A 144,179-nucleotide genomic window follows, 5' to 3' on the forward strand; every position below is an offset into this window, starting at 1 on the left:
CAATTCGGCGGTACGTCCACCCGGCCTCCCGTATGCCCACTATACGCCCTCGCTCAAAGTCCGTCAACTGCACATACGGTTCACGTCCACGCTGTCGCGGCATGCTACCAGTGTTAAAGACTGCGATGGAGCTCCGTATGCCACGGCAAACTGGCTGACACTGAAGGCGGCGGTGCACAAATGCTGCGCAGCTAGCGCCATTCGACGGCCAACACCGCGATTCCTGGTGTGTCCGCTGTGCCGTGCGTGTGATCATTGCTTGTACAGCCCTCTCGCAGTGTCCAGAGCAAGTATGGTGTGTCTGACACACCGGTGTCAATGTGTTCTTTTTTCCATTTCCAGGAGTGTATATTTAGATTCCTTTTGCATAACAATTTAGTAGAAACAGTATTCTCGATCTCACAAATTAAAATTTTAGTTGAAATTCATGAATTTCTGGTTTTTGTCTTAAAACGTAAGGAAGCAATATAGATTAAGTAGGCGAATAAATAAAGCTAGGATGTTTAAATTTAAATCCGATATAATCATAAAGATGTGAGAAGTTTCAACTGAATAACTATAAAACTATAGCGATAGCGTATCTCCTAAGGGCAAGTTCAGAGCTCGTCTACTGCATGTAGTGTAATTAAATTAATTCTCTCGTCTAAAATATTGGACTTAGCCACGTCAGACTTTTATTATGATTACTTACCTGTGTGCTGATTGCACATTTAAATTGAGAGCTTCATCAGCCATCAGCAAAGGAAGCAATGATTTATTTAATAACTTAAAGTGGTGCATTACTAGCCCAGCAGCTAGTCAGGACAGCGGATTTAATCAGGCGTTCCCTTAGCCATCCGCACCGCGGCTTTATATATAAGAACGCTGCGCGAGAAAGTAAGGCCCCAGTTCTCTCTAGACGCTGATCTGCGCACCACCTGTGCCGGGAGTTGCGTCGCGTCGGTATCATTGCTATAAACAGCCTCTGATGCCGTAATAAGTTACTTGGGATACGCGTCACCATGAAATCGTTTTCGAGTGAAGTGTTAATTCTGGGATGACTTTGATGATCCATCTTCAGTTCGCGTATGTCGTATTTTCACGTGCCGCCGGGGGACAGACATTCTACCATTATTTAGCGTGGCGTTTGATGAACATTATCATCAAATTATGGCGAGCATTCACATAAACATTTAATTGGAACAGTTATAGTTGCATCAGCGCATTAGACTCTGAACTGCTCTGGTAGTTGGATTGTGTGGATTCTTTTGGTCTATGACTTTCAGAATATAGTGAACCTCTTAGAGTGAATGATTGTTGATTATGAATCCCAGACAATCTCATAATTCCTCAGAGCTATAAGCTGTAGCTATAAGTGTATTTCTCAGTTGAAGTGGGCACTAGGAATTCTAATTACAGGGTTCACGTTGTGCTAATCACTTTCTGGTTGCCAATATTGTAGTTAGAGGGCCAGTGTTGAGAATGGCAAACAACAGCATTAATTAAATCATAGGAACATTTCAATAACAATAAATTCCATACGCCGCCCCACATATGGTGCATGTGCCGGGAAAGACATTCCACATTTATTTCTAACAACAATTATTTCCATACACCGCCCCACACCAGGAAGTTTCAATAAACAACATGTATACCTTCGTATATTGCTGAACAAGGTCTCTGTAGGTCATCGATGCAGAGAGACCCACACTACCTTTAACCGGCTCTATCCACACTAAAACCTGAAGGTGCACTCCAGGACACCACGTACAAACGTTTTTTGTTACGAAAAAGACTTTTTTAAAAATTGTACTCTTCCTATTTCAGTCTGGCAATTTCACCAAAAGCGTTCGAGAGCAGTTGGCAGTTGTTCTAGGCAAATCGACAGTTGGCAGCTTTTACATCCAAACTCCCAAATAGCGTTTAGAAGATTGCGAACAGTGGGAACAATTCTTTTTTTCATGTGGCAGTAAATAGCAGGTGGGATGCGGCCACGGCGCACTAGACTTCGAGCGAATATTCTTAGATAGTTTTAAAAATATTTGCAGTTCATTATGGAGTGAGCCATCAAATACAAAGTTCGGCAGTCATTTGATACTATGTGAATTATGTACACAGCAAGTTGCCAATGAGTTTCTCGGCCTTACTTGGACATTCATGTCAACAGCACATCTCATCCATCATCCTCAGTTAGGTGGAAGGTAACGGCAAACCACATTAGCTAGTGCTTTCCCTCGATCGCAACGTGTGGGATCAAGCACACCCTACAAGTCGACTGCTGAATCCAAGTACATTAATTCACTAAACTAGATGGGTACCTGTTCCTCCGATGTATTGTCGATAGTTTTCATGTGGAGTGTGTGTGTGTGTGTGTGTGTGTGTGTTTGAGGTTTACGGGCGCTAAACAGCGTGGTCATCAGCGCCCAAACGCATAGAAACAGGAACACAAGCGGTGAAGGGACGAAGACGGACGCCGAACAAGGAGAACGGCTAAAAGACACAGGCCTGACGCAGTTCCAAATGCGCACTTACAGAGGCAAAACAAGAGGAGAAGAAACACACTAAAAAGGGAAAGGAAACACAAGGAAAAGAGAACAGATACCGAAGGGAAACAAGGAGGTAATCGTGACTGGCGGACCTCTTACCTAAAATCTGGGTGAGCCAGTCACCCAGCAGCACATTAAAACCTTCTCCCTAAAATCCGAGGCAACAGATTGGACAGGACACAAAACCGTAAGACCTTAACCACAGTCGCTGCGTCGTCTTGCGAAATAGAGGGCAAATCCGGTGGCAAGGAAACCACCGCCCTCTGGTCAGAGAATAAAAGACAGTCAAGTAAAATGTGGCGGACAGTAATCTGGACGCCACAAGCACTGCAGATTGGGGGGTCCTCCCGCCGGAGTAAAAAACCATGCGTGAAGGGACTGTGTCCAATGCGGAGGCGAGTGAGGAGAACCTCATCCCGCCTGTATGAATGGTAGGACGTACGCCATGGTCGCGTAGTGGCCTTTACCAGACGCAGAAACTGCCAACCACTCCTCTTCCCATTGATGCATAACACGAAAACGCAAAAGGGAGGTTACAGCATTCAACAACGTGAGGGAGGGAACATGCATCTTTGGCAGCCACATCCGCCAGTTCGTTTCCCCTAATACCCACGTGCCCCGGCACCCAGCAGAAAGAAACCTCCTTCCCCTGCCGTTGCAGGTGGAGTAGGGCATCATGGATGTTCTGGACGACCGTATCCGCTGGATACAAGTGTTGCATGGTCTGAAGGGCACTCAGGGAGTCAGAAAATATGAGGAACTTAAGACTGGTAACACATCTCATCTGCTCCAATGCCCGCAAGATTGCAAACAATTCGGCATCGAGGATGGTAAACGCCGCAGGAAGCCGTAACTTGACGACTCGATCAGGGAAAACAACAGCACAACCAACAGTGTCCCCCTGTTTAGAGCCATCTGTGAATACAGGTACATGGTCCGGATGCTGGTTTAAAATATCGTAAAATAAGGAGGTAAAAACAAACGCCGGAGTGCAGTTCCTCCGGTTCTCCGACAAGTCTAAAAGGATGCTGGGCCTCTGGAGCAACCAGGGAGGCAGGCGAGTAAAACCTTGTCGTTGGGGGGCCACACGCTCCACACCAAGGGACTCAAGCAAATGCTTGGCACGAATCCCAAATGGTTTTGTTGCCCTGGGACGGCTGGAAAAGAGACGTTCCATAGGCGGTCGGGCAACGGTAGGGTACGCAGGGGAGGTAGGACAGGCAAGGAAATGACACACCCGTCGCACCATGAGGAGTTTCCGCCGGATGGCGAGCGGCGGTTCCCCTGCCTCAGCACACAGGCTGGGGATGGGACTGGTACGAAAGGCACCAGAGGCCAGCCTGATACCCTCATGGTGTACTGCGTCAAGGATCTTCAGATACGAAGGCCTTGCTGACCCATACACGGTGCAAGCATAGTCAAGACGCGATCGGACGAAAGCCCTATAAAACTGCAGCAGACGCGCCCGATCTGCTCCCCAGGACCGATGGCTCAGACACTTCAAAATATTCAGTGCCTTCAGGGCCCGCACCTTGAGGTCTTTAAGGTGAGGCAACCACGACAACTTGGAATCAAAAGTGAGGCCCAGGAACCTCACATTGTCTCTAAAAGGAAGAACGGTGTCCCTCAGACGCAATTCAGGGGAGGTAAAAAGGCGCCGAGAACGATTAAAATGAACACACACAGATTTGTCTGCAGAAAAGGTAAAACCCGTCTTTGCAGTCCATGCCTCTAAGCGCTTTATCGTAAGCTGTAACTGCCGACTAGCACTGACAAGACTGGAGGAAGAACAGAAAACAGCAAAATCGTCCACAAACAAGGAGCATTGGGCAGGACTCCGGATAGTGGACGTGATACTGTTAATAGCAACGGCAAAGAGGGTGACACTTAAAACGCTGCCCTGAGGAACACCATTCTCCTGCACGTACAAATCCGATAGCACATTACCAACCCGATACCGAAAGAGGCGGTGAGAAAGAAAGGACCGAATGAAGATGGGGAGACGGCCACGAAAGCCCCACTCATGGAGTTGATTGAGGATAAGGCGGCGCCAAGTAGTGTCATACGCCTTATTAATGTCAAAGAAGACCCCTAGACAATGCTGGTTACGTAGAAAGGCCTGCTGGATGGCGGCCTCAAGCAGGGTCAAGTTGTCTATAGTGGAACGACATCTCCGAAAGCCACACTGAGAGGGGCTAAGGAGCTGCCTGGTCTCGAGCAGCCAAACCAGGCGGCGGTTGACCATGCGTTCCAACGTCTTTCCAACACTGCTCGTCAAGGCAATACTCCGATAACTACTGGGATGCGTTCGGTCCTTCCCTGGTTTGAGGAGGGGAATCAAAATTGCCTCCCTCCACGAGTCAGGGTACGTGCCAGATAACCATATCATATTGAAACAGTTCAGGAGAACTTCCTTGGATGACAGCAACAGGTGCCGCAGCATGCTGTACCGGATTTGATCATGACCAGGCGCAGTATCATGAGCCACAGACAGCGCAGAATCCAGTTCCCACATTGTGAAGGGGCAGTTATAGGGTTCAGAATTTAGAGACCGGAAGTCCAAGTGACCCGTTTCGACGGCAGTGCGGTAGCGGCAGAAATCTGGATCACAGTTAATAGTGGCGGTAGATTCCGCAAAATGCATGGCCAGTGTCTGGGCAATGTCTCTCGGCGCCGTGAGGAGACATCCCTGATGCAGCAATGCCGTGACAGGTAGCTGGCTGAGTTTCCCGGAAATCCTCCTGATGGCTTCCCATACTTTCGTAGAACTAGTGGAGCGAGAGATGGAATTCAAGAACGATTGCCATGACCGTCGTTTGCTGTCTTTAACCACTCGCCGCGCTCTGGCCCTTGCCACCCGAAAGGCCGCAAAATTGTCAGCTGAGGGACGGCACTTGAAGCGGCGCAGTGCTGCACGGCGGGCGCGGATGGCTGAGTGGCACTCAGTGGTCCACCAAGGGACAGGACGCCTCTTGGGATGACCGGATGACCGTGGGATTGACAATTCAGCAGCATGAGAGATCACGGCTGCAACATGGTCTACCCATTCGTGGACGCTGGCACGGTGTTCCAAAACAGCCAGTTGGCTGAAAAGTGTCCAGTCAGCTCTGCAAAGGTGCTACCGGGGCGGCACTGGTAATGCCACAGCCTCATCCAGGAGGCGAATCCAGAGGGGGAAGTGGTCACTAGAATGGAGGTCAGCTGCAGCCTCCCACAGAGCAGAATCCGCGAGTGCTGGAGAGCAAAAGGAAAGGTCAATAGCCGATGACGATCCGGAAGCAGTACAGAAATGAGTGGGAGCACCAGAGTTGAGGAGGCACAGTTCTTCAGACATCATGACGCTTTCCAGAATGCGACCCCTGGGGCAAGTGGTCGGAGAGCCCCATAAGACATTATGAGCGTTGAAGTCCCCCAGAAGAAGAAATGGGCGGGGGAGTTGGCTAATAAGGTCCGTGAGAGCCTCAGAGTCTATCGCATCCGGAGGTGGTAAATAAACAGAACAGACTGTGAGCCTCCGACCCACAAGAATGTCAACTGCAACTGCTTGCAAGTCGGTGATGAGAGGGAGCTCAGATGAGGGGTGCACGTCACGGACAAAAACCGCAACACCACCCTTTGCCCTTTGCCCCGTCAGATCATCTTTTCGATATACGGTATAGCCGCGTAAAGAAGGAGAATCAGTGGCCCGAAAATGTGTCTCTTGGATACATAAGCACAAGGGGCACTCTCGTATAAGGAGTTGTAATTCGGCCACATGCGTCCTGAAACCATTCAGGTTCCACTGTAATATGGGAGCCAGTGATCGGGGTGGCTGAACTTTCACCCTGCCTCTGTGCTTTGGAGGAGAGACCGTACTGGCCGGAGATTTATTCCTGGGGCGAGAAGATCGCCCCCGGTCGACATCAATGTCCATAAGATCCGATGACGACCCACGGGAGATGTCAGACAGTACGATGGCATCATCATCGGACCGACGCTGACTAGTCTCCTCAGGTGGCAGAACCTTCATCTTCTGAGGCTTTGTCTTGGGGGGCTTGGAATGCAGAGCCTTGTCAACAGTTGGAGGTTGACTCGCCTGGGCAGAAGGCGCCATATGGGGGGAGGCTGGAAGTACCTCAATGTCAGCAACCACGGCCTTGTCCGATGTAGCGGGGAGAGCCGCAGATTGCAAAACAACCGCAGCAGCACAAGTGCACTGGCAAGCGCAGGTTTTAGTGCTAACACTAGCAACCTCCGTTTGTGTAGCAACAGTGGCCAGTTGTACCGGTTTTTTGAGAGCGGACATACCAGAACAAAAAATAAGTGAAATATAAAAGAATATTCTTTTTTAGAGGAGTAACTGCTTCGCAACGAACTACTGAATCTTTCTTTTCGTTAGTTTTACTGTTACTTTTCCATGCAGTCAGTAGGTAATTGAATACATTTTTCACAATTGCCTTTGTTCCATCTGCGAATGGCACGAAAAGTTTTGCGCCGAAACAACACAATTCTTTCCTTCTTTTTAAACGTATAAACTACTAAATGATTTCTGTTTCGTTGCCTTTATTTGGTTCTTCTGATGTAGAATAGTTGTCTATGATCCCAATTGTGCATTATTTGTATCTTTTGCTCTTTCGTAGGCAGTCTTGGTTTAAAAATGATTAGTCGATTATCAAGTTACTTTGCTTGTTCATTTGTGTAGCTTATGTCCACTATGACATTGGCTGCGATATTTTTCTTCGACTTGAGTATTTGTCTCATGATAAGAGGGTTTATCTGTGAGAAATAAATGCTAAGATTAAGCACACAGTCCGTGGCGACAGTCGAAGGGCACCAGCTCACTGTCAACATGGTTTCCACTATCTCCGCTTCCCGTTTAGCACAACTAATACTTTTCGCATTAGCACCAAACATAATACTTGTAAGTTACCTACTGCTTATCGTAATTTATTTCTGCGTCCGCTGACAGCCAGCCTGAGTGGCCGAGCGGTTCTGCGGTTCTAGGCGCTACAGTTTGGAACCGCACGACTGCTACGGTCGCAGGTTCGAATCCTGCCTCGGGCATGGATGTGTGTGATGTCCTAAGGTTAGTTAGGTTTAAGTAGTTCTAAGTTCTAGGGGACTAATGACATCAGAAGTTAACTCCCATAGTACTCAGAGCCATTTGAACCATTTGTCCATTGATGTCGTCAGACGTAATGATTGTTTCTCCATACCTAGTGCTATTCAGGCAATGTTTAATCCTTCGGCTCTGATGACATAAGGTACATTACTGCGATTAATGGAGACAACGGTGAAGACCAGTGTACTCCTGCAGGTAGAAAGTCAACATTTTATTATCACATGAATAGTTTTTGAGTGATTGTCTCAAACTGCTTTTTTGTTGTTACGGTATCCTCGTGGGATAACTCCCACCCAGATTGCTCTGGTAATCCGATAATACTAAAATCGTTTCATTAGCTGATACCGTGGAGTTTCATAATTCATCAAAGTACTTATTATTTCATGAAACTGAATATACAATATTACGTGGCAGAAGAGTCCTCGATAATCCTATTTATGATACATCAGCGTGTAGGTACCACGCAAGAATTTGGAGATGGACGTAATGGGTGTCAAACCTCGGTAGGCCTCTGCTCACAGTAGGACCCAGCGTTCTAATTCTCAGACTCCAGGATCGATATGCCTAGTTCAGACGAATATCACACTCAAGGTTGCAACTCATAACGCTTTTCCGGAACGCAAATTGGTGATCAGTACATCAGTATTATTATGATATAAAGTGATTCGTCAGATATTGTCAGCTTATGCGTATCAGCTGTTTGGAATGGATAATAAATTGTAAGAGTTTTTCTTATATCTATCAATAAGTATTCCATCAATTTGATTTCCATCTATCAAAAATGTGACTTAGCGATGTTTTACATCCGTGAGATGCCATTTTTTATGAGCTGTAATGTATTCTTCTCACTATGTATCTCATCTGCCATTTTCTTTAAAAAGCTGGTTATTGAATATTTGTATTCCATACAGTATCCTACTTCAAAGTCTTCCTTGTATTCGACTGTCTCTATTATTATTCTCTAATTTTGCCATTAATATCAATCTGTTGCAATATATGATCCAAACTTTTACTGCACTCTTGCATCAGCTAGACAGATGGATAAATATATTTCCGTATATTCACAGTGAGAAGTTCCACAAAAAAAAAAAAAACGTCATAACATCAAAGACACGTGATGTATAAGAGAACGGGTCAGCTTATTTTTATCTGTAAATACTAAGTGGGATGGTCCTCAAACATGTTGAAGAGATAAAGTACCGCATCTGAAACATATTTTCACTTGAAAATCATAAATGAGCTTGCCACAAATATTTAAATGCATATGAACTGAAATGCTGAAGACAGTTCCTACCCTGTACTCAAACAAAAAACAGTTTACAACACTTACCTACCGCAGAAGAGCAGAAATGAATTTTGAGATGTTGTGTGATATTATGAAAACATAGGCACCGACTGGCTTTGCTGAGAAATCCGTGAATATAGTGGAAGTGGTTAACCAAGAATATATCCTTTAAATTCCTTGTACTTTATTAGCACTTTTTATGGCTGCTAGAAAGATGCTAAGAACGTATGTTCCTCAGTAATTAACACAATTCCGGACCAGTACAAGTGATTTTAAATCTTTGTGTAGATTATTTTTTTTTTCAAGTATTCATTTCATTAACTTCTCTATCATTTACCTTCAGTTCATGAGTTACCTGCGCAGATTTTACAAAAAATGTGTGGCACTAGATGTCTCCGTTTTTCTGTAGTCCCCATCTTGAGTATGCTGTTTTATACGGCTTTCCTCTCCCTTCACGCTTTCTTCGGTAATTATACTTGTGATGAAATGTTCTTAGCGGTTCCAAACTGTAGGAAGAAAAGTGAGAAGTGGTTAAAGTCCAAAGAGAATCAGAAAGGTGAGACATTAGAAGGTTTGAAGTAACCACCCGAGCATTCCACTGAAGTGATATTCGCAAAACCTTCGGAAAACCTTAATCTGGCTCACCAATCCAGGACTTGAGTATCACTCTTCCTGAATCTGAGGCCAGCGTCTTACCTGTTGCTTGGTAACTGTATATATGTATTGTCCTTTCATGTGGAAGGACCACAACTCTGATTTACTAAGAATCACATTTTTTCACCTAGAACTCTTTAGAACGACTGTAGAGTTCTTTCCACTCGTGATGTAGGTGAATCACGGACAACCTAAATCTGGTTAAATAGTTCAGGATTTGAACAGCACTCTTCCTGACCAGATTCCAGTGTCTTCCCTATTGCTTGGTAACTGTATACAGATATTATCCCATATGGCCTCAGGAACGCAAACTCTGGTAAGCATCACATTTTTCTGACTAGATCACTTATGAACGATTGAACTGTTCAGTACCTACTCCATTGTTTTAGTAAGTTGCTGTATCTCTGACACAAACGAGTTGATACTTTATGATAAGGTTATCTGCACACTTACAGCCTTGAAGACTTCCGTCCTCTTTTTTAGTTCTGTGTCGCATCTCACTCCTTATGTGCTTCAAGAGCAAGCAGTTTTACTTCGGTTCTGGTGGTTGTTTTTTTTTTCTCTGTGGCCTGTGAGTCGTCATCTACATACTTTGCTCACATATTTTCCTTTGAGTCCGTCCGTTCCTAGTGTCACAGTGTTCTAGTTTTCCTGATGTATTATGGTGGCACCTGAACTTGGTGTAACAATCAGACACCAATCATTGTGAGGTACTAACTGGTTTTCTTGTATTTGTATACGACCTATCAAACGCCATAGCTACAAACACAAACAGAGTGAATATAATTACTAGACATACATCGATCAAGTTTTAATCACACTTTATCCATACTAAACAGAACTTTAATAAACCTTTTTGCAGTAACAAGTGGAAATTATGAAAGTACTGTATTTTCCGTTAATAACCGATACAATAGAAATACCACAGATAATATAATCCCTAAGATAAAGAAATAAATAATAAAAAATCACAATTCGCAAACATAAAATACGCAACGAGAGGACCAGTCAATAAGAAAAAAAACATAAGACTTATCAAAGCACAATAATAACATTATCACGAAAATTATCGAATTACAAGAAAAAAGCAGACCAGAACAGCAACACACTTCAGAAACAGGGAATTAAAACTGCAAATAGAAAATAAAATTCTTTTCAGAGAAGCCGGAAACTATACGCCAGCTCCTCTGGTAAATTCAGTTAGCGTGGGAACCATCTGCTTAACAACAATGAACACAACAATGCGCGAGCAGTCAAGATACTCATAAATAGATACTGGTAACAACATAGAGATTTGTGAATCGATAGCACAGTACCCAATTTTGTTTGTTAGTAGGACATAATCATTTTACGACAAACGAAAACGCCGATGCCAGTAAAGTAATAAATTATGCCAAGGTATTACAACCGAGAACGCCATTACTTGTGAACTCATTCTCTCTCTCTCTCTCTCTCTCTCTCTCTCTCTCACCCGCACACTATCCCTCTGAGCTGTTTCTCTCTCTGTCCCACATTCAGATGCATACACACATGCGTTATCGCTCAAAACATACTATAGTGTTCGTTCCATACATATTATCTTATAGTACGGATAGTGTACACACAGAACATACCACAGCAGCGACGAAACATGTTTGAGACAAAAGACAATATTGACCCTTTTTCCCAAAATATACTGTCCACCTCTTTAAGAAATACTCTTCAACTTCATTCCACCATGCGGCCAGTTTCATTACTAGAGACTGAAAAGATATCTGGTAACTACCCAGTATTTGGCCGTTGAGGTATTTGACTGGGTATCAGATAATCAGTATCCAGCAAATACCAAATTTTCGAGAAAATAATTAAAATTTAGTAAAGTAGACTTTATTTTATTCACGGACAAGGCACTATAATCACAAATAAAACAGCAATATGTACAAACCGAAACACCGTTTATTTTCACTTTAACAAAAATATAAATTACTATTCGTACTGAACTAGATGCAAATTATGGTGAATGAATACCAATTTCCCTGCACTAAGAGGTAATAAGCGACTTAGCCTGTGTTCGTAACAAGACCAGTTTCAGAGAAAAGTCTTTCGCTACTAATACCGCTGCAAGGCGCTGAAAGATAAATTCTGGCAAACTTTGTCAAATTCAGATACTGCTGTGACGCATTAGTTGGTTACCAAATATAAGGGTTGCGACTGGGATCGTTTCGAACCGTCTTCAAAGAACAGCATGTCTCGCTTGCAATGGCCGTTGTTTCTTGACAATCATAATGAAGATTATTATTTGCATTTGCTTCTTCTTTAAAGCAGTCCCAAAACGTTCCGTGAGCTTCGCGAGTCACAGTTGTTTAAGTCTCGTCTCCTACAACTTCTTGTAACAGGCACTGGAGATGAACTGCTGCAGGTGGAGGATTATTCACCATATTCCAGTACCGTCTCCTGTCGGCCTCTTTCAACTACAGAAACCCTCAAATAATCTGTCTCACATCTTCGGCCTAAAAATCTTGAAAAATTTGTTAGTTTTCTAGGTTGTGTCGCACAAAGAATAAGAGTTATGAGACCGTGTAATATTTACAATAGTTTAATAGTTATTTTGGAAACATATTTATGTACGAAACAAAGCTTTTGGTCTCATTATTTTTCTGAATTGTATTCTGTATTGCAAGTGAAATAGAGCATGTAAACTTACATTTGTACAGCATAGAGACACATATACCGAAATAAAAGCAAAACAGATTCCTGATTTTATGTGGAAGTTCTTTACACTATACATTTTAAAGTTGACTTTAGAAAGGTGTTGTTATCATAATTTATGGTTCAAAAGAATTTTTGTTAATAATTATGAAAAATTTCAGTAATTAGCTCAGACTTTTGTTTAAAAAAAGTCTTTAAATTTCAAATTTAAATGATAAGAATAGTCTACTTTTTTCTTAAGTATATTTCAAGACAGAATACAAAATTTGATCCCTCTAACTTTAATAGTTTTTAACCAGTGTGTACCAGAACATAAATAAAGTAATTTTTCAAGAATTTCGTCTTAAAGTTAAAAAAGGTTCCTCTATCTAACCTGCATAAAACAAACAGCAATTCCATAATCTTGTTTTTACTGGTGTTGCTCTTCCTCCCTTTTCTTTTCCGACTTCTTTTTCTTGTTTTTACTTCTTTGGCGGCTTCACAGATTTCTCGGCTTCGAAGAGTCTCCTGCGGTAAATGGCACTTACAGCTCTTTGCATATTTAGTCCACCTGGCGCCCCATTCATTCCATAACCTTAAACCATGGCACTGCGCCATCACTGATACCAAGCAAAGCATGCAGCAAATCCATACATCTATTTCCAGAGTACTTACTCCTGGTAGAACTGTGTTTGGTATCTGTTCCCAGACCTTGGGTTTTGAGTCCTACTTTTCAATAATCTTGTGTCTCTAAAATAACTTTCGTTGTAGCAAATAGAAAAGAATACTTTTGATTGTAGGTCTGGCCTTGAATAATAGCTTTCTCGTAGTCACACTATGGCTTGGTGCCATGTGGGCTGAGTACGTGTGGTGGGTTATCACCTGCGGATGATTTATGAGACAATACGGTTTTCTCAAAGTATATAATTTGATAAATTTTAAAGTATTTCCTCTTCTATGTAAATATACACAAAACTTTCGAAAGTTGTTGGTGAAGACCCATAAGAACTTCCACAAATAATTCCACAATTGTTAGTGGGAAAACAATGACTAAACTTTCTGTCTATTCAGAAGTGAAGCTAACTTGATGTTCTCATAGGTTAGTCAACATCAGAGACTAGTAATTCATAAGAAAAAGTGAGAACCAAATTCTGTTCTTTAAATAGCTGTCTGCGTGATATGGTTGTACATCCACTTTTAAATACTTTTATTTAGGGGCTTCCTCCCGTTCAACTTATTAAAAGTAAGTATTTCCTCATTCAGAAAACTGCAGAGAATTTCTTTAAATTGTTGTTTTTGCTGTTGTGGTCTTCAGTCCTGAAACTGGTTTGATGCAACTCTCCATGCTATTCTATCCTGTGCAAGCTTCTTCATCTCGAAGTACGTACTGCAGCCTACATCCTTCTGAATCTGATTAGTGTACTCATCTTTTAGTTTCCTTCTACGATTTTTACCCTCCACGCTGCACTCCAATACTAAATTGGTCATCCCTTGATGCCTCATAACATGTCCTACCAACCGATCTCTTCTAGTCAAGTTGTGACACAAACTTCTCTTCTCCCCAATCCTATTTAATACCTCGTCATTAGTGATGTGATCTACCCATCTAATCTTCAGCATTCTTCTGTAGCATCACATTTCGAAAGCTTCTATTCTCTTCGTGTCCAAACTATTTATCGTCCATGTCTCACTTCCATACATGGGTACACTCCATACAAATACTTTCAGAAACGACTTCCTGACACTTCAATCTGTACTAGATGTTAACAAATCTCTCTTCTTCAGAAACGCGTTCCTTGCATTGCCAGTATACATTTTATATCCTCTCTACTTCGACCATCATCAGTTATTTTGCTCCCCAAATAGCAAAAATCCTTTACTACTTTAAGTGTCTCATTTCCTAATCTAATTCCCTCAGCATCACCCGACTTAATTCGACTACATTCCATTATCCTCGTTTTGCTTTTGTTGATGTTCATCTTATACCCTACTTTCAAGACACTGTCCATTCCATTCTACTGCATTTCCAAGTCTTTTGCTGTCTCTGACACAATTACAATGTCGTCGGCGAAACTAACTCAAAGTTTTTATTTCTTCTCCATGGATTTTAATACTTACTGCGAATTTTTCTTTTGTTTCCTTTACTGCTTGCTCAATATACAGATTGAATATCATCCGGAGAGGCTACAACCCTGTCTCACTCCCATCCCAACCACTGTTTCCCTTTCATGTCCCTCGCCGCTTATAACTGCCATCTGGTTTCTGTACAAATTATAAATAGCCTTTCGCTCCCTGTATTTTACCCCCGCCACATTCAGAATTTGAAAGAGAGTATTCCAGTCAACATTGTCAAAAGCTTTCTCCAAGTCTACAAATGCTAGAACCGTAAGTTTTCTTAACGTAGCGTCTAAGATAAGTCGTAGGGTCAGTATTGCCTCACGTGTTCCCATATTTCTATTGAATCCAAACTGATCTTCCCCTAGGTCGGCTTCTACCAATTTTTCCATTTGTCTGTAAAGAATTCGCGTTAGTATTTTGCAGCCGTGACTTATTGAACTAATAGTTCGGTAATTTTCACATCTGTCAACTCCTGCTTTCCTTGGGACTGGAATTATTATATTCTTCTTGAAGTCTGAGGCTGTTTCGCCTGCCTCATACATCTTGCTCACTAGATGATAAAGTTTTGTCAGAACTGGCTCTCCCAAGGCTGTCAGTAGTTCTAATGGAATGTTGTCTACTACTGGGGCCTTGTTTCGACTTAGATCTTTCAGTGCTCTATCAAATTCTTCAGGCAGTATCATATCTCCCATTTCATCTTCATCTACATCCTCTTCCCTTTCTGTAACATTGCCCTCAAGTACATCCCCCTTGCATAGTCCCACTATATACTCCTTCCACCTTTCTGCTTACCCTTCTTTGCTTAGAACTGGGTTTCCATCTGAGCTCTTGATATTCATGCAAGTGGTTCCCTTTTATCCAAAGGTCTCTTTAATTTTCCTGTACGCAGTATCTATCTTACCTCTAGTGAGACAGGCCTCTACATCCTTACAGTTGTAATCTAGCCATCCCTGCTTAGCGGTTTTGATCTCATTTTTGAGACGTTTGTATCCCTTTTTGCCTGCTCCATTTACTGCATTTTTATATTTTCTCCTTTCAGCAATTAAATTCAATATTTCTTCTGTTACCCAAGGATTTCTACCAGGCCTCGTGTTTTTGCCTACTTGATCGTCTGCTGCCTTCACTATGTCATCCCTCAGAGCTACCCATTCTTCTTCTACTGTATTTCTTTCCCCCATTCCTGTCAATTGTTCCCTTATGCTCTCCCTGAAACTCTCCACAACCTCTCGTCCAGCCAGTTTACCAAGGTCTCATCTCCTTAAATTCCCACCATTTTGCAATTTCTTCAGTTTTAATCTACAGTTCATAACCAATAGATTGTGGTCAGAGTCAACATCAGCCCCTGGAAATGCCTTACAATTTAAAACCTGGTTCCTAAATCTCTGTCTTACCATTATATAATCCATCTGAAACCTTCTAGTATCTCCAGGGTTCTTCCACGTATACAGCCTTCTTTCATGATTCTTGAACCAAGTGTTAGCTATGATTAAGTTATGCTCTGTGCAAAATTCTACCACGGGGCTTCCTCTTTCATTTCTTACCCCAATCCATATTCACCTACTATGTTTCCTTCTCTCCCTTTTCCTACTCTCGCATTCCAGTCACCCACGACTATTAAATTTTCGTCTCCCTTCATTATCTGAATAATTTCTTTTATCTCATCATACATTTCATAAATTTCTTCATCATCTGCAGAGCTAGTTGGCATATGAACTTGAACTACTCTAGTAGGCGTGTGCTTCGTGTCTATCGTGGCCACAATAATGCGTTCACTATGCTGTTTGTAGTATCTTATCCGCACTCCTATTTTTTTATTCATCATTAAACCTACTCCTGCATTACCCCTATTTGATTTTGTATTTAGTATCCTGTATTCCCCGTGACCAGGAGTCTTGTTCCTCCTGCAACCGAACTTCACTAATTCCCACTATATCTAACTTTAACGTATCCATTACCCTTTTTAAATTTTCTAACCTACTTGCCAGATTAAGGCATCTGACATTCCCCGCTCCGATTCGTAGAACGCCAGTTTTCTTCCTCCTGATAACGACGTCCTGAATAGTCCCCGCCCGGAGATCCGAATGGGGGACTATTTTACCTCCCGAATATTTTACCCAAGATGACGCCATCATCATATAATCATACAGTAAAGCTACATGGCCTCGGGAAAAATTACGGCTGTAGTTTCCCCTTGCTTTCCGCCGTTCGCAGTACCACAACAGCAAGACCGTTTTGGTTAGTGTTACAGGGCTAGATCAGTCAATCATTCAGACTGTTGCCCCTGCAACTACTGAAAAGGCTGCTGCCCCTCTTCGAGAACCACACGTTTGTCTGGCCTCCGTTGTGGTAGCACCTACGGTACGGCTATCTGTGTCGTTGAGGCACGCAAGCCTCCCCTCCAACGGCAAGGCCCATGGTTCATTTTTGAAGTGAAAATTTAAAAATAGATTTTTGGCACTCATCCACATACCAACCCCCTTAACGCACTGCTCCATCACACAACAGCTATGAGATGTAATATTAGTAAGTATATCGTGATCAGTCACATATGGGGAGGTAGCTCCATTTTGTTACAACAAGTGTTTCACCTCATAAAAGATGAAATTTTATCTTGTGCTGATATCTTGCAGCAATTGATGCTCTGATAAATTTAGTTCCCTTTTAATCGCCAACAGTTTTCCTTGAGCTGATATCGAATGACTGAAGTGCGTTACGAGCAGTGACCATTCATGTTACTTCAGATTGCCACTGTCATGGATGAATAAATGTGTTTTCCTTCGATCGATATCGTAGCAATATGCGATAGTATTAACTAATTTTCTCTAGTTTCGGAACCTAGAAAGGCTCCAAGGCAGGAACTCCGCGTTAAAGCTGGAATTCAGGCGGCAACCAAAGAGGTATGGAACTCAGGATTCTGGCAATTTTAATGCAGACAGGTGCACATATCAGAAGTTATACGAACAATGGTGAAAATGTAATGCTTCATTTGATTTTTTTCATAAATTCTGTCGAAGATGTCAGGAATAATTTTTTGGGGAATGTATGTACGTTTCGGCATTCTATACCTGGGTAAATCTTGTTCTAGAAGGCTTGCAAATAAGGTCCTTTCTACGACAGATAATAGCTGGTCGTCCAGCGCAACCATTTTTGCTATCAAATAATGCTATTTTTGGCTTCTCTGTCATTTACATCCCTTCAAATGATTCCGGCGTTCTCAATTGCTTTTCTGTTGATACTGAAGATGAACCAGGTATATCAAAGACAGTCTATGTATAGCAGTGTCTTTATCTTTAGTAACTGCTTCGAATTTATATGGATACTACGTTTTCGAACGAATTTCCTTAGTTGACATGACTGTTAGAAAGAAAAATATATCATTTGATTAGGTAATTACTATTAGTTTAAATGTTTTTTGTAGCTATATTTCACATATGAACGTCCAGGTAAGTTTAATTAAACCTAGTAGTCAACAAATTGGTAGCTACTTAATTATATGAATCATGGTATCTCTGGACAAACACATTGTTCACAAGTGTAACTAAACAGTTTACAGCAGAAGAATATAAGAAAAACTAATGCTTTGGTACATACTTGCCTTTTGTCCTTCCCCGCCACGAGAAATTTGAACTCGGCACGACAAACAAATAGCAAACTTATTATTGTCATAATTCGTATCAAAATATTTCCAAGCAGGCCACCATTTCATTACTGATGACATTTTTCCTAATTTAACTTGGAATTAACAATTTTTTCAGTAAATGTTTTAAATAAGAAGTGGAAGTGATCGCCATTCCCAACAAATCAAATAGTCAGGACAGTCAGTCAATACATCACTCACTAGCTTTGGTCGACGATGCTCGAGTTTACCTGAATCCATCCCATTGTCGGCGTCTGACTCCTCCAGGCTCTCTCAGGCCCACACAATCCGTGTAAATATTCGGCCTGATATCTGGTCGGCCGGATATCCTGCATATCGGTTGGCCGGATATCCAGTATCGGGTGTCTGTGCAACGAGCTACCCATTTCATCTCTACAGTTATTACTTCTTTAATCATCTTCTCTATGTTACAGGCCCAAGATTACGTAACAGTGGACACACAAGAAGGAACACTCAGAGGCGTGTTGTCACAGACATACACCGGAAATCCTATATACAGGTTTCAAGGTATTCCATATGCAGAGCCTCCAGTTGGAGATCTACGTTTTCAGGTAAGTTCAAGCATTTACTCATTCTCTGGCACTGATACAAAAATAAGTAGAGATTCAAGATAACTCAAAGTATATGTTTCTCTTGTGCAGCGATAAATCCACTTCAATACAGGAAAAATATAGCACGCCTGACTAGATGTTTTAAGAACACCATTACTGGTAGCGTCACCGCAATAAACCAGTAATATGTACTTACTGCAATTGTGGATTTTCCGTATGTGTGTGTGATAGCTGAGCGGGACAGCAAGTGGCTGGTTCTTGAGTGGCCGCTATAATAATAGGTGTTTGAGTGTCATGCTGGTCAAGAACCAAAATCGCTGAAACAGTCAATCGCACAGCTTGTTCTCCGGGAAAAGCAAAGTAAGCAATTCTCAATGTTGTAGCCAACCGAGCAATTTACAGAACCTAGTTTATTAAACTTTATAATTACCGAATTCCCAGTCAGTGGTAGTCGCTGGAGGAAGCAGTCTACACAAGGTCCTACACTATACCGTGTTCCTGTTCAGTATGATTCTCCTGTGCGTGGCTCCTTACGCAGAATGAGATGTAATGGATCTTTATATGTCATACAATGTAATATCAATTTACTTTCCATTGATGTTTGCAGAGAGAATAACCGAGCCGTTGCTAGGCAAGAGGAAATTAAAGGTGGTGCAAAATACCGGAAGCAGAGAATTCTGTTCGACCTTCCAGGGTGTTCTTTGCTCACAATGTGTTACTTCGTACGCAGCTGAGTTCTTAGATTATGATTATACAGCGAACGCTAGTGGTTCTACATTGAAATACTCAGTCGACGATATATTAACTATCAGACAGCTCTGCAGTGGCAATGTAAATACGTTTCATACGGAGTTCTCATACAATCTTTTCATGTTTTGGCCTTTGCATGTTACATTATGTAAGGAGAGACAAGTAACTTTGTGTCATTATTTGAAATTATTCTGAAGTGGAGAAAAGGTTGCAATCAGAATGCAATGAAACTAGTTGTGTCTCCCTAAAGAAGCAGTTACTGTAATACTTGTATATTCTGAAGTGGAAAATAGACAACAGATGTCAGCAACTTCGTCTTGTACAATGAACTTCATAAGAATGTAAACCACCCATACCGTGAGTATGATAGTATACAACTTACAATCTTTCGGACGCCAACTACAAAAAGTAAGGACTTCATTAATAAAGCAAATTCCTCAAGATAACTGAAACAGAAACTTGTAAAGTTTGCCGGATAATATTATCTCCGCTAACGACTCAGAAGTATCGTGTGGTTTTGAGACCACTTCACCTTTAAGACAGCTATCACGCTCAGTTTTATACCACATGCACCACTGAGCGTCTAAGCCGATTTTTATGAAATGTGACATCCTTTCCTTTTTTTGTGAATTTCCAGAGTGCCGCTTGGAATGATAGCAGTTAGTACCTTAGTCGTCCTGTTGGCCAAAACAAAACTATTGAAAGACAGGTTGGTGTATGCTTAGTTCACCTTTACCACTTTCGTTAGGTATTCTTGAATACTTGACATTGAGGCTAGAGGGCGGGGTGCTAATTTATGTGACAGTCGGTTAATTTAATGTAGTTCACTGCAGGATATTATAATAGCAAAAGTTAATTAAAGTGACCCCAGTGGCAATGGTGCACTAACAGTTGAAATGTAGTAAAATGTAGTGGAGATATTGCATATTATTTATTTCCTCAACAAAAATCTTTTATTTTAGACCACTGCTAAATCAGTGGCAGTTACAATTCATAACAAATATTAAAAAATTACCTGGAGTTATTTAGACAAAGTAACTGATTTCTCCCCATCGGATCCATGATTTAGAAACAATGATATGCCCATGTTGTTGTTGTTGTCTTCAGTCCTGAGACTGGTTTGATGCAGCTCTCCATGCTACTCTATCCTGTGCAAGCTGCTTCATCTCCCAGTACCTACTGCAACCTACATCCTTCTGAATCTGCTTAGTGTATTCATCTCTCGGTCTCCCTCTACGATTTTTACCCTCCACGCTGCCCTCCAATGCTAAATTTGTGATCCCTTGATGCCTCAAAACATGTCCTACCAACCGATCCTTTCTTCTAGTCAAGTTGTGCCACAAACTTCTCTTCTCCCCAATCCTATTCAATACCTCCTCATTAGTTACGTGATCTATCCACCTTATCTTCAGTATTCTTCTGTAGCACCACATTTCGAAAGCTTCTATTCTCTTCTTGTCCAAACTATTTATCGTCCATGTTTCACTTCCATACATGGCTACACTCCAAACAAATACTTTCAGAAACGACTTCCTGATACATAAATCTATATTCGATGTTAACAAATTTCTTTTCTTCAGAAACGCTTTCCTTGCCATTGCCAGTCTACATTTTATATCCGCTCTACTTCGACCATCATCAGTTATTTTACTTCCTAAATAGCAAAACTCCTTTACTACTTTAAGTGTCTCATTTCCTAATCTAATTCCCTCAGCATCACCCGATTTAATTTGACTACATTCCATTATCCTCGTTTTGCTTTTGTTAATGTTCATCTTATATCCTCCTTTCAAGACACTGTCCATTCCGTTCAACTGCTCTTCCAAGTCCTTTGCCGTCTCTGACAGAATTACAATGTCATCGGCGAACCTCAAAGTTTTTACTTCATCTCCATGAATTTTAATTCCTACTCCAAATTTTTCTTTTGTTTCCTTTACTGCTTGCTCAATACACAGATTGAATAACATCGGGGAGAGGCTACAACCCTGTCTCACTCCTTTCCCAACCACTGCTTCCCTTTCATGCCCCTCGACTCTTATGACTGCCGTCTGGTTTCTGTACAAATTATAAATAGCCTTTCGCTCCCTGTATTTTACCCCTGTCACCTTTAGAATTTGAAAAAGAGTATTCCAGTCAACATTGTCAAAAGCTTTCTCTAAGTCTACAAATGCTAGAAATGTAGGTTTGCCTTTTCTTAATCTTTCTTCTAAGATAAGTCGTAAGGTCAGTATTGCTTCACGTGTTCCAACATTTCGACGGAATCCAAACTGATCCTCCCCGAGGTCTGCATCTACCAGTTTTTCCATTCGTCTGTAAAGAATTCGTGTTAGTATTTTGCAGCCGTGGCTTATTAAACTGATAGTTCGGTAATTTTCACATCTGTCAGCGCCTGCTTTCTTTGGGATTGGAATTATTATATTCTTCTTGAAGTCTGAGGGTATTTCGCCTGTCTCATACATCTTGCTCACCAGCTGGTAGAGTTTTGTCAGGACTGGTTCTCCCAAGAGCGTCAGTAGTTCTAATGGAATGTTGTCTACTCCGGGGGCCTTGTTTCGACTCAGGTCTTTCAGTGCTCTGTCAAACTCTTCACGCAGTATCGTATCTCCCATTTCGTCTTCATCTACATCCTCTTCCACTTCCATAATACTGTCCCCAAGTACATCGCCCTTGTATAAACCTTCTATATACTCCTTCCACCTTTCTGCCTTCCCTTCCTTGCTTAAAACTGGGCTGCCATCTGAGCTCTTGATATTCATACACATGGTTCTCTTCTCTCCAAAGGTCTCTTTAATTTTCCTGTAGGCAGTATCTATCTTACCCCTAGTGAGATAAGCTTCTACATCCTTACATTTGTCCTCTAGCCATCCCTGTTTAGCCATTTTGCACTTCCTGTCGATCTCATTTTTGAGACGTTTGTATTCCTTTTTGCCTGTTTCATTTACTGCATTTTTATATTTTCGCCTTGCATCAATTAAATTCAATATTTCTTCTGTTACCCAAGGATTTCTAGCAGCCCTCGTCTTTGTACCTACTTTATCCTCTGCTGCCTTCACTACTTCATCCCTCAGAGCTAGCCATTCTTCTTCTACTGTATTTCTTTCCCCTATTCCTGTCAATTGTTCCCTTATACTCTCCCTGAAACTCTGTACAACCTCTGGTTCTTTCAGTTTATCCAGGTCCCATCTCCTTAATTTCCCACATTTTTGCAGTTTCTTCAGTTTTAATCTACAGGTCATAACCAATAGATTGTGGTCAGAGTACACATCTGCCCCTGGAAATGTCTTACAATTTAAAACGTGGTTCCTAAATCTCTGTCTTACCATTATATAATCTATCTGATACCTTTTAGTATCTCCAGGGTTCTTCCACGTATACAACCTTCTTTCATGATTCTTGAACCAAGTGTTAGCTATGATTAAGTTGTGCTCTGTGCAAAATTCTACTAGGCGGCTTCCTCTTTCATTTCTTAGCCCCAGTCCATATTCACCTACTATGTTTCCTTCTCTCCCTTTTCCTACACTCGAATTCCAGTCACCCATTACTATTAAATTTTCGACTCCCTTCACTATCTGAATAATTTCTTTTATTTCATCGTACATTTCTTCAATTTCTTCATCATCTGCAGAGCTAGTTGGCATATAAACTTGTACTACTGTAGTAGGTGTGGGCTTCGTATCTATCTTGGCCACAATAATGCGTTCACTATGCTGTTTGTAGTAGCTTACCCGCATTCCTATTTTCCTATTCATTATTAAACCTACTCCTGCATTACCCCTATTTGATTTTGTACTTATAACCCTGTAGTCACCTGACCAGAAGTCTTGTTCCTCCTGCCACCGAACTTCACTAATTAGCACTATATCTAACGTTAATCTATCCATTTCCCTTTTTAAATTTTCTAATCTACCTGCCCGATTAAGGGATCTGACGTTCCACGCTCCGATCCGTAGAACGCCAGTTTTCTTTCTCCTGATAACGACATCCTCCTGAGTAGTCCCCGCCCGGAGATCCGAATGGGGGACTATTTTACCTCCGGAATATTTTACCCAAGAGGATGCCATCATCATTTAATCATACAGTAAAGCTGCATGTCCTCGGGAAAAATTACGGCTGTAGTTTCCCCTTGCTTTCAGCCGTTCGCAGTACCAGCACAGCAAGGCCGTTTTGGTTAATGTTGCAAGGCCAGATCAGTCAATCATCCAGACTGTTGCCCCTGCAACTACTGAAAAGGCTGCTGCCCCTCTTCAGGAACCACACGTTTGTCTGGCCTCTCAACAGATACCCCTCCGTTGTGGTTGCACCTACGGTACGGCCATCTGTATCGCTGAGGCACGCAAGCCTCCCCACCAACGGCAAGGTCCATGGTTCATGGGGGGAGGGATATGCCCATTCTATTGGTAATAATCACAGGGTTACAGCCCTGAGTGTTAGTTAAAGAGAGCATGAGCAGTCCGACTTTCTCTCCTGTGTGTTAGCATCAAAGGCATACCCAGCGAGGGTTCCAGGAAGGTAGCTCTCTGCTCTCTAGAAAAGAAATTGTTTTTTGCCAACTGAAGTCACATGCTGACCCACCACACAGACAGACTTAACAGTTCAGTATCATTTGTAAGAAATTCAGAGCACGAAATGGATACAGGCTAGCAGCAAGGGTTCCTGTAGTATTGCCTTGCAAAATCCAAAAATCATTTTCACCGTTTGTTTCTCCAAACTGAAAATACCATTTGGTTTTGGGGTCATAAAACCTTCCAGTAGCGGCTACCTTCAATTCACAAAGTATTTTATTGCTTACCAACCAGTGTCAAAAACTACTAAGATGTGCAATAGTTTCTGTTTGGTGATTAACAAAGAGATCTTCTATGGTACTGAGTTTTATTTTGTAATAAACTGTGCGTCGTCCCCTACATCAACACGAGGCGCCTTCCGCCGACCCCCACCCCCTGTTAGGTCCGTCCTTACTAATGAATCTTTTAGCGCTCCTCGTTATCGGAACGTGGGCAGCCTCCAGCAGAAATCATTTATAAGACTAGGTAAGTCAGCGTCTTTCCCAGTAGAGATCAAAGTGTCTCACATCAACAGTAGAAGTCACCCTGGAAATCACCAAAAATTTCTTCCTGGACGAGTTCTTAGCTCCCATGGACCATCTCGCGGTTTGAATCTTTTCCGCCTTATTCTTTGTTAGCAAATTTCCTTCGTCTTGAGTTCAGCTCTTTACCGTCACGTTACACAAGAGCTCCCGGAAACGTCGCTTTAGAAGTATTCTGCAGCAATGCTGAGTTTCTTTGGGGTCTCTCTTCAACATCTCTGCTCTTGGAATATTCCGCACGCTATAGGGAGACAAGGTTTTATAACTCCTCAACAGATCCCCGGTCCGTCTATTCTGCTTTGCTCATAAACCGAAATCCAACGACTATAATCCGTTCATCACAAGAATAAATCTCATGTAAACATGTAACACGTTATCGTTTTTAGCAAAGTTACTATTCTAATTAAAAACAAGAAAGATGAAAATTTCTGACTTAACCACAGCATAATTTTTCTGCGTAAGCTGTGTGTAACGTTATAGAGTACTGAAGGATTTCACCGTATAGTTAAATATTGAAGCCATTGAAGGTATTACTTACAGTCAGTCGTCTGGTAATCTCTTAGCTCCTTCCTTATCCGAGAAATACGTTTCAGTTCTGGAAATATCATCTGTTACGGTGATAACGAGCCTATCAACAACAGAATCCAAGGAGCCAAACAGGCGCCGCATTTTCTTCTCTTCGTTTACAACGAGCCGTTCTATATCCCGCCACCGTTCGGCAGTGACGTGTGAAAAAGCTACGTACGTTAGTTCCAGTACGTCTACGAGCTACCAGTCCTATTACTTCTCGGGCCAAATCCCGCAGCTTGGCTCCAGATCAGTTCTATTTGGTTCATATTGTAATGGTACAGTGGTAAATGTAAAAATTCAGCATTTGTACGATGTGCTGGATGCTGTGAAAATGATTGTTTTTCGTGTTTCTACGATATTCATCTACCTTTGCTGTATAAAACGATGGTCATAATCCAAATAAAGGGGATTTGCTTTTTTATTTTTGCCTCAAAAATTAAATTCTTGTTTTTTCTTAAGTTAAACAACTTTTATGAACCAACTTTTATGAACAGTCTTTCATAAAACACCTATAATTCAGAATTTTTATTTGAAGTGGAAACAGGAATTTCGCGTCCAATATGCAATTAGAAATAAGAAAACGTGCATTATTCATACAAATTATGATGAGTTTTATAATTACATGATGTAGGTGTTCCAAATTGAACAAGGAAAAAAAACTACACCGGAGGTCTGAAGATAACTAGGATCGTAATTGTTCGACGTCAAGTATCATTACTGCCTCACCTCCGTTCGTACACATACTACACAAGGCAAATACAACAAATGATGTCTCAGAATTCTCCCCAAAATCAGGCAGTGCGACACCATCAGTTAAGTAGTCAGAATGAAGTGCAGCACGAGAGTGTATGCTGCAAGTACATACGGGAACATCCACGGAAGTATTCCGTCTAACTGAATGTAAATGTGCTGCCAGTTCTTTATAAGACAATATGCAAGCTCATATGTAATTAGACAACACATAATATTTGGTTTTCTTATCAGTTCATCTGCCACATTCGAAGCTTACTAACGCTAAACTTTGTGTAGTAACGTGGAGGCATGTAAATTCTCGAGGCAAATTCAATAACTGGACAAATCCAAATGAGTGTAACGAAAATATAAAATATAAGTAATATTTCTCATCAAAACTGTTTGAACAGTAACAAATAAAACTCTGAAAACGAAGAAACCACGGTCTTAGAACATATTGAAGCATGTGAAACAAAACCACAGTAAGTAGAAACTGACAAATATAACTACTGGCAAAAATAAATACGACACTAGTATTACTAAAATTTTAAAAAGAAGTAAGGATTCTACAACGCAAACAGTGCTCATTATTAGATGTTGAAATAAAGTCAGTGCATCAAAACATATGATTACATCGACTGATACAAGTATCACTGTACTGTAGCATTTTTCATCTCTGCAATGTTTATACCCAAAAAAGATCGTACATCCCGGCCGAGGTGGCCGAGCGGTTCTAGGCGCTACAGTGTGGAACCGCGCGACCGCAACGGTCGCAGGTTCGAATCCTGCCTCGGGCATGGATGTGTGTGATGACCTTAGGTTAGTTAGGTTTAAGTAGTTCTAAGTTCTAGGGGACTGATGACCTCAGAAGTTAAGTCCCATAGTGCTCAGAGCTATTTGAACCGAAGATCGTACAAAATGTTTATAGCGTACAGCAGTAACCAGCTATAGGAAATTAAGAGAGAACCGATGCAGCTCTGGAATTTAGTCGTTCATAGGCAGACTGTTTGCCTGCTTGTAACCAAACACTTGGTTCAGCTCGCACAGGATACGGTGGCCAATGCGCAGTTCCCAGTTTTCTTCCAAAGCGCTGGCCGAGTCCATTTCTTTCGGTCAGTCAGCGATGACAGAATAGAGACGCGCACCGTGCATTCTTTCTCAAGCGATTTTACAGAAACTATTTCGTAAAAAAATTTCATCTTTTCTTTACTTGTACCTTTAATTCGTCAATGTTCGTAGTTATCGTGATACTTACGTGAAAGCAAGACACGCGCGACACTCGGAAAAGTGTGCAATGAAAAATAGAGGTCGCTATGATTTTGAGTTTGGTGCATATTTCATAATGCGTATATTGTTGCGTATGAAATTTACAGAGCAGCAATCTGTCAGCAATCTCGAGGAAATTGAACTGACGTTGCTCACTCGTTTGTGATCGCGCGGCGCCAGCGATAAAGTCAGATGAAATTCATATACGATTTCAGACATAGAAATGAGGTTTTGGCAAATAATAGCACACTCAGAGGAGAGTATTTTTCCTTGTAAACCTTCATTATCTACCGTATTATATCAATAACTACAGATTTTTCCGGCGAAATAATGTAATTTTTATGGGCCATCGATAGTTGGTGAAACGAGAAATGCTGTGGCTTTTCTAGCAATATACGTGAAGACATACACGTTTTTTGTACCGGTAATGTGCTTTTTAATAGGCTACTGATTTTACTTTTCCTCAGTTCCTCATATAATAAACTTAACAAACCACTGTCTCAGAATTCTCTCCCAAATGTGTCTGCACATATTAGTGAGACGAGACAGCGTAAACTCCTCTGTGTTTTGGCGAAAGTAGCAAATTTTGACATGGGTATGTTTTACTCAAAATTCGCCACTCATGATGCTTCTATGAAAGTTACAAACGGTTAACAAGGCAAGCGAAAATAAATCGCTGCATTTTCGGCGGAGTTCTTTTTAGATACTAACGAAAGCAGAGATGACAGTTGATCTTTTTGAACAGTCACCATGCAAGTGTGGGCGTTGAGGGGGGGCACTTAATATTTACAAAAGATGTGATCGTAGGCTTCAGTTTAGAACAGCACTTCCCCTCCTGCTGTCGGCATTTCATCAACAGCCCTCTGCGCGACCCCCCGCCATTGTCGCTCTCCCCACTCTTCCCCAGCCAACTGCGTATCTAGCTGCCAAGACATTTTGCGCGCACTGTACACTGGTGCACGCAAGCCAGCTGACGATGAATGTGTAAATACTAAACCCGTTACAGTGCCTTTGCCTTTTTAAACAATGACTGCTGGTGTGAGCTATAAACATTTTGCGTAAGATAACGGCTACGCTTCTCCGAGATGTCATGCTTTGACAAATCAGAAATACGGCAGTTTTGTTCTGGGACACCAATTGGGGGTAAAAATTTTATTTCTGTGACTCCCGGAACACCAGCAGTGGTAAAAACACTTATGAGTCTTCTAAAATATTTGTGAAGTTTATCTTGATCAGATAATTCAGAATAGCTCAGATAACCTGAAGGCGTTGCAGATACTGCCACTAACAGCGCCAGTCACTCAAAGGCGTCTTGTTTATGAAAAATAAGTAGTGTAATACGTATCAAATGTACATTAAAAAGAGGGCACCAAGGAAGAATACATTGCCACTTCTGCAAGACAACTTATTCAACCATTCTCATCACTAATACAGTGATGAGGACATCACCAACCACATAAATATGGCGAGCATTTAATTTGAGCTGTATGACACTGACGACGCTCCACTTCACCTACCTGCCGTGCCGTGATAGCCTAGAAGTGCGTTTCCAATTACCATAATACAGTGCAAATAGTTTCATGGAGCAGAAAAGCGATGGTCGCATTTACCTTCTAAATTTGCTTTTATATCCTTTGTCAAAGTTTTGTATTAACAATTCTTCCTGTGCATTATGCCAACTATCAGAGCTAGAAACCCGTCTCAGTCAACAATGGTACCAGAGTGCAAACCCTTTCTGGTATATTACTGTATGAAGTCACTGTAGCCATTTAGCTAAACAGAGTGAGTTCGATGTCATCAAGCTTAATCACAGTTGATGAATAATCATAATATTAATGGCGTGTGACGAGGGCCTCCCGTCGGTTAGACCGCTCGCCTGGTGCAAGTCTTTCGAGTTGACGCCACTTCGGCGATGATGAAATGATGATGATTAGGACAACACAACATCCAGTCCCTGAGCGGAGAAAATCTCCAACCCAACCGGGAATCGCACCCGGGCCCTTAGGATTGACAGTCTGTCGCGCTGACCACTTTTATTAAATCTTTTGGTAAGAAAACTGTACTGATTTGATTCGGAATGGTCGTATATCCTTTTACATTTTCAATGCCCTTACAAAAGTATGTTATTTTCCTTTTTTTAAGGATAAATATTAAGCAAATAATAAATCAATCATTAAATACTTATAATTTGGTCAGTCATAATGGATCTGTTGTTAGCGTTACGTGGGAATAAAAAAAAAAAGCATCGGCAGCGAGATACCACCCAGAGACCTTGTGCTAATGAACCTAAGCACTTAACCACTTTTTTATTTATTCTTTTATTCTTTTTTTTTTGCCACTCAGCTACGGGAGGCGGACAGACTTGGTGAAATTTACGCGATTTTGTTCTGTTATCACTGCCGCGAGTAACTTAGACAGATGCATCGCTAAGTTGCTGTGTTGTTGTACCACTTTCCCAGTTATAAACATAGGCACGCCGCTCGAACAGTCCACAGGTGTACTGCCGGTCCATAGTGTCCAACGGGCACAATATTTACGTCCAATGCTCAGCAACATTGGGACACCTACATTTTTGCTGGTCAAATACCTGGCGGAATTATTAAGTATTTACGTGGGTAAATGGCCTCATTACGTTCGTAATTCTGTGGATATCGTAAAACGTCACGACAACTTCAAGCTGACAAACTCAGATATCCTGGCGGGTTCTGACGTTGTTTCATTATTCACCAGTTCCTCTTCGAGAGTCAGTTGAGCCTATTACACAGAAATTTGACGAGAAGACGGTCGACCTTTCCAGGCACGTTCTGACCTCCACTTATTTTCTCTTTAATGGAGAATACTATGAACAAACAGAAGGAGTCGCAATGGGGAGCCCACACTCGCTTGTGGTCGCGAATTTCTATATGGAGTACTTCGAGGAGGAATATTTGGCGTCATCCAAATGAAAACCTACTTGTTTTCTACGTTACGTAGATAACACGTTTGTGATCTGGCCCCATGGAAGGGACAAACTCCTAGACTTCGTTACACACCTGAACTCCATACATCAGAACCTCAAATTCACTATGGAGACCGAAGCAAAATGATGATTACCATTCCTGGACGTCATGGCCAAAAGAAGAGGGAATGGCACCCTGGGCCACTGGGTATACGGGAAGAAAACGCACACCGACCTATATTTGCAAGCGGATAACTGCCACCACCCTTTGCAGATGAATGGGGTGCTAAAAACACTGGTGCACAGGGCGCGCACCATATCTGACACAGAGTCTACCCTATGAGCTGGAACACCTCAAAATTGTATTCCGGCAAAACGGGTGCTCAGAATGGCAGATCAGACGCGCTGTCTGCCCCACCTCTACAGCGTATGGAGACAGAAGAAGTCACGGAGGAAGAGATACCCACTGCCTACATACCGTATACTGGCGCATTATCGGGGAAAATAGGACGAATATTAAGGAAACACAGAGTAGGGACTGTCTTTGGCCCACCCAATAAAACACGAGCATTATTGGGAAGTGTGAAAGACGATCTTGGTCTGCAGAAGGCCGGCATATACTACATTCCGTGCCAGTGTGGGGAGACTTACACTGGACAGACAGTGCGCACCATCGAAGATCGTTGCCGAGAACATCAGAGGCACACTCCACTTACGGACCCCAACAAATCGGCCGTCGCAGAGCACTGTTAAAATCACGAAATGGACTACCAGCATACCGGGGTTTTGGAACAGACATCTAAATACTGGGACAGCATCGTTGCTATGGAAATTCGTACCAGGGACGGACTCATCAACAGAGATTGCGTCTATAACCTCAGCAAGGCGTGGGAATCAGTATTGAGTCTAATTAAAAAGAAAACGAACGACCGACCAGGGCGGACGAATCAATTATAAAAGGCGCCACCACAGACGCCGACGCCAGCGTCTCAGCGAACGCCGACGCGCGGTCGCGGGCCGCGGAGAGAGCGCCTCGCAGGAGGAGGGGATTTAAGACGGCCGCCCGGCCTCACGAGCTGAGTTCGTAAGCGCACTTCACGACGGTGACATGTCTGATCGGCGAAATATTGTGCCCATTGGGCACTATGGACCGACAGTACACCCGTGGAATGTTCGAGCAAGAAATACGCTGAGAAAAACTGAATAATCATAGGTTCGACGTTGTTTAGATATGGAACTGTACTTGTTCACCCTCCACCTGGCTGCCTCTTAATTTTTTTGTTTTTCTCTACTGATGGCAAAGAAGTCAGAATATTTGAAAGCTTGCTTCTTATGCAGGATTGACTGTCGCTAAGTTTAGTATGGGAGAAGATTTCTCAGAATTTCGCATCATACTTATTCCGGGAGTTATGGGGAGAAGTAGCTCTTCTACGAACGAATGCTTTCGGAAATAATATAACGTTAAAACCTGCTGTGTTACACAACGCCTCTTTTGTAGTGTCCGTCACATGAGTTTCATCACCATCTCCGGGACGCTCTCCCTCTTATTATGCGATAATTTTGTGTACGTGGGGAAATACTTGGACTTCAAGTTTGATGATGAAACAAAGAACACTGCCAGGATTCGTGACCATACGTTTTACAGACTAACAATGTTTATTCTTCTATAATAGGAATTCGAACCAACTACTCCAGGTTCTGGTACCATTACTCATATATTTTTAGTTGAGTTAACTAAATCCAGACTTCAGACAATCTCATACGTGAACTTCTCACGTTAGGACTGCCTTGTAATTTAGATATTCGTCTTTAAATATTCGTGTAATTCAATCTTTCCTCTCTGAATGTTTAACACATTACGAAACAATGTCTCTTCACAGCCACCAGTGACGAAAGCAGCGTGGTCTGGAGTTAGAGACGCCCTGGCAGTGGGGTCGCAGTGTCCCCAGTATCGAAGAGGGGCGACATCTGGCGCCGAAGACTGTCTTTACCTCAATGTTTATGGTCCAGGGGTATGTATTACATTGCAGAAAAGGTCAGTCAGTTTATAATTTCAACCAGAAATTATTTCCTCCGTATCTCAGTTAAACAAAAATTTGTTGAAGTAGTCATTATACATATTGGTATTCACGAGATATGATCGTTACTTAACGTTCCGACAGACACCGTCGCAAAGTGGAACCCTGAAAGCTGTTATGGTTTGGATCCACGGCGGATGTTTCACAGGAGGTTCTGGTTCGACGGTTGCAGACTATTTTGTGGACAATGACGTCATATTCGTTGGCATAAATTATCGGCTGGGTCTTCTTGGTAATAATTTTGAATATTACTGAAGTTATTATGTATTGGTCTAAACTACAAAACGTATTGCCCAGCAAAAAAAAAGTGAAGTATCAAGAAGACATGGTGAGATGCCAATATAACTTCGTATATGTCACACCATCGGTGGATAAGTGAATTGTTAGTGTTGTAGTTATCTGCGACAAATAGAAGTGTGGAAGACAATAACATACAAGTGCTCGTATCAGATAACGTTATTGCCAGACCTCAAAATATTTTCAATAAGACATGTTTTTGATAAACAGGCGGAAATCAATTTTGCCTATTTCCTTATAATAAATTTACAAGGTAAAATTTGAAATTGACCTCATTGTGGGTCTCCATTAGGCCAGCTCGTCGAACCGTGCAATACCAGGATTTGTGGGGCACTCAGATTTGACATTGGTCCAATGCTGGACTGCATGGGTACGTCGTCGAGGTTCCAGATAACTGCGTCTGGCCACCACGAGGGATGATCTCGGTGTTGTGGGCCAAGCACATCATAAATCTTGCACATATACGCCAGCCCTCCGAGAACGAGTAATGAACGCCATGCAACATTCTGTGTCATCCCACTCCATTGTTCGATGAGGGATTTGCTATCCCAAGACTCGGCTGCCATTTACACAACACGAACGGTTGCACTTGGAGTGGCGCCATGATCGGGAATCATAAACTGGTGATGAATGGCGCCGCACTTTGTTCAGCAACGAATCCCGATTCACACCATTCCAGATGACCATCGTAGACGAGTATGACAGCGACCTTGCGACAGGGGAAATACAGCGGTGTTATTCCCGCCGCCATGGGGTGGGGAGTCATCGGACACGATTTCAGGTCACAGCGCGTGCCTGCTAACCTTCCTGTGTCATGATGAGGTACTCCCATAACCAGAAAGATCAGCAGTTCTATCCCTGACAGAACATGTATGGTAGAACCACGGACGTCAACTCCGTCTGAGGATATCAAAGACCAGTTGTATCAGTTATGGGTCAGTTTGCCTCAGGAGAGGATGGAAGTGTTTTACGACACCCTTCCCAACTTAATCAGTGTGTACAGCCACGCCAGAGGGGTGCGACGCCACGGTGATGAGTGGGCTCACACTGCCAAGTTGTTTGGAAATCTGAATCGATTTTGTGATTACTGAAATAACATCACATACCGTCCTAAGCCATGAAGTTTCATTCCGTTTTCTCCTGTATTTTTGGGTGCTGTTTTGTCAAGTGGTGTAGAAAATAAGGCATTTGTCAATTAAACTGGTGCTTATTAAGCTCATTCAGAAATTTCTTTCTGCTGTGGGTTCACAAATTTTGTAATATACGAGCTAAGTTTCTTATTAACTACTATGGCGTAGGATCTACTGAGTTAATTCTGTAGCCTGTTTTTCTACATTATCGTGTCTACTAGTAGACAAGTCTTAGCTTAACATTATTATTGCCAAAAAACATCCTGAAAGCTAAAGCGCACTCTTTCATGAATTCGCTGGCATGCGTACTGATCATATTTCTGTGTTACTCAAAAATCAAAAAATTACCGTGCGATGTTCCGTAAGTAATTGCCGCCCAGTTACAAGTGTCCTATCTCTATATCTAAAGACAAGCATTTTACTTAAATTCGTCGTCTAAAAGCTAATGTAATTGTTACTATATTCTTTTTGTTGTCTGTTTCCAAGGTTGAGTTTACAATGATAAGTGTAAGAAAAATCTAGAACCCGTAACTGCAATGCAATTTTTGTGTTAGCTTTGTTGCACTATCTGTGAATTTGTACAGAAAAATTTACACTGTTTTGGTGACTACTAGCTAATACGTTAGAACTCGTTGTCACTTCCAAGGGGAGGGAAAATAAATAATAAGATGTGGAGGGTGTTCGGCGTCCGAAACATCCAAAACCCTCCTAACGAACTGTACATAAATAACGAATGCTAACTGTAGTAATTTAAGCCATTGCTCCAAAAGACTTTCTAAATTTCTTGACCAATTTTGGAATGTAGCTAAAAACTACTGAGGTCATGCGAGCTTTTGAAACTACACTCCTGGTAATGGAAAAAAGAACACATTGACACCGGCGAGTCAGACCCACCATACTTGCTCCAGACACTGCGAGAGGGCTGTACAAGCAATGATCACACGCATGGCACAGCGGACACACCAGGAACCGCGGTGTTGGCCGTCGAATGGCGCTAGCTGCGCAGCATTTGTGCACCGCCGCCGTCAGTGTCAGCCAGTTTGCCGTGGCATACGGAGCTCCATCGCAGTCTTTAACACTGGTAGCATGCCGCGACAGCGTGGACGTGAACCGTATGTGCAGTTGACGGACTTTGAGCGAGAGCATATAGTGGGCATGTGGGAGGCCGGGTGGACGTACCGCCGAATTGCTCAACACGTGGGGCGTGAGGTCTCCACAGTACATCGATGTTGTCGCTAGTGGTCGGCGGAAGGTGCACGTGCCCGTCGACCTGGGACCGGACCGCAGCGACGCACGGATGCACGCCAAGACCGTAGGATCCTACGTAGTGTCGTAGGGAACCGCACCGCCACTTCCCAGCAAATTAGGGACACTGTTGCTCCTGGGGTATCGGCGAGGACCATTCGCAACCGTCTCCATTAAGCTGGGCTACGGTCCCGCACACCGTTAGGCCGTCTTCCGCTTACGCCCCAATATCGTGCAGCCCGCCTCCAGTGGTGTCGCGACAGGCGTGAATGGAGGGACAAATGGAGACGTGTCGTCATCAGCGATGAGAGTCGCTTCTGCCTTGGTGCCAATGATGGCCGTACGCGTGTTTGGCGCCGTGCAGGTGAGCGCCACAATCAGGACTGCATACGACCGAGGCACACAGGGCCAACACCCGGCATCATGGTGTGGGGAGCGATCTCCTACACTGGCCGTACACCTCTGGTGATCGTCGAGGGGACACTGAATAGTGCACGGTACATCCAAACCGTCATCGAACCCATCGTTCTACCATTCCTAGACCGGCAAGGGAACTTGCTGTTCCAACAGGACAATGCACGTCCGCATGTATCCCGTGCCACCCAACGTGCTATAGAAGGTGTAAGTCAACTACCCTGGCCAGCAAGATCTCCGGATCTGTCCCCCATTGAGCATGTTTGGGACTGGATGAAGCGTCGTCTCACGCGGTCTGCACGTCCGGCACGAACGCTGGTCCAACTGAGGCGCCAGGTGGAAATGGCATGGCAAGCCGTTCCACAGGACTACATCCAGCATCTCTACGATCGTCTCCATGGGAGAATAGCAGCCTGCATTGCTGCGAAAGGTGGATATACACTGTACTAGTGCCGACATTGTGCATGCTCTGTTGCCTGTGTCTATGTGCCTGTGGTTCTGTCAGTGTGATCGTGTGATGTATCTGACCCCAGGAATGTGTCAATAAAGTTTCCCCTTCCTGGGACAATGAATTCACGGTGTTCTTATTTCAATTTCCAGGAGTGTATTTAGATCAAGTAACGTTTTCAAGCGATGTAAGACATTATTGTTATAAAGAAGTATATCTAGAGGATTTAAGAGATTTATAGCTATGCGAATGACAACAATATTGGCGGGCAAAACGAAATGGTATCACGGATCTTACCAGTCAGATTTGGCTTCCGTGTGGCCCTACAACCCGTCCTAAAAACATTTTTATGAATAGAAGTACCTCTCTGTTGTGAGCGGGTTTTACTTGATGAGGTTCGACAAACGTAAATATCTTAAATCGTCTCCCCTCTTCAGCGTAGTGATAGTTCCTAAATAATACATCAAATTCTTCATTTGGGGTACATGGTGTGGGCAACTGTTGAATAAATATACTGCGTGACACAAAGAGTGAATCACCCTTCGGTGATTAAAGATAATCTAGTCACATTAACACAGAAGTTGACAGTATCAGTTCACTTATCAGTAGGGTGACGTTGCACATCATCTGCCCTGGATGTATGCACTGATTCGGATTGGAATGGCGTTTTAAAGCTAATATACCCTCTCCTGAGACCACTTGGTCACAACTGTTGTAACCGAGCCCTTGATATCCTTGATCCTGGCATGTGGACTGGGTTGAGATATTGCTGGCATGGCAGTACATCAACATCATGCTAACAGTTCATAGAGACACGATCCATTTGTGGGCGAGCATTGCCCTGTTGACAGATGGCATGAGGACCCTGTCGCATGAGAGGCAATTCATGAGGACGCAGGGTGTCAGTGACGTTCTGTTGTGCCATCATGGTTTCCTCAATCTCCACCAGATGTGACCTGAAGTCATACCCGAAAAATCCTCACACCGCGACGCCAGGTGTAACAGCACTCTCCCTATGTCACCGCTGTACTCGCCGACGATGATCATCTGGGATAGTGTAGAATCGTGTTTCATCACTGAACACAATACAATGCCATCCATCAGCAGGCCATGCTTCCCAGTCACAGCACTACTCTTCAAGTTAATGGCAGCCTACCCGTGGGACAGCAATTCCCTAGTCTGCTCGCTCCGAATCTGCAACGAGTGATGTGGGATGGCTCCGAATGGTGCAGAGAGTACATTAATTGTCCCCGAATGGAAGGCGCAGCTGTGACGCAGTTACATGTTGTCTTACTGTCAGATGTGGTCCACTAGGACACTGGCGATGAACATGCCTGCCATCACGTTCCCATGCAGTACAATAGCGGGCCAGTGTCACATCCGAATGCCCCACGAATCTGAATACTGCACGATTCGACCACGCGTCCAAATGGAGACCCACAATGAGGCTCTTTTCAAACACTGGCAGGTGCTGATAATGCTTTGTAACACTAGTACTCAACACCTCCGTGGCCTTCGTAGTTATAGCTCAAACTCTGACATTGTTCACTTTTCTTATGTACCCTGCCAAGCCTCGCTGTTAACAGCACTAAACCCAAACAACGTTAGTGCACTCTGGTGGACCTAACAAGAGATTCGTAACGATATTACATTGACTTTCAACCATTTCTTCTGGGTGCTTCACTCTTGTCAACTAGCGTGTTTTATTAACACTGGTACTTTCACCGAGTTGATTTCTTTTCATTTTATTCAAAGAAAACATCGCCACTACTAGGTTTACTCTTTCCTTTTTTGTTTAAAAGTGGATGCGATGTCTGCACAAATGTTTTACTAGAATTTTTTCTTCTCAGACCGATATTTTACACAAAATGCAAGAAACAGTGCACTGGCAATGAAGTCCAGTAGTGAGTCAACATTTTTCAGGAAATATTCGGGGAGGAACGGAGCGAGGAGAAGGCTTATTTCCCACCTCAACCTATCACGGACATTCTTCTCAGTCGTTTGCTTTACAATATGACCCGCAGACCATTACACTGTCTGATCACAGTTTTTATTACTCTGTTTTCCTGCTGTTCTCCAAATACAAGTACGTCGTTGCAACTGAAACAGTTTAAAAGCACACTCGTCGCGTCACTTTACATTCCTTCCTTCCTTGGTCTGCTGCTCAGGTTTTATGCATCATTGACTACTGCGTCCCTCAGCAGTTTTATCGGGGATGTTTTATGTATGCTGATCCCACTCTACTGTTTTAATGATATGGTTTTTTCCATGCCCAGATCACCTTATCTGACTATTTAGATGATTAAAGAGACATGTGTATATCAATACTTTCAGCATTTCGCGGCCCTGTCAGCAACTGTATAAATATTAAATTCAAAATTAACAGCCTCAGTTGCGGAGTTACCTAGATTTACCTAGGTTTCAGTTGGGATAACCCAACCTTCTTCAGAGTTACACTTACTAATGTTTGTCCATAATGGACATTGTCAAACTAAAAATGCAAATACACCAAGTGCCGTCATATTTTAAAAACTTAACTGAAGCTGCCTCAGCTCACTGCTAGGTTTACAGATGACATCACAGATATTCGCTGGAAAGAACTACACCCACTGTTGCAGCCACTGTTCTGTTCTGTCTGGGAGGCTAGAACGCGACATAAACAACGTGATCAGTGACTTACGGTCTGTCAGCTGGTGGAAAAAGCAGAGCTGGCCATTTACAGCATAGTCGACAGGGACGATTGCGGACATCTGATACAGAGCCGAGTGGAGGGTCTGAATCAGAAGCTTAGACAGTTCTGCGATAGGCTGCAGATTCCGCGACTTGCGCCAAAGGGTGGTTAGGTTTCGGGTTCCGCTCAATAGGTCAGGTGTCCACTATACGGAGGGGGTGGCTACAACAGGCGGACTGGCCGGTTTCTTTTAGGTCAGAGGGTCTCGGGAAAACACAAGAAGGGCTTCAGTCACAAACGGTGCAGGCCGAACACAGGAAGAACGTAGATACAGGAGCCATTGGTATAATAATGTAAATTGTCGTAGCTGTGTTGGAAAAGTACCAGAGCTCCAAGCGCTAATAGAAAGCACACACCGTCAGGTGGCTTGCGGAGTACGGATGTAGATGTAGATGTAGATGATGCTTAAATAGTTATAGGCACTGAGAGCTGGCTAAAGCCTGATATAAGCTCAGCCGAAATTTTTGCGAGGAACCTAACGGTGTTCCGAAAGGTTAGGCTAAACACGGCTGGTGGTGGCGTGTTTGTTGCTGTCAGAAGTAGTTTAAATTGTCGCGGAATTGAAGTAGATATTTCCTGTGAGTTAGTATGGGCAGAGTTCATTGATGGCAACCGGAATAAAATAATAATTTGATCCTTTTACTGACCTCCCAATTCAGATGATACAGTTGCTGAAAGGTTCAAGGAAAACTTCACTTTCATTTCAAACACGTACCCGACTCATACGTTTATAATTGGGGGTGACTTTAATTTACCCTCCTCATGTTGGCTAAAATACATGTTTAATCCCGAAGGTACGTATAAAATATCATCCGAAATTGTGCTAAACGCATTCTCTGAAAATTATTTCGAGCAGTTAGTTCATGAGCCCACGCGAATAGTAAAACACACTTGACCTCTTAACAACAAATAATCCTGAGTTAATAACGAGCATCAAAACCGATACATGGATCAGTGAACTCAGGGTTGTCGTAGCGAGACTGAAACTGTAATTTTCAAATTCTCCAAAAATAAACGAAAAATATACTTATTCAAAAAAGCAGATAAATATTCACGTGACGTCTTTCTGAGAGACAATCTCCACTTATTCCAAATTAATAATGTAAGTGTAGACCAGGTGTGCCTTTGAATTCAGAGAAATAGTATCGGCAGCAATTGAGATATTTATACCAAATAAATTAACAAACGGCGGAGCTGATCTTCCTTGGTACATAAAACGGGTTGTAATACTGTTGCAGAAACAACGGAACAAACATACCAAATTTAAACAGATGCAAAATCCCGAGGATTGGCCATCTTTGACAGAAGCTAGAAATTTAGCGTGGACTTCAATGCGATATGCTTATAATAGTTTCCACAACGAGATTTGGTCTCGAAACCTGACAGAAAATTCAAAGATATTCTGGTCGTATGTGAAGTATGTTAGCGGCGAGAAACAATCAGTGCCTTCTGTGCGTGATAGCAATGGAGATACTATCGAAGACAGTGCTGCGAAAGCAGGGTTACTAAACACAGCCTTTCTAAATGCCTTCACAAAAGAAGACGAAGTAAATATTCCAGAATTCGAATCGACAGCAGCTGCCAACATGAGTAACGTAGAAGTAAATATCCTCGGAGTAGTGAAGCAACTTAAATCACTTAATAAAAGAAAGTCATCTGGTCCAGACTGTATACCCCTTAGGTTACTTTCAGAGTATGCTGATGCGTTAGCTCCATACTTAACAATCATATACAACCGTTCGCTCGGCGAAAAATCTGAACCCAAATACTGGATCCATATTGTCTGCTATATCGAAGCACTGTAAGTTCGAAAATATTCGTCCCCAAAGTCGAAGTTTGCAGTTATGAGCACGAGTTTTTGGGTCAAATACTGTGACACAGGAGATGCACACAGTTAATGAAAGAGCAGAAAGTTTGCTGTTGTAGAAGTAGAAGGTAGACGTTACTCATAGTCATGCAGAGACGGTAGTTCCACATCATGGCACCACTGGCGGTGAGGGCTTTAATTGACTGAGAGACGATCACCGACAGCTGTGACAGCACCATGTCGCTCTCGCAGTCAGCTGCAGGATTTTCCGTTTCTTCCGAAAGGAACGACGCACTGTGTTCATCATTCCTGTAATTTTGCTTACTTTTGGGAACTCTTGACTAACGGACAGCTTACCCGACATTTGTGTAACCTCCCACTATATATTTCCGCATGAAACTAGGCCATATATACATCTCTCTCTATAAAAAGTCTACTTATTACCAAACCTATGAACCCACAAACTGTTATCCAACTTAAATTCATATATTAACCTTTGACTAAACAGAAACTAATTCGAACTGAACTGTAACTGGTCTGAATGCATCTTGTCTTTATAACAAATACCTAACTGAAGTAAAACAATTATCTGAGCGTAATTAAAATTTCCATTTATCTCGCGTCTTGACAACATTGTTGCACATTTCTCGAAAGCGCAACAGCAAACAGCAAGCAGGCAGCGCGTAAGCTACATTCCCATTTTTAAATAAAATTTCCGAACAATAATCAAATTATTGCATACCATATGGTGCAATATAGTAATGCGTAATGGTAAACCGTCTTTAAGCAGTGGGGTGGAGAAAGTAACTACTCCTGTGAAGTGATATTCGAAGAGAACTATATTAGAATGAAATATGTATTTATGAACACAGAGTAAAATTTCATATGATATTCACACGTAACATTGGTCTAAACAATACTTTACTTAAGAAAAAGAACAATGACTTGAAAGTGTGACAATTTATAATATCCATCCTCTACAACAAATTTTTCTTTATCTAACGGATACAATCACAAGTTAACACAACAACACTGAATACGTCCATCACCTACCATACCTCAACTAAGAATGTACTCGACCGTGCAGAAGCAAAGACTGCCGCAACAAGACCAAAGATTATTTAACTGTAATACGACTTTCTCTCCAATGTGCACTTCGATAAAGAAAAATTAGAATGACATGCCCACCTTACATATGTTTTATCGCTGCAGTGATCTATAGCTTGTAATAATAGTGAATGCGACTGTTTACGTTGCATGGAATGTAGTGCAATTAAGTGATTTGGTTTCGTTTAAGTCTCACGTAAAATTCTAGCTATATAACCTCAACCGAAAAGCTTAAATAAACTGTAATCACATAGCATAGTGTAAATTACAGATTTCTGAGTGTGCGTTAATCAGTTTGACATGTCGTTTGATGTACTTACCGATATACACGAATTGAGGCGTTTCCACTTGCATTAAAGTTACAAGGAACATGTTCCTTAGGTTTCTTAAGCACCAATGATGAAGTCGTCCCCGGGAACATGGGCCTTAAGGATCAAGTGGAGGCCCTTCGCTGGGTGCAGAGGAACATAGCAGCGTTTGGTGGTGACCCAGACAAAGTCACTATCTTCGGCCAAAGTGCTGGAGGGGCTTCCATTCATTACCACGTCCTATCTCCAATGAGCAAAGGTAAGTGAACTAAACATTTTAATATTCCATGAAAATTATAATTTCAGTTGAGATCCAAAGTTTCAGATGCGTCCAGGAGGTAAGATACCCAGAAATAATGTCTCACTAATTACATTTAGAGGGAGACCACAACATCAAGGAGTCACCTTCAATGAATAAGAATTTGTAGCACATGGCACTAATTGACAAAAACGCATAATTTGTAAAGTCTTATTTAGCTCTCGGCAAAATGCTAATGACGTGGTTGTAACTGTCTGAATCATTCACCGCGCTAAAACGTTAATGGGTCATTTCTTTAAAACTCCGTAACTGTTACTAGTTGCAACTCCGAAGTTTGAAATTTTTCTCAGATATGCCTAAAACCTTCCTCCGTAATGAGGCGAAAGTGTGGCTCCCTGAGACGTCATCCAAGGGGTCGGCGACGCCTCAAATAGCAAGGTGTCAACACATACCGAAAAAAGGCCTGAGTTCAGATGTTCATTTGTGGTGTAGGATGGGTTAACGACGTCACGTTGGAACCAAATTTCACCACAATTCTTCCCAACGCCGCGGTTGACATGTCACACGATGGTAGTGTCGTCACACCCCCTGTAACCCAAATTTCAACCCTTCTTTTGACGTCACTGCGATGGAAGTCAGAACGACGACGCCTAGCGTTGAAATCACACAGTTTACATATTTGCGAGCGAGGAAAATATTTCAGACCCATTGCCGTTCGGAATCGACACTAAAAGACCTTAGGAGTGCCATAAACGGTGTCAATAAATTCACATTGGAGCCTTTGCCCACACATTTCGAGACGTTAGTTGGCAGTACAGTGAGGAACAGGACAACGTCCTGGCAACCTAGGGCACTGCTTACACTCCCATCTCTAAGAACGTCATGGGCCTGCAGCCGCCTTAAACGTGGGTGGAGGCATCTGCGACATTGAAACGTGCGTGAATAAAACAGCAACGTTTCTGCCTAAGACTTCCAGTTCGGCAACACACTCGGCCTTATACACATACCTTCGTTCTTTACATTAAAACGACCCTGCACGGAGACAAGGATATTTAACACCCGCAAGCTAAGAGTGTTTGTGGCTCAGTAGAACGATATTCAGCAGTAGCGTTTTAGACAGTAGAAGATAACTGTTAACAACACGTTGTATTTCATGATCAGGTTTTCTGTCGTAGTAATTACTACATGAGCCAAGAGCGTTGTTGCCGTGGTAACGCCGTTTCCCATTAGAGCACCAAAGTTAAGAGCTATCTGGCGGTTTGTCTAGCACTCGGATGGGTTATCGACCGGAACTGCCGACCATTGTTGGCAAGCGGAATGCTCTGAGCCCATGTGAGGCAAAGTAAGGAACTACTTGGTTGAGAAGCAGCAGTCCTGGGAGAGCGGTGTGCTGACCACATGAACCTCCATACCCGCTTGCAGTGACTCCTACGAGCTGAGGGTGACACAGCATTTGGTAGGTACCTATGGGTGTTCTATGGCCTGTTTCGATGGAGCTATGTATTTGTTCTCCATAAACAGACGTTATTTGTTTGTGCCTGGATTGTAGGACAACTCGTGTGCATGTGGAGAGTTGATACCACGGTCACATGCATGTGAGCATGAGACGTTATTTGCTTGTGCCTGGATTGTGGGACACTTGGTGTGCATGTGGAGAGGTGATACCACAGTCACATGCGTGTGAGCATGAGACGTTATTTGCTTGTGCCTGGATTGTGGGACACCTGGTGTGCATGTGGAGAGGTGATACCACGGTCACTTGCGTGTGAGCATGAGCCGTTATTTGCTTGTGCTAGGATTGTGGCACACCTGGTGTGCATGTGGACAGGTGATACCATGGTCACATGAGTGTGAGCATGAGCCGTTATTTGCTTGTGCCTGGTTTGTGGGACACCTGGTGTGCATTTGAAAAGGTGATACCAAGGTCACATGCGAGTGACCATGAGACGTTATTTGCTTGTGCCTGGATTGTGGGCCACCTGGTGAGCTTGTGGAGAGGTGATACCACGGTCACGTACGTGTGAGCATGAGACGTTATTTGCTTGTGCCTGGACTGTGGGACACCTGGTGTGCATGTGGAGAGGTGATACCACGGTCACTTGCGTGCGAGCATGAGACGTTATTTGCTTGTGCCTGGATTGTGGGACACCTGGTGTGCATGTGAAGAGGTGATACCACAGTCACGTACGTGTGAGCATGAGACGTTATGTGCTTGTGCCTGGATTGTGGGACACCTGGTGTGCGTGTGGAGAGGTGTTACCATGGTCACATGCGCGTGACCATGAGACTTTATTTGCTTGTGCCTGGATTGTGGGCCACCTGGTGTGCATGTGGAGAGGTGATACCACGGTCACGTACGTGTGAGCATGAGACGTTATGTGCTTGTGCCTGGATTGTGGGACACCTGGTGTGCATGTGGAGAGGTGTTACCATGGTCACATGCGCGTGACCATGAGACGTTATTTGCTTGTGCCTGGATTGTGGGCCACCTGGTGAGCTTGTGGAGAGGTGATACCACGGTCACGTACGTGTGAGCATGAGACGTTATTTGCCTGTGCCTGGATTGTGGGACACCTGGTGTGTATGTGGAGAGGTGATACCACGGTCACTTGCGTGCGAGCATGAGACGTTATTTGCTTGTGCCTGGATTGTGGGACACCTGGTGTGTATGTGGAGAGGTGATACCATGGTCACATGTGCGTGAGCATGAGACGTTATTTGCTTGTGCCTGGATTGTGGGACACCTAGTGTGCATGAGGAGAGGTAATACCATGGTCACATGCATGTGAGCATTGGTTCCATATGCAATCGCAACGTGCAGAGCGAGGCTGAGAGGCGTCGCTCACATTGGATAACATGAGACTTCCCATTGCGCAGGAGTATAATGCGGCTTACGCAAACACATTGCTGTTTACGTGGAAGTCATTCAGTGTGATGTGTCCAAGCTTTATCGTATTGCCATGTGTGGTGTTTCATGGACTGATGCTAGCGTGAATGGTGAAAACCAAGCACGCAACAATAGCTGATGACATTTCTGTTGCAGCTTATAGACACACACCACAGCATACAGAGACGCACCACTAATACATTGCGATAGGCGGTAAAGACATTTCAACTTAACAAAGTAGCGCATGAAACGCCGCTTGACACATCTTAGCATTATTTTGCGTGTTAGAATTTAAGAGAAGGTTGAATTAAATCACTTAAGTGTACAAAGTTAAGTACACACATTATTTTTTGTTTTCATTATTGTTGAAATTGAAATCTGTTTACACGGTAGGCTAAGATCGGTCGAATACACAAAGTTAGGAACATGCGCCATTTTTTGTTTTTTGTTTGTTAGTTTGTTACATTCTAGTCCGTTCTCGCGGCTCCCACAGCTGACGTTATGCGACCTAGTAAATAAGAGGGGGGCTTGCCATAGTTCAATAATGCGTACGCTACACACAATTATTCTAGGTTCTGTGGTAGAAAAGAAGGTACCAATCGTACTTCTGTTAATGTTATAAGGTGGTAGAACGAACTCACTGAGAAGGGACACAGGGCAATGTGGGTAAAAACGTTAAGGCGTTACGCACTTAATCCTATCCGTCTTAGACTAATATGTAAGGTCAGCTTGTGTGTCACAGGTCTTAATTCTTAGTGTCTTATGTGTCTTCATGTTGGCATTTGTGACGTAGAAGACTTTGATAAACATTATTGCAGTGTAAAGTTCATTTTTTATATCATATGTCTTAGCCCTCTGTGTCTTGTATGTGTGTTCGTGACATATCTCCGTAATGAACAGTATTACTCTGTATGATTTATATTTATTTTCAGATTTCTTAGTTGCATGTTTGTCTCCACGTGTCTTATATACATCTGTGACGTTATCTCCATGTTCAAATTGATTTGTGTTCCTCATATACTGTTTAGTTGTTTCCATCTTTGTTTATTTGTGCACGTTTTGTGTCTGTTTATCAAGGACAATCAACTGTGTAAATAGTGGACTTGGCTTAACGCACTAAAGCAGAACTGAAAATATAATATCCCCGACAGATGTTAGTGTTAGTATTAGGGAGTGAAGATTTTCGTTTTCGGAGTGCGTGAGTGACAAGTCAACTGGGCATAGATGGGTCACTTTTCGATGACTCAACCTTCTGTACTAATGGCATAAGACTCGTGACAAGGAGCTGTGCGATACCTTCACCGGTGGGCCATTCTCTGACTAAGTGCCAGCGGCCCAGGACAAGAAGAGTGGCGGACCCCATGTGACGAGCGCTCAAGATGCTGGCATTGGAGACATTCTGCTATCACACAGTGGGGTTGGCAGAATAATTCCCTAACTTCGCTTAAGAATGGACACGTTGCGGAGAGTATCGCGGACAAAGAGAAGCTTGCCAAAAACTGGTGGACACCTGCAGGCAGTGGGATGGACAATAGACACAAAAGCGTCACGAATGCACATGTGAAGGCAAGTGAATCTTCTTGCTGAAAGCAGCCGTTTTTCTCTGCCTTAAAAAGAGAGAACGGGTCGAGAATTTCAGTACCTCACAGGCACTGAAAGGGAATGCCGACACACAGCTCCAAGAGTGCGCACAGGAGGCGCGTGGGACTAGGTAACTACGTAAGCAGTCGAGCTTGTTAAAAAGATGTCTTTTGGACAAGAAGAGCGTTACTTATAAATTACGAACGCCAGCAGATTCTTAGATGAAGCACAGACATGAGACTGTCAAGCCTCACGCAGAGAGGCCCATTACAAAGAAGTGTTGTGTGGCTGCTTTCGCAGCAACTTAGGAGTGGAGAAGAGCAGTGAAACAATGGGTGACCAAAACTGGGAACAGCCTTGACAGTGAAATCGTGATAATGACGCCAGTTTTTGAGTCACAGACCAGTCCATACAAGACAGAGAGAATTTCCACCTTGTGCCGTGAGGTGTGGTCATGAAATCGCGATCAGTCATTGGACGGCATTCCATATTTCGTCCGCCAACGTCAACGTCGAGAAGAGGAAAGTTTCGAGCAGTACTGAGCTCAGAGATGAATGAGGAGTGAAGAAGGAGTCGGTGTGACAGCGGGGAAGCGACAGGACATGGCAGCTCTTCCATCCATTGCCAACATCCGCTTTGCGACACCACGATAACGCTACTTCGGCAACGGCAACACACGGTCACCTGTCAGCGAGGACACAATTCCGGTCCATCGCTTCATAGTCCTGGGACACCAAGGACAGCGGTAGACTCGCGCTGCACAGTTCCGAGGTGACGCACCATGCCGACTCAGTGTCTGACGCCATCACCATACGACGAATGACTATGGAGAATGGTGAGGTAATTCATTCCCCTCTCATTCCCCTTCACAACTGGGTCGTGTCCACGCCCAGTCAAATTGTCCCTGAGATTGGTAGTTCCGTTTTTGATTAGAATGTATTGTAACAAACGCAAATGCTTCATGATTTTACACTATAACTAATTTGTTCCATCCGTACATCAATTTCCTCTTGTCATATCTTTTTTTTCTGTTTGAATCCACTAAATTACTCATGTCATATAATTATTGGCTCCCATGGTAGAGTGATCTAACGGGTAATTCGCATGCTATGTCATATCACCAAGTTTTTGAAGAACTCTATCGTTTTGACGCCCAACTGGGGCAATGTAATTGCTAATCTTCATGTCATTTTATGCAAATGTTCAAATAATTCTCGATTCACTACATCTTTGGCGCCGAACGTGAGGCGATTTCGTTGGTAATATGCTTGTTCGTGATATCACAAGGAACTCTCAATCCGATACATTCTCCTTCCATTCCAACTTACAATGCTCTATGTTGTTTGTCTCTTCTGCTCAATCAATCATTATACAACATGTTTTTACGACAATCTTTCCTTTTGGTGCTTTGAGTCCAGCATTTTCGGGTCCGCTGTAATTCTTCTTTTTACTCTCCCTGTACTTCAAATGCTGCTTCATCTTTGCACTTTGCAGTTCCTTGGTACCATGCTTCATGTCTCCTTCTTCTGAGTATCTTAGCTTGGTTTCTAATGATAGTTTACAAAGAAGTTGTACACACTCTTGTTATAAACTGTCTACTGTATTTCGTACAGTCCAATCTCATCGTGGGAATATTTGAATTTTTAATTTGTGTTTGCCACTTGGATGTTACCTGTCATCTCTGCGCCTAACAAGAAGTAGTTTGAACCACATCCTGCACCCTTACAGACAGTAACATCATTTGACATTATGTCAGAATTTTTATTTTGAATAACATAAATTATTATTGACCTGATATTTCTGGAAGCAATCGTCCATATAGACAGACAAAAAAAACTTGTCAATTTTTCATAAAACTCATCTTTGCCTTTACTTTCAGCGCCATTTGCAGGTGCATAAGCCCCGGCAATGATAATTTTGAGATTTCCGCAGTCATAATCCTGTCATCAGTTTCCTGCTATAACTTGATATCGCTATCGACGGTTAATGAAATCCCTCTCCTGGCCCTTTCCTGCCAAAACTCTGCATCATGTACAATGTTATAAACGTAGTCTTTTGCCACAGCAATTTTTGTTTCCATGATGAACCAATCCTAGTATTTGTCTGAGACATCTGACTGTCATCTTGAGCCGAGAGAATAAATTTTAGAAATGCTGGGCTGTCCCAACGATCCAACTCTCACTCTAGACCACCAGGCAAATCTTTGAATTGCTGTGCCCTAGCTAGACCACTTTTCTAGAGCATCGAGCTCTGCCCACCCGACGAACGAGGAAAAGAAATCTGAGGACCGGGTGAAGGAGAAATGGTACGTGGTGGGACACTGCTCTTCTGGTTCCTCTGTTATGGCTCGTCGACCTGCAGCACTTTGCCAGCAGGTGCATTACCACCAGTGCAGTCCTCTCCTCTCCTAAAAACAAGGCTGTTACTGGGACAATACTGCCCCAATAAAAATACGAAATCCTAATTCTAATATTTTCTTGTTGCTGTTTGTGCGGCTCAGAGTGGAAGATCGATAACTTCATCATCTTCTGCTAAAGTGTACCTTGGTCGGGCCCGTGCCTTCTGCCATCCACTTTAGATATGTGCTCGAGTCTGTGGGTTTATCCAGTACACAGCCGCAGAACAATCATTGCTTCTCCCAGACTCCCTTTTTATGTCGGGAATTCCCTTTGCATTGGATGTTCAGCTGTTTGAAGCTGAATTATACACGTCAAACTCTGACTTCAGACATGGAATTCGTGAAATCTACAGACACACGAGAGATTATTTCTTTCTAAAACTTCTCGTGTTCATATTATAAAACTGAAATTACGAAGAGAAAAGAAGTATGTTTTTTATGTATTATTATCATCTATGATGAAATAAGCTCGTTATTTTATTACTTTTAATGGAGAAAAACACATAAACATAAGCAACGCTTTCAATCCTTGCAACAGATTTGTAACGTAGAGTAGGTAGTGCAACATCACAATCGACTTGAAACGACAGACTTCATCGATGGTCAGCACTACAGCAGTCTGTATCTGAACTGCTATTGTGGTGAATGAAACAGACTGACCTGTTGCCGCCGATACCAGCCGCTCCCCAGACACAAAAGGAACCACTTAGTTGAAACTTCCTGGCAGATTAAAACTGTGTGCCCGACCGAGACTAGAACTCGGGACCTTTGCAAAGGTCCCGAGTTCGAGCCTCGGTCGGGCACACAGTTTTAACCTGCCAGGAAGTTTCATGTCAGCGCAGACTCCGTTGCAGAGTGAAAATCTCTTTCTGAACCACGTAGTTGTTTACTGGTGCGGCCCAGCCTCTTCAGCGTCCGAGAGGAAGACAATGCAGGCGAAACTCGGAGGAGGGTACATCCCGCTACGCTTTGTTGGCAATGGCCCACAGTTATCAGAAGGGACCTCCTGAACAGAGTGCTTCCGGGACGAGAGAAGCAAACTGCTTCGCTGTGACAGCTGCACATGTGAGACAAACACATAAGAAGCGCTCGCCATTACGTACGCATGATATACCGAGTTGAACTTGTTTATAAACAAACCCTGACATGAAATCTTGAGGGACCGTGAGAATGATTCCTGCGAGCGTGTAAGGTAGCAGAAATTCAACGTCGTGGAACGTGGAAGTGGGGGCAAACGGGCGACCAAGTAAGCATCTCCTCTTGGCTGGCACTAATGTTTTTTCAGCCAATGATAAGACAGGATACATAACTTCAGCGCTCTGGCAGCACAGAAGAGGGGAGATGGACAACAAAACCAGGAGCATGGAGCCTGGAGAGAGGATTCTGTGGACTCATGATCTTCACTCTGTTTCTCCTGATGTGCTGGGCTTATCTTGGGCTCTTCTGAAGCTAGTCCTCCCAACTTTTGGAATTTCTTCTTGATTTTCTGATCTAGATTATGGATGTAACTTAAATTTCTGCTTGTCTCTGCAACTAAGTGCCAACGCTCTGATTATTCTCAAATTTCTGATAAGTTCCCACTTGCTCCTTGTAAATATAGCTCCCTTTCCAGAATCTGAGGATTTCACTTACTGTCCAGTGCTCATACCACAAGTACTCGACCGCTATTCTATAATTTTTGCTTAGCTCAGTCTTCTATTTCCCATCTGGTGCTACATTTGAAATTTATTTCTCAACGCCGAATAGAGTTTAGCCTCATATTCAGTAAATGCCACCTGTGTTATTCGGCTACATAAATCTTGGCCAGAGAAAGATTCCCTCGTAGCTGTGGTGGACGCAAAGACTACGGACTGACTGCCACAAGATAGCCGCCCTAATTGTGCCTGGCCCATACAAAGGAGAGACCATTCACTGTCGGCAACTGTCAACAACATTGCCGCTCAGTCTGTTCGAGACAAATAAGGGTAAGTCGCCGCATAAGCCGCACGCCACTGAATATCAACGTCCATCAGCTGGAACCTGCCTACCGTCAAATTCACACGTCGCCGTCCCTAAAGCTGATCCAGGACGTCACTAAAGTCGCCGATTCTTCAATATCCCACTTGTGCCAAGCCTGTCCAGTAAAAGCGACCCTGAAAACATTTGTTAATGACTTCCTTGTTTTCACTCATTGATTTAATACACACATCAATGAAAGTTTTGTACCACCTCGGTTCCGAGAGTTCCGCAACTTGTACAGAAAATTGGAACAGAGATCAACATTAGCATCATTTCCGCCCTTTTTATTGCTCATTAACACCACACATTGCATGTTTTACCACCAAACAGCGAGACCTTCAGAGGTGGAGGTCGGGGCTGCTCTACACACCGGTACCTCTAATACCCAGTACCACGTCCTCTTGCATTGATGCAGCCCTGTATTCGTCGTGGCATACTATCCACAAGTTCATCAAGACATTGTTGGTCCAGATTGTCCCACTCCTCAACGGTGATTCGGCGTAGATCCATCAGAGTGGTTGGTGGGTCACGTCATCCATAAACAGCCCTTTTCAATCTATCCCAAGCATGTTCGATAGGGTTCATGTCCGGAGAACGTGCAGGCCACTCTAATTAACGATGTCGTTATCCTGAATGAAGTCATTCACAAGATGTGCACGATGTGTGCACGAATTGTCATCCATGAAGACGAATGCCTCACCAGTATGCTGCCAACATGGTTGTACTGTCGATCGAGGATGGCATTCACGTATCGTACAGCCGTTACGGCTCCTACACCAGTGTCGTAGGTCGGCCCCACACAATGCCACCCCAAAATATCAGAGAACCTCCACCTTGGTGTACTCACTGGACAGTTTGTCTAAGGCGTTCAGCCTGACCTGGATGCCTCCAAACGCGTCTCCGACGATTGTCTGATTGAAGGCATATGCGACACTCATCGGTGAAGAGAACGTGATGCGAATCCTGAGCGGTCCATGCGGCATGTTGTTGGGCCCATCTGTACCACAGTGCATGGTGTCTTGGTTGCTAAGATGGACCTTGCCATGTACGTCGGGAGTGAAGTTGCGCATCACGCAGCCTATTCAGTACAGTAAGAGTCGTAACACGACGTCTTGTCGCTGCACGAAAAGCTTTCTCAATATGGTGGCGTTGCTGTCAGGTTTCCTCTGACCCATAATCCGTAGGTAGCGGTCATCCACTGCAGTAGTAGCCCTTGGGCGGCCTGAGCGAGGCATGTCATCGACAGTCCCTGTCTATCTGTATCTCCTCCATGTCTGAAAAACATCGCTTTGGTTTACTAAGATACTCCTGGACTTTACCCTTGTTGAGAACCCTTCCAGGCACAGAGTAACAATGCGGACGCGATCGAACCGCGGCATTGTCCGTCCTGGCATGGTTGAACTACAGACAACACGAGCCGTGCACCTCCTTCTTGGTGGAATGACTGGAACTGATGGGCTGTTGGAACCCCTCCGTCTAAGAGGTGCTGCTCGTGCATGGTTGTTTACATCTTTGGACGGGTTTAGTGACATCTCTGAACAAAGGGACTGTGTCTGTGATACAATATCGATAGTCAACGTCTGTCTTCAGGAGTTCTGGGAACTCAGGTGATGCAAAACTTTTTTTTTGTGTGTGTAAATCACTGTTCTTGATAACTTCTGTGTTCACCTTTCAGTGAATTCGATGCTCAATGCATGTCATCTTTACAGACAACTTTTCGTTTTATCGAGAATGATCAGACCTGGCGAGCAGGTAAAGGGAATATTAAATTTAGTCAGACTTCATTTCTCATTTTTAATTTTCAACCTTCTAACACCCAGCGGGGGAATATTTGTACGCTACCATATATTGGCAGCAAACACGGGGTTCAAAATAGTGCGAGTTATTACACTATCAAAAATTTTTGTTTCAGATAATGTAAGTAAAACACCTCCTCGCTCCAAAAATTTGAACCACAACTGCTAAGGATGATATATTAAGGATAGTATATTATGGATAATATATTAAGCCTCATGCACTATAGAACTATCCACATACTTAAAGTACACTGATGGAATAAAAAATTGCAACACAAATGTCGGGAATTTATTTCTCTAGGTAATACTCTGAAGTCAACACAAATGTCGGGAATTTATTTCTCTAGGTAATACTCTGAAGTGATTAACATCGCAAGATTACAGGTTAAAATAAGCGCTAGATAAACCCTTATAAATGTGGAATGTTGGTACATTAATAACCGGTGTAACCGCAAGAATGTTGAATTCAAGCATGCGAACATGCAAACTTTGTGTTGTACACCTGCCAGATGTCAGTTTTCGGTATGTAGTTCCGTACTTTTGTATTCGGTCAATTCAGGGACGATTAATGTTGTTTGTGTATGACGCTGATACTGTGGTCCAATGGTGTCCCATATGTGCTCGGTATTGGAGACAGATCTCGTAATCGAGTAGGCCAAGGCAACATATCAACATTCTGTAGAGCATGTTGGGTTACAATAATGGTATATGGGCGAGCGTTATCGTGTTGGAAAAAACCCACTGTAATGGTGTTCATGAATGGCAACACAACATGTCGAGTCACCAGACTGACGAACCAATTTGCAGTCAAGATGTGTGGCATAACCACGCGAGAGCTCTTACTTTCATACAAAATCGCAGGCCACCCTGTAACTCCAGGTGTATGTCCAGTGTGTAGCACGCAAACAGGTTGGACGCAGGCCCTAAACTGACCCCCTTCTAATCAACACACGGTCATCACTGGCACCGAGATAGAGCCAGCTTTCATCAGAAATCACAACAGATCTCCACCCTGCCCTCCAATGAGCTCTCGCTTGACACCACTGAAGTCGCAAATGGCGGTGGTTTTGGGTCAGCAGAATGCACCCTATAGGGCGTCCGGACGTTCATGACCATTAAGCAAAAGTGATTTACGTCCTCAAGTGACGCTGCTACCACCGCTCTTACGCTACTGATTAGAAAAGTGAGTAGTCATCATTTTTGACATGTAGTAACACGTTCACCAAACTTTCGTTTATGTCGCACATATCGTGCTTGGTGTTTTGATTTCTTTTTCCGTAATAGGTGGTGGTGGTGGTTAGTGTTTAACGTCTCGTCGACAACGGGGCCATTAGAGACGGAGCACAAGCTCGGGTTAGGGAAGGATTGGGAAGGAAATCGGCCGTGCCCTTTCAAAGGAACCATCCCGGCATTTGCCTGAAACGATTTAGGGAAATCACGGAAAACCTAAATCAGGATGGCCGGAGACGGGATTGAACCGTCGTCCTCCCGAATGCGAGTCCAGTGTACTAACCGCTGCGCCACCTCGCTCGGTTTTTCCGTAATAGTATAACCAGTTGAGTACTCGATATTGCCCAGGTATGTATTAATTCTAAACTTAGAGTAGTCCATCTCCCCCTTTACCCACTCTCTGTACATCTCCTCCTCTCCCACCTATCTGTCTATCTCCCGCTCTTCCCTTTCTCTGTCCATTTCCTCCTCCTCCACTGTCTGTTCATCTCCTCCTCCTCCCTCTCTCTGACTATTCTTCCTCCCCCGCCTCTTTTCAACTCCTCCTCTTTCCGTTTTCTATCCATCTCTTCCATTCTGCACTCTTTATCAATTTTCCTTCCCCTCTCTCTATCCAGCACCTCCCCCCACCTATCTGTGCCGATTGATGTCTGTCCATCTCCTCTCCCCCCCTTCGCTCTCTACCGTATTACGTTAATCCTAGTGAATTTCATTTTCACGCAGCTCAATGTATATGACGTCCTGTTACCTGAACTGTGTGCTGCACAGTGATAATTTTTAAGGTACATCCAGTGATGTAGGTAAATTCTGCCAGCAAAATGTGTTGCCAATACAGGCAGTAGTAAAAAAGTAATAAATTAGAACGTCGTGATTCATACGCCAATTTTACTACACGAACAGTGAAAATTTCATAAGTGATAAACTTACTTATTTTCATTATTTTGCGGGGGACGCCAGCAAGAAACAGATTGCAAAGGTCAGAAATTATGCTTAAAGTTCATTGCAAGTCTCTAAGCGCTCTCATTTTGAAATACTGGATGACTGAAGTATAGATATTCACGCGTCATGGACTGCACCGATTTTTCACTCCAACCAACCCACCATAGGTAGGTGGTTCTTATACCCACAGCGGTGATTTCCAAATACTAATTGATGTAAGTACCAACTGTGGTTGAAATCGATGGATATATTTAGGAGGATATGTGGAGCATAGATAGATAAAGAAACTTTCCCGGCAGAATAAAACTGTGTGCTGGACCGACACTCGAACTCGACACCTTTTGCCTTTCACGGGCAAGTGCTCTACGATCTTCCATATCTCCGCAACATCCTTTCATTCAGGAGTGCTAATCCTGCAAGGTTCGCAGGAGAACTTCTGTAAAGTTTGGAAGGTAGGAGACGAGGTACTGGCGGGAGCAAAGGTGTGAGGATGTGCCGTGAGTTGTGCTTGGGTAGCTCAGATGGTAGAGCACTTGCTGGCGAAAGGTAAAAGGTCCCGATTTCGAGTCTCGGTCCGGTACACAGTTTTAATCTGCCACGATAGTCTCATATCAGCGCACCCTCCACTCCAAAGTGAAAATATCATTCTGGCATAGATAAATACGTACATAGATATACACGTATATCCAATTTTTATAATATGTATATATGTATTTCATTTAAAATTGACTGCATGTTTTCGATAGCCTCATGTAACCATTTTTACTACTCACGATCTTGAATTACCTTCCAGGTCTATTTAAGAATGCAATAGCAATGAGCGGATCAGCATTGAACCCTTGGGCATTCTCTAGAAATGCAACCGATAGAGCGGTACGGTTTGCGGGAACTCTAGGATATACAGGAACAAGTTCCAGCGACCTTCTAAATTTTCTGAAAACAGTGGATGCAAACACACTAGTGCTGGACGCATCCAGTGCGTTATCTGAGGAGGTATGTATCCGGCTTGGTTGCATTTATCTACTTCAAGATTGTCGTAGCTTTATTATCTAACAATAAAATTAATTGTGTATCTGATAGGAATGACTATTTTTTAGTTTATTGGCTTTCGGAACGTGCCCGTACAACCGTCTCAGCACTCGCAATGCTGCACTACGGTTTCTTTTGACAATTCAGTGTATGCATTAGTTTAACGCCCACAGACTTGACAAAGAACAGATTCCGCCATAAAAGATATTTAACATCCACAGTATACTGTTTCATTGAAAGAGTAAAGCAGAAATTCCGTATGCTAGGTTTAGACGCATGCCATAGAGTAACTATAGCGCACATTGTTTTCTCTTGGACGGTGTCAATTTTTCTGTCTTTTCGAATTTCGTGACAGTTGTCAGTATCACCGATCACACACACACAAACTTTTCATACGCTGACCAGCATTAGGAATCATCTTTTCTGTTGAATTTTTGCCTTTTATGTATAAATATGATATGCTCGATAATTAATGGACGCACTGTATATTATGTACATGTATTTACTTTGGTTATTGCGTATCTTCTCTCTACACTGAGCAGGGACGAAGTAACGAACAAGTCACTAACACCTATTTTTCAGTATCCTCATATGATTAACATTCAAACACTAACACAAATGTATCAAACCAAGCTACAGTTCTGGGAAATAACTGATTCCACCAAGTCAATCTACTGCTGATCAAACGTGGCCAAAATTATTTCGAACGCATAGCAAACTCAGGCAGATAAATGTATTCGAATAGTTTGACTGTGCATATTTCTGTTTAAGGTTGCGTCGATGCTTTGAGCTGATGGTATGTTACAAATTAATCTTACTAATTACGTTGTAATGTCATTGAATAAAGAACAGCCAATGTTCTATGACAGGATAGCAAGACCTTGTTCGCCTGTGTGTGGGTACCCAGTGCTGAACCAGAACACGATGGTGCGTTTCTGACGGAAGAACCGTGGACTCTGGTGGCTGAAGGCCGCTACAGTCTGGTTCCTTACATGTCTGGTGTCACTGACCTCGAGCAACTGGCACAAACACAGCGTAAGTAAGATAATATCTGATCTTTCAATGCAGTTTTGAAATATGTCTTCAGTAATCATCCAACTGATGAGTTGTATTTCAGGATATTCTTGGACAGCAAATTTGTTGCATGACGAAAATTTGTTTAAAAATTACGCTCTCAAATGAGATTTTCCCTTTTTTCGGTACCGGCTCTCAGTCCAAGAATTACAAGTGCTACACGTCAGCTGTTTTATAGAAGTCTATTGTATAGTGGACTATGGAAACTAAGGAAATCACGAACATATACATAGTTTGTGCACAGGGAGAGGGGCAGTTAACTCAGAAACCTTTCACTCAATCCCAGATTTCCATCAGAATAGTTCCACGGTATAAGATCCCCTTCTCATAGCTTACGGTTTGTGATTGTGGAACTACCTGGGTAAGTAGGGTACGCATTTCAAAAGCTTATAATAAAAGCTCCGCGTGCTACTGAGGGAACTGCTTAACAGTTCTTAACATCACTCATCTGACCCCAAGAAGAAATCACTTTCGTGAGAAAAAAAATGGTTCAAATGGCTCTGAGCACTATGGGACTTAACTTCTGAGGTCATCAGTCCCCTAGAACTTAGAACTACTTACACCTAACCAACCTAAGGACATCGCACACATCCATGCCCGAAGCAGGATTTGAACCTGCGACCGTCGCGGTCGCACGGTTCCAGACTGCAGCGCCTAGAACCGCTCGGCCACTCCGGCCGGCTTTCGTGAAAAGGATTACAGTCTTGCCCACACTATATGCAGGGGAACAGCACGCCTAAATTTATATGAAATAGATGGTGGGGAAGTAAGTGAAAAAGATTAGTGGAAAATCGTGACTTCCAGCCGCTCAGTGCATTAACACTGGCGAACTTATGCCAGAAAGGGACTCGAGACCGGATGAAGCATCTCTCTAGGACGGTTACCTGAACCATCTCGGCCATCAGGACACACTTTTTGTCTGACCCAGATCCCCAATTCATCGCACGCGTGACCCTCGTCCATTGACTCACTACCAACAAATTATTGATTCCCTTATGAGTTCGTACTATATTACTGCATCCGCATTGAAACAAACGTCACTGAGTCGTTGTCACCCACTTAAGAAATATATATTACGACTTTTAATCGTTTTAATAGTCTCCATCCAAGAGTCAAGTTTACAATGGAAGTTGAAAAGGATGAAAAACTTCCTTTTCTTGGTTCACAGAAATGGAGATGGGACTTTGGGGAATAGTGTATATCGTGAACCTTCGCATACTGACATGGGAATTGGACCGACTTAAAGCCGTTTTTAAGCAAAATATTTATACTGCCCAACAAATACAGTGAGGTGTTAAAAGTCATGGGATACTGACATGAACATACACAGACGGCGGTAGTATCGCAGAGTATAAAAGGCCAGTGTATTGGCGAAACTGTCGTTTGCACTCAGGTGTTTCATGTGAAAAGGTTTCTGATCTAACCGTCGCGTGCGATGGGTTTTAACAGACTTTGAACGTGGAATGGTTGTTGGAGCTAGACGCATGTGTCGTTCCATTTCGGAAAAAGTTAGGGAATTCAATATTCCGAGATCCACAGTGGCAAAAGTGCGCCGAGAATACCAAATTTCGGGAATTACCTCTCACCACGGACAACGTAGTGGTCGACGGCGTTCTTCTAACCACCGAGAACAGCGCTGTAGGTGTGGAGTTGTCAGTGCTGACAGACAAGCAATACTGCTTGAAATAGCCGTAGAAATTAAAGTGAGACGTACGACGAACAGTGAGGCAAAATCTGGCGTTAATGGGCTATGACAGCAGATAACACTCGAGTGTCTTTGCTGCCAGCACGACATCGCCTGCAGGGCCTCTCTTTTGCTCGTGACCGTACCGGTTGGACCTTAGACGATCGCAAAACCGTGACCTGTCAGATGAGTCCTGACTTCATTTTGTAAGAGCTTATGATAGGATTCTAGGATAACGCAGACCCCACGAAGACATGGATCCAGGTCGTTTACAAGGCAATGCGCTTCATGATGGTGTGGGCTGTGTTTACATGGAATGGACTGGGTTCTTCTTGTCCAATTGAACCGACCATTGACTAGAAATGATATTCTGCTACTTGGAGATCATCTGCATTCATTAAACAACGGGATTTTTATGGATGATTATGCGCCATGTCGCCGGGCTGCAGCTGTTCGCGACTGGTTTGAAGAACATTCTGGACATTTCGAGCGAATGATTTGCCTACCCAGATCACCTGACATTAATCTCATTGAACATTAATAGGAAGTAATCTAGAGGTCGTGCACAAAAATCGTGCAGCGGCATCACTTTCACAATTATGGAGGCAGCATGACACAATATTTCTGCAGAGGACTGTGAAAGACATGTTACGTCGATGCCATGTCGCATTGCTCCACCACGCCAGGTAAAAGGAGGTCCGACGCCATATTAAAAGATATCTGGTGCGTTTGCCACCTCAGTGTATGTCGCGCTCTTCACGCTGAACTGCGGTTAAAAGCGTCAGAGGATGCTTAAAGATCTGTTGTTTTTTTTTTTTTTACATTTAGCTGGTAGCATTTCTTTGAAAATTTCAAGAATTATAATGAGACATGACATGAAAAGTGTATTTATGCCACTGACCAACATTGGAGCACGTATTGGACCAGTAAAGAATGTGTTGCCACTGAGGAGACTGGGCGTCTACAAAATTCCTTGTCATTGTGGGATGGCTTATATTGGCCAAACTGTCCGTACACCACTGTCACATTCATTTATTTCAGTCAACGAAATCCACAGTGGCAGAACACTTTCTTAATGAGGGACATAAGATGTTGTATAATGAGACGCAAATGATCACTGCTTCCCGTTGCTGGCAATGTGTTCCAAGGGAATCTACTGAAATTCAATTATCTCATTATATTATTATTAGGAATATAGATTTCCCCGTAAGTAAGATGCGGAATCCGATTTCATCTTCTATTAAACAGCGGTCTACATTTCGAGCAGTGGATTCTTTTAATTAGTGTTCTGCTAACGATGTGTGGTTTAGCTCATTTCTCCCACCAGTGCATTGGTACTTCACTTGTGAGCCGCGCGGAGTGGCTGCTCAGTTTGAGGAGCCACGTCACGGATTGCGCGACCCCTCCCGCCGGAGGTTCGAGTCCTCCCTCGGGCATGGGTGTGTGTGTTGTCCTCAGAGTAAGTTAAGTTAGTTTAAGTAGTGTGTAAGTGTAGGAGCCGATGACCTCAACAGTTTGGTCCCTTAGAATTCACACGTACACCACTTGCGCTTCAGTGCAGCAGCGCTGCTGCTAATGCACGAGCGATGAGCAGGTTGTGGTGTACAAAGGAGCTGCCGATTCTGTTGGAAACAGTTCCGGCGAGATTCTGCATCAGCATACTCACCTAAATACGACGACCAGTTGGTCCATTGAAATATTATGTCAAGGTGAGAACATAATCCGGCTGCACATCCAAGCAGAATACTATACGTTGAGTATTGTTGGCAGTTAAGAAGAACGCTTAGGATTTGGACTTTAAAGTGCCTGTGCACGACTGTCTCCTACTGACTTCAAGCGAGCTGTGCTATGAAGTCTTAGGTCGTTCCTTGTCCACGGCAGCCTATGAAGTAAAGATCCCAGACGACGATAGGAACACAAGACGTGCTACAGCGGCCGCCACAGCAGTGTCTGACTGCCGAAGTCCGGAAACTCGGCCTGGACAACGTAGCATTTCCCCAGTTTATGGTTAATTACTCCAGTGACTTGTTATAAACTGCTCCTCTCTTTGTTGCACAGTATTTTTTCCCGTTTAGTTTTGTTGTGCTATGTACAGTTTTCGTCTTTATTTTTCTCGTCAAATACTTTTTTTACTATCGATTAGGCGTCCCCTTCAGCAATTTTATCTCTGCTGCCGTCTCAATTTCAGTTGTTTTAAAATAAATAACAAGTGTTGGTGTAATACAATTTTTCTTCACGAAGTATAAGCTGAGCTGAATGGACGTAAAACAAGGTGCAGTCACACATTTTGCAACATTTTGTTAAAAAATGACGAGTATAGTAGCCTGTAGTTATTTACGGTCAGGTGACTTTTGATCTAATTCTGAGTGATGTGCGCCAAACACAGTGCACAAAAATAAATTATGGCACTAGTGCAGATTCTATGACTTAGAAATCTCGTTCAGATAAATCCATACTGAACACAGAAGCTGCTAGCCGACTTAGAATGTTGGATGATTATCGATGCAAGACGCAAGGGTCATAGCAAGTCGGAGAGAACACAATGTTTTAGTTTCCAACGTCAACAGTGTCCAATTAAGAGCTTCAGCACCACACAGACAATTATTACTCCACCTGATTAAACTCCCAAACAGGACGATCAACGGCGGTAGACGAACGGACATAGCGTCTCCTCCACAGAGCCATGGCGAGTGTTCTAAGGTCCACTGTGATTCAAATCGCTGGTGATTTGAATTTGGCCTGTTAGGTACGTATTTATGTCAGCACTGTATGGCACGAATGCAGGGTGCAGACTTCAACAGTCCACGACCGACTTGTGTACCTTTGCCTTCCCATACATTTTGTTCACGCAAAATAAAATAAATAAACTCAATTCTTTCCTTACAGTAACTGGTGATGATTCTGTCTAATGCAGAAGCTTGCACATTACTATCGGAAGGCAAGTCGAAGTATCTAGGAATGCAGGTGGACATTTTTCCTCAAACTTGGCGACACTCGTAGCCGGAGCCAGCCTACAGAGCCTGTACTTTAACTTCAGAGATTATTTACAGGACTGTTTTCTATAAAGCTCATATAATGATCACTTTTTGTTTCAGACAACGGAGCGTTATCTACAGAAGGACGAGTAAGCAATCTCAACGAGAATTTTGACGAAATTGTCGGATGCGACCTACGGCTTCCGACGAGAGAAGAGAGACTGAATGGCGCTAATGCTGTTAAACAGTTCTACTACAACGGCAGTGATATCACGTTGCAGGATAACTACACCACAGCTCTGGTAAGTGACAGGCACTGGATGAACACACTAAAGGCCAAATACAGAACACACCGCACATTAATGAACGTAACGAAAATATTGCCAAGAATAAACAAACTGGAAAAATTGAAAGTTCATAAATTCCAAATAACTGGATAATTAGCTCAAACACGAATGGTTTAGATAATATTCACGTAAATTTTGAAGTTATTGAAGAGCTGAGGGCGAGTTTCCTTTCTTTACTTAAAGTGGCCTACAAGTGTATGTCTGTGTAAATGTGTGTGTGTGTGTGTGTGTGTGTGTGTGTGTGTGTGTGTGTGTGTGTGTGTATGTTGGCGTAGCTATGTTAAGTGCTTGGCTTGTGTTGTAGGGTTTTAGGGTAAACGAGTTGCTGCTAATGGAAATGATGGAAGGGGGTCAAACCACGTGCCTGCGCGTCTCGAATAACACCAACGGGGATTAGTATTACTATTCTGTGAGCGGATCATCAGCAGCCTCACATGTTACCACACTAAGAGACACTGCAGACAGGTCTGAGATTTAATCCAATTCACTGAAAGACGGCTTGGTGGTGAAGAAGAGTTCGCCGCTATGTCGTCTGCTCTTGCTGGCGAAGAACTGTCGTTGAAAATTTCTTACATCGTCAGGTTTCGAAATGGTACCTGAGTCTAACACCAATGACGCTGTCAAATATTCCCGACACAAGGAATGGAAAATATGCTATTCAACATTAACGAAAGGACACGCACAAAGTTGGTCGCAGTCTAAAATTCTTACGAAAATTACAAACCAATTCTAGTATAATGAATGTTTACCCAAGCCTTGTAATCCTGCTATTGCAACAGTCACTCACCGTAGCACGTAGTTCATTGGGTGACACATAGCTTCCACTGACAGACACTGTAAGTTATCTATATTCCTAAACGGCTAGACCGGTGCATGGTGACAATGCAACATTGATTTTTGGTATCTCGTATAATTACTGAACGAATTTAACAATATTATATTATCGTAATTTACTGATTAAGAGGTATAATCTGATGTTACAGACGTAACACAGTGAGACAAGTATTACAGTTAGAAATGGTGTACATGTTTTGAGCCAGTGTACCACACGGCGCGCAAATTAATCAGACTATATTCATCCAGTATTTGAGAATGAGACCACTTAGAGACATAAAAAAAACCTCGCACATACTTTCCAGTCCTTACAAAATTTTTTCCTTTCAGCAGTCCCCACAAGTAATGAAAGGAAAATAAGTTTGTCGCTTATAAATAACGGCTACTAATAATCCTGAGTAAACAAGGAACATCATAACGGACACAGGTATTAGTGATCACCCTGACGTTATAATGATTCAAATGGCTAAGAGCACTATGGGACTTAACATCTGATGTCATCAGTCCCGTAGAACTTAGAACTACTTAAACCTAACTAACATAAGGACATCACGCACATCCATTCCCGAGGCAGGATTCGAACCTGAGACCGTAGGAGTCGCGCGGTTCCGGACTGAAGCGCCTACAACCGCGTGGCCACCTTGGTCGGCCTGACGTTGTAGAGAGACTGAATACGATAACATCCCAATGCACCAAAAATAAACGTATAATATACCTATTCAATAAATCAGATAAAAATTTATTTGATACCTTCTTAAGAGACCGTCTCCATTGCTTCCAAACTATGTAAGCACAAACTAGATGTTGCTAGAATCACAAAAATAGTATCGACGCCAGACATTTTTACCAAATAAATTAATAAGAGACGAATCAAAGTAGGTCAGAACACTGTTGCAAAAGCAACGAAAAAGCACGCCAAATTTAAAAGAACGCAAAATACCCAATATTGGTTATGTTGTACAGAAGCTCGAAAATCAGCGCGAACTTCAGTGCGAGATGCTTTCAGTAGTTTCCGTAACAAAACTCTCTCTCGAAATCTGGCCGAAAATCCGAAAAGATTCTGTTCATTTGTAAACTAATCCAGCCCAGATACACCATCAATAGCTTCACCACACGGAACTTGCGGTAATGTTGCCGATGACAGTGCCACTAAAGAGCCATTACTAAACACAATTTTCAGAAATACATGGTGAATATTCTAGAATTCGAATCAAGAGCAACTGCCAACATAAGCAGCATATAAGTATATATCCTCGGTGTAGAAAAGCAGCTTAAATCATTTCATAAAGGAAAGGTCTCCGGTCCACATTGTTTGCAAATTTGGTTGCGTTCAGAGTTTGCTGATACAATAACTCCATACTTAACAATCACATACGGCCGCTTGTTCAACGAAAGATCCGCAACTAAAGATTGTAAAATTGCACATGTCACACAAAAAATATAAGGGTAATCCGCTGAGTTGTTCTAGGCGCTTCAGTCCGGAACCGCGCTGCTGCTACGGTCGCAGGTTCGAATACTGCCTCGGGCATGGATGTGTGTGGTGTCCTTAGGTGAATTAGGTTTACGTACAATGAAATTTTCACTCTACAGCGGAGTGTGCGCTGATATGAAACTTCCTGGCAGATTAAAACTGTGTGCCGGACCGAGACTCGAACTCGGGACCTATGCATTTGGCGGGCAAGTGCTCTACCAACTGAGCTACCCAAGCACGACCCACGCCCCGTCCTCACAGCTTTACTTCAGCCAGTACCTCGCCTCCTAGCTTCCAAACAGTTTTAATCTGCGAGGAAGTTTCATAGGTTTAAGTGGTTCTAAGTCTAGGGAACTGATGACTTCAGATGTTAAGTCCCATAGTGCTCAGAGCCATTCAAACCATATGAACCAATTCGCTGAGTTACAGATCCAAATCACTGAGGTCAAATGTAGTAGGACTTTGGTAGACATGCTGTGTTCGAACACACTGATTACCTTGGCGGAAATGATCTTTTGACACATAGTCAGTACGGAGTCATGAAATCTCGTGTTTGTGAGCACAACCAACTCTTTATTCTCACGAAATAATGAGTGCAATGGACAGGTGATCTCAAATTGATTTTATAGCCCGAGAAGCCTTCTGCTACCGTTCCTCACATGCGGTATCGTATCACATTGTTTGCCTACAGAGTATCACCTTAATTGTCCGACTAGATTGATGATTTCGTTTCATAAAATCACAGGCTCTAGTAACTAACGGAGAGTCATCGTGACATCTGGATTTCCCCAAGTCGTTGATATAGGCTCCCTGCTACTCCTACTCTCTCTCTCTCTCTCTCTCTCTCTCTCTCTCTCTCTATCTATATATATATATATAAGTTATTTAGGAGAAATCTGAGCTGACTTCTTCATTTTTTTCAGATGATGTTGTCATTTATCGTCTAGCAAAGTCATCATAAGATCAAAACTAAGTGCAAAACAATTTATCCAAGACATCTGCAAGGTGCCAAAAGTGGCAACTGATTCTAAATAATGAAAACTGTGAGGTCATTTGGCAGTTCAGCTAAATATCTAGTGATTACAATCACCACCAACTCAAATTCCTAAGATCGCGAAGATAATCATCTGGGAAAGGCGAACCAAGGATTGCGTTTTACTAGCAGAAAACTCAGAAGATTCAAAAGATCTACTAAAAGAGGTTGGCTACATCACGCATCTTCTGGAGCGTTGCTGCGTGGTATGGAATCTTACCAGTTATGGTTGACAAGCACGTCGAAAAAGTTCGAAGAATGGCATCTTGTTTGTAATATCGCGAAACAGGGGTGACAGTTTCACGGATATGATCCGCGAAGTGGTGTGCAATCATTAAAACAAAGACGTTGCATCGAGAGATTCCCACAAAATTTAAATCACTAACTTTTTCCTCCGAATACTAAAATATTTTGTTGGCGCCTATCTACATAGACAGAAATGATCGTCGTATTAAACTAAGAAGAATCAAAGTTCGCAAGGAAAGATTTAAGTTTTCGTTTTCCCCTCGCTCTGCCCGAGAGCGGAATGGTAGACAGAAAGAATGTTTCTCTGACAGGCATTTAAATGTGAATTTCTGAGAAGTGATGTAGACGTATATGAAGATTTAAAATGTCTTTTATCTGTTCAGGGAGTAAAACTTCAGCATCACGCACGATGTTTTAGTTTACTATTTCTTTACAACAAACTCTACTCACGACACATTTTGCAGACAGTATCTACATGTATCACTTAATATATCTGCAAATTATATCATTATTTACATAATTCCAGAAATATAACGTCGTAAACATTGAGATGCTTGGAAAACTAGCTTTTGCTTAAAACGTATCGTAATTAGTCCCTGTGTTCGTCCAGTGTTGCGTATCAAGAGCACTTAGAAACCCTAAACACAATTCCGAAACTTTCCTAATTTCCTCCCTATTACATGCTTAACATCAAATTTTGACATACTGACTAATCTGTAAAGTAATTAGAAATTAAGCTGTTTTATATGTTGGAGGTGCATTCCTTAAAGAATCGGGGTGGGGAATTTACTGACACAGCGCTCTAACAATCAAACGCTGGAGACTCTTGCCAGATAAAGGTCACGCATGTGAACTGCATCCCGCTGCGAGGCCTTCTACTGGCGCCACTTCGGCTGATTCGATGTCAGTACTGCTGATTCTTTGATCAAAATGGTCGGTCCTCTACTTGATGTAAGAAATCTGAATTGAATAGACCTTAATAAGGGCGTTTCCACCACAAGAGTGAACGATTTGTTGACTGGACACTGAATCCATGATCTCTGATTAATAGCCAGGCATATCAACCACTAGACCATATTCACGATTTACACTGCGACTGATGGTGGTAAGTGTCAGGCTGATGCTGCCACGTGGCTTAACCTTTGTTTTTCGTTTCATGAGCTGTCAATGATGATCCACTGAACATTCTAGCCGATGGCCAATACATCAGCTCCACGGCCGCGTTTGCGAAGGTAGGTTTCGCAGTCTATTAGGGTGTCATTAAATAGAGATAGTAACGTAGTTGGACTATAGTGAGGTCAGTCCTGTCATGAACCAGGGTTTCCAATGTTTGTTGAGTCTCGACGCACTCTGACCGTAAAGTACCTGCGAACTTAGTTTAACGTGTCTGCTAACAACGAAATACTGATGCTATAATGGATTATTTTTCACTTAGCAGACGCACCATTCTCTACAATTTGCCCTTGGATGTGACACAGTACCCAACAATGGATTACTTGATGGAGACCTTGACTGTCGAAGTCTTCATTTCGTCTGATCAAGAAACGGTCCAACTCGAAAATTATCTCGTCATTCTGAAAATGCCTTGCCACACAGTAGAGAAGTCGCTAAGTGCCGCGTCAGAAGAATATAGAAGGTGAGGCAAAATTCGATAGCCCAAAAAAGCAGACAATGTCCTGCTCAGAACATCCTGGAGACAATAGCATGAAGCAAACACACGGCCCTTATATAGCTCGCAGCGATGGTTCGTCTTGATAGCCCATCTTTACCTCGTCGGGAGATTTCAGTAGAATGATCCTCTGACGGTTTGCACCTTACTAGTATAATCTGTTAGCAGTGTCATCCTGACCTTGATAGGTGATGGGTGGGTATTCGTCTTATTCGGCGGTGGTGGGTCTACATGTTTCCACTGTCTGCTTTAAACATTTGTCGCTGGTCATACAGATACTCCCAGCACTCGTACACAGTAGTCACGCAGAGAAAGAGAGGCTCACAGTTGCTGCATTCCCGCTACTGCTATGGTTCGGCTACTTTTTCAAATAAGTGTCAGCATCGGCAGAACCCAGTGGGCAGCGACGTCCACCATTTTAATGATGTCGTGCAAGATGTACAAAACTGATTTACGACAACATCAAAGGAGAAATAAACAGTAAAATACAGGTATGGAAAGCCAGTAGATGATAAGTCACATTACTGCACATAATAAACAGAAAACTTTAAGAAATTCTAAGATTCGTATACACAAAACCCTTATCATATCTGCACCGAGCGAGGTGGCGCAGTGGTTAGCACACTGGACTCGCATTTGGGAGGACGACGGTTCAATCCCGCGTCCGGCCACCCTGATATAGATTTTCCGTGATTTCCCTAGATCACTCCAGGCAGATGCCGGGATGATTCCTTTCAAAGGGCACGGCCGACTTCCTACACCATCCTTCGCTAATCCGAACTTGTGCTATGTCTCTAATGACCTCGTTGTCGACGGGACGTTAAACACCAATACCCCCCTCCTCCCTCCCCCCTTATCATATCTCTTATGACATACTCATGTGAGACGCAGATATTAACAAGACCAGAAAGAAGCAAAATTAGGATCACCGAAAGTAAAATTTTGAGGAAAAAATTTGGCAGGATTCAAGATAAAACAACTGGATGGAGAAATCAACAAACAAAGAAGTGCATGATGTATGTGGACAACCAAACATTGCGTCCAAAGTTAAAGCTAAGAGTCTTCTTTGTATTCGTACTTAGAGCTCCAGAAGAAAAGAAAATCGACGAACTATATACAGAATATCCTCAACGAAGAGGACCTCTTTTCTCGCCAAGAATGCGTTACTTTGACAATGTCAGGGAATATATGATACAAGTACCAAAACACAACACACAACAGATGCCAGCAGCGAAAACGTTCATATGAGTGTGTGGTGAAAAATAATGCCTCCGAGTTTTTTATGTGAAAACTATTAAAGTTTTTTCAATAAAACTAATGTTAATAACATGTTACATCATTATCCTTCATGTCTACATACACTACGGCGCCAAAGAAACTGGTATGTAAACGGGCAGAATACGGCGCTGTGGTCGAATGTCCGAATGTATGAATTCCTAAGGGACCAAACTGCTGAGGTCATCGGTCCCTAGACTTACACACTACTTAAACTAACTTATACTAAGAAAAACACATACACCCATGCCGGAGGGAGGGGCCGCGCAATCCGTGACATGGGTCTGCAGTAGGCAATACCTGTATAAAACAGCAAGAGTCTGGCGTAGTTGTTCGATTGGTTACTGCTGCTGCAATGGCAGGTTATGAAGCCTTAAGTGAGCTTGACCGTGGTGTTACACTCGGCACACGAGTAATGGACACATCTCCGAGGTAGAGATGAAGTGGGGATTTTCCTAAATCCGGTAAAAGATCAAATCTCTGACATTGCTGCGCCCGGGAAAAGATCTTGCAAGACCGGGACCAACGACAATTGAAGAGAATCGTTCAACGTAACAGAAGTGCAACCCTTCCGCACATTGCTGCAGATTTCAATGTTGGGCCATCAACGTGTGTCAGAGTGCGAACCATGCAACGTAACATCATCGATAAGCGCTTTCGGAGCCGAAGGCTTACTCGTCTACCCTTGATGACTGCGCGACACAAAGCGTTACGCCTCGCTTGGACCCGTCAACACCGACATTGGACTGTTGATGACTGGAAACATGTTGCCTGGTCGGACGGGTCTCGTTTAAAATTGTATCGAGCGGATGGACGTGTACGCGTGTGGATACGACCTCATGAATCCATGGACGATGCATGTCAGCAGGGGCCTTTTGAAGCTGGTGAAGGCTAGTACCATGGTGTGTTACGTGTGCATGTAGAGTGATATGGAACTCCGGATACGTCTAGATACGACTCTGACAGATGAAACGTATGGAAGCATCCTGTCTGGTCACCTGCGTCCGTTCACGTCCATTCTGCTTTCCGACGGATTTGGGCTATTCCAGCAGGACAACGCGACAACACCCGTTCATAATTGCAACACAGTGGCTCCAGAAACGTTCTTCTGAGATTAAACAGTTCCGCTGGGCACCAAACACCGCAAACATGAACATTATTGAGGATATCTAGGATGCCTTTCAACGTGCTGTTCAGCAGATATCACTACCCCCTCACACTCTTACGGATTTACTGACAGCCCTGCAGGATTCACGGTATCGATTACCTCCAGCATTACTTCAGACATTGGTCGAGTCCATGCCACGTTGTCTTGAGGCAGTTCTGCGTGCTCGCGGGGACTCTACACGATATTAGGCAGGTGTACCAGTTTCTTTGGTTCATCAGTGTATTTATTTCTCAACATAGTCACCGTGTCGACGAACACATTTCTCCCAGCGAGAGACCAGTTTGTTGATGTCATCACTGTAGAAGGTTTGACTTTCTTTACGGAGCCACAACCTCTCCTCTGGCCGCACCGCTTCGTCACTATCAAAGTGAAGTCCTCAAAGGTGTTCGTTAAGTTGTGGAAACAGATGAAAATCGGACGGAGCCAAGTCGGAACTGTATGAGAGATGATGGAAGACAGTGAACCGCAGATGTCTGGTCGTTACAGATGGCGCACCGTTCGGCACTAGAATGGTGTGATCTAGTATTGACATTCTGAAGTTGGGGGTGCTCCATATGTTGACGAACTCTTCGAGCTTTCTGTTTTCTGAGGGTCTCTCTCGCACCAACGTAGTTAATGTTACAAACCGCCACGTTACATGCCACAATTCGGAGCCCTCTAGCGGCAGAGTGTTGGAACATGCATCAGTGAAGCAGGGAAGTCGACGGAACAATATGCATGACGTGAATACCTCAACAGCTATTGAGAACAAAATAAATGATTCGAGGGCATTACTTTTCAGTGTGCCCTCGTACGTGGCAGTATTAATTTACTCCACCTTAGGTCGGCAATATCAGTTATCATCAACGTATGTTTTTAAAATGTTCTACATCTACATCTACTTGGTTACTCTGCAATTCACACTTAAGTGCCTGGAAGAGGGTTCATCGAACCATTTTCATACTAATTCTCTACCATACCACTCTCGAATGGCGCGTGGGAAAAAGGAACACCTAAATCTTTCGTTTCGAGCTCTGGTTTATCTTGTTTTATTATGATGATCGTTTCTCCCTACGTAGGTGGGTGTCAACAAAATATTTTCGCATTCGGAAGAGGAAGTCGATGATTGAAATTTCGTAAATAGATCTCGCCGCAATGAAAACCGCCTTTGCTTCAGTGACTACCACCTCAACTCGCGTATCATATCAGTGACAATCCCACACCTATTGCGCGATAACACGAAACGAGCTGCCCTTCTTAGCACTTTTTTGATGTCGTCCGACAATCCTACCTGGTAAGGTACTGAATATGTCATACTTGCGGGTCAGACGCAATTAATGTAAATATGTATTAACGATTCTGTTAAACGACTGTCCTTTTCTATACCCAGGAGAACTAATTAATCGTTAGTTTCAAATTGTGTACAGGGGGTCTGGCTTGAGCTGTAGTTTAGTAACCAATTTGTAACAATTCGTTGTGCCACTGTGATGCCAGATGCGGCTCAGACTGTTGCTGCAAATGCAGTACGATAAGGAAGATATATACGTCTGACTCCATGGTCTTCCATCTCGGTAGTGCGATGTGACCGTGGTTTTCTTTCGAATGTACATTATAGTGACAATCGCTGTCAGCAGTCATGTACAGTGGCCACATTCGTGGGAAGTCGTTCTGCAGTATCGCAGAAGGAACATTCAGTTTCTCGTTTCCCTATTACACGACCTCGTTCAAACTCTGGGAGTTCCTGGCAATGGCGTTTTCAACTGCTTAAAGATATTCTTTGCAAACATCAGCTCAAAGGTAATTAAGGCTCACGACCGTCAGAGCGTACATTTAAAGCATCCTATTAGTGGTGCTACTAGGGTCACTGTTATGCAACTGACGCGAAGTTTGAATAGACATCATCTTCCAGATACAGAAACGCCCCTACCAACTTTCGTTTATGTCGCACAACTCCTTCTTGGCGTTGCGATTTTTTTCTGCCACTGTACCACTGTTAACGTGTAAATAGCCCTGTTGTAAAGGCAATCCAGAGAGAGAACGGAGCAGTACTGAAATGAAGGAGAAAAGTGAAGTTGGCGTTACTGTTGTCAATAAGCAGCGTGACTGGAATAAAAGGGAACGTACGGAGCACACTGTTGATAGTTGCACTATCGTGTGGATATTTTCAGAGCGACACAAACACCTAATGTAACCGGGGATAAGGAATTAAATGATATGCAGTTACTCTGTAACGGGCCGCCGGAGAGCGGGGGAACCAAAGGTCACTGCACGACAGTGCTCGGTACCAGTGTCTTCCAAAAAGCCGCTCGCGAAAATGCGATTTTTTAGAGTTTTCACATTAAAAATTCTGGAGCATTACTTTTCAGCACGCCCTTGCAGCTTGTGGAGCTTTATAATAATAATTACCATTTTTCTGATGCAATGAAGTGTTCAGAAGATGATGTCCAAGAAAAAAAATTCATCAAAGGAATGGTCATAATACGTTAACTACTGTCAGAAGACTTTCATGTAAGTATGAATTCAAGATTTACAGACCGCATGAAAAGGAGTTTGCCTGTAATGGCGCAGTAATAGAACATACAGAGCACGGCGAATTACTTTGGCTCCAGAGCGACCAGCGTGATGATATTTGCAGGTGGTTGACAAAATGTGGAGCTTGTTAAGCCTGAACAGCTTAACGCTGACAGATTTTGAACAATGGAAGATTTAATACTGCGATTCATATGATCTTCTTATGAACAGATTAACTTCGGCATCTCTGGAGTTGGGATTAGACATTAAATCATAATCAGCAGTCGCTGATTTTGGCACGACTATATTGCTTTTTATCAACCAGTAGCAGACACTGGCTTCCTTAGTTTCAAGTGTTTGTTTATGCTCTCCGAGTGAGGTTCTCCCAGTAAATAAACTTCCCGTTCGTATTAAACTTTTAAGGAAAGAAATAATTGTTTCTTCTTAATGAGGCTGTAGGCACGTTGGCACAGTTAATGATCTCGAAAATGTGTTATCTGTTTAGGAAAAGTGTGACACTGTATGTATTTAATGGGCGATTTTGCGTTTACAATTTCATTTATTTTTGTATATGAAAAAAATTAACTCTTCTTAACGTTCATTTGTGCACACTGCCTGTTCTGTTTTTAATTATAACAAGATAACACCTGTGACAACCTCTTACCCCAGTAGTGACTTTTGCGGAGCAATCACACGATATAGAAACAGCAGTATCCAAATTTTTACAGTACACTTTTTATTAACATGTATACAGAGAGCTTTTAGATTGTTTAAATTATATATTTTACTCCTATTTTTCATTAAAATTCAATGGTATGAAGCATCAGAAAATTGACATTACTATGGTATGTAACATTTATTTCTTGCAATAAATCTATTAGTTGAGTAAAAAATAGATTAAGGTGACTATTTGCTAATAGGAAATCCAAGTTAAGAGTCCTGAGCTGGCACAAATTTTCAACTGTTAGCGTAAATTATTGTATCACAATATTCATTGCCTCCCAGCAACCAAAGTCTGTCTGACGGCTTTTACCCATTTATCGAGTAGTGGTTCCTTGGCACTTCTAGTTTTGCTGCTCTTTGTGGGAGCTACATTTTCACTGCTTTTATTGTCTTGAAATATCTATAGCTTCGATGAAGAATTTTCATTTGGTTACATGCGTTTCCGTTCGTTGAAGAGTTGATAGTACAACTGTACAAGTAAATTTTTTGTTTTTGTGATTTTTTTGTTGTTCACAAAGCTTTGTGAGTTTCATGGAGCATTTATTTCGTATTGCAGTTTGATTCCCACCTATTCTTTTCGGAAGGAGTTGACGCTGTCATCAAGAGCATGGCTCGCTATTCCTCTGAGCCCGTGTATTACTACGAGTTTACTTACGTCGGCTCTCTCAGCGCCTACCCTGGAGGACCAGGTAGGGGGAGCGAGCAGTTAATCACCCTATTTATCTTTCCTTAGGTTTTTCAACATCACACTTACATAAATAATAAAATAAGTAACTTGTGCCAGCCGTAAGTCCTGTATGCAATAAAATCTCGTATGCGTCAGTTTTAGAAAATAGGGAATCAAAATCTTCCTTAAACGGAGTCTACACAAATAACACTTCAGATTTATAAAAAGATGATTCCTTATTAAATTTTAATTTTGGCAAATGAACACTTCCTTCAGTACAATACGATTTACAAAAGATTTAGATGTTTCATAATGAAAATATGGTGCTTTATAGTACGTGACTAGAAGTTGGTACTTCCTCGTGTGTTTTTTTTTATGCCCAGGAGCTGCTCACGCTGATGATACGCGTTACTTGTTTGCATCGTCTTCACTCGATTCCAATTCGGAGGAAGGCGTAATTAGATCTCAGATGCTAGAATTGTGGACCAATTTCGCCAAATATGAGTAAGTAATATGTCGCAGTTATTTTAAATATACGATTCTTAAGAGCTTTCAGTGTGCATAATAACACCAACGAACAGGACTAAATCAAAGCATTGTAACATGCGACTACTTTAAGGTCAGTACGTGCAAAGAGTGTGATACAGCACACTATATTTGTTAAACAAATTTCGTAACATGTATTCAGTATTTTGTGAATGTTATTAAATACACAGAATTTTATTAGCTATTCGCAATGTCTATTCCTAGCTCCATTATAAGAGACCCACTGAATGTGATTTCTACAAGGTGATGTTACAGACCTTAGGGGATGACGGAGAAGGGTAAATGTATTAACATGAGGTCATTTGCCGTGGTCCGGAAACGATTGAGTCTAAAGTTTTAAGCGAAAATTGTTCTAATACCTCTGATAGTGGACCCCTTATACTGCAAGCTCTTTGCTTTCTATATTTTAGAAAGTAGTGGTGTGGATCAGAACAAGAAAGAAATGCCCAGTAAGCATGGACTCTAAAGACCATACTTTAAGAGCTATAAACACTTGTTAATATTTATTACTGTGAAACACATCTCTTCTAGTGAACAACTGTTTATAGCTCTTAAACAAAACACTTTAGAGACCATGTTTACTGGATTTTTTTTTGTTTCTGTCCATACTACCTACTCCCAAGATACAGAATGCAGAGAGTCAGCATTAGAAGAAGTCCACTATCAGAGCTATCAGAACGATTTTCGCATATTACTTTAGACTCGGTCATTTCCGGTCCAGGGTCTCTGACCTCAAACTGATTCGTGTACCCTTCTTGCTCATCTATGAAAGTTTATAACAGCATCACGGACATATCCTACATAGCGTTTCCTTGCAAACTTAATCAGGGGAACACGTTAATAAGATGGCGAATGTGATATACATAGAAACCTAATGAATTCGTACTATTACGCCTAAACTTTTAGATAAATATTTTGTGTCGCAGTTGTATCTGAATAATGCGCTCTACAAGAATATTGTTATACGCAAGTATGTTCTAAAGTTAGAAACAGGGAGTGCTGTTATATATTGTAAAGAAGGGATAACTGGAATACCAGCTACGTTCATGACCTAACATATACTGTACACAGATGGGTGTACATTTTACCTCAATCATTAGCTTCAAACTTTTTAACTTCGTACAGCAACTATAACACAGATTATAAATTTAGATTTCTACAGAACTCTGATCGTAGAAATTGCAGTGTTTTGTTAAATTAACATGTACAAGAAAACAGTTCTGAATAGCGTCCCATGTGCACCATCGGTTGATGAGATCTGTGTGGCGTCAGGTTCAGTAAAAAATAATAGAGTTTTTACGTACAAAACAAATCTTATGTTATCGTACTTTCTGCGAAGACCATTAACAATAACGTATGATTATGCATAGAACACTAACTGAAGAAACAGAATTATGATGATGTTCTCTAGGAAAGGCAATAACCATGAAGTGAAAGAGGAAAAAATTACACAAATCTCCTTTAACATGTTATCTACGACAAAAGTGAATAAGCCTTAGTCAACTTTAGTACAAAGTAGGGTGCAGCACACTCACAGAAACGACATTCAGGTTAGGAGGGAAATAAAAGCTATTGGAAATAATTTGAAGAACAAGATGTGTTGCTCATAGCAAGTTGAGAATGAAGCAGCCTATCCACTTAGAACACCATGTTACAACAGATGTGCTGGATCGATCAAAAGTATCAATATAACAAACCATACTGGAGTTTCTGTAGGTTTTTCATCGCCATTACGGACGATGGCTTAGCCGCTTGTGAAAAAAAATGTGGATCTAGTAGGCTTATTGACGAGTACAGCGAGGTCTTATATCTGTGCTGCACGTCTTGCTGTCCTTGGGATATGGACACACTGACCATGTTCTGCACTTGAATAGAAGGAGAAAGAACAGACTAGCTAAGTGCCTAGCTGAATGTGTCAGAGGGTCACAGGCACAAGGACAATTCCCTGTGATTAATGGAGACAGCGGGGCACAGTTTTTGATTAGAGCCAGTTTACAGACAGGTATTCGCGAAATCAAAACAAAACAGGATCATAGTATATTTATTTATATACATCGAGGAATCGTCACACAATGATGTAGGCTTTGTCCTTATATTGCAATGAAAATAAATAGCTCTAATACAGACACACACAGAATAAATTAATATATTTTGCAAGGACAGGACAATTTTCGGAAAAAGAAAGGTTTTACCAGAACACTAAAACGTTGAAAAACAAATTAAATGAGCTTCTTATCTGTTTCGAAGATTAGCAAAACTCTCAATTAAAAGACAAACGCACATTTTCTGAACAGACAGAAATTATAGGCATGGAAAACTTAAATGTGAGTAGTTGTAAGCTAGAATCGTTTTCATGCAGAGTCAATATGAAAAAAGATGCCACACACGTGCAAGTTGAAACAAGATGCATATACGTAAACAACAACCTAGAATCATGTGATTGTCAGTTGTTCCTGTAGCATACTTTACATAGGTTTAACAGTAAACTTGAAGCTGCTCCTGACAAATGTAGATTGTCTCTTGAACTTTCTGTCTCACAAAAAGAATTACAGGCAAAATTATTTGGCTGTTACAATCTGATTTCAGTACCAAATTTTTCAAGTCGGGCACAGTAACGTAACAGAATATTGTTAGATACATTTTCGTAGATAGTGATCAGTTTCGGAAAAAAATTATCCCATTACTCTTGAATTATCAGGCAGCTAAAGAAAAAATCAGAATGGTAAACCTTCTATTTCTGAGACATTTCCGCAGAAAAGAATGTGACTTATCGATTCCATCAGAAAATACACTGAAGAGCCAAAAAAACTGGAACACCTGCGCGACGGCACAGGAGTGCAGCAACACGCCGTGGCACGGACTCGACTAATGTCTAAAGTAGTGCAGGAGGGAATTTACACCATGAATGCTGCAAGGGCTGTCCATAAATCCGCAAGAATACGGACGAGTCGAAATCTGTTGTGCACAGCACGTTGCAAGGCAACCCAGATATGCTCAGTAATGTACATCTTTCGGGAGTCTGGTGGCTGGTGGAAGTGTTTAAACTTAGAAGAGTGTTCTTGGACCCACTCTGTAGCAATTCTGGACGTGTGGGATGTCGCATTGTCCTGCTGGAATTGCCCAAGTCCGTCGGCATTCACAGTGGATATGAATGGATGCAGGTGCTTCAGGCAGGATGCTTACGTACGTGTCATCTATCAGAGTCGTATGTAGATATATCAGGAGTCACGTAGCACTCCAATTGCAGACGCCCCACACCAGTACAGAGACTCTACCAGCTTCAACAGTCCCCTGCTGACATGCAGGATCCATGGATTCATGATGTTGTCTCCATGCTCGTACACGTCCATCCACAATGTACAATTTGAAACGATACTCATCCTACTGGGCAATGTTTTGCAGTCATCAGCAGTCCAATGTCTGTGATGAATGGCCCAAGCTTTGTGACGTGGGGTCGTCAAGGGTACACGAATGGGCCATCGGGTCCGAGAGCCCATATCGATGAGGTTTCGTTGAATAGTTGGCACGCTGGTACTTGTTGATGGCCAAGCGTTGAAATCTGCAGCAATTTGCGGAAAGGTTGCACTTCTGTTATGCTGAACGATTCTCTTCTGTCGTTGTTGGTCTCGTTCTTGCAGTATTTTTTTCTAGCGGCATCGATGTCAGAGATTTAATGCTTTGCGGGATTCCTGATATTCACGTACACTCGTGAAATGGTAGTACAGAAAAATCCCCACTTCAGCGCTGTCTCTGAGATGCTGTGTCCAATCGCTCGTGAGCCTACTACAATACCACGTGCAAACTCACCTAACTCTCGATAACCTGCAACGATAGCAGCAATAACCGACCTAACAACTGCACCAGGCACTTGTGGTCGCATATAGGCGTTGCAGACCGCAGCGCCATATTCTGCCTGTTTACAAATCTGTATTTGAATCCGCATGCCTATACCAGTTTCTTTGGCGCTTCCGTCAGAAAAGCTCACGTTTCATAGAAAGATCAGTGTCATATGCAACTGATTAGACTTATATTTGTCACTGGACGCAATAAATGGGTTCTAAATAAACCAAAATATAATGGAATCTATACGGGATATATGAATAATCTCAGACTTAAGGTACGTCGAGCAGACTTAATTCTCTCTGTAGACGATTTACGTTGCAATTCATACATTTAGATAGATAGGTACAACCTCTATTGGGTAACACACCAGGAGAATAGGAACCTACATGTATGGATTTTCCTGTATGCTTTGATAGTTTTAGTCTTAATTTCTTCAATTCTTGGTGTGTTTTCATGTTTAAGAAGTGTAGTCTCGTAGTTTAGTAACTGTAAAGTGAAGGTTCGCACAGTCTGCAGCGTAGCTGTCTTTCGTTCGTTATAAACGCCCAGTGACTGATGTTCACAGCTCAGTCAGCTTCAGCCTCCGTTGCTGACCTACCAGGAGAGTAGCAAAATACTTATTAGGTTTCTCTGATTGCTTTTATAGTTTAATTTTTATACATAGCAGTAAGATTAATATAGTGTGTACATGTCATGTGCACACACAGGAGGAGCTAGAATGAGATTTTCACTCTGCAGCGGAGTGCGGAGTGTGCGCTGATATGAAACTTCCTGGCAGATTAAAACTGTGTGCTCGACCGAGACTCGAACTCGGGACCATTGCCTTTCGCGGGCAAGTGCTCTACCAACTGAGCTACCGAAGCACGACTCACGCCCGGTACTCACAGCTGTACTTCAGCCACTACCTCGCCTCCTAGCTTCCAAACAGTTTTAATCTGCGAGGAAGTTTCATAGGTTTAAGTGGTTCTAAGTCTAGGGAACTGATGACTTCAGATGTTAAGTCCCATAGTGCTCAGAGCCATTCAAACCATATGAACCAATTCGCTGAGTTACAGATCCAAATCACTGACGTCAAATGTAGTAGGACTTTGGTAGATATGCTGTGTTCGAACACACTGATTACCTCGGCGGAAATGATCTTTTGACACATAGTCAGTACGGAGTCATGAAATCTCGTTTTTGTGAGCACAACCAGCTCTTTATTCTCACGAAATAATGAGTGCAATGGACAGGTGATCTCAAATTGATTTTATAGCCCGAGAAGCCTTCTGCTAGCGTTCCTCACATGCGGTATCGTATCACATTGTTTGCCTACAGAGTATCATCTTAATTGTCCGACTAGATTGATGATTTCGTTTTATAAAATCACAGGCTCTAGTAACTAACGGATAGTCATCGTGACATCTGGATTTCCCCAAGTCGTTGATATAGGCTCCTACCTTCCAAACTTTACAGAAGCTCTCCTGCGAAGAACTGATTGCCCTGTGGGAAGCTCGTCACAAATTATTCTCGGAACCGAGAACTGGCTCAAATCGAAAACTTAAAGACCCAAAATATTTAGCGAGGGATGGAACATTTACCGACAAGACTCAGTAGACGCCGTAGGTGGGGGAGTGTTCACTGAAGTTAATGTGTCTATCGAGGTGAAAACTGGGTCTAACTGTGAAGTTATGTGGATGTGAGTAACACGCCTAGGTGAACTCATGTTAATTATTGGTTGTTGTTGCCAGCAACCTGATTCCGCCGTGACTGTTTTAGAATCGTTAAACAAGTTCTACACTGAGTAGCTCGAAAATTCCCAGGTCGTGCCCTATTAGTTGGATGGAATGGAGTGTAGGCAGGGACTTGTAAGGCTTCATTGTAGGTGGTACAGACAGACAGTCTTGTGGAGCAGTTTTGAACACATTTTCTGAAATCCGACATGAGTAGCTAGATCGGCAGGCCACAAACGATAGAAATACTTTAGACACTGTACCTATAAACAGGCCTGATTCTATCGACAGTGTCAGTACACAGACAGGAATAAGTGATCATTATGTCATGATAGTGACGACGATTACTGAAGCTAATAAATCCATAAAAAAACTGGAACAGCATTTTTGCTAGAAAGAGCAGATAAGCAGTTCTCAACATCCCACATAGACAATAAATCCAATATGATAGACGTAGTGAAAGTTTAAATTGATTATGAATCACGCTCTGGATGAGTAGGTGCCATGTGGGTTGATTAAAGACGGAAGGGATCCATTGTAGTCATCTAACAAAATTCGGAAATGACGAAGCAGAGACTGTTGGACTCTCGGTTCAATAAAGAACGCACAAAATTTGACAGGCAAAAATTAGTAAACATTTGTACTTCAGTGCATAGGACTAGCACCGTCATACCTTAGAGAAGGATCCAACCGAGAAACCGGGAAAACTCTGGCTCTACGTGAAATCTCTAAACGCGTTTTAGGCTTCCATCTAGTCACTCGTTGACCAATCTGGTGTGACAGTAAAGACAGCAAAAGTAAATTAGAAGTTTTAAATTTTACGTTTAATAAAACATTCGCGCAGGTGCATCGTACCAACATCCAGCCGTTTGACCGATGCACACATTCCCGTATGGAGAACATAGCAATCGACATTCCTGGCATAGAGAAGCAGCTGAAGTAGTTGCAAACAAATAAGGGCCCAGGTCTGGATGCAATCCCAAACGGGTTTCGCAGAGAGTGCTCTAAGGCACTGACCACTTACTTAGCTTGCATTTATCGCGATTCTCTCACTCAGAGCAATGTCCCAAGCGACTGGAAAAAAGTGCAGCTGATTCCTATGTATAAGAAAGCTAATGGAATGGATATGTAAAATTGCAGACCAATATCGGCAACATCGATTTGCTGCAGAATTCTTGAACATATTTTCAGTTCGTTTATGATAAATTTCCTTGTAATGGAAAACTTCATATCCAAAAATCAGCACTAATTTGGAAAGTATCGCTTGTGCAAAATTCAGCTAAATATCCGGAAAACGCTTGACCTCGTGACCCACTGCAGACTATTGGAGAAGGTCCGAGCACACGGCATAGTTTTCGAGGTATGCGACTGTTTCGAAGACTTCTTAAGTAATAGAAACCACCGCGTTGTCCCGACGACGGCGAGTGATCATCAAAGACAACGGTTATCGTCAATAACGTCCCAGGTGGGAGTGATAGGACCACTGTTATTCTTTGTATACATAAATGACTTTTCAGACAGAATGACCAGAAATCTGCGGCTACACGCTGTTGCTGTGGTGTACAGTATGATGTTGTCGTCCAGTAACTGTAGGAAGATACAAGATGACTTAAACAAAATATATAGTTGCTGTGATGGATGACACCTTGTCCTAAATGTATAAAATTTTAAAGTAATGTAGATGAGTGGGAAAACAATCCTGCAATCCTGCATTAGTAGTGTCCTGCTTCACACAGCCACGTCGATTAACCGTGGACCATACGCCTAGGAGCGGTAGTACGGAATACGTGTGGTAGACTTCAGTTTATTGGGAGAATTTTAGGAAAGTGTGGTTCATCTGTGAAGGAGATCGCACATAGAACACTATCATACGTGCCCCTATTGAGTACTGATCCAATGTTTTGGATCCGCACCAGGTCCGATTAAAGGTAGAGATCGAAGCAGTTCAAAGGCATGCTGTTAGATTTGTTAAAGATGGGTTCGATCAACGTGCAAGTGTTACGGAGATGCTTCGGGTTTTCAAATGAAAATCCGGCCGGCCGAGGTGGCCGTGCGGTTCTAGGCGCTACTGTCTGGAACCGTGTGACCGCTGCGGTCGCAGGTTCGAATCCTGCCTAGGGCATGGATGTGTGTGATGTCCTTAGGTTAGTTAGGTTTAAGTATTTCTAAGTTCTAGGGGACTGATGACCTCAGAAGTTAAGTCCCAAAGTGCTCAGAGCCATTTGAACCAAATGAAAATCCACGGAGGGAAGCTGACGTTCTTTCAAGGAACGCTACTGAGAAAATTCAGAGAACCAGGGTTTGAAGCTGACTGCAGAACGGTTGTACCACCACCAACGTACAGTTTGCGTAAGATAAGTGAAATATGGACTGTGACGAAGGCGTATAAAGAGCTTATCAACTGAAGACAAGAGGTCTGTAAATGAGTCCGAAGTCATTTTATTTTTGGCACTTTTATTTTCACAAGTCCGTCTTGATCACACAGATTTCTTTACACTTTATTGCTGGTTTCGGCTTACCGCCATCTTCAGATCTGTTGTAAATATAAATATTGTGTAAGCGACCAGGTTCAATTAGTTAAGACTAAATCTGTACAATGTTAATGATGCATGTAATGTAAAAATATAAAACATTTATAGCCGTACAAGCAGCCATACATAGCATTAAAATATTCTGATAAAAAATCATCGTCAAGTTAAACATGTGAGTACATGGTGCGTGCTGATAATACTCAGATTGCGTCAGGTATTTATGAAAGAACTTAGTACAAACAGAGGGCACTTAAGCTAGAGTACATAGTAAACCAGTGTCGCCGATATAAAGATTAAAATGCAGTATGCACTGTCTTTAGTTAAAAAAACTAAAGACAGTGCACACTGCATTTTAGTCTTTATGCTGTTTAAACGTTTTATACTGTCACTCATAAAAGATTGTTTGTTATCTAACCAGGCTAAAGGCTGTATTGTGTAGATTTGTGCTTTTTATGGGTTTTAAGTATGAGTCCAATTTCACATATAGTGTATCAGCCTATGCTTTTAATGTTAGACACTCATATAGCCAAAGGAAAACTTTAACTAAAGACAATGCATACTGCATTTTAATCTTTATATTGGCGACACTGGTTTACTAGGTACTCTAGCTAAAGTGCCCTCTGCTGGCAGTAGCTTCTTGTATAAATACCTGACGCAATCTGAGTATTATCAGGAAGTACCATGCACTCACATGTTTCACTTGACGATGATTTTTTGTTGTGTATTAGCCGGAACAATGGGTCTCATGGAAAAAGGGTGACCCGGCTGAGTCACGCAATTTGACTCTTGGTCTGATCACGAGGTGTGGCCATTAATCGCACGCGTCGATCATGTAGGCTGACGTGAGGTTCAATGAACTATAGTATCTGGAACATTTTAGGTGATTTAGAAAGTAAGTAGACATGAATACAATTAAATACTTAGCTTTAATTCAGCATCAGCGGTGAACGTCGATCTTGACTTTGTACAATAATATTTACAAGTGAAGTTATAGACTGAACTGCGGATACTTCTTTACAGTTCTGATTGCTTCACTCTTACAGATCAATTGTCAATGCATAAACTGTATGTGGTGCCTGGCTAGGACGTAGCTACTGACTTAGCTGAAGGCTATGCTAACTAGCGTCTCTGCAAATGAGATCTCTGAAGCTATAACAAGTGAACCATTCCTATTAAAGTCGGCTGTAGAACTGGCCAGTGCGCTAGCTAGTCTCTTAAATAAATACCAGCCGAGTGGCGGCGCTCGGTCTGCTAGCGTCGACAGTGGCGACTCGCGGGTCAGGTGTGTACTGACGGACCGCGGCCGATTTGAAGCCTGCAACCTAGCAAGTGTGGTGCCTTGCGGTGACAGCACACTTTTTATCAAAATATTTTAGCGGTATGTATGGCTGCTATTCATGGCTATAAATATTTTATACTTCTATATTTCATGCGTCACTAATACTGCAAAGATTTAGTCTTAACTAACTGAACCTGGTCGCTTAGACGATATTTATATTTACAACAGAACTGAAGATGGCGGTATGAGGAAACCGGTAATAAAGCGTAAAGAAATCTGTGTGATCAAGACGGACTGGCGAAAATAAAAGCATACAGAGGTGTTTTCCCATCGCTCTTTCTGTAAACGGAACAGGAAAGGAAATGTGGAGTAGTGGTACCCTCCGCAATATACCTGTCGGCGGCATACGGAATATGGATGTAGATGTGGATGTAATCAGCAACAGAAGAAATATTATAAAATTTATCAAAGAGTTAGTAAGTCGGCCTATGCAAATGAACACTACACTAACTTCGAAAAGATACAGTTTTTTCAGTATTGTACAACAATTAATATGGCATAGGAACAGGCGTAGTTTAGAATGCTGTAAAATTTTCTGTGTGAGTGTTCAAGAAATTTTTAACAATGTTACTGACATTTTCAGACAGCCAAGTCCAACAGCTTCTGCTATTCACATAACTGCCAGTACTGGAGAAACACAAGGCAAGACCTTTCACTGAGAAAAATAAGTAACAGAAAGCCTGAATTCCCGAATGAAGGCAGAAACTGCTGAAAGTAACAACATTCCTCTCCTTTACACTTTCGTATACTTATAATTCGAAGACCATCATTCACAGTGGTAGAGATTAGTGAAATACTAGTAATCTGAGTGCACATTTCGATTTTATAGTGCCCAAATACGATATCTCCGAAAGATTTTTTTGCTGTTATGGTTCTTTAAATAATTGTAAGAAATTCTCAAATTTTCTGGCATATCTTTCCTTAAACTACAATTTTTGACGTTATGCTAAATTATTGCAGTCAAGTATTTTATATATTTTGTGATAGTTACAGAATTCATTAACATCATATCGCAACATTTTATGTATTTTAATGTCGTTGTTACTAAAATTAAACACGTCTGTGGAACTTCAAAGGTTGGAATGATGGTAAGTAATATTTGAAGGAGGGAGGGGATGGGGTGGAAGGGAAGACGGAAACAGTAACAAACTGTGCCTCCTTCCTTCCCCCGAACTGAACCCTTTATCCGTGTCCATCTGATGATTTCTTTCGAGCCACCTGTGACTCAACTGTGAATACTGATTAGACTGTATTACATTTATTTTTGTTTCAGTAATCCAACTCCGCAACAGAGTTCACTTGTGACAGTGACGTGGGAAGAGTACGACGAATCGTCACCCAACTATTTGGTGATAGCAGCTCCTCTTCGAACTGGAACCAGCTTATTTGAGCCTTACATGAACTTCTGGCATGACCTGTTGCCGTAAATCTTGTAATGATAACAAAACTAGCAGAGCGAATTAACGGTTAATTAAACCCACAAACATTACCTAGTAAACTGCGTAACAGATTCATATTGTATATTACATAAGAAGGCAACCATACAGTCAACAAAGTTATTTTGATCATCAAGTAAATCATTTTCATTCCTTGCTAACCAAAATAATGGTAACTAATGAGCCTTTCTATTATAACTTAACAAATAAACAGTTGGGATTTTCTGCGTATTTATGCCTTTTTTTCAACTTCCCTTTCGCAATTCTAGTGGTGACTGCTATAATGAGCTGTGCATTTCCCCTGTGAAACATACTGTGTAGAAAAGATATATATATATATATATATATATATATATATATATATATATATATATATATATATATATATATGGCCAGCTATGGGCCGCATACAATTTAAGACTTTCTTCCCAGTATTTCTTCATGCTCGTCTCTGCTCATCTGTTCACACTCACTTGGGTCGAAGTTTTGGCTCATCTTCTTCATAATTTACGTTTTCTATTAGTAGCCTGAAGTGATTCCTGTCACTGATCATTTCTTCTGTAACACCTATTTTGTTTGGAATCTTTGTTTACTGCTTCTATCCATCCTACAGTTTTTTTTCAGCTTACTAACGTAATTAAAGATTTTCTTCCGTAGTCCGTGTATCTTCCACTCTTTTTAAATGTCCATAAAATTTTATCTGTCTCTTCCTCATTGTATCGTGTGATCTTTTCTGTATTTTTATATAAATCTTTATTTCTCCTTTTAATCCACCTATTTTCGTTGTTTTTATCAGGATCTAGAATTTCTCTTAGTATTTTTGTATCTCTTTTTTCTAGGTCTCTTAATTTGCCTTTCTTATTCAGTGTTAGGCACTCTGATCCATATGTTGCTTGTGTCCTAATAGCTGAATTATAATTTGTAATCTTCGCTTCTGTGGATATTGATTTCTTATTGTAATAGTTTTGTGTTAATTTATATGCAAATTCTAACTTTTTTATTCTTTCTTTATCTGTTGTGTTATCCAGTCGAATGGCTTGGATCCACTCCCCCAGGTATTTGAATTTATCAACTCTTTTAATTTTTTCATAGTTTGTTTTCATACACTTTTGTGTATTATGTTTGTGTTCTGTATTGTCGGTTTTTTCATAGGACACTTCTAGCCCGTCTTTTCAGCAGTCTCGTGTAACAGCTCAAGAATAACTATTGCGTATGTTCGGTTTTCAGTACCAATGCCATATCATCCGCACAAGCTAAACATTTCACTTCAAATTTGTTCTTTCCTTGGCCCATGCTTATACCCTTTGTGCCTCTGTTTTTTAATGTACTTTCCCATGTTTTTACTATTTTATCTAAAACCAAGTTAAAGAGGATTGGGGACAGTCCATCTCCTTGTTCAACTCCTGTTTTGATTTTGAATGGTTCAGAAATTTCACCTTGAAACTTAATCCTTGGTGTTGTATCTGTGAGCGTTTATTCAACAAGTCTACTGGTGTTTTCGTCTATAACTGATTCATAAAGTATCTGTAATTGTGTTTGTCTGTCAACTGAGTCGTAGGCCTTCTTGATGTCTACCAGACTAACTATTGTATTTTTATTTTGTATACGTCTCACTCTCAAAATTGTTTTTAAATTAAACATCTGTTTTGCACATGATCTACTTTTTCTAAATCCTGCTTGATAATTTCCTATATTATGTCCAGCTTGTTCCTCTATTCTGTTTAAAAATGCTTTAGATAGTATTTCGTACGTTACTGGTAACAAGGATATACCCCTGTAGCTGTTGGTGTCTGTTTTATCTCCTTTTGTATGATTGTTTCTGGTCACTAGGTACTATTCCCTTTGTCCAAATAAATACTTTGTGAATTTTCTTCCATGTGGGTAAGCCCCCTAGTTTCCACATTTCTGTTACCATCCCATCCTCTCTTGGTGCTTTGTTATTTTACAATGCTTTGATAATCTTTTCTATTTCTCCTACCATAAGTAAAACATACATCGGGCTTCGTTAATGACTGGTTTTCGGAGAGCTGGAATGAACTGTCGCATCTTAACTGGTCGCCACAGGCCCGAAATCTCAGTACTGCTCAGCCATCATCGTTGGCCGAACTTGCCACTATTTTGCAGGAAGAAAGGTACAAGATTCCTTTGAAAACACACGGGACCTGCATTTATCAACTCCGAGACGAATGTTAGCTGTTTTGAATGCCATAAGTTTTCCTACATAGTGTTAGGCGTGGTAATGTGTTGCGTTTATGGCGTTTCCATACATTTGGCCACATCTATACCTGTTATCCTCCTCTACATTGCAGTTCCTTTCGCAGTATGTGCATTCTATATGATATGATCATCTTTATTGATTAATTTTCCAGTTTCTTACCACTTGATATAGATAGATCATTCAGTCCTGCAGCCGAGCTCTGATCCTCCAGCGATAGGGCGTAACCATAATTAGATAAGTACACGTCATTTGACACTGAATGGAAAATACGGGTGGTTTCTGTGTTAGAACATTGGTATTTCGTGTTTTACAGACGACGGTGCCATGCTCTTGATGACAGTGTCAACTTCTTTCGAGAAGAATAAGTGGGAGTCAAACTGAAATATGAAATAAATCCACCATGAAACACAAAACTTTAAGAACAACCCAAAAAATCACAAAATCAGAAATTTCCTTGTATAGTTGTACAATCAACTCTTCAACGAACGAAAACGTAGGTAACCAAATGGAAACTGGGCATCGAAATTACAGACATTTCAAAGCATTAGAAGCAGTGAAAACGTGGATCTCGCAAAGGGCAACAAAACCAGAAGTGCCAAAGAACCAGTAGCTTGATAAACGAACTAAAGCCGTCAGACAGACTTTCGTTCTGGTCGGATATGAACACTATTATAAAAATCTTACAGTAACAACTGGAAATTTGCTCCAGTCTAGGGCTCGCTCTGTGATTTTCTACAATTTGCAAGTAGTAACTTAAATCTATTTTTTACTAATTAACGCATTTAATAAAAGAATTAAATGTCACATACCATAATAATGCCTATTTTCTGATTCTTCATACCACTAAATTTTAATAAAAAGTGCGATTAAAATGTCTATATATTTTAAACAATCTGAAGACTCTTCATTTATTTTAATAAAACGTTAACTATAAAACTTTGGAAGCTGACATTTCTGGTTTGTGTGATTACTCCAGAAAAGCCACAGATGAAGTAAGAGATTGTCACCGGTGTTATCTCGTGATAATTGAAAAGCAAATAAGTCAATATGCACAAATGATTTTTAAGATAAGTTAATTTTTTCCTACATAAAAGTACTGTAAAATCACAATTGCCCACTCCATAACACATATTCGACTATCAGTGCCAATATACATGCGGCCTCCTTCAGACAAAACACGTTATTTCTTTTACTTTTAAGTTCAACACGAAAAGGGACTTACTTTACTGGGGGAGTCTTACCTGAAGTGCATAACCAAAGAATTTACACTAAGGAAGCTAAGGTCTACTGCTGGTTGAAAGCAAGTTGTAAATTCCTATGGTACCAAACTGCTGATGTCATCTGTCCCTAAGCTTACACACTACTTTATCTAACTTACACTAACTTAGGCTAAGGACAACACATACACTCACGCCCGAGGGAGGACTCGAACCTCCGATGGGGGATCTGTGCGAACCATGGCAAGGCCCCTAAACCACGCTGCTACCTCACGGGGCGATAACGAGTGAAATTCTCGGGGAGGAACGCGGGTACTGAGAGAACAAGACTGGGCTGGTCCAGCACGACACGTCAACAGCCGCACCGCCCTGCACCGAAAACGCCGGGCGCCAACACTAACACCAGAAAACCGGCGCGCCGGCAATGCTGAGCAGTTGATCTCCAGGAAGCCCTTACGTTCTATCGGACACACCATCAACCACAACCGCGCAATCCCGACCGCTACTCTGCCTTTCCGCACAACCGACTTCCTCTCTTCCACCAGAAAGAAAACCAAAGTCCGTGTAACCGGCAAAGAACATGATCAACTCGCGCGAGCTATCGGAATCGTCCCACGGCTCAAAGAGTAATGGAATCGTGCCGAAATTAGCAACTAATGATTGTGATTTTACATCGTAATCCCACTCCAAAGATTCCGAAGTTAATGTATTATAGAAAGATTATCTAAATTACAGTTTTGTTTTGCTTAAAACCCGTCAACGTTAATCTTCTTCAGGGTTGGTAAGCCCTAGATTTTGTGAACAACCTGTAAATATTTTCCACCTCGTCGCTCTGGAACTGAAGTACTTCGCCTTGCTGAGGATGTTCAAGGTCTGAAAATCTTAAATTCATGCTGCAATGAAAGTTTTGGGTCAGCAGTTAATATGTTATGACGTTCCTTTGGCGAATTTTTATACGTACAAGACCGTCTTGGACATCACCGTCAGAATCGTTGACGGCATCAACAAAATGGTTATTAATATTACCAAGCTTTGTGAACTTCGAGAGAACGCAGAAAAGTAATAGCTCAGAAATTTTAATGTGAAAACTCGCAAACTTTTTTTTTAAAATACAGCAAACTTTATCAACATTTTACATATTTATTCTACTTGTCCACATATTTCTGCCTCCAGGCAGCTCCGAGCTGTTGCTTGTAACATGGCGGAGTGCAACCGAATAATGCTGGTGCGTGAGAAACAGCTTGCTATAATCGAGTTTCGAATTCGAAGGGTCCGTCCACTAAGCACACGTGAGCGCCGCGACATCTGCCACAACCCTTGGCAAGTGTGGGTACAAATATACTCTTCCATAGTATATATGTACCCACACTTGCGCGCATTCAGCAGTTAGCAACACACCCTGAGGAAGGTGTCTTGCAACAGACGCCGAAACGTTGGAATTTTATAAATGACAATGCGGTCTCTAACCCAGAAGAATTTTATTGACATTGACAACGGCCGCGGAAGCCTACGGTTACATTTAACGCACCTGTATGGGCAGGAGATTTACGCAAACATCAGGCAGCTCGAATCACTGAGGCTGAAAAGAGGTAAACTGCTGAATGATCTCGCGTTCCTGAAGAGATGTAGGGATGCCAATGTAGTACCAACATTTTTACGGCTGACGTCCCACATAAAATCGTACAAGGCCAGGAATATCTGTGCACAGGCCAGCAAAGCTTTATTGCGGGAAAGGATCCGTCACATTCGTGGTAGTCTCGACGTGAACAACATAAAACTGTGTGAACTGCACCTCTTTCTGAGTGGGAAACTGGATGAGGATGACTGGCACAAGGTCGACAGGTTAACCTTCCAGCAAGCTGCCAGATCAAGTGAATGTACCACCAGTCGCCAGGTGACGAAGTTCGACAAATTGCAACGGAAAACAAGAGATGAAGGACCAGTTTTGGATACGCGACGAACAGTGGTGAACCTCTCCAGCCACACCTTGAGCGATGCAGCCACAAAAGTTTTGGCGAAAGGGATGAACTATGCAATCGCACCAAAACTAGTACCGAAAGAAGACATTATCGAATCAGTGGAGGCATCGGTACGCCATCTACCACAACCAGAAGCAGAGAAGATCCGACAAGAAATAGTACGAGTCTTGGCTCACGCAAAGCCTCCGAAGCAAAACATCAGTAAAGAGGAACGTCAGGCCATCAAGGAGCTGAAGAACAACTCTCAGATTGTGATAATACAGGCGGACAAGGGAAATGCCACCGTAGTGTTGGACACAGTAGATTACGATAAGCGGATGGAGGATCTTTTGAAGGAACCCATTTACCATAAACTTAAGGGGGATCCGACGGTCAAGATAGTGAAATCGACGCAAGCGCTGCTGAAGCAAACCAGGATGAATTTTGACACGACCCGTAGACTCATTCCACAGGTGCCACAGGCACCAAGAATATATGGGGTACCAAAGATCCACAAAGAAGCCTTCCCTTTATGGCCGATAGTGAGTAGTATCAACTCGCCGACCTACAAATTAGCGAAAGAACTGGCTCCGAAGCTTAGACGTTTAGTGAGACATACAGATGCATACGTCAAGGACTCCACCCATTTTATAGCACTTTTGAAAGAGAAGCGGGTCTCTGATACGGATTTGATGGTCAGTTTTGACGTGAAATCTTTGTTCACGAATGTACCCGTGACGGACACCATGAACATCTTAGAGGAACGCATGGCACCTGACATCACCGAGCTAGTGCGCCACTGTTTGACGACCACCTATTTTAGGTGGAAAGGGGATTTTTTACACGCAGACGGACGGTGTTGCTATGGGTTCCACTCTTTCGCCAGCTGCAGCAGACATTTTTATGCAAGCATTCGAAGAAACAGCACTCCTGTCCGCGCCATTACGCCCGGAATGCTGGCTACGATACGTGGATGACACCTTTGTTATCTGGCCACACGGAGAAGAAGAGCTTCAGAACTTCCACGAACATCTTAACCAGCAGCACAGCAAAATTCATTTTACCATGGAGATTGAAAAGAACGGGGTATTGCCTTTTCTCGACGTAGAAGTTTATCGTAAGCCAGACGGGAAGCTTGGACACAGAGTTTACAGGAAATCCACCAACACGGACAGGTACCTGCATGCATCCTCCCACCACCATCCTATGCAAAAGAATTCGGCCCTGCGAACTTTAACTAAGAGAGCCTACAGGATCAGCGATGAATACAACCTGCAAGCTGAACTGCAGAACCTCAGGACCATTTTTAGAGCTAATGGCTACGACATGAGGCTGATACGCAAAACCATGGCGCCGAAGGAGGAGGGCAACAGGGAAATACAGAACGAAGCACAGAACACCGCCGTGCTACCGTATGTACAAGGGGTTACTGAACGTCTGGGCAAAATTCTCCGTCGGGCAGGTATTAAGCCGATTTTTCGTAGCAACAACAAAATAAAAGACATTCTGGGCTCGACAAAAGATACAATTGACAAGTTTCATGCCGCCTGAGTATATGAAATCGAGTGTGAATGTGGACTGGTGTATGTAGGTGAGACTGGGCGTCCAATATGCACTAGGCTAACTGAACATGAGAGATATATCCCCTTAAACAATATAGCAAATCAGCGGTGTCAGAACATCATGAGCAGTGCAGGATGAACATCGAATTTCGAGAGGCCCGAGTACTGGCGAAACAGCCGTTTAGTTTGAAGAGGAAGATTAGAGAGGCAATAGAAATAGCCAAGCGACCCGATAATATGAACAGAGAACACGGGTACAGACTTCCAGCGTCTTTGCTGCCTGCTGTGACAGCTTTGCAGAAGAACAGCTCGCGCAAAGCAACAGGCGTGCGGTAGGCCACAGCGGAGGATGGTACACAGAGCGCTGACGCGGCGTAGTCGATACTAGGCAGTTAGTAAACAACGCTACGCTGCAGTCGCCGCTAAGTCTCCTATTCGCCGATTTCCACCAATGGCAGGCAGTAAAGGAAACTCCAATGGAAAACGCCTATTTCCGCCAATAACAAGACGAAATGTAAACGCCAATAAAATGAACTCCTAGTACCCTTCCTCCTCATCCTCACATCCAATCACAACACTCTTCCATAGTATATATGTACCCACACTTGCGCGCATTCAGCAGTTAGCAACACACCCTGAGGAAGGCGTCTTGCAACAGACGCCGAAACGTTGGAATTTTATAAATGACAATGCGGTCTCTAACCCAGAAGAATTTTATTGACATTGACAACGGCCGCGGAAGCCTACGGTTACAACCATTGTCAGTGTTGAAGGGCCCAGGCGAGGCGTAAAGCTTTGCATCGTGCAGTGAAGGGTACAATTGTGGGCCTTCGGCTCTGAGAGCCCACATCGATGATGTTTCGTATAATGGTTCGCTCGCTGAAACTTGCTAATGGTGCAGCACTGAAATCATCAGCAATTTGACGAACGGTTGCACTTCTGTCACGTTGAACGACTTTTCACTCGTCGTTGGTCCCGTTCTTGCAGGATCTCTTTCCGGTCGCAGCGATGCCGGATATGTGATGTTTTACCAGATTTCTGATATTTACGGTACAATCGTGAGATAGTCGCAGAGGAAAATCCTCACTTCATGGTTACCTCGGAGATGCTGTATCCCATCGGTAATGCGCCGATTAAAACACCACCTTCAAACTCTCTTAAATCCTGATAACCTCACATTGTTAGCAGCAGTAACGATCTACCAACTGCTCCAGGCACTTGCTGTCATATACAGGCGTTGCCGAGCGCAGCGCCATATTGTGCCTGTTTCCATATCTCTATATTTGAATACGCATGCCTATAGAAGTTTCTTTGGCGCTTCAGTGTATATATCTCTCCCAGTGCCTCCTTTTACTTATATTGATTACCAGTGAACCCCACTGCCACTGTCTACTCACTCACTTACACTTTCTCCTTTTGTCTTCCTTTCCCACTGCCACTACCTGCAGCCATACATCTGCAGCTCAGAAATTCAGGGGAGGTCCAGCTTATTTTTCCCTATACCCACGCGTATAATTTCTGTCCAAAATGCGCTCTCCCCTGTACTTACGTAATTTAGTTCGCCGATATGTCTGGGTCCAGACCCCCCCCCCCCCCCCCCACCGAAACCCAAGTCTACGCGTGGTCACCACTCACCATCCACTGTCTCCTCTCTCTTTTGCTTCATCAGTATCTCCTCTTACCATCTCTCTCTCCCACTGGCAATGTTTCCTCTGTCATCCCCATCACTGTCTGCTACTCTCCGTCAGCACAAAAATCTTCGAATATGTTTGTATGCTGCAATTTTTGCTGAGAAAGGCAGGATGAGGATTGAGGCATCTGGTTTTCCATTTTTCTATAAAAGTATTTTAAATGAACGTGTTCGAAGTAACTGTACCTTTGCGTGTAAAATTTTGCATCTAACACCCGGTCTTAGGCGTAAAATCAGTTTGAACCGATGTTATCACATCGCAAGGGTGCTAGGATAATCGCAGTGGTTCTGAGCTAGTCCAAATTGGGTAAAAAGCGTCTTAACATGCGTAAAACCAACTTAAAATAAGAGCCAAAAATTATGTAAAACTGGAAAGGTTATGGGTAGTCCAATATGGACTGTGATTAACTTATGACAGCGAAACTGGGAAGGTATGCTCCGACAAGAGCCCTTTTTCCTCTGGCTCCCTTCTTTTCCCTACTATAGCAGGACCTGCTGCTTACATAAAACGAATTCTATATGCCAGTAATGTTTTTACAGTTCATTTACGTACGACACATGTGAGAAATATTAGCAACCAATAACTACGCATTATATAAGCTTGTAACAAAATCGTTTGCTTTACATTTCAATGGATGCTTCGCTCGTAGATCGCAATTCATCAAAAACCTCATGATTACGATCTGTATCGGGAAGGAATAAAAATGTCATTAGAAATATGTAACAGAATTTGCAGTATTTTCAGTTTCACATAATTTTTGGCACTTACATTAAGTTGTTTTTACGCATGTCAAGACGCTTTTTAGGCAATTTTTTATCACTGCAGTAGCACTTTAGGCATACTGGTACAAGTGTGAAGCTCTCATTATACAGACACTGCATTATTACGGTTTACTGGTGAAAAAATGCAGACTAGTCTGGCGAGCTCAGAACCATTGCGTTGATCCTAACACCCTTGCGATGTGACAACTACATCAGTTCAAACTACACTCCTGGAAATTGAAATAAGAACACTGTGAATTCATTGTCCCAGGAAGGTGAAACTTTATTGACACATTCCTGGGGTCAGATACATCACATGATCACACTGACAGAACCACAGGAACATAGACACAGGCAACAGAGCATGCACAATGTCGGCACTAGTACAGTGTATATCCACCTTTCGCAGCAATGCAGGCTGCTATTCTCCCATGGAGACGATCGTAGAGATGCTGGATGTAGTCCTGTGGAACGGCTTGCCATGCCATTTCCACCTGGCGCCTCAGTTGGACCAGCGTTCGTGCTGGACGTGCAGACCGCGTGAGACGACGCTTCATCCAGTCCCAAACATGCTCAATGGGGGACAGATCCGGAGATCTTGCTGGTCAGGGTAGTTGACTTACACCTTCTAGAGCACGTTGGGTGGCACGGGATACATGCGGACGTGCATTGTCCTGTTGGAACAGCAAGTTCCCTTGCCTGTCTAGGAATGGTAGAACGATGGGTTCGATGACGGTTTGGATGTACCGTGCACTATTCAGTGTCCCCTCGACGATCACCAGAGGTGTACGGCCAGTGTAGGAGATCGCTCCCCACACCATGATGCCGGGTGTTGGCCCTGTGTGCCTCGGTCGTATGCAGTCCTGATTGTGGCGCTCACCTGCACGGCGCCAAACACGCATACGACCATCATTGGCACCAAGGCAGAAGCGAATCTCATCGCTGAAGACGACACGTCTCCATTCGTCCCTCAATTCACGCCTGTCGCGACACCACTGGAGACGGGCTGCACGATGTTGGGGCGTGAGCGGAAGACGGCCTAACGGTGTGCGGGGCCGTAGCCCAGCTTCATGGAGACGGTTGCGAATGGTCCTCGTCGATACCCCAGGAGCAACAGTGTCCCTAATTTGCTGGGAAGTGGCGGTGCGGTCCCCTACGGCACTGCGTAGGATCCTACGGTCTTGGCGTGCATCCGTGCGTCGCTGCGGTCCGGTCGCAGGTCGACGGGCACGTGCACCTTTCGCCGACCACTAGCGACAACATCGATGTACTGTGGAGTCCTCACGCCCCACGTGTTGAGCAATTCGGCGGTACGTCCACCCGGCCTCCCGCATGCCCACTATACGCCCTCGCTCAAAGTCCGTCAGCTGCACATACGGTTCACGTCCACGCTGTCGCGGCATGCTACCAGTGTTAAAGACTGCGATGGAGCTCCGTATGCCGCGGCAAACTGGCTGACACTGACGGCGGCGGTGCACAAATGCTGCGCAGCTAGCGCCATTCGACGGCCAACACCGCGGTTCCTGGTGTGTCCGCTGTGCCGTGCGTGTGATCATTGCTTGTACAGCCCTCTCGCAGTGTCCGGAGCAAGTATGGTGGGTCTGACACACCGGTGTCAATGTGTTCTTTTTTCCATTTCCAGGAGTGTACATTTATGACCGGGCATTAGATGCAAAAATGTTACATGCAAAAGTAAAGTAAATTGGAACCTCTGGATCTAGATACCGGATAATTATTTGAAAAAAAGATTCATGATTCACTGAGAACTTTATCTTAAGTATACATGGTAAAAATTTCGACGATTTCCAATGAAGACAAATAATAGAAGTGGCCACCCCCTCAGTTGATAGTTTTCTTACTCAAAAATTATAGTTTTTCGGGATTTCCTCTGGAGCCGCCCTTGAGCAAATGGTGCTCTTATACACCGCCTAAGCTAGAACCTAGAACACACCCAGTGTAGGAGGACCAACCGATTTGCCCAAATTGCCTGGACTGGAGGAAGCCTGTAATGTTTAAATTTTAACTCTGTCCTGTAGTTATCCGCTCTCCAATAGGTTTTGGGTAGTTGTAATTAAAGTGCAGTTTATCGTAGAGGTCCAATGTGGACTGTGATTGTCTCATAGCAGCGATACTGGATAGATATGCTAATGCGTTAACGGGGAACCGATTTACGACGTAAAATATTAGTTCCTAGTTTGGCCACTAAGCGCAAATCTGACGATGCACACTGCAGAACTATATGACAACCAAGCTGTCATTTGACAATCCATGAAGTGAGTGAACAGTATATTTACGGAGAAGAGAGACTGTGCGCTGCTAGTGAACCCGTCTATGTGAACGACAGCAATTACAGTGATGCATCGAGAGAGTACCGCTGAGTGAAAAGTTTGACCAGAGGCCTGGTGTCATGAAATGGATTAAAGAAGACGATACTGAAATTAGACAACGTGAGTGAGCTTGGTGTGACACCTGGAAGAGAAAGGTATCCTATTCTGATAAAAGTTATTGACGAGGTTGGTGTTGCTGTAATAGCCTACGCAGAAAATGCCCCGTGTAGCGGTAGTGCTCGTAAAGTGTGACGAGAATTGTCCATCCTATGGTTAACAGCACATAAACTTTCGCGTGCTGTTTTACACTGGTAGCCGTAAAAGATCCAGACGGTGTAGCAACTGAAACCTCTCGATTCGCAGGAGAGGAGCCAGTTCGAAGCCTGATGGTTTTCAGTTTTTAACGGCAGTTCATGAGCAACAAGAGAAGACCACATGGCGGAAAACTGTTTCCCACCAAGCTCTTTTCAGCGTCTTTTATTAAATCTCGAACCTCTCTGCAGTGTCTCGTAGAGTGAGCACATGTGAGACTGTTGGTCACCCGCTCACTACATAAATATATGCTAATCCCCCTTGATGTTATTCAGGACAATAGGCACATGGTTTGACCATCTTCCGTAATATTCGTTACCAACGAGACCTTTACCCTACAACACTAACCAGGCACTCATCATTGCCACGCAAACACACGCACACGAACACACACACACACACACACACACACACACACACACACACACACACACAAATTTACACACACATACTCTTGTACACTATTGTAAGTAAAGAAACTGGGTCTCAGCGCTTCAGTCCATTCAAAACTCACGTGAAAATGAGATAAACAACTCGTGTTTCAACTAATTACACAATCATTTGAAATTCTCGTATTTTCAGTTCTTACAGGTTGCGTATTCATAGCAGTATTTTCATGTCTTCATTAACGTGTGATGTGCTACGTATTTGGCCTTTCGTGAGTTCATCCAGTGCCTCACACTTATCAGAGCTGTGGTGTAGTTATCCTGCAACGTGATGTCACTGCCGTTGTAGTAGAACTCTTTAACGGCGTGTGCTCCATTCTGTCTCTCTTCTCTCGTCGGAAGGCGTAGATCACATCCGACAATTTCGTCAAAACTATTGTTCAAGTACCTTACTTGCCCCTCTGTGGACAACGCGCCGTTATTTGAGGCAAACATTGGTGAACGTATGAGCATTCTAGAAAACACTCCTGTGAATATTCTCTGAAGTTCTGTTAAACACAAGCTCTGTTAGCTGTCTCCAGCTATGAATATCACCAAGTCTGGAAAAAATGACCCCCCCCCCCCCCCCAGTACCAGATATTTCGACTTGCCTCAGATAGTAATGTGCAAGCTCCTGCGTTAGACAGAATCACCACCAGTTACCGTAAGTAAATAATTAAGCTTACTCATTTTGTACCGAATGACAAAAATGCTTTGGAGGGTAAGGGCTCTGCTGAAGATTGGGCAGTGCATTTGTACCCGTACAGTCCTAATAGAAGTAAGTATTGTAATCCCTCAGTTACTATCACAGTTGCACGAACTCAGAGATATTCTGTGACTTATTTACGAAGGGACTCAATTTTCTGTCGTAGCTGTCTCATGGAAAGGATTGTGTGTTACAATGTTGATTCAGATAAGCTGAATTTGAATAATATGAATCTTTCCTTTATTTATTTGTATTATGTCATTTATTCCTTGTCCTCATTTAATAATTTTTAATTTTTTCAGCAAATATTCGTTGCTCGTCTTGATACGATGATGTTATTGTCGCTGCGTCAAGTGCTCACAGGACGTTCTTGAAAATGAATCTATCTTCATGAAACTACATGAGAACGACGTTTGATGCTGATTTATAAGCGACATTCTATTGCAAAGTCAATTTTGATGCACAAAGCTGTTTAATTATCTTCCCAAGGTCACACATCATCGCGTTAGAGATATGTCTGCAACACAAGTTTTGGCGATTTTCATCATTCATCTTACCATGTAATCGCCCTTTCTCTCTCCCGACTTTTATTGTTACTTCAAAAAGTTGTTGCAGCATACTAAACTGGAAGGGCGATTATAAATGGCGAGACCGCGAAAGGGCTTATGACCATCTAACGTGGTTTGTTTCTCTGTATTGCATGACCACTTCTCAATGGAGAATAGACATTTAAAACGGAAAACAGAATTCAAAAAGGATGGAAAAAATCAGATAATTCAATTTACCAAATTCAGAAATAATTTTTAGAATGTCAGCCCTTTACTGTTTGAGGTAAGAGCAATCTGTGGCTAATGGCTCTTAGCACTAAGCTACCTAACTTCTGAGGTCATCAGTCGCCTAGAACTTAGAACTAACTAAACCTAACTAACCTAAGGACATCACACACATCCATGCCCGAGGCAGGATTCGAACCTGCGACCGTAGCAGTCGCTCGGTTCCAGACTGTAGCGCCCAGAACCGCAAAGCCACTCCGGCCGGCGAGCAAATCTGTAACCCGTAATATTAGGCTGTCATGCTTCGTGCAATATGTAGTTTTGAAATTTTCGTCCATCTCATTCAATACCAATATTCTCTACGTTAATGCCTAAGATGGCTACCTAACTTTATAACATTTTATGAGTAACAGCCTGTGCTCAATTGAAATCTTATACTAGTATTCCTGAGTAGCATATTGTTATCTAGCAGATGTTTTTAAGATAACGTTCATTCCAAATTTTTGTAAAAATAATTTCAATTTACATTAATGTGATTCTAAAAATAGGTAAAACATGTTTACACAGGAGGACAGTAACGTAGAGCTTAACGCTAACTAGAACGAGTTTGCTAACACGCAGGTCGAGAATGCACGAGTTTCGGAGCCCGATCCGGAATCACGCCCTTATACGTAAACAGATACTATGGGAGATGACATAGTGTGTGAACATAATGCTCATCTAGGTGATCCTGCGCGTAGTGCAGTTTATCAGTCTGATGAAGCAGATTTTCCTATGAGCGATATTTCACGTGAAACGAACATAAAAATAGGCCGTCAACCAAATAATCTCATGATCCTATTGTTAGAAAATTTTGAAGCAATGAGGGATGACATGACCATGCAATTTGAGAACAAATCCAAAAAATTACAAAGCCTATCCAAAGATTTTAAAACCAGTCCCCTAACAGAGAGAAATTGACTGCTAATTTCAACACTTTTCATTACAGTACGACACTCTAGCAAATGGTGTTTCACAATTAAAGGAAGCCTAGCGTAGTCTTATGGAAGCTGTACAGACTTTTTCCACAGATCAAAAACAAAATTTACTGTTGTGCAGTTACAAAACAAAATCGATACTCTCGTACAAGAACGAGGTGTGAAATTACAAAACATGGCTCAAATTGCTCTGAGCACTATGGGACTCAACATCTTAGGTCATGTGAAATTACAATAACTGTATAATGATCGGTGCACGCACATTGTTGATCATGTTTCGCAATGGCTTTTGCACTAATATGTAGATATTAACGACAAATTAATTTCAGAATTAGAGGACGTCGTGCGTGAAACGGCCGCAGCCCCTGTGTCCAAACGAGAAAAGGCTGGCAAATCGGTAAAATCCTAAATAAGATCAAATAAAAGTTACTTGAAATAAAGATTTGCCAGAATGGCGAGACCAAGGAATGGCCTAGATCACGACTGCGAAACAAGAAATGTCTTCAGTCAGGGGCACAGTTCAAGGAAATAAACAAAACTTGTTACTGGGACGAGCCAGTTCTCACAATGATACATTAAGAATTCTGAAGGCGAATTTGCTATTCGATATTAGCGAGAAACTTCTACATGTACCGGAATAAGGGCTAGAACATTTTATATCTGTTCTAGATTCTATTGATCTTATTCATGAGGACATGAAGATCAATAACCTTATAAATAATGGCCACAGTGCGTTGAATTCAAGTCATCAAGCTAACCTAACGAACCGTGCAGCTCGGGGCCAACGAAATTACGGGTCCTGCAACGAATTTGTGACGTCACACTAGTAGGCTTGTCTGACACACTTCGCAAACGCTCGGTTCGTGCAGGGTCCACAGGAAATCAATATTCAAATGAAAATGTACCCACTAGAGGTCTTAATTTTGTCATGTTCTGTCGAGAACTTGCACGCAGTCAAGAATTATTAAACTCGTCTGAAATAGTTCCTCGCCATTCACGGCTGTTGGCACTCGTAAGACCTACAGTGTTACGTGCTGTGATGTACGCGGCATGGCTTATCTTTCTCGTGGGCCTTGCTGCCGCTCTTGTCACGTCACCTTCTACGTCATCCTACTACGACGGACGCTGCAGAGATGTTCGTGCACGGAATTCGGATAATAGTAACAGAAGAAGGTTTAATAATAACCAGTATCACCCTGGGTACCATGGACACGGGAGCGGTCAAAACTATAACTCCCCGCCCGAACAGGCAATGAAGCTCCAACGGTATCGACCGGCCGCCGTGTCATCCTCAGGCCAGGGACATCACTGGATGCTGATATGGGGGGCATGTGGTAAGCACACCGCTCTCCTGACCGTATGTCAGTTTTCGAGACCAGAGCCGCTACTTCTCACTCAAGTAGTTCCTCAGTTTGCCTCACAAGGACTGAGTGCACCCCGCTTGCCAAACGGCGCTCGGCAGACCGGATGGTCACCCATCCAAGTGCTAGCCAAGCCCAACAGCTCTTAACTTCGGTGATCTGACGGGAACTGGTGTTACCACTGCGGCAAGGCTGTTGGCGCGGGCAAAAGTATAGAAAAAAAAACTGCTACTGGTATTCAAACAATGTAAGCCAGAACACATAATGCACATACAATACTTATTCACAAAACAACTATATACAGCGTGATGCGCCATCCATTAGTTAGCAAAATCAACTTTATTCTGTAAACATTGTGGAAGTCAGCAATGAACCACCGCCAACTGCTGACACAAAAGCTTCAACAAACTAATTTCATGTCTCATGCAGCAGCTTTTGTTATAGCTCTTCTAGATATTTCACTGGCGCGCGGGCTTGTTTATTATTTTATTAAAACTCATGCGTCTAAAATGAGGCGTACTTGGCCATTAGGTTTATTTACTCTTAGTAATGGAACACACTATGGTGAACGTGAGGGCTCAGTTACTTTCTATTGTTGCAGTGGTCTGACATCTGCATCAACAGCCTCTAGTTTCATCCATGAAATGGAGTTCCTATTGCAGGTCTTATTGTCAAATGAGTCCAGGAAATACATAGCTTATGTTCATGCTAGCAAAAGCTATCAGTTTTGTGTTTTACCGTTTGAACTTTACGTAAGTTAGTGGGTATTTATTATGGCACTAGATAAAATTCTCCTACACAATGCAACACCATATGTTGATGACACCCTGATTGAAACTGCTGGATGGGATGAAAACATAGAATTATTGAATTATTGGCCTGAACATAACATAAATTTTCTCAGGCTGGAGTCACAGTTAATTTGCAGAAGTCAAAGTATGTTCGGGAGAAATAAAAATTTATGGCTCATGTCGTATCTCCAGCAGGAATAACACCTGAAGTTGGTAAGCGCCATGAAATATTTTCCAGCTCCGATTACAAACCCGCCCATTGGAATCTTTTCTTAACCTTTGTTCGTTTTTCCGTAGTTTTGCTCTCGGACAGTACTTAATAGCCCAGCGCTCTTGAGTCTACTAAGAAAGAGCGTCGCATGGCGCTGGTCAGGAAATTATCAACCAGATTTCGATGCAATAAAGAATGCTTTAGGAAGTTCTGAAAACTTATGTCATCCTGATATTAAATTAGAGTTTTACATTGCCACGGGCACATCCTTTTCATGAATCGGTGCCTGTCTATTTCAAATGCCTGAAAATGAAGGAAAGATGGAAGTTAACATGCAGAGTTTTGGTGGTAGAATCCTTTCAGAGTTTGAACATGGGTATTCGGCTACTGAGTTGTATTACGGGTGTTTAAGAAATTCACTTATTACGTACATTTAGGTATCATGTGACCACCACTCTCTGCCTTTTCATTAACCTGTAATCTTCTACATCCTAGGATTATGAAGTGGACTGCGTTCTAGAGGAATACAGTTTCGAGATAATGCATGTAAAAGAGAAGAACAATGTTGTGGTAGGAGCTTTATGGCGTCTAACGCAAGGAGTGACAGATCTTTCAAACTTAATAGGACAAATAACTGACTACAGAATTTTGTTAATAAGAGGCACCCGTAACAAACAATGCTATTTAGATATTTGTAACAAAATGGCTACATTACAAAGTGTAGATCAGAAATTGCATAAAATAAAGTAGTTCCTCAAACAAAACCCAGCTAAGAAAATATTACAGCATTACACATTTCAAAACAACGTTTTATTCAATAGACATCTTACTTAAAGGCGAAGCCATTACCTCTTCTCAAATAACCGAATTTCAGTAGGTTCCTTTACAACAAATTCTCAATAGCAGGAAGAAGCAACGATCGTTTTCGTCTCATTGTATAAAGTCTTATGGCCCTCACTATGACAGTCTTCTTGCACTATAGATTTCTCTGACTGGAGCAAATCAGCGTGACGATGGTGCTCTACACATCGGTCCCGTATAGTACGGATAGTCTGGGCAATACAAGCCATTCCACAATGACAAGGAACTTTGTATACGTCAGTTTTTCTCAGTCCCAAGTCATTCTTTACTGATCCAAGAAGAGCTCTAATCTTAGGCGGTGGCATACATTTACTTTTTAAATTTTCGAGGACATACTACGAGCAGAAGGCAAAAACGCGGTAGATTTACACATATCCTTTGATGTCTTCCCCGTGGTCCGAGCTGAAGAGCACGAAATATTTGTTGGTCAGTATAAACATCAAATGTTCTGCGTCAGAAATTGCATATGGTCTCTTCACCAAAGTCCACAAGCCCCTAGTGCGTTGTGTGGTTGAAGATAGCTGGTCACCTGAAAACAATGATCAGTATGCGTAGGTTTACTATGGCCCAAAGTCCCATCGTTATTTCTGTGAACCAAAACATCAAGAAAAGGTAGTCTGGCCTCCTTTCACGTTTTCATAGTTTATGTGATACTAGGATGGAGGCGAAATAATCTAAACTCGTATACACACATTTCTCTAAGATCACGACGGCTCCTTGACGTTTGTTTCAATGCGGATGCACTAATATCGTCCGAACTCATCTGGGAAATCCTAGGATTATGAAGTGATTTGTTAGTAAAGGGTTATGCCTCGTGATGACTGGGTGTTGTGTGATGTCCTTAGGTTAGTTAGGTTTAAGTAGTTCTAAGTTCTAGTGGACTGATGACCATAGATGTTAAGTCCCATGGTGCTCAGAGCCATTTGAATCATTTAGTAAAGGGTTAACAGACGAGGGACGCTGCAATGCAGAGTGCGATAAGTTGAGAATCTGAGTTGGACGAAAAGTGCGTCCAGATGGCCGAGGCAGTTAAAGGAAGCGTCCTAGGAAAGCAGAGCGTCCAGGTTCCACTCCGGGTTAAGAGCAAATTTCCCATCTTCACCATTGCTTTCCCGCAATGCCCTGTGCCGCTGGAAGTGCCGATTTCCCACTCATCCTTTTTCTTTACTTCCCCACACTCTACTTCAGAGAAATTGATATGTGCTGTTTCCTGCATACCCTGTTTGTGAGACTGTAATCGTTTTCATGACCGTGATTACTCCATTTAGAACTGTTATGCATTTTGCACAGCAACATACGGAGCAACTATTATAAATTTTTGAAACATCTTATTTGCGCCTCGCAATCACAGGCTGTAAGCTATACGAAGGGGTTCATATGCCGTGGTTTTCTGCATTACCTGCCCCTCTCCTTGCGCACGAACTTTATAGGTGTTCGCGATGTTTCCCTTAATTTCCAAATTCAACTACACGGTAGATCACCATAAAGCAACTGAGTTGTAGCACTTTTAATTCTTACTCTGACAGCCTATACGAAGCTTTGTCTCTTCTAAAAACATCACGGAAAAAAACAATCTCATTGGAGGATAATCTAGTTAAACTAATTTTATTTTGATTACGTAATCTATGTTCATATGCATCGTTCAGAAAATGAAATTCGTAAGTATATCTGTAATTTTCGGTAATGGACTAAGCTTGCAGTTCAATAAATTCCTGAAATGTAACTCATTGTTGTATGATTATTAAAGCTATATTTTAAAATAATAAGGTTTTATTTTACTCACGCTGCGTTTGTGCAAGCTGCTCCAGGTCGGTGACACCGGACATGTAGGGAAACAGGTTGTAGCGCCCTTCAACTACCGGAGTCCACGGTTCTTCTGTCAATTTTTGTGCATAGTCAAAGTCTTTGAAGATGTTTATCTGCCTCAGTTTAATATGTTCAAAATAATTCCGGCTATTTGATCAGCAGTGAATCGCGTCGGTGGAATCAGTTATTTGGCAGAACTGTAGTCTGGTCTGATAAATTTGTGTTGATGCTTTAATGTTACTCGTATGACACTGAAAAATACATGTTGATCACTGCTTTGTTATCTCGTCCCTATTCATTGCAGAGAGAAGATGCGAAAAATAAAGTGAATACATACAGTTAATATACAAAGTGTCAATCAGTTATCGAGCACATCAAAATTTTTCATGTTGTTGTTGTTGTTGTTGTGATCTTCAGTCCTGAGACTGGTTTCATGCAGCTCTCCATGCTACTCTATCCTGTGCAAGCTACTTCATTTCCCAGTACCTATCGCAACCTACATCCTTCTGAATCTGCTTAGTGTATTCATCTCTTGGTCTCCCTCTACGATTTTTACCCTTCACGCTGACATCCAATACTAAATTGGTGATCCCTTGATGCATCAAAACATGTCCTACCTATAAATCCCTTCTTCTAGTCAAGTTGTGAACAAACTTCTCTTCTCCCCAATCATATTCAATACCTCCTCATTAGTTACGTGAACTACCCATCTAGTCTTCAGCATTCTTCTGTAGCACCACATTTCGAAAGCTTCTATTCTCTTCTTGTCCAAACTATTTATCGTCCACGTTTCACTTCCATACATGGTTACACCCACACAAATACTTTCAGAAACGACTTCCTGACACTAAAATCTATACTCGATGTTAACAAATCTCTCTTCTTCAGAAACTCTTTCCTTGCCATTGCCAGTCTACATTTTATATCCTCTCTACTTTGACCATCATCACTTATTTTGCTCCCCAAACAGCAAAACTCCTTTACTACTTTAAGTGTCTTATTTCCTAATCTAATTCCCTGAGCATCTCCCGACTTAATTCGTCTACATTCTATTATCATTTTTTTGCTTTTGTTGATGTTCATCTTATATCGTCCTTTCAAGACACTGTCCATTCCGTTCAACTGCTCTTCCAAGTCCTTTGCTGTCTCTGACAGAATTACAATGTCATCGGCGAACGTCAAAGTTTTTATTCCTTCTCCATGGATTTTAATACCTACTCCGAATTTTTCTTTTGTTTCCTTCACTGCTTGCTCAATATACAGATTGAATAACATCGGGGATAGGCTACAACCCTGTCTCACTCCCTTCCCAACTACTGCTTTCCTTTCATGTCCCTCGACTCTTATAACTGCCATCTGGTTTCTGTACAAATTATAAATAGCCTTTCGGTCCCTGTATTTTACCCCTGCCACCTTCAGAATTTAAAAGAGTGTATTCCAGTCAACATTGTCAAAAGCTTTCTCTAAGTCTACAAATACTAGAAACGTAGGTTTGCCTTTCCTTAATCTAGCTTCTAAGATAAGTCGTAGGGCCAGTATTGCCTCACGTGTTCCAACATTTCTACGGAATCCAAACTGATCTTCCCCGAGGTCGGCTTCTACTAGGTTTTCCATTCGTCTGTAAAGGATTCGCGTTAGTATTTTGCAGCTGTGACTTATTAAACTGATAGTTCGGTAATTTTCACATCTGTCAACACCTGCTTTCTTTGGGATTGGAATTATTATATTCTTCTTGAAGTCTGAGGGTATTTCGCCTGTTTCATACATCTTGCTCACCAGATGATAAAGTTTTGTCAGGACTGGCTGTCCCAAGGCCGTCAATAGTGCTAATGGAATGTTATCTACTCCGGGGGCCTTGTTTCGACTCAGGTCTTTCAGTGCTCTGTCAAAATCTTCACGCACTATCGTATCTCCCATTTCATCTTCATCTACATCCTTATCCGTTTCCATAATATTGTCCTCAAGAACATCGCCCCTGTATAGACCCTCTATATACTCCTTCCACCTTTCTGCTTTCCCTTCTTTGCTTAGAACTGGGTTTCCATCTGAGCTCTTGATGTTCATGCAAGTGGTTCTCTTATCTCAAAAGGTCTCTTTAATTTTCCTGTAGGCAGTATCTTACCCCTAATGAGATAAGCCTCTACATCCTCACATTTATCCTCTAGCCATCTCTACTTAGCCATTTTGCTTTCCTGTCGATCTCATTTTTGAGAAGTTTGTATTCGTTTTTGCCTGCTTCATTTACTGCATTTTTATATTTTCTCCTTTCATCAATTAAATTCAATATTTCTTCTGTTACCAAAGGATTTCTATTAGCCCTCGCCTTTTTACCTATTTGATTCCCTGCTTCCTGCACTACTTCATCCCTCAAAGCCACCCATTCTTCGTCTACTGTATTTTTCCCCCATTCCTGTCAATTGTTCCCTTATGCTCTCCCTGAAACTCTGTACAACCTCTGGTTTCGACAGTTTATCCAGGTCTCATCTTCTTAAATTCTCACCTTTTTGCAGTTTCTTCAGTTTTAATCTACAAATTTTTTTATGAAATGCGAAAATTCAATCGATAAGATGTTTCCTAATACAGGTCACCTGCATTGGCAATACTGACTGTGATTTAAATGGAATGATCATATAAAGTTGCTCGTCGGTAAAGCAGATGCCAGACTGAGATTCATTGGAAGAATCCTAAGAAAATCAAGTCCGAAAACAAAGGAAGTAGGTTACAGTATACTTGTTCGCCCACTGCTTCACTATTAAACTTCCTGACAGATTAAAACTTGTGCCCGACCGAGACTCGAACCTGCGAACCTTGCCTTTCGCGGAAAAGTGCTCTGTAAACTTGCCCTCGAAAGGCAAAGTTCCCGAATTCGAGTCTCGGTCGTGCACAAGTTTTAATCTGCCAGGAAGTTTCATATCAGCGCACACTCCGCTGCAGAGTGAAAATCTCATTCTGCTTCGTTATTGCTCACCAGTGTGGGATTCGTACCGGATAGGGTTGATAGAAGAGATAGAGAAGATCCAACGGAGAGCAGAGCGCTCCGTTAAGCAGTATATTGCTCCCCCCTACGTATACCTCGCGAAGATATCATGAGAATAAAATCAGAAAAAATTGGAGCCCACACAGAGGCGTAACGACAGTCTTTCTTTCCACGAACAATACGAGACTGGAATAGAAGGGAAAACCGATAGAGGTACTCAAAGCACCCTCCGCCACACACCGTCAGGTGGCTTGCAGAGTATGAATGTGTATGAAGATGTAGATTTGAGCTTCAAAAATGCAGAAAAATTGACACTATCAGAGAGAAGAAAATGTGGGTGCCTTAGTTGTGAAGAAATTTACTTCTAGTGATTATACAGAATATAATTTATTAATCAACAAACTGGCATTGAAGCAGTGACTGAAATAATGTCAAGAAACCGGAAGATTAGAGCATCACAAAAGATATAAGCCACCTGCGTTGAGAAATCTATACAAAAAATGGCTCTGAGCAGTATGGGACTTACCATCTATGGTCTTCAGTCCCCTAGAACTTAGAACTACTTAAACCTTACTGACCTAAGGACATCACACAACACCCAGCCATCACGAGACAGAGAAAATTCTTGACCCCGCCGGGAACAGAAAGCTATACAGTCTCCTCGAACACGTACCAGACAAGGCGATAAAACATAGCTCTACACACATCCTGACGGCCGCTGCGGCCGAACGGTTCTAGGCCCTTCAGTCGGGATCCGCGGTGCAGCTACGGTCGCAGTTTCGAACCCTGCCTCGGGCATGGATGTGTGTGATGTCCTTAGGTTAGTTAGTTTTAAGTTGTTCTATGTCTAGGGGACTGAAGACCTCAGATGTTAAATGCCATAGTGCTTTGAGCCACTTGAACCACAAACATCTTAAACAGAACTGAGTACCTGAATAGCTCCTTCAAAGTTTGGATTTTAGCACCGAGGCAGCTTAGTTTCTGTGGGGTACCCGTCTTCGTAGCAGATGTCGTTACCTTGCTTGATGTAGCCCGCCCGGTTAGCCGTGCAGAGTAACGCACTGCTTTCCGGGCGGGGATAGCTGGCGGTCCCCGGCACAAATCCGCTCGGCGGACTAGTGTCGAGGTCTGGTGTGCCTGCCAGTCTGTGGATGGTTTTTAAATCGGCTTTCCATCTGCCTCGGCGAGTACAGACTGGTTCCCCTTATTCCAATTCAGTTACACTATGTCGGCGATTTCAGAGCAAACAGTTTCTCCACGTACGTGTACAGCATAATTACTCTACCACGCAAAGATTGGTGTTACACTCGTCTGGAGTGAGACGTTACCGGGAGTCCACTGTGGGCCGAACCGCACAGTAACCCTGGGTTCGGTGTAGGGCGGCATTGGGGTGTGTGGACTGCTGTAGCCTGTTGTGGGGTTGTGTACCACTGAGCTACGCCGAGAACGAAGCCTCTCCGTCGTTTCTCGGTCCGTAGTTCAATACAATACAACAATACAATACAATGCTTCACGTGCAGATAAAAAGTTCGAATACCCTGGTTAAGAAATGTGGTTGGCATGTTGAACGACATGAAATCCCCTGAGACGTCCACATTAAAACTCACCCGCGTGATGTTACGTCAGGCCATGTAAAACTGTGTGAACATTTCAATATTCTCCCGAAGACAGTTAGTACCCGCAACAGAACAGCACTGTAAGATGCAGGTCCCATAGTTGCAGTTCTCCTCAAAAGTACTGCACTCAGTGGACCCTGCATTTATTAAACAGCATATAACAATACTTCGGAGGACTTCAGACGACGCAACTAAGTTGGAATATCTTTCTGAAGGCTTGAGGAAGTCGTTGTAGACGAGTTTTCCTATTTGGGCAGCAAAGTGACTGCCGTAGAAGGAAAGAGGATTCAGACTACCCAGTCACTTCAATGTGACCACCTATCAAAAGTATGGATAACCACATTTTGCAGCGCGGACCTGCGAATAGAATCGATGAGTTTGTGGAGGCACCGACAAAGAAGTGGAACCACGCCGCCTCCTGTGCCCTGGCCAGCTGCGCTAGGTTTCTCGGATGAGGATACATGGCGAGATGGTCCCACAGATTCTAAAAAAAAAAAAAATTTCAAATGTGCGTGAAATATTATGGGACTTAACTGCTAAGGACATCAGTCCCTAAGCTTACACACTACTTCACCTAAATTATCCTAAGGACACACACACACACACCCATGACCGAAGGAGGACTCAAACCTCTGCCTACACATTCTCAACTGTGTTTAAATCCGGGGAATTCGGTGGCCAGGTGAGTACGGTAAACTCATCCTGGTGCACTTCGAACCACGCGCGTACAATGCGAGCTGTGTGACACGTTGCTCTCTCTTTCTGGTAGATGCCAGTGTGCCGAGGAAAACAACAAAATCCATGTATGGATGGACATGGTCGCCAAGGATAGACGTATCCTCTTGTTGATCCATGACCAGGTCACCCATGGAATGCCACGAAAACATTCCCCCGACCATAACGTTGCCTTCACCGGCCTGGACCCTTACGACGATTTTACAGGACCACAGACACCAATTTCCATCCGTCCGATAGAGCATAAAACGTGTTTCACTTGAAAATCCCTCCTTGCAGTTGCGGGGTTGATGTGAAAATTCCATGCTGCAACACAGATGGAGTGTGGGCCAGGCGCCCGCTGTGGAGGACCACATGCAGCAATGTTCGCCGGAACGGTCGTTGAGGTGACCCTGTTGGTAGCCTCTCGGTTCATCTGGGCTGTCAGCTGCTCAACAATTACTTATCTGTTGGCCCATACACATCTCCACAGCCGTCGTTCGACATGTCATCTATGGCCGTGGCGCTGCACAGCATCTTCTGCGCCGGTATTGGGTAGTGCTATTTCTCCGTGCATGGCATACGTTAACCACTTCGGCAAACGAAGAGTTTACAAACTTCGCCGTTTTCGATTTGGTAAGAAAGGCAGTGATCATGCCCATTTAGACAGCAGATAAATCGCTCCGTATCCGCATTGCGACAACGCCTGTACTGTCTACCGCACCCTGCTCCCCTCCCTATCTGCCCACCACGACATGCTTTATACAATCGCCACTAACAGCGCTGCTACCTGATATCTGTGAGTGGTTATTGGACGTCAACGTCGTACGTAAGCGGTGGCCATATTAATGTGACTGGACCGTGTGAAACGTGGAGTGGCTTCAGTCAGAAAAACTTTTCTGTGAAAGAGATATACATAAATACCAAAAACACCAAAAATAAATTAGATGTTAAATACTGTTACCTAGAAATTTTTTTTCGCGTGTAGCCTTGTGTGGAGGTGTGAGGACAGGAATAAAATACAAGCTTTATAAGTGTGGTGCTTCAGAAGAATGCTGAAAATTAAGTGGATGGGCAAACGACGAAGATATACTGTGCCGGCACGTTTCTTATCATGAAGTGCGGCTATAAAAGACTCACTGTTTCAGTCGCAAGTGGCGTGCCACTTGAAGACAATCCTCTTCTTCTGAACCTGATGGCACTCTCTGTGCCAAAGCTGAGGAGGTACGGCGGATTAGAATAATAGCTTATTTGGTTTTGGTGTCCGAACGAGAAGGTAGACCTTTCGAAGATGAATCACAGTTCAGAAGCCGGATACAATGTGAAAACAGCGAAAGCGCCGTTGTACACCAACGGAAGAGCGGCTGCATTTTACAGTGTAATTGGTAATCTGCTACATTTGTTGCGCCGGTAGATACAACGCGAAAATTATCGTCAGCTGCCCTGTGACTGTAGCAGAAATTCGCTGTTATTAATGAACATGTTACTAAATGTCACCTTCATAAATTTCTTCATCAATGTTTCGATTGTAGTTTTATTTAGTATGACACTGGGTCGCAGTGCCAGAAACAGCTGAAACATTTCGTCTGTCTGGTTCTTTGGTTATTCAATCTACAAAAGAATCAAGCGCTCTGCCTAAGTTAACTATCATACACTTTCATTCCATGGCTGAAACTACACCACTGATTATTAAAAAAATATAGCCAAAAGTATTTTTGCAGCTGGACAGGGGACTAGGTTTCAGATAGAACTTTTTGAAGTATTCGGTGAAACGTATTTTTAATAGCAAGAAAAGTTGATAGAATTACAGCCAAGATTGAAGACACCGTTGCCTCCATGAATGATGAATTTGTGAATAGGTATAAACCTATAAGATATCTCCGGAGTTGTCCACAGAATTTTATTTATTAGCCGAAGAGTACGCATTAATAATTTTTTGAATTAATTACAGTACGAATGTCTCTTCACCTTTTTACATTTCAGCGGGCAGTTTATGGGTACCACATACACAATTTTTGCAGATATTCCTCTAAAATATTTGTTATCAAACGAATTAACCGATTATTCCCTTCTGTTGGGATGAAAACGGATGATAATTGACAGATCTTATCACTAATCGTAATGTCACTAACACCTATGGCTGTTTATATTGGCGCACAGTAGTTTTTAAACACGTATTCTCTGCTCAGAAACCACATTTGCATCGCTGACTGCATTGTATCCGCTGATATTTTTCAACTACTTCGGATGGAACAAAAAGACGGAACGTCTTCGGGACTAGTATAAATTTTTATTTCTCGGATATCCCCAACCATTCTACAACATTTTCGTGGTAAACAATGCTTTCAATATTCAGTTCGTATGTCTTCCCTGCTGCTATTTCTTAGCCCTAACACAGCTCCTTAATCTGCGTCTTGTATTCCATTTTTGCTATCGGATGGTTGATTATTGTAAAGAATTATTGTTTTTATTTGTTCTAACTTGAGAAGTTTTTAAAAAAATTGTAACTCTAAAAATGTTTTTAATCTCTTAAATATTTTATCCTGTAATTTAAAGGGTTCACAGCGTGTCATTTTTTTTTTCAACTATTAGATGCAGATTTTGTCATATTTTATGCATCGCAGTCTTTGGCTCATTCTATTATTTATGCATTCCGTGTCGTGTGTCCGCTGCTTAGTTGCACTTCTTCTATTATTACTAACGCCACTTTTTCTTATTTGCTTGTTACAGCGAACATACTTTGGATGTTACCGCCATTTCCACGTGTATAGTGGTATAGTGTCAATAGTTGATTTTCTTTTTTCAGTGCACGGTCGTATTTAGTATAACTTTGGTCTAGCGTGTGAGTTCCACGTAAACTCCTAGGTGGTTTTATTTTTGTAAACTGCATGCACTCCCCGTGGCAATTTTAGGACAAGATGCTTTTCTCGGGCCGCGCTTGAAAGTAGGGAGCTAATTATGACGGTCCATCTATGGTAGATGTTTGCCTACTAATGGTTTGGGAATGGACATGACATACCACCACCGCTACGTATGGTACTTTCTAATCATTTCATCTGCTTTTTTCGATATTTGAATCTTTACAAGTTTTAATTGTTTAAAGCAGTACGCTGCAACTATTGTTTTAGATTACAATTCATATACACCTGGTGATAGTCAACAAAAGCAATTTACAGCTGTGGTGGTTCTATTTAGCATGAACATCTTTGGGAATAGCTACCACTTTAGTTTTAAGGGAATACCACAGAAAGCTAATAATCCGCAACACAGAAAGGAAAAACTTGCAGTACTTATAACAATTCTCGGTCAGCATAAGTAAAACTTCTGCAAAAAAAAAAATGTATCGGGTCAACAAAGTGAAAACTTTCTTTATGATGTCAGTAGTCAGTTCCGTCACAGAACTGTTGCTTCTCCACTACGCCGCCCGTTCATCAAGGTTCTACTTTTGCGTCGAAATAATCAGGCAGTAAATCTGTGAGTGACAATATTTTCCGGGAGAAACTGAGGTTTCATGGACTCGATAATATTGCAGACCAATGGGTAACGTTGCATATAACCAAAAGAACGTAGAAAGTTGTACTTAGTAATGCAAGCAATGTATGTAGGGGAGATTCTCAGCTCAGTATTAGGCGTACTACCGTTTCTCATGTATGTAATATCCAAGCAAAACTAGTTCCATTTGCGGGTGACGCTAGTATTGTAGTCAATGCATACATACAATCAACAACAGAAGAAATGGTGAACGGTATTCATAAAAGTATTATTGAGTGGTTTTCTACGATCTGTGTCACTCTCAGTATCAAAAAGACACAATATATTGAGTTCTGCTCAAGCAAGGTTACTTCACAAGTCATTGGTGTAACAATTGATCATCTTGTTGAAATCTGTTTAAGGAGTCAGGCATTTTGACTACCGCTTCACAGTACATTTATTCCCTCGTGAAGTTTGTTGTAAATCATCCACAGGAATTCAAAAGAACAATGATGTACATAACTACAATACCAGAAGAAAAAAATTCTTTCATTACTCCACGTTAAATTTGCCTTAAGCACAAGCACGGCTACACAATGCTGCTACCGTAATTTGTGATCAGTTAGCCAATGTTATAAAATATCAGACAGGTAGCAAAGGTAAATGTGAAAACAAAAAGAAAAAAGTTTCTTCTTGACAACCTCTTCTATTCCACAGACAAATTTTTGGTTTTGTGGCGTATAAAAGTTGATTGATCGGAATTATTATCTCATAACGGTAAAAAAAGTAAATGACCAGTGTGTAGCAATATTTACATATGATTATGTAACGTGAATGTAAAATGACTCATTCCAAAACATTCATATTAAAACAAATGATTCACGGAAAATAGGACAACTAACTAACAAACAAATTAATGTAGAAATTAAATATTCCGACTGCCTGTTCAGAGTGTTTAAGACATTTCGTTCAATGGGGGACCTCATTACTTCCGATTAACGAAAAAAAAAAAAAACGCTTCACACCAACAGTTTCGTTTACAGTGGGAAATGCTAGCGCTGTATAACTTTATATATTAATGTAACATACACTCCTGGAAATGGAAAAAAGAACACATTGACACCGGTGTGTCAGGCCCACCATACTTGCTCCGGACACTGCGATAGGGCTGTACAAGCAATGATCACACGCACGGCACAGCGGACACACCAGGAACCGCGGTGTTGGCCGTCGAATGGCGCTAGCTGCGCAGCATTTGTGCACCGCCGCCGTCAGTGTCAGCCAGTTTGCCATGACATACGGAGCTCCATCGCAGTCTTTAACACTGGTAGCATGCCGCGACAGCGTGGACGTGCACCGTATGTGCAGTTGACGGACTTTGAGCGAGGGCGTATAGTGGGCATGCGGGAGGCCAGGTGGACGTACCGCTGAATTGCTCAACACGTGGGGCGTGAGGTCTCCACAGTACATCGATGTTGTCGCCAGTGGTCGGCGGAAGGTGCACGTGCCCGTCGACCTGGGACCGGACCGCAGCGACGCACGGATGCACGCCAAGACCGTAGGATCCTACGCAGTGCTGTAGGGGACCGCACCGCCACTTCCCAGCAAATTAGGGACACTGTTGCTCCTGGGGTATCGGCGAGGACCATTCGCAACCGTCTCCATGAAGCTGGGCTATGGTCCCGCACACCGTTAGGCCGTCTTCTGCTCATGCCCCAACATCGTGCAGCCCGCCTCCAGTGGTGTCGCGACAGGCGTGAATGGAGGGACGAATGGAGACGTGTCGTCTTCAGCGATGAGAGTCGCTTCTGCCTTGTTGCCAATGATGGTCGTATACGTGTTTGGCGCCGTGCAGGTGAACGCCACAATCAGGACTGCATACGACCGAGGCACACAGGGCCAACACCCAGCATCATGGTGTGGGGAGCGATCTCTTACAATGGCCGTACACCTCTGGTGATCGTCGAGGGGACACTGAATAGTGCACGGTACATCCAAACCGTCATCGAACCCATCGTTCTACCATTCCTAGACCGGCAAGGGAACTTGCTGTTCCAACAGGACAATGCACGTCCGCATGTATCCCGTGCCACCCAACGTGCTCTAGAAGGTGTAAGTCAACTACCCTGACCAGCAAGATCTCCGGATCTGTCCCCCATTGAGCATGTTTGGGACTGGATGAAGCGTCGTCTCACGCAGTCTGCACGTCCAGCACGAACGCTGGTCCAACTGAGGCGCCAAGTGGCAATGGCATGGCAAGCCATTCCACAGGACTACATCCAGCATCTCTACGATCGTCTCCATGGGAGAACAGCAGCCTGCATTGCTGCGAAAGGTGGATATACACTGTACTAGTGCCGACATTGTGCATGCTCTGTTGCCTGTGTCTATGTGCCTGTGGTTCTGTCAGTGTGATCATGTGATGTATCTGACCCCAGGAATGTGTCAATAAAGTTTCCCCTTCCTGGGACAATAAATTCACGGTGTTCTTATTTCAATTTCCAGGAGTGTAATTTAGTTGAGATTATTGGATGAAAATACACAAAATACCCCCGTTTACCGTTTTTCTCTCCTGAAGATTTGCAATGATTCGACGTGCATATGTGGCTGAACTATGTGTCTTTTTCGAGTTCAATATCTGATAACAATGACACCTAAACGTTTTGACGTTTCCGCCCAATTATTATTTTCTCATCAAGTTTTATACCAATGACTCGTGAAGTAACCTTGCGTGAGCAGAACTCAATATATTGTGTCTTTTTGATATTGAGAGTGACACAGATCGTAGAAAACCACTCAATAATACTTTTATGAATACAGTTCACCATTTCTTCTGTTGTTGATTGTATGTATGCATTGACTACAATACTAGCGTCACCCGCAAATGGAACTAGTTTTGCTTGGATATCACATACATGAGAAACGGTAGTACGCCTAATACTGAGCTGAGAATCTCCCCTACTTACATTGCTTGCATTACTAAGTACAACTTTCTACGTTCTTTTGGTTATATACAACATTACCCATTGGTCTGCAATATTATCGAGTCCATGAAACCTCAGTTTCTCCCGGAGAATATTGTCATTCACAGAGTTAATGCCTCATTATTTCGAAGCAAAAGTAGAACCTTGATGAACGGGCGGCGTAGTGGAGAAGCAACAGTTCTGTGACGGAACTGACTACTGACAACATTAAGAAAGTTTTCACTTTGTTGACCCGATACATTTTTTTTTTTTTTGCAGAAGTTTTACTTATGCTGACGGAGAATCGTTATACGTACTGCAAGTTTTTCCTTTCTGTGTTGCGGATTATTAGCTTCCAGTGGTGTTCCCTTAAAACTAAAGTGGTAGCTATTCCCAAAGATGTTCATGCTAAATAGAACCACCACAGCTGTAAATTGCTTTTGTTGACTATCACCAGGTGTATATGAATTGTAATCTAAAACAATAGTTGCAGCGTACTGCTTTAAACAATTAAAACTTGTAAAGATTCAAATATCGAAAAAAGCAGATGAAATGATTAGAAAGTACCATACGTAGCTGTGGTGGTATGTCATGTCCTTTCCCAAACAATTAGTAGGCAGACATCTACCATAGGTGGACCATCATAATTAGCTTTTCAAATTGTGGTTACAGACAACCCCTAGTTTCAAGCGCGGCCCTGGAAAAACCTCTTGTTCGAAAATTGCCACGGGGAGTGCATGCAGTTTACAAAAATAAAACCACCATAGGAGTTTACGTGGAACTCACACGCTAGACCAAAGTTATACTAAATACGACCAACTATTGACACTATACCACTATACATGAGGAAACGGCGGTAACATTCAAAGAATGTTCGCCTTAACAAGCAAATAAAAAAAGTAGCATTATTAATAATAGAAAAATTGCAACTAAGCAGCGGACACATGACGCGGAATGCATAAATAAAAGCATGAGCCAAAGACTGCGATGCATAAAATATGACCAAATCTGCATCTAGTAGAAGAAAAAAATGACACGCTGTGAACCCTTGAAATTACAAGGTAAAATATTTAAGAGATTAAAAACATTTTAAACAGTTTCAATTTTTTTATATCTCAAGTTATAACAAACAAAAACAAAAATTCTTTACAATAATCAACCATCCGATAGCAAAAATGGAATACTGGATGCAGATTAAGGAGCTGTGTCAGGGATAAGAAATAGGAGCAGGGAAGACATCCGAACCGACTATTGAACGCATTGTTTACCACGAAAATGTAGAATGGTTGGGGATATCCGAGAAATAAAAATTTATACTAGTCCCAAAGACTTTCCGTCTTCTTGTTCCATCCGTAGAGTTTAAGATATCAGCGGATACAATGCAGTATGCGATGCAGATGTGGTTTCTGATCAAAGAAGAGGTGTTTAAAAACTACTGTGAGCCAATATAAACAGCCATAGGTGTTAGTGACATTACGATTAGTGATAAGCTCTGTCAATTATCATCCGTTTTCAACCCAACAGAAAGGAATAATCGGATAATTCCTTTGATAACTTCTAAGTTCTAGGGGACTGATGACCTCACATGTTAAGTGTCATAGTGCTCAGAGCCATTTGAACCATTTTTGAGTTCCATCAGGTTCAGAAGAAAAGGATTGTCTTCAAGTGGGTCACTCGAACTTGCGACTTAAGTAATGAGTCTTTTACAGTCGCACTTCATGATAACAAACATGCCGGCACAGTATCCCTTCGCCAGTTGCCCCATCCACTTAATTTTCAGCATTCTTCTGAAGCACCACAATTCTAAAGATTGTAATGTGAGGCTGTCCTCGCGTCCGCAGCTCGTGGTCCTCCGGTAGCGTTCTCTATTCCCGAGTAGGGGGTCCCGGGTTCGATTCCCAGCCGGGTAAGGAATTTTTCCTGCCTTGAAATGATAAGGTGTTGTGTATCATCATCATTCATTCCCATACGGTCGGGGGAAGGCAATGGCAAACCACCTCCAGTAGACCTTCCCTAGTACGGCGGTGTGGGGCCCTACGCTCCTAGGAGTACGGAACCTCATTTTGTCCTCTCGCCTCCACACAAAGCTACACTCGAAAAATTACTTCTAGGTAACACTATTTAACATTTTAATTTACTTTTGGTGTTTTTAGTATTTATATATTTCTCTTTCCCAGAAAATGTTTCTAGCTGGAGCCACTCTACATTTCACACGGTCCAATGACATTAATGTGGCCACTGCTTACGTTCGACGTAGACGTCCAATTACCACCCACAGGTATAAGGTAGCAGAGCTGTTAGTGGCGATTATATAAAGGGTGTCGTGGTGGGGAGATAGGAAGGTGAGCAAGGTGCGGTAAACAGTGCAGTCGTTGTCTCAATGCGGAAACGGAGAAATTTGTCTGTTGTACAGATGGGCATAATCATTGGCTTTCTTGCCAACAGTATTAGCAAATCCGAAACGGTAAAGATTGTAGGCTGTTCGCTTGCCGAAGTGGTTAAAGTATGCCTTGCACGGCGAAACAGCAGTATCCATTACCGGCGCCGAGGGAGCTGTGGAGCGCCACGGCCATAGATGACATGTCGAACGAAGGCTGCGGAGATGTGTATGGGCGAACAGACGAGCAATGTTGAGCAGCTGACAGGCCAGATGAACCAAGGGGCTACCGACATTGTCTCCTCAACGAACGTTCGGCCGAACGTTGCTGCATGTGATCCTCGTCAGCAGGCGCCTGGTCCATACACCATGGGAAATGGAGCATGGAATTTGCACACCAACACCGCAACTGGAAGGTAGAATTTTCAGGTGAAACACGTCTATACTCTATCGGGCAGAAGGCCATTGGCGTCTATGGTCCTGCAAAATTGTCATAAGGATACAGCCCAGAGAAGGGAGCATTATGGTCTGGGGATTGTTTTCGTGGCATTTCATGGGTGACCTCGTCATGGACCAACACGTCTATCCTTGGTGACCATGTCCGTCCATACACGGATTTTGTTCTTTTCCTCGGCGCACTGGTATCTACCAGAAAGACAGAGCAGCGTGTCACACAGCTCGCAGTGTTCGTGCGTGGTTCGAAGAGCACCAGGATGAGTTTGCTGCACTCTTTAACCGCCCAGTTCCCCGGAGTTAAACACAGTTGACAATCTGTGTGACCCTCTCGTCATGCATCCTCGACCGAGAAACCTAGCGCAGGTGGCCAAGGCACGGGAGGCAGCGTAGTTCCACAACTTTGCCTGTGCCCTCCAGAACCTCATCGACTCTATTCATTCAGGTCCGCGAAGCAAAAGATGGTTATCCAGGCTTTTGACAGGTGGTCACATTAAAGTTACTGGCCAGTCTAAATCCTCTTTACTTCTACCGCAGTTAGTCACTTTGCTGCCCATGTAGCAAAACCCGTCTACGACGACTTCCTCAAGTCTTCGGAAAGATATTCCGGAACTTAATTGCGTCATCTGCTTCACGATTTATTTTTTATTGGCATAAATTTTAACTGTTCTCCTTCAATCTTAAGTATTAGGAAACTCTATGCGTTAATCTTCACCTTGCCATAGTACTGGCTTCATTTCCTCTTTTCACTCCTCCGAAGTACTGTTATTTGCTGTTTAATAAAAGCAGGGTCCACTGCGTGCAGTACTTTTGAGGACGACTGCAGCCACGGAACCTGCATCTAGCTGTTGCGAGTACTAACTGTCTTCGGGAGGATACTAAAATGTTCACACAGTTTTACATGTCGTGACATACACTGCTGGCCATTAAAATTCCTACACCAAGAAGAAATACAGATGATAAACGGGTATTCATTGCACAAATATATTATACTAGAACTGACATGTGATCACATTTTCATACAATTTGGGTGCATAGAGCCTGAGAAATCAGTACCCAGAACAACCACCTCTGTTCATAATAACGGTCTTGACACGGCTGGGCATTGAGTCAAACAGAGCTTGGATGGCGTGTACAGGTACAGCTGACCATGCAGCTGCAACACGATACCACATTTCATCAAGGATAGTGACCGGCGTATTGTGACGAGCTAGTTGCTCGGCGACCACTAACCATACGTTTTCAGTTTGTGAGAGATCTGGACAATGTGCTGGCCAGGGTAGCAGTAGACCATTCTCTGTATCCAGAAAGGCCCGCACAGGACCTGCAACATGCGGTCTTGCATTATCCTGCTGAAATGTAGGGTTTCGCAGGCATCGAATGAAGGGTAGAGCCACGGGTCGTAACATATCTGAAATGTAACGTCCACTGTTCAGAGTGCCGTCAATGCGAACAAGAGGTGACCGAGACGTGTAACCAATGACACCCCATACCATAACGCCGGCTGATACGCCAGTATGGCGATAACGAATACACGCTTCCAATGTGCGTTCACCGCAATGTCGCCAAACACGGATCCGACCATCTTGATGCTGTAAACAGAACCTGGATTCATCCGAAAAGTTGACGTTTTGCCATTCGTTGACCCAGGTTCGTCGTTGAGTACACCATCGCAGGCGTTCCTGTCTGTGATGCAGCGTCAAGGGTAACCGCAGCCATAGTCTCCGAGCTGATAGTCCATGTCGCTGCAAACGTCGTCGAACTGTTCCTGTTCGTGCAGATGGGTGTTGTCTTGCAAACTTCCCCATCTGTTGACTCAGGGATCGAGCCGTTGCAGCCATGCGGAAAGATGCCTGTCATTTCGACTGCTAGTGATATGAGGCCGTTGGGATCCAGCATGGCGTTCCGTATTACCCTCCTGAACCTACCGATTGCATATTTTGCTAACAATCATTGGATCTCGACCAACGAGAGCAACAATGTCGCGATACGATAAACCGTAATCGCGATAGGCTACAATCCGACCTTTATCAAAGTCGGAAACATGATGCTACGCATTTCTCCTCCTTACACGAGGCATCACAACAACGTTCCACCAGGCAACGCCGGTCAACTGCTGTTTGTGTATGAGACTTCGGTTGGAAACTTTCCTCATGTCATCACGTTGTATATGTCGCCACCGGCGCCAACCTTGTGTGAATGCTCTGAAAAGCTAATTTGCATATCACAGCATCTTCTTCCTATCGGTTAAATTTCGCGTCTGTAGCACGTCATCTTCGTGGTGTAGCAATTTTAAAGGCCAGTAGTGTATAAAACATGTTGGGGTGACACGGAAAACAGTCTAGTCATTGTTATGTGGAAAAGGAACGATTTACCTGATGTTCAAGAGGGCATGATCATTGGCTTTCGCACCAAGGGTGGAAGCATTTCCGGAACGGATAAGTTCGTAAAATGTTCGCAAACTGCTTTGGTTAAAGTATATCTTATATATGAAAATAACGTCATCTTCGTTGTGTAGCAATTTTTAGTGGCCAGTAATGTAACTTCATTCACGTGAGTTGTTATATGGACGCCTCAGGGGATTTCACATCGTTCAAGATTGCCAACCACATTTCATAACCACGATATTCGAGCCGTTTATGTACTCACCAAACGTTACCGAACAGCCGCGAGCTAATAACAGCGGCTACGAAGACGGATGCCCGACACAAGCGAAGCTGCCGCGGTGCTAAAAGCCAGACTCTGAAGGAGCTATTCAGGTACTCAGTTCTGGTTAGGATGTTTGTGGCAATATATTTTATCGCCTTGTCTGGTACGTGTTCGAGCAGACTCTATAGCTTACTCAACACAGGTGGCTTATTTATTTTGTGGTGCTCTAAGCTTCCTGTTTCTTGACGTTGTTTCAGTCACTGCTTCAATGCCAGGTTGTTCGTTGATAAATTATATTCGGTCTTATCACTAGTATTTCACAGAACTAAGGAACCCACCTTTGCTTCTCTTGGATGGTGTCAATTTTTCTGCCTTTTCTAAGTTAATGAATCAAGTCTGTATTGACGATGATAGCACATAAACTTTTTCATAAGCTGACCTGTACTAGGAAACATCTTTTATGTTGAATTTTCGCCTTTCATGTAAAATTTATACGCTCGGTAATTGACGGACGCATTGTGTATTACGTGCATGTATTCACTTTATTTTTTCGCATCTTCTCTCTACCATGAACATGGACGAGATAAAAAACAGGTGATCAGGACCTACACTCCTGGAAATTGAAATAAGAACACCGTGAATTCATTGTCCCAGGAAGGGGAAACTTTATTGACACATTCCTGGGGTCAGATACATCACATGATCACACTGACAGAACCACAGGCACATAGACACAGGCAACAGAGCATGCACAATGTCGGCACTAGTACAGTGTATATCCACCTTTCGCAGCAATGCAGGCTGCTATTCTCCCATGGAGACGATCGTAGAGATGCTGGATGTAGCCCTGTGGAACGGCTTGCCATGCCATTTCCACCTGGCGCCTCAGTTGGACCAGCGTTCGTGCTGGACGTGCAGACCGCGTGAGACAACGCTTCATCCAGTCCCAAACATGCTCAATGGGGGACAGATCCGGAGATCTTGCTGGCCAGGGTAGTTGGCTTACACCTTCTAGAGCACGTTGGGTGGCACGCGATACATGCGGACGTGCATTGTCCTGTTGGAACAGCAATTCCCTTGCCGGTCTAGGAATGGTAGAACGATGGGTTCGATGACGGTTTGGATGTACCGTGCACTATTCAGTGTCCCCTCGACGATCACCAGAGGTGTACGGCCAGTGTAGGAGATCGCTCCCCACACCATGATGCCGGGTGTTGGCCCTGTGTGCCTCGGTCGTATGCAGTCCTGATTGTGGCGTTAACCTGCACGGCGCCAAACACGCATACGACCATCATAGGCACCAAGGCAGAAGTGACTCTCATCGCTGAAGACGACACGTCTCCATTCGTCCCTCCATTCACGCCTGTCGCGACACCACTGGAGGCGGGCTGCACGATGTTGGGGCGTGAGGGGAAGACGGCCTAACGGTGTGCGGGACCGTAGCCCAGCTTCATGGAGACGGTTGCGAATGGTCCTCGCCGATACCCCAGGAGCAACAGTGTCCCTAATTTGCTGGGAAGTGGCGGTGTGGTCCCCTACGGCACTGTATAGGATCCTACGTTCTTGGCGTGCATCCGTGCGTCGCTGCGGTCCGGTCCCAGGTCGACGGGCACGTGCACCTTCCGCCGACCATTGGCGACAACATCGATGTACTGTGGAGACCTCACGCCCCACGTGTTGAGCAATTCGGCGGTACGTCCACCCGGCCTCCCGCATGCCCACTATACGCCCTCGCTCAAAGTCCGTCAGCTGCACATACGGTTCACGTCCACGCTGTCGCGGCATGCTACCAGTGTTAAAGACTGCGATGGAGCTCCGTATGCCACGGCAAACTGGCTGACACTGACGGCGGCGGTGCACAAATACTGCGCAGCTAGCGCCATTCGACGGCCAACACCGCGGTTCCTGGTGTATCCGCTGTGCCGTGCGTGTGGTCATTGCTTGTACAGCCCTCTCGCAGTGTCCGGAGCAAGTATGGTGGGTCTGACACACCGGTGTCAATGTGTTCTTTTTTCCATTTCCAGGAGTGTATGTTTCAGTGTCCTCATATGATTAACATTAAGGTGTCACCACTAATGTATCAGACTAGACCACAATTCTGGCAAATAACTGATTCCACTAACGCGATCTACTGCTGATCAAATAGCCAAAATTATTTCGAACGCATAGCAAATTGAGGCAGATAAACGTCTTCAAAGACTTTGACTATGCACCAAAAATGGCAAGATCCTGTTGAAAGTTGCGTCAGTGCTTTGTAGTCGATCGTATGTAGCTAATGAGTCTTATTAATTATGCTGGTATTGGCAGTGAATAAAGGACAGCAAATTTTCTTTGACAGGAGAGCAACAGCTTGTTCGCCAGTGTGTGGGTTCCCAGTGCTGAACCAGAACACGATGGTGTGTTTTTGACAGAAGAACCGTGGACTCCGGTAGTTGAAGGGCGCTACAACCTGTTTCCCTACATGTCCGGTGTCACCGACCTGGAGCAGCTTGCACAAACGCAGCGTGAGTAAAATAAAACCTTATTATTTTAAAATATAGCTTTAATAATCATACAACAATGAGTTACATTTCAGGAATTTATTGAACTGCAAGCTTAGTCCATTACCGAAAATTACAGATATACTTACGAATTTCATTTTCTGAACGATGCATATGAACATAGATTACGTAATCAAAATAAAATTAGTTTAACTAGATTATCCTCCAATGAGATTGTTTTTTTCCGTGATGTTTTTAGAAGAGACAAAGCTTCGTATAGGCTGTCAGAGTAAGAATTAAAAGTGCTACAACTCAGTTGCTTTATGGTGATCTACCGTGTAGGTGAATTTGGAAATTAAGGGAAACATCGCGAACACCTATAAAGTTCGTGCGCAAGGAGAGGGGCAGGTAATGCAGAAAACCACGGCATATGAACCCCTTCGTATACCTTACAGCCTGTGATTGCGAGGCGCAAATAAGATGTTTCAAAAATTTATAATAGTTGCTCCGTATGTTGCTGTGCAAAATACATAACAGTTCTAAATGGAGTAATCACGGTCATGAAAATGATTACAGTCTCACCCACAGGGTGTGCAGGAAACAGCACGTATCAATTTCTCTGAAGTAGTGTGTGGGGAAGTAAAGAAAAAGGATGAGTGGGAAATCGGCACTTCCAGCGGCACAGGGCATTGCGGGAAAGCAATGGTGAAGATGGGAAATTTGCTCTTGACCTGGACTCGAACCTGGACGCTCTACTTTCCTAGGACGCTTCCTTTAACTGCCTCGGCCATCTGGACGCACTTTTCGTCCAACTCAGATTCTCAGCTTATCGCACTCTGCATTGCAGCGTTCTTCGTCCATTAACACTTTACTAAATGGTTCAAATGGCTCTGAGCACGATGGGACTTAACATCTATGGTCATCAGTCCACTAGAACTTAGAACTACTTAAACCTAACTAACCTAAGGACATCATACTATATCCAGTCATCACGAGGCATAACGCTTTACTAACAAATCACTTCATAATCCTAGGATGTAGCAGGTTACAGGTTAATGAAAAGGCAGAGAGTGGTGGTCACATGATACCTAAATGTACGTAATAAGTGAATTTCTTAAACACCCGTAATACAACTCAGTAGCCGAATACCCATGTTCAAACTCTGAAAGTATTCCACCACTAAAACTCTGCATGTTAACGTCCATCTTTCCGTCGTTTTCAGGCATTTGAAATAGACAAATACCGATTCACGAAAAGGATGTGCCCATGGCAATGGAAAATTCTAAATTAATATCACGATGACATAAGTTTACAGAACTTTCTAAAGCATTCTTTATTGCATCGAAATCTGGTTGATAATTTCCTGACCAGCGCCATGCGACGTTCCTTCTTAGTATACTCAACAGTGCTGGGCTATTAAGCACTGTCCGAGAGCAAAACTACGAAAAAAAGAACAAAAGTTAAGAAACGATTCCAATGGGCGGGTTTGTGTTCGGAGCTAGAAGATATTTCATGGCGCTTACCAACTTCAGGTGTTATTCCTGCTGGAGATACGACATGAGCCATAAATTTTTTATTTCTCCCGAACATTCTTTGACTTCTGCAAGTTAACTGTGACTCCAGCCTGAGAAAATTTATGTTATGTTCAGGCCAATAATTCAATAATTCTATGTTTTCATCCCATCTAGCAGTTTCAATCAGGGTGTCATCAACATATGGTGTTGCTTTGTGTAGGAGAATTTTATCTAGTGCCATAATAAATACGCACTAACTTACGTAAAGTTCAAACGGTAAAACACAAAACTGATAGCTTTTGCTAGCATGAACATAAGCTATGTATTTCCTGGACTTATTTGACAATAAGACCTGCAATAGGAACTCCATTTCATGGATGAAACTAGAGGCTGTTGATGCAGTTGTCAGACCAATGCAACAATAGAAAGTAACTGAGCCCTCACGTTCACCATAGTGTGTTCGATTACTAAGAGTAAATAAACCTAATGACCAAGTACGCCTCATTTTAGATGCACGAGTTTTAATGAAATAATAATCAAGTCCGCACGCCAGTGAAATATCTAGAAGAGCTATAACAAAAGCTGCTGCATGAGACATGAAATTAGTTTGTTGAAGCTTTTGTGTCAGCAGTTGGCGGTGGTTCATTGCTGACTTCCACAATGTTTACAGAATAAAGTTGATTTTGCTAACTAATGGATGGCGCATCACGCTGTATATAGTTGTTTTGTGGATAAGTATTGTATGTGCATTATGTGTTCTGGCTTACATTGTTTGAATACCAGTAGCAGTTTTTTTTTCTATACTTTTGCCCGCGCCAACAGCCTTGCCGCAGTGGTAACACCAGTTCCCGTCAGATCACCGAAGTTAAGAGCTGTTGGGCTTCGCTATCACTTGGATGGGTGATCATCCGGTCTGCCGAGCGCCATTTGGGAAGCGGGGTGCACTCAGTCCTTGAGAGGCAAACTGAAGAACTACTTGATTGAGAAGTAGCGGCTCTGGTCTCGTATACTGACATACTGTCGGGAGAGCGGTGTGCTTACCACATGCCCCCCATATCAGCATCCAGTGATGTCCCTGGCCTGAGGATGACACGGCGGCCGGTCGATACCGTTGGAGCTTCATTGCCTGTTCGGGCGGGGAGTTATAGTTTTGAACGCTCCCGTGTCCATGGTACCCAGGGTGATACTGGTTATTATTAAACCTTCTTCTGTTACTATTATCCGAATTCCGTGCACGAACATCTCTGCAGCGTCCGTCGTAGTAGGATGACGTAGAAGGTGACGTGACAAGAGCGGCAGCAAGGCCCACGACAAAGATAAGCCATGCCGCGTACATCACAGCACGTAACACTGCAGGTCTTACGAGTGCCAACAGCCGTGAATGGCGAGGATCTATTTCAGACGAGTTTAATAATTCTTGACTGCGTGCAAGTTCTCGACAGAACATGACAAAATTAAGACCTCTAGTGGGTACATTTTCATTTGAATATTGATTTCCTGTGGACCCTGCACGAACCGAGCGTTTGCGAAGTGTGTCAGACAAGCCTATTAGTGTGACGTCACAAATTCGTTGCAGGCACCGTAATGTCTTTGGCCCCGAGCTGCGCGGTACGTTAGGTTAGCCTTATGACTTGAATTTAGCGCACTGTGGCCATCATTTATAAGGTTATTGATCTTCATGTCCTCACGAATCAGATCAATAGAATCTAAAACAGATATAAAATTTTCTAGACCTTATTCCGGTACACTTAGAAGTTTCTCGCGAATATCGATGGGCAACTTCGCTTTCAGAAATCTTAATGCATCATTGTGAGAAATGGCTCGTCCCAGTAACGAGTTTTGTGTAAACGTTTCTCAAACTATTTGCGGAGTCTACCCTGTTTAGTACTGAAATGCTCTGGGTTGAAAACTTGTTACCGAAACCTCTTTTGATGGCCTCTTGATCAGTACTTAGATATAAATTGTCTTTCAAACTGTTAATAAGTTTGCAACGTTCAGCTGTGTCCGTGGTCCAAGGAGCTCCATCACCTTTTATGTACCCTGTGATGAAACGGATCTCTTGCTGCTCAATTGGAGACTGTCACAACACGCCTTTGAATGCTCGTATAAACGCAGTTGGATGTGGAGTATTTTTCTCTGGTATAAAAATTTGCTCGGGCAGACTTTCCTCAAGTGAAACAGAAGAGAGTGGTGATGCAGTTGCTACTTCATACTCTATACGATCTGTCGACACGTTATTAGTATCTGTATCGTTGCCGTATACTGTACGATTTGCTGCAGTACGATTGGCATAATAAACACTTACTTTATTGACAGTTACTTGAACTATCCCCAGTCATGATCTGGGATATTCCTCGGTCTCTTTATTTCAAGTAACTTTAATTTGTTCTTATTTTGGATTTTACCGATTTGCCAGCGTCGTCTAGTTCGGACAAAGCGGCTGTGGCCGTTTCACGCACGACGCGCTCTAATTCTGAAATTAATTTGTCGTTAATTTCTACATATTAGTGCGTAAGCCATTGCGAAACATCATCAACAATGTGCATGTACTGATCATTGTACTGTTATTGTAATTTCACACCTCGTTCTTGTACGAGAGTATCGATTTAGTTTTGTAACTGCACAACGGTAAATTTTGTTTTTGATCTGTATAAAAGCTCTGTACAGCTTCCATAAGACTACGCTAGCCTTCCCTTAATTGTGAAACACCATTTGAAAGAGTGTCGTACTGTAATGAAAAGTGTTGAAATTAGCAGTCAATTTCTCTCTGTTAGGAGACTGGTTTTAAAATCTTTGGATAGGCTTTGTAATTTTTTGGATTTGTTCTCAAATTGCGTGTCATCCCTCATTGCTTCAAAATTTTCTAACAATAGGACCATGAGATTATTTGGTTGACGTCCTATTTTTATGTTCGTTTCACGTGAAATATCGATCGTTGGAAAATCTGCCTCGTCAGACTGATAAACTCCACTAGGCGCAAGATCACCTAACTGAGCATTATTTTCATACAGTAGGTTATCTCTCATAATATCTGTTTACGTATAAGGGCGTGATTCCAGTTCGGGCTCCGAAACTCGTGCATTTTCGACCTGCATGTTAGCAAACTCGTTCTCGTTAGCGTTAAGCTCTATGTTACTGTCCTCCTGTGTAAACATGTTTTACCTATTTTTAGAATCACATTAATGTAAATTACAATTATTTTTACAAAAAATTTGGAATGAACGTTATTTGAAAAACATCTGCTAGATAACAATATTCTACTCAGGAATACTAGTATCAGATTGTAATGGAGCACAGGCTGTTACTTATAAAATGCTATGAATTAACGCAGAGAATATTGGTATTGAATGAGGAGGACGAAAATTTCAAAACTGCATATTGCACAAACCATAACAGGCTAATATTACGACTTATAGATTGCTCTTACCTCAAACAGTGATGGGCAAACGTTCTAAAAATGGTTTCTGAATTTGATAAATTGAATTATCTGATTTTTACACCTCCTTTTCCAACTCTGTTTTCCTTTTTAAATTTCTATCCTCCGTTGAGAAGTTGTCATGCAATACAGAGAAACAAACCACTTTGGATGGTTATAAGCCCTTTCGCGGTCTCGCCATTTATAATCGCCCTTCCAGTTTAGTAAGCTGCCAAAATTTTTTGAAGTAACAATAAAAGTCGGGAGAGAGAAAGGGCGATTATATGATAAGATGAATGAAGAAAGTCGCTAAAACTTGTGTTGCAGACATATCTCTAACACGATGATGTGTGACCTTGGGAAGCTAATTAATCGGTTTTGTGCATCAGAATTGACTTTGCAATAGAATGTCACTTATAAATCAGCATCAAACGTCGTTTTCATATAGTTTCATGAAGATCGATTCATTTTCAAGATCGTCCTGTGAGCACTTGACGCATCGACATTAACATCATCGTATCAAGACGAGCAACGAATATTTGCCGAAAAAATTAAAAATTATTAAATGAGGACAAGGAATAAATGACATAATACAAATAAATAAAAGAAAGATTCGTATTATTCAAATTCAGCTTATCTGAATCAACATCGTAAGACACAATCCTTTCTCTGAGACGGCTACGACAGAAAATTGAGTCCCTTCGTAAATAAGTCACAGAATATCTCTGAGTTCGTGCAACTGTGATAGTAACTGAGGGATACAGTACTTACTTCTATCAGAACTGTACAGGTACAAATGCACTGCCCAGTCTACAGCAGAGCCCTTACCCTCCGAAGCGTTTTTGGCATTCAGTAAAAAATAAGCAAGCTTACTTATTTCCTTACGGAACCTGGTGGTGATTCTGTCTAACACAAGAGCTTGCACATTACTATCTGAGGGCAAGTCGAAACATCTGGAAGTGCGGAAGATCATTTTTTCCAGACTTGGTGATATTCATAGCTGGAGATAGCTAACAGAGCTTGTGTTTAACAGAACTTCAGAGAATGTGCACAGGCGTGTTTTTTTAGAATGCTCATACGTTGACCAATGTTTGCTTCATACGAGGGTCGGTCAAAAAGTAATGCCTCCCATTTTTTTCTACTTAAAAAAATTAAGTTAAGTGAAAAATTTGAATTTGGCGCCATTCCTCAAACCTTCTTCTGCAATCCACTGCAGTAGTAACTTTCTGTGTCAACAGGTGGCAGCACAGCAAAAGTTTGTAAGATGGCCGACATCGATGTTCGTTTGAGACAGCGTTGTGTGATTGAATTCTTGAATGCAGAAGGTGAAACGCCAATACGCATTCATGAAAGACTGAAGAAGGTGTATGGTGTTGTGACAGTGGATGTCAGCACTGTTAGACGATGGGTTCGTCGTTGTAAGGAAGCTGAAGGGCAAACACCGTTGACTGACGAAAAGCGGAGCGGCAGGCCGGTGAGTGCAGTGACTCCACACAACATTCAGCAAGTTGATGACATCATTCATGGTGACCGTCGGGTGACTGCAGATGAAGTGTGTCGCATTATTTCTCTTAGTAAAGGCAGTGTGATCACGATTATTAAACAATTGGGGTACTCAAAAGTTTGTGCACGGTGGGTTCCAAGAATGTTAACCGATCAGAATAAAGAGGCAAGGAAAACAATAGCCTCCCAACACTTGCAGCGCTTCCGTTTGGAGGGAGATGAGTTTCTGAAAAAAATTGTGACCGGGGACGAAACATGGGTGCATTTTTTTGAACCCGAATCAAAGAGGCAGTCAATGGAGTGGCGTCACACAAGCTCGCCGAGGAAGAAAAAATTCAAAACTGTGCGATCGGTAGGGAAAGTTATGGCAACAGTTTTCTGGGATACAGAGGGTGTGATTCTGGTTGATTTTTTGGAGCAGGGATGCACAATAAATTCTGTTCAATACGTCACAACCCTCAAAAAACTTAAAGCACGTCTTCAGCGAGTTCGCCCAACAAAATCAATGGCAGATGTTCTTCTTTTGCATGACAATGCAAGACCACACACCAGTCGTCACACCTCTGACGAGATTGTCAAAATTGGATGGGAAGTTTTGCCTCATCCCCCATACAGCCCTGACCTGGCACCATCAGACTTCCATCTGTTCGGGCCACTAAAAGAAGCTCATCGTGGGATTCATTTTGAAGATGAGGAGGCCGTCAAAACATCCGTGCGTCAATGGCTTAGGAAGCAGAGCTGTGATTTTTACCGTGCTGGGATACATGCCCTTGTTCAAAGATGGACCAAAACTGTAGAGATGGGCGGAGATTACATTGAAAAATGACAAAATGATCCTCAATGTTGTGGTTTTCAACTTATGTAATTGCATTTAAATTTCCTGACAATTAAACGTAGAAAAAAAATAGGAGGCATTACTTTTTGACTGACCCTCGTATAACGGCGTGTTGTCCACAGAAGGGCGAGTAAGGTACCTGAACGATAATTTTGACGAAATTGTCGGATGTGATCTACGCCTTCCGACGAGAGAAGAGAGACAGAATGGAGCTCACGCCGTTAAAGAGTTCTACCACAACGGCAGTGACATCACGTTGCAGGATAACTACACCACGGCGCTGGTAAGTGAGAGGCACTGGATGAACTCACGAAAGGCCAAATACGTAGCACATCACATGTTAATGGAGACATGAAAATACTGCTAAGAATACACAAACTGTAAGAACTGAAAATACGAGAATTTCAAATGATTGTGTAATTAGTTGAAACACGAGTTGTTTATCTCATTTTCACGTGAGTTTTGAATGGACTGAAGAGCTGAGAGCCAGTTTCTTTACTTACAATAGTGTACAAGAGTATGTGTGTGTAAATTGGTGTGTGTGTGTGTGTGTGTGTGTGTGTGTGTGTGTGTGTGTGTTCGTGTGCGTGTGTTTGCGTGGCAATGATGAGTGCCTGGTTAGTGTTGTAGGGTAAAGGTCTCGTTGGTAACGAATATTACGGAAGATGGTCAAACCATGTGCCTATTGTCCTGAATAACATCAAGGGGGATTAGCATATATTTATGTAGTGAGCGGGTGACCAACAGTCTCACATGTGCTCACTCTACGAGTCACTGCAGAGAGGTTCGAGATTTAATAAAAGACGCTGAAAAGAGCTTGGTGGGAAACAGTTTGCCGCCATGTGGTCTTCTCTTGTTGGTCATGAACTGTCGTTAAAAATTGAAAACCATCAGGCTGCGAACTGCCTACACTGCTGCGAATCGTGAGGTCTCAGATTCTGCACCGTTTGGATCTATTATGGGTACCAGTGTAAAACAGCACGCAAAACTTTCTGTTCTGTTGACCATAGGATGGACAATTCTCGTCACACATTACGAGCACTACCGCTACGTAGGGCATTTTCTTCATAGCCAATTCCAGCAGCACCAACCTCGTCAATAACTTTTATCAGAATAGGATACCTTCCTCCTCCAGGTGTCACACCAAGCTCACTCACGTTTTCTAATTTCAGTATCGTCTTCTTTAAACCATTTAATGACACCAGGCCTCTGGTCAAACTTTGCACTCAGCGGTACTCACTCGATGCATCACTGTAATTGCTATCGTTCACATAGAACGGTTTCACTAGCAGCGCTCAGTCTCTCTTCTCCGTAGATATACTGTTCACTCACTTCATGGATTGTCCAATGACAGCACGGATGTCATATAGTCATACAGTGTACAGCGTCAGATTTTCATTTAGTAGCCAAACTAGGAACTAATATTTTACGTCGTAAATTTGTTCCCCGTTAACGCATTAGCATATCTATGCAGTATCGCTGCCGTGAGATAATCACAGTCCATATTGGACCTCTACGATAAACTGCACTTTAATTACAATCACCAAAAACGTATTGGAGAGCGGATAACTACATGACAGAGTTAAAATCTAAACATTACTTACTTCCTCCAGCCCAGGCAAATTGGTTGGTCCTCCTAAACTGGGTGTGGTCTAGGCTGGAGCTTAGGCGGTTTATAAGAGCACCTTTCGTTCAAGGGCAGCTCCAGAGGAAACCCCGAAAAACTATAATTTTTGGGTAAGAAAACTATCAACTGCGGGGGTGGCCACTTCTATCATTTGTCTTCATAGGAAATCCTCGAAAGTTTTACCATATATTCTTAAGATAAAGTTCTCAGTGAATCTTGAATCTTTTTTTCAAATAATTGTCCGGTATCTAGATCCAGAGGTTCCAATTTACTGTACTTTTGCATGTAAAATTTTTGCATCTAATACCCAGTATGAGGCATAAATGTAGTTTGAATTGATGTAGTTATCACATCGCAAGGGTGTTAGGATCATCGCAATGGTTCTGAACTTGCGAGACTAGTCTGCATTTTTTCACCAATAAAACTTAACAATGCAGTGTCTCTGTATAATGGGAACTTCACACTTGTACCTGTATGCGCAAAGTGCTACTGCAGTGATAAAACAATTGACTAAAAAGCTTCTGAACATGCGAAAAAAAAACTTAAAATTAGTGCCAAAAATTAAGTAAAACTGGAAAAACTGCAAATTCTGTTACATATTTCTAATGACATTTTTATTCCTTCCCGATACAAATTGTAATTATATGGTTTTCGTTGAATTGCGATTGGCGAGCGAAGTACCCAGTAAAATCTAAAGCAAACGATTTTGTGACAAGCTTATATAATGCATAGTTATTGGTTGCTTATATTTCTCACAGTATGTACATGTGTCGTAAGTAAATGAACTGTAAAAACATTACTGGCATATGGAATTCGTTTTATATAAGCAGCACGTCCTTCTATAGTAGGGAAAAGAAGGGAAGCAGAGGAAAAAGGGCTCTTGTCGTAGCATACCTACCCAGTTTCGCTGTCATAAGAAACGCACAGTCCATATTGAACTACCCACAACGTTTCCAGTTTTACATAATATTTGGCACTTATTTTAAGTTGGTTTTAGGCATGTTAAGACGCTTTTTAGTCAATTTTGATTAAAAGACATAGTCTGCCTAGCTCAGAATCACTGCGATTATCGCCAGCCGAAGTGGCTGAGGGGTTCTAGGCACAACAGTCTGGAACGGCGCGACCACTACGGTCGCAGGTTCGAATTCTGCCTCGGGCATGGATGTGTGTGTTGTCTTTAGGTTAGTTAGGTTTAAGTAGTTCTAAGTTCTAAGGGAGAGATGACCTCAGCAGTTAAGTCCCATAGTCCTCAGAGCCAGACACTCCGATTATCCTGTGATTTGAACATCAGTTCAAACTGCTTTTACGCTTCAGACCGGGTATTAGATGCAAAATTTTACATCCAAAAGTACAGTAACTACGAATACGTTCATTTAAAATACTTTTATAGAAAAGTGGAAAACCAGATGCCTCAACCCTCATACTGCCTTTCTCAGCAAAAGTTGCAGGATACAAACATATTCGCAGATTTTTGTGCTGAAAGAGGAAACATTGCCAGTGGGGGAGAGAGATGGTGGGAGAGATAGTGACAGTGAAAGAGAAAAAGAGATGGTTGAAGGCGAAAGCAGTTTAAGTCACGAAGAGGAGATACTGATGAAGCAAAGGAGAGAGGAGACAGTGGATGATAAGTGGTGACCACAGGAATACTTAAAGGGGGAGGGGGCAGGGGGGGGGGGGAGGGTGGTCTGGACCCAGCCATATCGGCGAACTTTAACACGTAGGTACAGGGGGGAGCGCATTTTGGACAGACATTATACGCGTGGGTATAGGGAAAAATAAGCTGGACCTCCCCTGAATTTTTGAGCTGCAGATGTATGGCTGGAGGCAGCGACAGTGGGAAAGGAACACAAAAGGAGACAGTGTAAGTGAGTGAGAAGACAGTGGCAGCGGGGGTTCACTGTAAATCAACATAAGTAAAAGGAGGCACTAGGAGAGATATATACACTGAAGCGCCAAAGAAACTTGTATAGGCATGCGTATTCAAATACAGCGATATGGAAACAGGCAGAGTACGGATATGCGGTCGGAAACGCCTGTATAGGACAACAAGTGCCTGGAGCAGTAGTTAGATATTTACTGCTGCTAACAATGTGAGGTTATCAGGTTTTAAGAGAGTTTGAACGTGATGTTATAATCGGCGCATTACCGATTGATACAGAATCTCCGAGGTAACGATGAAGTGGGGATTTACCACAACGAACATTTCACGAGTGTACCGTAAATGTCAGAAATCTGGTAAAACATCACATCTCCAGCATCGCTGCGGCCGGAAAAAGATCCTGCAAGAACGGGACCAACGACGACTGAAGAGTCGTTCACCGTGACGGAAGTACAACCATTCGTCAAATTGCTGGTGATTTCAGTGCTACACCATTAGCAACAAGTGAAACGTCCCCTTATGTAAGTAGGCTGTTTAGGTTTTCTTATTGGTAACACCACATAGCGCTCTGTATGAAAAATCACTGGCTGTGCTGTGCGCAGTCTGTGGCTAGTTTGCATTGTTGTCTGCCATTGTAGTGTCGGGCAGTGGCAGCTGGATGCTAACAGCGCGTAGCGTTGCGCAGTTGGAGGTGAGCCACCAGTGGTGGTGGACGTGGGGAGAGAGATGGCGGAGTTTTGAAATTTGTAAGAATTGGTGTCATGAACTGATATATATATTATGACTATAAAGGTAAATACATTGTTTGTTCAATATTAAAATCTTTCATTTGCTAACTGTGCGTATCAGTAGTTAGTGACTTCTGTAGTTTGAATCTTTTAGTTAGCTGGCAGTAGTGGCGCTCGCTGTATTGCAGTAGTTCGAGTAACGAAGATTTTTGTGAGGTAAGTGATTTGTGAAACATATAGGTTAATGTTAGTCAGGGCCATTCTCTTGTAGGGATTATTGAAAGTCAGATTGCGTTGCGCTAAAAACTATTGTGTTCAGTTTAAGCACAGTCTTGCATAATTTTTCTAAGGGGACGTTTCATATGGCGACCCTGCCAGGATTCGAACCTGGAATCTTCTCCAGGTGGCTGTCGCCCAGCTGGATGCCCACGACGCATTACGTGCAGGTGGTCACTTAACTTTCTTACGGAAATACTTACGAGACCAGTTGCGCTACAGTGGCAGCCTCATATAAAAAATTTCACAGGTCAAGAATTTGCGTTATTCATCTGTAGAAACAAAATCCTAATGATATAACAGTGTCCAAAAAATTATCGTCGGCATTGTAATACATTCATGCATTTACATACATTTCATACAAGTATGATTCTTGGTTTCTAACAACCTTTTTCACAAACCAGAGTCCCTAACTACTACTCATTATTCCTTGCCTTATCCGTTGACACTTCTTCAATATTTCATCATAACAGATACGTACCATAATGAAATAACTCATATAGCATCAGCTTGTTGATCATAAACATACCACAACAGCGTAATACACATAGTCATCATAACATCATAAAGCCTCAGTCAAATCTCAAAATCATCGTAGCTTCCTCCAATAATTTCAAAACCTAAAAAATTCTCTGCTCACGTCAAAAGTGCCATCTACCTCAAACGTACTTTAAAAATCATGATCCCATACCAAATACATCATTCAAAGCTCTCACAATATCACAATGGTTCCGAAAAAATATGAACTGTTCACAAAGTACAGACAAAATACAATTTCATAAGTGTGAAGTTATCCAACGGTGCAATTACGTAAACATCTGTCACTGATGTAGTATAATAAATGTTTGTTTCTCTCAGTTAAGCTGTGTAATTTATGTGTTAGAGAAATATGGTACCGATGTGTAAAGTTGTATTAGCAAATACCATATTAGCTAGGGCTCCTTGTGCTTGCCAAACACATGGTACACAAAGTAGGCGTGTACACCCCTGAGGATTAATGTAATTATATCCTCAGGTGTTACAGATTACAGCAATGGAATGAAATGTATCACGGAATACCTTTGTATCATTGTACTTCAAATATCTTTAAAAATAAATGTTTTAATTACAAAATTAATCACTGAAATACGTGTACTGTAGCGCTAAACTGTGCGTCTTGTTGTAAGATAATCTCTGTGCTGTGGAAGTGTCGTAGTTATCGTCCTCCGAAAGCTAAGTTCTGCAGAAGTCAATGTACTTACCTCATGATAAACAAAAGTGAAATGCTTTGCGTATAGATATCGTAGTTACTACGCTTATTGCTGTGATGAAGTAAGTACTGTACTATAACATATTGTTGTGCTACAGAAAAGGCTGTCTCATTGTAGCTATACCACATTGTTACTACTAAAACATGTTTTACTTTCCAGAATAATACAGAAAAACTGTGCAGATATAAAACAGATACACCGCAAAAGCACAATGTAAATTGTGTCACACATTAGTAGCGTCATGATATAATCGTGTAGCTATCAAAGAAACCAAACGCTAACTCATCTTTAATCTCACAGAAAGTACTTCAAATAAAGAATGTTTTTTCCACTGAACCAAAATGTGGCATTAAAACCTCATTAACAGTAAATGTTCTAAGTATGTAAGTCTTATAGTCGTTACGTAATCGTGCAACTAACAAGCAAGAATGTACAAATAACAACACTGTGTCGTCTGTTCACTATAACACTGCATTCGTAATTTCTGTTTAAAAATGTTCCCTAGGTTCTAGACTGGATAGTTAACTTCAAAACATTGTTGCATGTTAGTTTCTCAGTGTGACAAATTGTACTAGTAGCGTGAAGTGAAAAAAAATTATGGCAAAGACTAAATTAAAGAGCAGATTATCTTTCAATAAACGGTTTTACATGTGAAATGTGGTGTAAACCTTTACTCTTCCTAGTACACAGAGTTTCAGCTTGAACGCAATTATCATGCGGTATACGTCGGTAAAGAATACTGGAACTTTTCTCAAGGTTAGCGTGTACGTTATTTTTCTCTGAGCCAACCGGCGCACGGGGATGCCTGCGGTGCGAGTCATTGTCTGCTATCTCTTTGTTGGCGTGCGTCGTTATTGAAATTAGGAGACCTAACTTCTACAAATTCACCTTGCCGAGAGGGCGCAGCTCTGTTTGAATCCCGCCAGTTCTGATGAAATTCAGGTCTGTCGTTATGCCGGAAGTTTCCATAGTTTCTTTCTTGTCGGTCACGTGGTGGAGAATTTCTCCCTGAGTTGTCGCGGCGTGGTGGACCCTTGCGTCTGACATTATTCTGCCTCCCCTGATGATAATAGTTCTGGTTGCCATATTGTCTGTTTCTATGATTGTCTCTGTTATATTCATTACTACGGAAATGCGATCTTTGTCTGTAACTATTACTCTGCCAGTGGTTGTCATATGGGTGGTGTCTGTTTTGTTCACGGTTTGCGTTGTAAGAATAGCCTTGTCGTGTCCAGTTATTATTTCTGTCATCGCGGAATTGTGACGGATGTGACCTGTAATTGTAGTGTCCCTGTTTTCGCGTTCCGCGATTTTCAGTGACAATTTCCAATTCTTGTAACAGTCCCTGAAAAGCTTCAATGTCATCTTTGCAGCGTCCTGCCAAAATAATATTCCTTAAATGTTCAGGCAATTTCATTATGCAAATGCGGATGAGTTCTGAAGGGCTATATGGGTTTGAAAGATATTGATTCTTATGCAACATGTCTTCAAAATATTTGACGAGACTGGAAAATTCAGATTGTTCAAAGTGTTTCATCATTATGATGCCAGGTTTTACTCGGTCTTGTGTAGTTTGAGACCAATATGCTGAGAGGAAGCCATGATAAAATTCTCCTTCACTGTGGCAATCGTGAATGACCGATCGCATTCTTACAGCTGGTTCATCCTCCAAGTAGCCACACATAAATTCTAATCTGTGTTCTAATGACCAGTTGGGAGGAAAACAATGAGAGAATAGATGAAGCGACGCTTGTGGATGAATGTCGTTGCCAGAATACTTAAATGTTTTGAATTTAGGTGCAGTAATGAACAGCTTATAGTCAAAATCATTGTGTCGGCGGGTAGCATATCGGTCATTGTTACGTCGTGTCGGCGGTTCCATCTCAAAATTCGGTGCACCTTGCCAATTTCTTTCATAATTTCCGAAATGCCCTGTGTTATTATTTTGTGGCTTTTGCGTATTTCTAAGTCCCTCTTCCCGTGTTGGAGCGCGAGTGTCCTCTGAAATATGTAATTCTTGTATTACTTGAGCCAACTGATCTTGTACTTCCCGCATTTCTCTTTTGTACTGTGTGTTGATTTGATTTTGATTCTGTTTGAATTTTCTAATTTGTTCATACTCTTCAGTGTCAGTGAAGGCTACAGGTTTTGTGTCATTCAGATCATCATCTACGTTTGTAGATAAGTTAGTGAAATGATCTGAAAGTTCGGCTACTTTATCTGATAGTGAAACAATTTCCTCTGTATGTCTTTCTGAACCAATTTTCAGAGTATCTACTGTGTCCATTAAGTTCGATTGAGTTTTTGCAAGGTGCGTAGCCGAATCGGTAGATGCAACTGAGTCAATTTTAGCTTGCAAGGTCTCATGATTTTCATGAACAATAGTTTGCAGTTCTTTTATGGCTGCTTCGTGATTCTGTAATGCATTTTCATGCCGCGAAAAAATAGGTTGGAAATGCTCACAAATTTGTGTTTTTACGTCATTACAGACTTTTTGACATTTCGATTCGATGTTATGTAATTCATTAGTTAAATCGTCACGTGTTTGTTCAAGTGTGGTGTCTAACTTTTGAAGCTTTTGTTCCATTGTGTCTAACGTTTGAAGCTTTTGCTGTGTTTGTCTCTGATTTTGTTTTATTTGCTGCATTAATTGCAATAATAATGTATTAGTGTCTGGAATCTGTTCCTCTGTGCTTTTCGGCAGTGAATTTGTACCGGCAACATTCACATTTTGAGAAGCAGAAAATGTGTCTTGACTTATTTGAGAAAACGGTGAGGACGCAAAACCAAATGAACAGTATTTCCTAGATTGTGTCCTGTCGTTTCGGATTACTGACGCGAGCTGTTGCGGACCGGTCGATCGATAATGCTTCCCTGTTCACTAATTGTTTCACTGTCTACACCATTATTTGCAGCCCGCTGCATTTCCCAATGCACTATCACCAAATTACTACTTTGAACATTAGTTAATTCATTACATGGTGGCGCTAACATACTGCTTTCGTCTTCACTGTCATTTCTCAGTTTACTTTGGAACCTAGTATTACGTTTTTCACACGCCATTATTGTCACAATATTTCCCACGACAACACAGAAAAACACAATTTGAAGAGCAAAAATCAGAGAACACATTAACATAGCAAATAATATCTAGTTAATTGCAAGCGCAGCTGCGAAATACTTGGTGCAAATCTATATGCATGCCAGAACTGTTTTACTGTACAAGAGTGAAAGACTACAACTACAAAGGAGATTCTCTCTACAATTACGCCCTAGCAATAAACAAAATCTACACTTATTACACAAACTACAAGAAAAAAAAAGTCAGTAGATTCCAGTGAGGTATCCTCGGCTAAGGGTCGACATATGAAATGTCCCCTTAGACAAAATTATACACGACTGTGCTTAAACTGACACACAATAGTTTTTAGCGCAACTAACTACTGATAGGCACAGTTAGCAAATGAAAGATTTTAATAGAGAACAAACAATGTATTTACCTTTATAGTCATAATATATATATCAGTTCATGACACCAATTCTTACAAATTTCAAAACTCCGCCATCTCTCTCCCCACGTCTACCACCGCTGGTGGCTCACCTCCAACTGCGCAACGCTACGCTCTGTTAGCATCCACCTGCTGCTGCCCAACACTACAATGGCAGACAACAATCCAAACTAGCCACAGACTGCGCACAGCACAGCCAGTGATTTTTCATACAGAGCGCTATGTGGTGTTACCAATAAGAAAACCTAAATAGCCTACTTACACAAGCTTCCAAGAGAAGTAAAATGTGTTACTATTTCGATATTCTAGACTTAGACTTAGAGAAAGCTTTTGACAATGTTGACTGGAATACTCTCTTTCAAATTCTAAAGGTGCCAAGGGTAAAATACAGGGAGCGAAAGGCTATTTACAATTTGTACAGAAACCAGATGGCAGTTATAAAAGTCGAGGGACATGAATCGGAAGCAGTGGTTGGGAAGGGAGTGAGACAGGGTTGTAGCCTCTCCCCGATGCTATTCAATCTGTATATTGAGCAATCAGTAAAGGAAACAAAAGAAAAATTCGGAGTAGGTATTAAAATCCATGGAGAAGAAATAAAAACTTTGTGGTTAGCGGATGACATTGTAATTCTGTCATAGACAGCAAAGGACTTGGAAGAGCAGTTGAACGGAATGGACAGTGTCTTGAAAGGACGATATAAGATGAACATCAAGAAAAGCAAAACCAGGATATTGGAATGTGGTCGAATTAAGTCGGGTGATGCTGAGGGAATTAGATTAGGAAATGAGACACTTAAAGTAATAAAGGAGTTTTGCTATTTGGGGAGCAAAATAATTGATGATGGTCGAAGTAGAGAAGATATAAAATGTAGACTGTCAATGGCAAGGAAAGCGTTTCTGAAGAAGAGAAATTTGTTAACATCGAGTATAGACTTAAGTGTCAGGAACCTGTTTCTGAAAGTATTTGTATGGAGTGTAGCCATGTATAGAAGTGAAACATGGACGATAAATAGTTTGGACAAGAAGAGAACAGAAGCTTTCGAAATATGGTGCTACAGAAAAATGCTGAAGATTAGATGGGTAGATCACATAACTAATGATGAAGTACTGAATAGAATTGGGAAGGAGTATGTGGTACAACATGACAAAAAGAAGGGACCGGCTGGTAGGACATGTTCTGAGGCACCAAGGGATCACAAATTTAGCATTGGAGGGCAGGGTGGAGGATAAAAATGGTAGAGGGAGACCGAGAGATGAATACACTAAGCAGATTCAGAAGGATGTGGGTTGCAATAAGTACTGGGAGATGAAGAAGGTTGCACAGGATAGGGTAGCATAGAGAGCTGGATCAAACCAGTCTCAGGATTGAGGACCACAACAACAACAACAACAACCATTAGCAAGTGTCAGCGTGCGAACCATAAAACGAACATCATCGATATGGGCTCTCAGAGCCGAAGGGTCACAATTGTACCCTTCACTGCACGATGCAAAGCTTTACGCCTCGCCTGGGCCCTTTAACACTGACAATGGTTGTTGATGACAGGAATCATGTTGCCTGATCGGACGAGTCTAGTTTCAAAGTGTATTGAGCGGATAGACGTGTACGGGTGTGGGGACAACCTCATGAATCCATGGATTCGGAAAGTCAGCAAGAGACTGTTCAACCTAGTGGCGGTTCTGTAATGGTGTGAGTCGTGTGCAGCTGGAGTGATATGGGGCCTCTGATACGTCCAGATACATAAGCCTCCTGTCTAATCACCTGCATCTATTCATGTACATTGTACTTTCCGACGGACTTGGGCCATTCCAGCAGGAACACTCTTCCGAGTTTAACACTTCCGATCGCCACCACACTCCCCAGACACGAACATTATTGAGCATATCTGGGATGCCTTGCAACGTGCTGTTCAGAAGAGATCTCCTCCCAGTCGCACTCTTACGGATTCATGGACAGCCCTGCAGGATTAATGGTGTCAATTCCCTCCAGAAGTATTTACGTGTCTTCAGGTCTTCAGTGTATATAGACAGCGGCAGTGGAATGGAGATAATGCGTACGAAGGGTCAACTACGAAAACAGATTGGATAAAAGAATTTAAAATGTTACCTATTACAGGAGCGCGAATATGTTTGCATGCCCACATTTTTGGCGAGGTAGGCGGAATGAGGATTGAGGCAGCTGGTTCTCAAATGTCCTGTCACAGTCTTTCAGAGATGATCATATTGGCTATTTTTGGCTGGCTCGTACCAAAATATCTGGGTATTATGCCCAAGCAGTCTTCAAAATTTCGCCAATGAAATTCGGTTGCATCTCGTACATCCATTGTGGCAGGACCAGCCACAGCCATGTACTGAAGCTGTTCCCTCCTCTGCCGCTATTCCCACATATCCCATAGCGAAATCACTGGTAGTAGCGTTAGGAAATTGCCTGTGGGAACACCAGCGACACTGAAAGTTTGAATTGGACCTGCACACGATCACAGATAGTTTAATGTGCGAAGGTTTCGTCCATCGTAGAAATTGTCATGCCACACATCACACATAATAGTCTGCAGTTCGCAACTGTATATTTTACAACTGGGACAGAGGATATCGAAATAGTAACTCATTTTACTTCTCTTGGAAGCTTGTTGACTACAGACAACAATGAGAAAGATAAAATTAATATTAACATACAAAAATTCAATATATTTTGCCGGACATGGAGTCAATGCTTTCTTCCACTTCCTAATGTTTATGGTGACTATCATTTGTATGTTCTTCTGAGACATATCTTCATTCCTGCTGTTGGTTGTGTTTGAACTACCTTGGCACTGGCCTTCTGCTTCGTTTTTCAGTTCTTTTTGATGTGCTGCGCTCCCCCATTTTCTAATTAATGCGATCTTGAAAGGGTTTGTGGAAAGTGTTCAACTCTCTTTCATAAGGAAATTGGCTAGAGTAAAAGTTAAAAAAAAAACTGGGCTCCCAATTTTAAGTAAAATGCAGCCTGTTGTTTTGGTGATTTAATTTGAAGACCCGGAGGCCTGTGCCCGTTTTGTACATTTTGTCACAATTTTGGTCTTAAGAAGAGAGATACGCTTTATTTAGTTGCACTGATTTGTTTCTTGCAACCAGTAAGTTCCCTTCCCCTCCCGTCACCCTCCCCCCTCCCTTCTCCCTCCCCCCTTTAGATACCACAACAACATTTAGGAGAAATAAGCTGAATATTTTACAAGGTGCTTAAATGTTGCTTCCCTTCGTTAAATTATATGTAAAACTGTGGTAGAAACAATTCCATGAGGATAATTTCAGTTCTTGAGAACCTCTTATTTGATAATAAAGATAGTAAAAAGTCTTTTGCATAC

General features: G+C 42.5%; 1 protein-coding gene across 1 annotated transcript; it reads left to right on the forward strand.

The window, feature by feature from the left end:
- The first annotated feature begins 7,314 nt into the window (after positions 1–7,314).
- Positions 7,315–84,874, forward strand: LOC126320770 (esterase FE4-like). The gene is made up of 11 exons (XM_049994119.1): positions 7,315–7,425; positions 18,422–18,559; positions 31,779–31,910; positions 32,061–32,208; positions 41,537–41,722; positions 55,345–55,544; positions 56,450–56,615; positions 61,434–61,615; positions 73,126–73,258; positions 73,620–73,740; positions 84,481–84,874. Exons 1-11 carry the CDS (start codon positions 7,354–7,356, stop codon positions 84,632–84,634), a joined length of 1,632 nt encoding a protein of 543 aa, XP_049850076.1. The 5' UTR covers positions 7,315–7,353; the 3' UTR covers positions 84,635–84,874.
- Positions 84,875–144,179: the final 59,305 nt, after the last annotated feature.

This window comes from Schistocerca gregaria, chromosome 2, assembly GCF_023897955.1.
Source record: "Schistocerca gregaria isolate iqSchGreg1 chromosome 2, iqSchGreg1.2, whole genome shotgun sequence".
In the NCBI taxonomy this organism is placed as follows: Eukaryota; Metazoa; Arthropoda; class Insecta; order Orthoptera; family Acrididae; genus Schistocerca; species Schistocerca gregaria.

What these genes read in the sequence shown, in the direction of transcription:
- LOC126320770 (XM_049994119.1), top strand. Translation starts at nt 7,354, where the DNA reads ATGGTTTCCACTATCTCCGCTTCCCGTTTAGCACAACTAATACTTTTC. An exon ending in CCTATCTCCAATGAGCAAAG is followed by an intron (nt 41,723 to 55,344) that starts GTAAGTGAACTA and finishes ATTACCTTCCAG; the next exon opens with GTCTATTTAAGAATGCAATA. An exon ending in ACCAATTTCGCCAAATATGA is followed by an intron (nt 73,741 to 84,480) that starts GTAAGTAATATG and finishes TTTTTGTTTCAG; the next exon opens with TAATCCAACTCCGCAACAGA.